Raw genomic sequence first — 144,179 nt, 5'->3', positions numbered from 1 at the left:
CTGGCTTCCAAATGTTTTGGCAAAAGGGAAGCTGCAGCTCAGGGTGTGGGGCATGTCGGGGCCAGGGATCCTGGAGGCAGGGTGCAGTCAGTAGGGCTGGGGGTCCCAGAGGCCAGGCTCAGTCAGTCAGGCCAGGGGTCCTGCAAGACCTTTCTGTTGTCTCAAAATGGCATCAATCATGAGTAACCAAACCTGCAGGGATTGCGACAGTGGACTTCCAGGCAACAGCAGGCAGCTGGCGATCCACTGGCGGTCTGCAGTCAGTCTGCAGGCTACAGGGGGAAGATCTGCAGGTGGACTTTAGGCCATGGGTGATGGGTGGTGAAAGGCAGGCGATGGGCAGGCAAGAGGCAGGCAAATGAGCAAATGGCAGATGATAGGCTGCAGTCAGTGACCAATCTACATTCAAAAGTAGTAGATATGCTGGCAGACTGAGGGTGATTGAGGTGGACAAATGGGGTAAACAGCAGGAGATCGATAAGCAGCAAAGACTGCTTCACAGAGAAACAGATTTCCTCTGCTTGAAACCCGAGTTACCAAGCAACAAGGAATGTAACCTCCCTCTAGTCCACCATCTTGGATCGCCTCCATTCTTCTTGAACAGGTTCTTGATTGCTGCTGAGATTGTCTAAGGTATCAGACACTTGCTCCTTCACTCTTCCAGAGAAAACTCTGCCAGTGATTCTCCAGGGAGTTTGCAGAAGCCTTTGGGCTAGGACTGGGGTAGCACCATTGATCCGTCTTGTTCTAAGGCTTCAGTCTCTTTGACTGCATAGCTACTGTTTCCTCTAAGCTCTCCAGCCTGCAGACGACCTGTGGACTATCCATCTTCTGGTCGTGTAAGCCAATCTAATAAATCCCCTTTTTATAATCATACTTCCTGTTGATTCTGTTCCCCTAGAGAACCCTGACTAGTACAGTAACTACGCAAATAAAACAGAAATTAATATCTCAGTAGATTATTCTGGCACATAGTAATGAAATGAACCATACCATCTCTTGTCTCTAACCTTCCCATGTGCAGCCTCTTCTGTCAGGAATGTATAGCTCCCCTTCTTGTTAGCCAGCTAACTCCTACTCACTCTTACATCTTAGTTTAATCCTTGCTTAGCAAATTTACGCTATGGATTGATTCATTATTTCAAACAATCAACATAGATTAGAAATGTTAAGAACATAAATAAAACTTTCTCATAGATGATGTTCATTAGCATAGTGAGGGCAGATGGCCTCCATGAACCTATGAATAAGGAAAAGTTTCTATCAAGGGCTCCCACTTCTTGCCAGCAACCTCCTCCAAGGAAGGCATCCACCTTTTCAGGAGCTGTGGGCTCTCCATCCTTTCCTTCACCTCTATCCCAGGGTCTTTCCCCAGAAAAGCAACTCTGATCTTCATTTGCAACTAAGTGAAAATGTAAGTGAATGTGCTAAGTCTCCAGGGCTGAAGGAGGTACTCTGGTGGAGTAAGAGACTTTGTTCTCAAATATAGTGGCGTCCAACTGCAGGGAGAAGGATTTTACTTATTTCGGTTCAGTACTGAGTGACTTTGAGCCTGCCCTCACCTCTCTCTATCAGTAAAATAATGCTGAATATATTTTGATTTTCCCAAGGGTTATTTTTAAAAACCAAATGAGATAATATATTTGAAAATGTCCATAAGTGTGAAGTATTATACAAACATAAGTGCTATTATTAGTAAATTTTATGAATTTAACATTCATTGGCATTCAAGACAAATCTGGAGATTTCTTATTCATAACTCCCAGATCTCTCAAAGTTGCTTTATTCTGTTCTGCATTCAGTAGAAGCTGTAATTCCATGTAGATTTAACGACAGGTTCAGACTAGTTTCATAAAGCAAGAAAACATTTTCTTTAAGAATAAAACAATACATGTGTCTTGCAAGGATTTTTTTTTTTTTTTTTTTTGTAATCTTTTTGAATTTTCTTTTCTGTCTCAGTGGGAATCTTCTGAGCCTTCCTTCCTTTGGCACCAGAGAGCATTCTACTTTCCTGTATGACTTAAAATATTTCTTTCCTATCCTACCCATGAATGGAACTTTGATATTTATTAAAGTAAGTCATTTCTTCATTTTGAATAAAAATTGATTAACTTCTTCAGAAAAAAAATATTTCTTATAGTCAAATTACACAGATCTCTGGGGCTTTATACTTTAAAAATACATTTTTCTGTCATATCAAACATATGCAGTTCCAATATTAGCATGCATTTCATATTTCCTGCATATCACTAAGGCACTATATTTTTCCTTTGATCAAATATTATGAATTCGCATGATTAAAAATAATCATTGCCAACCCATACTGAAAGTTTATTTAAACATTTCCAAATACTTCAAGTTTTCCTTTTAGTGGTCCTTGTGAATCTCTTTTTCCCTGAAGTCAGAACGTATTTTTTTAAGTAGAAAGTAAATTATGCTAGAAAATAAATAAATAAGTGAAAAGATCAGTTAATTTATTTTCTGTTTAATTTTTTTTTTCCAGTGCTGGGGATAGAAATTAGGACCTCACACTTGCTAGACAAGTTCTCTACCACTGAGAGATAAACCCTGTCCTTGTTCTCTGTTAAAAAAAATGATATATGCTAAGGAAGAGTGCAGCAGCTTTGTGGCTAGGTCATAGATAAACCCCTCAGATCCAAAATTAAGTGAGTCACTGAGTTTTTATCACAATGATACCCTTAAGCATAATCAATCAATTATTCCCTAAACTAAGGCAACCTATCTCATGGGACTTTTATGTACTCTGCAACTCTGAGTGTCAGAAAAATGAGAGGCATTTCATGAGTCAGCATTTTCAGATCCCAAGAGTGTTAAGCATCATTTTAATTCATTTATTCATCCACTATGCATTCAGCAAATATTTTTGACCACCTTCATGCCAGGTACCTGTTTAAGTGAACGAGTGCCTGAGCCAGGCCTTCAGGTGAATAAGACACAGCATCTCCTGCCTTCATGAAGATCAAGATCAAGTAGGAAGAGAATAAAGATAAAACAAGATACTCATGAAGCAGGGTAATGGGGGAGACAGATTGCAATAGGAAGGGAGGGAAATTAGTTTATATTAGAAGGCCAAGCAGTGTCTCTCTGAGGACATGAAATTTGTATCAAGGTCTTAAGAATAAGAGGGACAACAAAGAATTAAGGGAAGAATGTTGCTGGCCTAGAGACTGACAAGCAAGGACAGCCTTCAGATTTTTAGTGTAGCTGCTGTTGAGTAGGCAGAGAGGAGAGCAGTGAACATGAAGTGAAGTTCAAGGCAGAAGTAGGGCTGCCTCACTAAGCTCATGAAAACCAAATGAAGGGTTTGGGTTTTCCTTCAAGTGGGAGAAGCAGCCATAGGAGGGTATATAGGAGAAAGAGTTGAAAGGGACTGGGTCTGTTTGCCCTTACACAATCACTCTGGCTGCTCTGTGAGTATAAACTCTAAGAGTACAAATTAGAAAGCTAATAGTGAAGTTGTTATAGTAGCCTAAGAGAGAAATGGTGGTAATTTGGACGAGGGTAAGAGTAAAGTAGATAGAGACGAGTAAATGGATTTTTGATACATTTGAATACAAAACCAACAACTATCAATAAAGGTTAGATGGTAAGAGGGAATGAAATGAAGGGAGAAAAAGGGAAGGAATCAAAGATATCACTTAAAATTTTCAACTGAGGCACTGTATTTACTGAAGTAAGAAGGCTAAAGGAAGGATAAATTTTTGATGGAAAATCAAGAGTTCAATGAAGAACATGGACCACAGGACTGGAGAAAGTAATGGCTAAAATCATATAGCAATTGGATTATAGAATAAAATATACCAACCAGTGTGTGGATGAATTGCAATTAAGCTGGCAAGAATGTGGTTATTCCAGAGGTCATTTTTCTTATGCACAGAAGACCAATAAATGGGCACAAGTAATTTAATGGGCTGTAGCTTAGGGAGTGCAGTGATTATGTTTAGGTGGAATGTTGGGGGCTATGCCATGCGGACTATGCCAAGATGGCGCCTGGCAGCCAGCCAGAAGTTGTTTAGATCACATCAGAGGTGAGGAGGTCGGTTGACATAGACACACTCAGGTGCTTTATCATTGGCCGTATTCAAGTGAGTCTACACACACAATGCGTGCACATGTGTTCCCGAGTGCTCCTGCTCCTGCCTGCTCGTTTTGACCTTTGCCATGATTGGACAGTTGGCTCCTCGCCTGATCTTCGCTTAACTGGCGTGACCTTACCCTCCACCTCCTGGAGGGAATATAAGCAGGCAGTAGGCAGAAGGCAGATGGCAGATCGCAGAGCAGAGGACTAAGAACACACCTCTAGGTTGCAGACCACAGATTGCAGTATGCGGGACGCACCACTAAGAAGCACCTCTGATAGCACCTTTAGCATGCACCTCTAGCATGCACCTTCAGTTCACAGGATGCAGGACACACCTCTAAGAAGAAGCAGCAGCAGAACTCTAAGAAGAAATAGATCTCTGAAAGCATAGCAAGCCTCTTTCTCTAAAACTCCCTCTCAAAGCCTCTCTTCATCTAAAATCAAGCAAGTCGCTCTTCCTCTATAAGCTAGAGAATAAGCAAGCAAGCAAGGAAGCAGCTCAGGAATAGAAGTAGTTTACTTCCAGTCCACCTCTGATAAATACCCGCGAGATTGTTGCTGCAGGCGGTAACAAATATCCGCGGGATTGTTGCTGCAGGCGGCGATAGTGGAAAAGAACAATGGAGTCATGACACTTCACAGAATATTATGAAACAATGATACATTAATTTTCATCATATCAGTTGGCAGAAGTCCCTGATCATAGATGATTGACTCCATTGCTCTGGGCACGAGGGTAGCACAATGGGGAAGGATGTGGCTGAGGGATGGTAGCATGCAAGCAGAGGAAAACAGAAGAAGGGGCTGCGAGGAAGATGCACCCTCTAGGACATCTGCACCCAGTGACTCACCTTCTCAAGACACACAGCAGCCTACAGTTACCACCTAGTCTGTCCAAAGTGAAGGTACTGATTCCAGCTCTCATCAGCTAATCAATTCACCTCTGAATATTTCTGTACCTCACATTCAAATCATAATACTCAAAAAGTTTTTAATTTTGGAGCACTTTGGATTCTCAGATTAAAGATGCTCAACCTGTACTGGTGGTGACCATTGGATAAACTTAGAGGCCACTTGCTTGGTTCCGGGGGACTGACATTCCTTGGCTCTGATAGTTACCCCATAGCTGTAGTCCCATATTGCCAGATTTTCCTATTTTATAAGACTTTTTAAAACATTCCAGTTTTTAGAAACACATCAACTGTCCAAATATGCTCTTGTATTCTTAATTTGGAACTTGGACGGACTTTCTCTTTCTGGGTGATATAAATACATGACTATGGGTCATAGAATTTTAGGTCACAAACTCCTTTACAAATTTAATGATACTATGGACACTTGGCTTAAAAAAAAATCTCCAAACAGATGACATTTTGGATAAAATTTTAAAATGTTCATGGACTCACTGGAGGTTATTAATAAGTTATTAAGAATTACATGGATGCAGTTTAAGATTCCCTGGTTGAAAGAAATACAGAACCAAAATTTTATAGTGTCTGTTTTTCTTTAAATGCCAGGAAGCTCAGATCCAGTTCTGTAGCTCAAATATTATGTATAAAATCTTAAAATGTTTGATTTTCAGTTTGACTTTTCTCATTAGTCTTGACCTTGTAAAAATTATTTTTATTACTTCTATTCTCCAAAATTATAAACTGTTTTAAATATAGTTTCCTGGTTTATTGACTCAAATTCTGCTGCTCACCTAAAATTCCTTATACAATAAGTAAATAAGAAATGATAGTGAATCATATCATGAGTAATACTAGTTTATTCATATAATTTTGTACCAATTTTTTTTTTAAATAAGAGTAAACATGAACTAGGACAGTTTGTCTCAGCGTACTCAGATCTTTCCTTTCTGCTCTCATTTTCCCTTTATGGGTATTCCTTTGCCCCTCTTGAGTGTGGCCTTGCTACCTCGGCTGCTCAGAGTTCTCCAGCAGTCTAAGTCTTGAACTATGTTGGGCTGACTCCCGTAGCCTTGGCTGATGTCGCTATCATTCTGCAGAACTTCAGGAGCACTTCCTGATACTGTGTCTCTATTTTGACGCTTCCTCGCATTTCTGATTCTTCATGTTATTTTGTTTCACAACACGATCATGCCACAGGGCTGCATCGTACCTCTTACAAGCTCCACAGAACTTAGCGACAGGTCGAGGATATATAACGGCTTAGTAGTCACAGATTAAGTTTGATGGAACTGCTTCCGATTCAAAGCTTCCTATTTTTTCATTTTTTCTCAAATAGGGCAAATCACTCAACGAAAATGTCATTTTTAAAATAAGCTTTCACCTGCTGATGCAATGAAACCTGGATCCACAAGGGAACCTGAGGATTTGGGCAGATGAAGGATATTCCTGTCTGGAAGCTGTAAGAACTCATGCTGTAATGGATTTGACTGGATTCTAGGGATGATTAAGTGAACACAGTTCACTAGGAGCAGAAGATTAACTAGAGAATATGTTCTTTGCTATAGAGTAATAAGCTGGGAGTTTATGATTTCTGATAATTTATCAATCCATTTTACATTTTTATTAAACCTGTGTTATTGGAGTACAAGTTATTAGACTTTAGATGTAGCCTGTTATTCATTGCAAAACATAGCCTTCAAGTAAATGCTAATATGGCTTTTAAAGGTTAATGTTGCCAGTGTCAGATTTTTTTAGGCAGCAGTTTAAAAGGCTTGACATTTGCTGAGTAGCCCCTGAGAAAGTGTTTCTTATTAAAAGTGCACCTCCTCCCAGAAAGTGCAGTTTCAGGAACTGAACTCGCTGCAGCAAAGAGTGAGTGCTTATGGTATACAAGGCATCCTAGTGTAGGGAGAAAAGGGTGCCTGTATTGAAGACAGTGGAGACCTAGAGATTAGATTTTTTTTAAAAAATTTAAAAACACCTGTCTGTTGTGGTTTAGATGTGGTGTCCCCCAAAAGCTCACATGTGAGACAATGTACGAAGGTTTGGAGGAGAAATGGTTGGGTTATACCCTTAACCTAATCAATGAATTGATTCCTGATGGGATTAACTGAGTGGTAACTGGCAGCAGGTAGGGTGTGGCTGGAGGAGGTGGTTCAGTGGGGGCCTGCCAATGAACGATATATATTTTGTAGCTGGTCAGTGGAAGTCTCTACTTCCTGATCATCCTGTGAGCTGCTTCCCTCTGCCACACTCTTCTGCCATGATGTTCTGCCTCACCTTGAGCCCCGAGGAATGGAGCCTGCCATCCGTGGATTGAGACCTCTGAAACCATGAGCCCCCAAATAAACTTTTCCTACTAAAATTGTTCTGGTCAGATCTTTTAGTCACAGCAGCAAAAAAATTGACTAAAACACCTGTCCTCTGCCCTTTCCCCACTGCCGAATGGGGAAACAGCCCAACATGGACAGGTAACAAGAGAGTGTAAAGGATGATCCCACACCCACTAGAGTGCCCTGGGAGACCCAGAAATGCTTCCTGAAGGAAATTATAAAGTAGCTAAGTTTTTATAGATGAGTTAGACATATGATGTTTACTTTATCTACCATGGTTGTGCTGGGGATTAAACCCAGCCTCATTACACTCTGTCACTGAGCTACAGCCCAGCCCCTGAAGTTTATTTTACATTTCTGATATCTATCAATACCACCTATGTATCATCCATTGTTTCTTATATCTAAAATTTATGTTGTGTTGCTGGGCACAGTAGCACATGTCTGTAATCCCAGCTACCCTGGAAGTGAAGAAGAGCATAAGTGTGAGGTCAGACTTGGAAACATAGCAAGAACCTGTCTCAAAATAAGAAACTTTTTTCAAAAAGGGCTAGGGACGTAGCTCAGTGGGAGAGTAATCTTAATGTTTTAGTCAACTTTTTTGTCACCGTGACCAAAAAACCCAAAAAGGATAATGTTAGAGGAGAAAAAGTTTACTTGGTGCTCACTATTTCCAAGGTCTCAGTCTATAGATGGCCAACTCCATTGCTCTGGACCTAAAGTGAGACAGGACATCATGGTGGAAAGGTGTGGAGAAGGAAAGCAGTTCAGAACATGGCCACCAGGAATCAGAGAGAGCTCTTGCTCACCAGGGATAAAATATAAAAACTAAAATCACCCCCAGAAACCAATCTCCTTCAACCACACCTGACCTGCCTACAGTTATCACTGTAGGATTAATGCACTGATTAAGTTAAGGCTCTCATAACCCAATCATTTCACCTCTGAATGTTCTAGTATTGTTTCATACATCAGTTTTTGGGGGATACCTAATATCTAAACCATAATACCTGGATTCAATACCCAGTACATAAAAGTATATATATGTTATGTTTATTGTCATCTAAGGACCAATATCATCTTAACTGACTCTTTAAATATTCAAACCACTAGAGTTCTAATCAGTTCTTAACTTACACAAACTATTGTGAATTTCTCAAATTATATGCCAAGAGCAGAGACTTGTGGAAATACCTTTAAAGATGAGACGTACCTGTGCATGGGTACTGGACACCCCTCAGACTTTGAGAACATATTCTATTACTAGAAGTTTATTGGGTGCTATAGTTTGAATCTTCATTGTCCCACAAAGGCCCATTTGTTAAATGATTGGTCACCAGCCTGTGGGGTATTAGGAGGTAGTGGAACCTGTAAGACGTGGGGCCTCGTGGAAGGAAGTTAGGCCATTGGGTGTGTGCCCTTCAAGGGGATATTGGGACTCCAACCCTTTCTTGTCTCTTTCTTTGTGTTCTGGCTGCCAACAGGCATCCTTTACCACGTGTTCCTGCCATGATGTACTATGTTGCCACAGGCCCAAAAGCGGCAGAACTAAGCAATCAAAATTAAACTTTCCTCCTTTTAAGTGATTATCTTAGGTATTTTGTCACCATGACAGAAAGATGACTAAAGCATTGGGGTGGGGGGTAAATGGTACATGGGAAAGGTAGAGGAACAGAAAGCCAGGTCCAAGCCTCACAAAGGCTCTGAATGTTTCTCAATCTAGTGATTTTAAAATAGCTTTGAAAAGAGAAAAATGTTTCAAATTCTGGTATTGACCTAAATTAGTACGAATATAAAACTAAACCTAAACTCCTTAGGCTTATAACTCTCATAAACTGAAAATAAATACATAAATAAAAAAATAAAATTTCAAATTAAATATAAAATACAATTTCAATGAAAACACTAGTATATACACTAATTGTTTGCTAATACAAAAATTATGAAAGATACTCAGATTTTACAGTTATGTGTAAATTTTGGAGGAGGGGTGCCAGGGATCAAACCCAGGTGTCTCACCCTCGGAGTCAGATCCCCAGTCCTTTTTATGTTTTATTTTGCGATAGGGTCTTGCTAAGCTGCTTAGGGCTTTGCTAAGTTTCTGAGGCTGGCTTTGAACTTGTGATTCTCCTGCCTCAGCCTCTGAAGCTGCTGGGATTACAGGTGTGCACCACCATGCCTGGCACATTTTTTAACCTCTATAAAAATAATGCAGAGAATGCCAGTTCACTTTAGTATTAGTAATTTTTTTTCATTTATTTATTTTTATAATATCTGGGATTGAACCCAGGGCCTCTCTGAACTACAGCTCCAATTATTTTTTTATTTTTTATTTTGGGATATGAGCTCACTAAGTTGCCCAGGCTGGCTTCAAATTTGCAATCCTCCTGCCTCAGTCTCCCAAGTCACTGGGCTCACAGATGTGCACCTTTATACCCAGCTAATACTAGTAATTTCAAGAATGTGCTTGCCAGGTGAAAATAAAAAGAGCTTATACTTCATTAAAATTTTGCCTGAGGTCATTTTTGGCTGTCATTTTATTAAATCTACTCTAAATACGTACATAGATCCAGTCATTGGGGAGGAAAAGAAAACATCTATACAGTGTATCTCCTATTCACTGACTATAGAAACGGGATATGCACCTTGCATCTCTGTTAGTTTCCTACTCCTGATGCACAAATTGTCACAAATGTGGTGGTGTAAAACAACACATACTTATTCTTTTTCAGTTCTCGGGGTTAAAAGTCCAAAATCAATTTTTTCAAGTTCCATTACTGAGAAACTGGTATAAACTTCAGTTTGCCTTTAACTCAGTACATAAAAATACAATATAGACACAGCATGAAATTGCATGACGGTACTCATCCATGAGGTGGCTTTCCCAGTGATCCATAACATGCTTGTCTCAGTTGATTTTTCAGACTATAACGCTATTAGCAGTCTCCAAGGTCCAGTCTAGCAGCTCTGGAAGAAGCATCAAACAAGTACAACTGTGAATAAAGGACTTCTGGCAGAACTGCCTCTCAGAAGGCAGCTCTGGGCTCTGTAGTCAGTTTCTCCAGGAGAGCAGTGTAATTGAAAGTTTAATTGCATCATTTCTTTGGTAAAAGGAGAAGAGATTCCATGATTCTGAGTCAATGGAATAATTGCAGTCACTAAGTATTACAACTGAAGAATACCCAATACAAAAGGAGAATACCCAAATTCATTAAATCTTATTATCAGTTACAGCTGTGTACAAGGTTAAACATAATGCTGAGTGCTTTGGACAGAGAGCGAGAGATGAGTTGAACTTGAGAACTGTCCAGAAGCTGTCATATCTTTATTGATTTTATTGCAGGCAGGAGGTTTCTTTTCCTTGGAAGAAAGAAAGGGAAAAGCTCGTCAAAGTAGGAATAAATGCAGAATCAGGTAAAAGCAAGACAATCACATAGGAAAGACCAAGTTGCAATGTGTCTAACTTAAGCAAACAAATTAAGTTGGAACAAAGCAAATGAGGAAATGCAACAGAAACTTAAATTTATAAATTTTGTGACCTCTCAAGTGAGTGGGATTCCCATTTAAAGCCACAGCATTTACACCTACAGTTCAGGATTCTTTCCACCACAATTTTATGCCTATCATCTATATTGTCAAGAATTCGAAAACCTTACGAGATGGCATACAATGACCAAAGATGATTTCAATTCCATAGAAATAGTTTGGAAGAAAGAATCAGTACTATGGTTCAACATTTTCATATTTTTTCCCACGTACTTCTCACACTAATGTGTAATTTTTAAATCCCCTTGGGAAATTTTAAATCCTTTAGTAATTTATATATACTGCTAAGTTTCTAAGAACTTACTAAATTTTGATATGCATGAACTAACCCTACTGTGTAATTGAGTTTACTGAGGAATTTAATTCAAAGACTAACAATAATTGAGATTAAGACAACATTGTTGTTTATATTACTCCCCAACCTATAATTGCATTTCAGGTTGTCATAATTTATAATTATTTTTTCCCACATACATGCAAAACTTAACAAAAGTTAAGGTCAAACTTAACTTAATGATTTTTACCAATTTAAACTTAGAGAACCACAATTAAAATAGAAAATATTTTATTTGTTGACAGAGCATAAGACATACTTAAACATAGATAAGCAATTATTTTTTCTACTCTATCTTTTGTTAATATTGAGATGAACAATTGACTTGCTAAAGACAAGGCTTGTATTCCCAAAATCTGTTATTTTGCCTTAAGAAGAGCATAACAAGATTTCTAAGATTTAAATAATAACATGCTTCTCGAAGATTACATCCCCTTCATACAAAAGTCTAGTCCTTCATCTAGGATCTTTGGAATGACAGGTCATTCCTGATTACTCAGAGAACAAGGTAGTCTTATGAGTTTTCATTATTGAATTTCTGGAGTTGTATAAGATCATGTAGGGAAGTAAAATACAAAATACATACCTAAGTAAAAGACATAGTACAAAACTAGCCACCTAAAAAAAATAGTTACCAATGACACATCATTCTCTCCAATAAACTCTAACTTCTAGATTTCCAATAGCTTAAAGCATCAGTAACTGAAAGACAAAATGTAAAAGGCAAAGCAAATCCAAATTAAAGTGAAAATGCGAACATTGCAGGAGATGCAATTGCTTGAAGCCATCACAAGTGCTAACAGAAATCTGTGAAAATCACAAGCAAATGAGAATTAAACCACTCAACAACTGGAAAAAAGAAAAGAGAGGCACACAGGTATGAGCTTCAAAAGAGATTGATTTGAATAGAAAAGGATTAAGACAAACCCTGCTAAAGATGTGGATTGAGAATGCCATTTTGTACTATCAAAAACATTTTTTAAGTAAGTAAAATAGCTGTTTTTTTTTAAATAAACTATTTTTAGGACTGTTTAAGATTTATAGAAAATTCGCAAAGATAATACAATGAGTTCCTATATACCCCATACCTGTTTTTCCTATTTTTTATATCTTACGTTAATGTGGTATATCAATTCCTATTATTTAGCCAATGTTGATACATTATTGTTTAACTAAAGTCCATATAAGATTTCTTTAGCTTCCTACCTAATGCCATTTTTCTGTTCCAGGATCTTTTCCCAGATACCACCAATATATTAAGTCACAATGTCTCCCTTGGTTCCTCTTAGTTGTGATAGTTTGGCAGACTTTCCTTGTTCAAAAACATTTTTTTAAACTGGGGGTCTTGGCTCATGCCTGTAATCCCAGCAACTTGGGAAGTTGAGGCAAGAGGATTGAATATCCAAGGCTATTCTGGGCAACATAACAAGACTCGGTCCCAAAATTAAACTAAAAAGGGCCAGGATGTAGCTCAGCGGTAGAGTAGTCCTGGGTTCAATCCCTAGTACATCAAACAAACAAACAAAAAACATTTCTTTTGCAATGTTACAGATACAAACCAATAAAACTACAACTTATTTTTCATTCTAAAAATTACCTAATTGTAGTTATAACCTAATGATGAAAACTGATCATTTATTTTCAGTTTTTATTTTCTTTTCCAAGCTAAAGAACCATCAAAACTTTTAATCTTCCTCTTCTCCCTTCTCTTTCTTTGTATTAATTATGGAACTTTGGCCCACACATTAAGAGGATCCACCTTAAGTGAACTTTTCTCAGAGCCAAATAGTGTCAGATGATGTAGACTGTCTACACAATCACAGAAAAAGGGATGAGCCAAAGCCATCTTGAAGTTCAATGTTCTGAAAAGAGGAGACGGCAGGCATCTTTACCATCATGTTTTGGGAGTAGTGTCCAAATTCTGTGTCCTGTTACCAATTCTCAGTCTCTGACTTACCACTGGAGGAATGTCATTTAAAAAGACACAAATGTGACCAGTAATATTTCCTCCCTGTACCACCTCCTTCACTTAGAATTCCAAATTCTTTTTCAAGGTATTTCAAGCCTAAATAAAACACCCACTGTGCCTTATGCATGAATGAAATTTAATTTTTTCCTTTAACCTCCTTATTATTTTGTTTCTCTTAACTCCTAAGTAAGAGTAGTTGTTTCAAAAAAAAAAAAAAAAAAACTTATTTAAAAAAAAAAAGTAGATTTTTCCAGAAGTGCTTATCTCTTTTTCCCTGAGAACTCTCTTCTTGAATGTCTTAGAAACCAGGGATCATGTTTTGAACTGCTTTATATATCATCTGGTAGAAAGGTACATTTCATAAACCTTTCAAAATACTTTCTGAACAAAATGAAGTTCATTGTCTACATGAAAATCAAGTTTTAACAAATCAAACAGGTATAACAAGCAAAAATCTCAGGAGGCCCTTATTGTATTACTATTTTGTAGTGTGTTGAAAGAAATGTTTTTCATTCTGGGTTTGACACTTAATCTTTACACTATCCAATGTATTTCCTTTTAATTCTAAGTATCAGAGAATCCCCTTGCCTGAATAAAATGTCAGTCTCTTCATATGGTCTGACCAAGGTCATCTATACAGGTGAGAAACAAGAAATATTGATATACTCCTTCCCAATACATTCTAATGCACCATAGCTAATTAGTACTTGGATATTTTGGTCACTCTTCGTTCTAGTATGGATGTATAACAGAAGTGCATACTGGGTATAAATTTTAGTTTGAATTCCAATATTAGGGGGCTATCTCTAATTGCAAAATTATATTCTTTAGTTACCTTATAACTGAACTCAACAAACTATTTTGAAGAAAATCTGACCAGGGATGTGGCTCCAAATTTAAAATGTGAAATGGTTATTCTTTACAAAACACATGCTTTATAAAGGATTTTGTTATATTTTACTTAAGTAATTAGGTAAAATTAAATAAAGTAATTAAAATATAAAGTAATTAGGTAAAATATGACACTTTGATTATGATTATAAACTTTCATAAAATGTTTCATTATATTCTTAATTTCACAGATGTAGAATAAGAGTAGACTATTGTACAAGGAAGTTGCTATCCCTTCTAAAGCCATGTTGGAAAGCAACCAAAATGGTTTATTATTTTAAAAACAATTCACAATTTAAAGTTATTCTTCCTATATTGCATTTCTGTGAGTTAAAATACAGATTTTCACCAACTTGTTTTTCACTATATTAAAAAATATACCAAACTTTGTAAAATAATGGGGACAATACTTTTGTTCAAAATTACTTTTAGGCATCTTACCAGACCCAATTTCAAATGCTTGCCATTCAAAAGCCAATACTCAGGAGGTAAGAGTTAGTAAAAAGGAAATGAGTTTATTTAAGGAGTTAACATCCTGAGAAGATCTGGGGGGACTAACATTCCCAAAAGAAAGATATCTGAAGGAACTTGCATGCTTGAAAGGGCTTTTATGGAAATCAAAGAGTTTAGCCAGGTAATTTACGGGAAGGCCATGTCCTGAGTTGCTCATCCGGGTTTGGTAAAGAGCTCCGTCACTGAGGGCATTTTTCCATTGGAATATTCTTGAGATATCAACCAACCTTAATCTCTTAGGCCAGTCCTTGTAAATCTTTAGACAAATACATTATTTCCATGCAAATTAAGTCATTCCACTTTTAATTAAAGAACAAGAGTAGAAAGTCCTTGGCCTCACTTGGATGTTATCCGAAGAACATCAAATACTCCAAGCTTGGAAAAATTAAAGATTACTGATTAGGAGGTCTTGGGACCAGTGATTATCTAGTTGCTCTTCCTGCAATAGTTGACTCCACAGTTATTTTCTTAGTCATTTATTTTTTAAAGTATGATTGAATTTTATATTTTGGTATGAGGATTAAACTCCGGTCAATTTACCAGTGAACCACATCCCCAGCAATTTTTTTAATTTTTAATTTTAAGACAGGATCTCACTAAGTTGCTTAGGGTCTCACTACATTGCTGAGGCTGACCTTGAAATTGTGATCTTTCTTACTCAGGCTTCCAAGTTGCTGGGATTACAGGTGTGTGCCACTGGGCCTAGCTGTCTCACTCATTAAATCAGTTTTCTTTAAAATTATAACACTAGGCAAAGGGGGAAGATGAAGAATAACTTTACAAGGGACAATTTGCAAATTAGAAATAATCCAAAGTGGGGTGACATAAGACACAATGGTGTTGCCATTATTGTAGTTGCAGCCATTTTTAATAAATAAACCATTCATACAAAGTAGTGCATAAAGCACAAATCATCATATTCCAAGTACCAATGTACTTGGAAAATGATTGTATTTCCTTTTTTTTGCAAAAACTGGTGCCATTTTTTCACCTTAAGTTTTTCCTTTAAGAAGCGCATTTACTTGAATTCATATTGCTCTGTTACCAAGGTTGGGTTCTTTGCTGCCTTGACAGGATACCGAGGTCTTGATTCATGTGTGCATAGAACTAAGCTATCACAGTATATCATACCACTAATGAACTTTTTTACTGGCTTTCTGTCACATTACAAATTGATTTTAAAATATGTTTGCTGTATAAAGGCAAAGACTGCATTACTTGTGCTTCAACATTGCATAAACCATATTTAGTGATCTGTTTTCTCTTCATACTTGCACAGATCACATTACTTACACTTTGGAATACACAATTGTCTGCCATAATTTACTGCAGAAAAATTTTCCCCTATATTTCTAGAATCTGTAACTCTTTTAACCTTATGAATTTAAAAACAATGAGTCAGTTTACTCTTACATACTATAATAATATATGTATATACTATTCTATTATATACATTTGATCTTAATTTTGATATATAGTGGAATTGCTCTATGCTTACTTAGTTGTAAATTTAAATAGAGTGCAACAGAGAAGTGTATACCAATACTGACTTATTAACTGCAAACACATTTCAGTTTGTGGAGAAGATGACATATTTATCTATTTTATTGTCTTATAAGGTCTATATTAGTATCCTTTCTTTTTGAAAGTTAATGGCAATTGTATTTAGAAAATCAATGGATCAAATACCCATTAAAATGGCATTACCATTTCTGAAAATATGTGAATAAGGCCAAAGTGTTTTTTCTATTCTCTCATTCAACAATCAAAACAGAAGACTTGTGTCCTCCTTCACCATAAATTGTGTGGGAACTTGTCCTTACCAGCAACTAATCAATCAGTTCTGTAGTGGACACCAGCTGGCTGAACTCTAATTCAATTCAGTTCTGACACTGTGTACCTGGTGGTACCATTAGATCCCACAGGTTGAGGACACAGTCCCTCAAGACTGTCCCCAACGTTAGGTGCCAATTGCAAGCTTCCTTCCTTGGGTTTGATCAGTTTGTTAGAGAGGCTCACAGAACTCAAGGCAAGACTTGAGTATTACTATATATGACAATGGGCATCACGAAGTTTACAGATAAAGGGGTGTATTGGGCAAGGTATGTGAGAAAGGGTGCAGAACTTCCGTGCCATCTCTAGGAACTCAGTCCTCCAGGACGTCCAATATCTGAGACCGTCCCTTTCTTTTTTCATGAAGTTTTCATTATGTAAGAATGATTGATTAAATCATTGTCCACTAGTGACCAACCTAACCTTTAGCCCCTGAACCTTCCCCAGAGGTTGGTCAGGACTGCTGTGACTTTTAACCCGGAGTACTTTTTTGGTTCCTCTGGAACCCCAGGCTCAGGTCCTGTGATTATCTAAAGACTTCTAAAAAATCACCTCATTAACATAAACTCAGGTGAGGCTGAAAGGGGCTTGTTATAAATAACAAAAAAACTCTTTTTAAATGAGGAGGTGGGCAGGGATGGGAAAGATGGTGGCATGAAACAGACATTATTATCCTGCATACATATATGACTGCATGCATGGTGCAACTTTACACGTGTACAACCAGAAAAATGAAAAGTTGTGCTCCATTTGTGTACAACAATCGAAATGCCTTCTTCTGCCATGTATAGCTAAATAGAATAAACAATAAAAAAAAAAAAGCAAAAAGCTCTTTTACCTTTGAGGTCGTTCAGCAACTATCTTAGGAGACAAAGCCAAAAGGCTATCATTTTAAGAAATGATACTTATTTTTCTAGTTATTTAGAAAATTATAATAGTTGTCAGATGTGGTGACATAGGTCTGTAATGCCAACTACTCAAGAGGCTGAGGCAGTCAGATCACAAGTTCCAGGTCAACCTGGGCAACTTAGTGAGAACCTGTCTCAAAATAAAAAATAGAAAGGGCTGGAGGTATAGCTCAGTGGTAGAGCACTTGCCTGCCATGTGCAAAGTCTTGGGTTGAATCTCTAGTACTGTACAAAACAAAAACTAAAACTAAAACAAGAAGGAAAGACAACTACAAGGTATACGAGCTATAATGCAAGAAATGGGGCAAAACCCAAAAAGAATATGTCATGATATCAAACCCTATGTTATACCTGGTATACTTGTCAACAATACTTAAAGTACAAGAAATACTCATTTGAGGTAATATTTAATTTTTGAATATGATAAAACATTTAGTAGATCAAGATTGCTTGATCTGTGAGGATGTTAGTGCTGTAATTTTATTTAAAGAAACAGAATATAAATAAGAATAGAAGAGGACGTAGGGCTATGGTTCTCTTTGATTCAAAGTTAAATTTAGCAAGGCACATTGACTCATACCTGTAATCCCAGCAGCTCAAGAGGCTGAGGCAGGAGGATCTCGAGATCAAAGCCAGCCTTAGCAACAGCAAGTTGCTAAGCAACTCAATGAGACCCTGTCTCTAAATAAAATACAAACTAGAGCTGGGGATGTAGCTCAGTGGCTAAGTGCCCTGAGTTCAATCCCCAATATGAAAAAAAAAAATTAAATTTATCCTCCAAATGAGAGGAAAAAATTATTGCTTTAATTTAATAATTTTTAAAAATTATCTTTAGATATGGATTTTTCACAATCTTATGCTGCTGTTGTATAATAAAAAAATTACAAATGTCTGAGGATATTGCTATTAAAGTTACAGCCGTTTTGTTCGTTTGTTTGTTTGTTTTTGGTCTGCAATTCACCAACCAAGATAGAACAAGTTAGATTTTGTGATTCTTACTCAATGCTTCAATTGTTTATTCTGGCATTCTATAATTCAAGGAAGGAAATTTAATTCCTACTTGGAAATGAAATATAGAAGAGAAATTTCAAAGTAAGCCACGTTACATATTGATCAAAATGGGAGTTGCACAAAACCTTGCGAGGTTTTTAAAGGAATGTTTTTATTCCCAAAGGCAATTGCACACTGACAATTGAAGTTAATAATTTTGTTTTAACTTTAACAAATGTCGGGTTGGCTGAGTACTTATTCTAGTCTGAACAAAGGGAAATATACTAATCTCCCACGTGTATGGTTTACAAATTGCCTTTACGTAAGTTATCCTCATTTGATCTTCGCAGTAATGTTATGAAAAGGTAATTATTATTTTCCTTACTTTAGAGTTAATTAAAGGGAAGCACAGGTTGTAAAGTCTATGAGGATCTGAAGATAGGGTTGGTCACTCATTTACCCCTGTGTTTCTAAAACCTAATAGTGACTGGCAGATGGGCAGGTGATAAGCTCTCCAAACTATTTGATACATGCAATTAATTGGAAAAATTAAGCATGAAATGGCTTAACAAAGGTTTAAAAAAAAAAAAAAAAACACAGCAAATGTGAGAGTCAGGGCATTGACATACACTTTCTAGCTTCAAGACTACCACCTTGGTTTTCCTTTTACCTTGGCCCCAGCTCCCATTGATATTCATGCCTTCTTTTATCATTCATCTTAAAAAATATCTTTCCTTTTAGTTTTAAGTACCCTTTACCATTAAAAATAGTTGGGAAACAAAGAGTATTTTTCCTTTTTCTGCTCCTTCTTGGTTTTGATCATTACTGCTATCACAGCGTTCACAATCACCTAAAGCAAAAAGCCAGGAAGATGTGAAAATCTTTGACATGAAGTTACTGACTGTGAAAACAGAACTCGATTGAGAGGATAATATGATCAGAAAAAAAAGAGAAAAATCTCAGGTAATATGCTTTACCCATCAGGACTGTCATTTCTTGCCTCTGGCAGGATAAGCCTGCATTTTATGGGGTGGTTGAAAAGTTTTGAGAATGAGACTAGAGAAGCTGAGACAACTTTGCCTGTCTTGTTCTGGGAGTAAAATAATTTCTGTTGTGGGCAGGATGTTTTGTGATTTTTTAAAAAAATTCATCTTATATGAATATAAGATGCATACATAAAATTAAAAAATTCTTAAAGAATATTTATAAACTAAATAACAGTAATCAACCAATAAAAATATGAGAAGTTCTATGGAGATAAAAAAGATTGGATTCCAGATAAGATCTTCTCCCCTTCCCTTCCCCTCCCTTTTCCTCCCTTCTTCTCTCTTTTTCCCTCCCTCTCTCCCTCCTTCTGTCCCTCCTTCTCTCCTCCCCTCCATCCCTGCCCCTTTTGGCCACACCATGGTGTTTATAAACAATGTATGCACCTACTTTTGCTTGTGCAGAAGGGACCTGTTAGGCATCTAGTTTTGTCACCCTTATACTCAGTTATGTAGCTTTTCCAGGCCTCTTAAATCCATAGATTTCAGGTTTGTTTCCATAGCAATCTTACACTCTGCTAAAAGCATTCCCTAATTAAGACCCCTTCCTACAGTTCTCAGTCACTCAAATCCTGGAACTTTTTCCTGGCCACCTTTTCTTGTTTTAAGTCTAATCTCATGACATCTCGTCTCCTTTGCCTCTTCTCCTTCTCTCTCTTTCTCCTTCCCATGCCCTAAACCTACTTTCTCTTTTCTTGCCTCATGGAAAACAGTGTAGACTTTGTCTTGTTTCTACTTCAGATTTCGCTAACAAGCCTTATAGCCAAGAGTCTTAGCAAGAATTTTCCCAAACCATTGTATAAATTTGGTCTGAAATGCTAAGCAAGTAGATTTTTAAGAGAAAGTTTTTGTACTGGTATGTAAGTTGGAGGTAGAGCATATGCTTATTTGTTTCTTTTGAGACAGGGTCTTGCTTCCAGGCTGACCTGGAACTTGCAATCCTCCTGCCTCAGTGTTCCAAGTAGCTGGGGTTGTAGGCCACCGTGCCAGACTCCTGGGTTTGATCTTAGCAACATACACACACAGAAATTTTCAAATACTCAGATATTTAGGTTGTATTATAATTGCTCCAATTACAACTTTATGTCCAGATAGGCAATGACATGAGGAGAGAAAGGAGACTGAAGGTATGCCACTCCTATCAAGGAGCCAGAAGAACTGAATCATTTTAGAGAACTTCCAGGACAGAAATAATCTGGGAATCTCCAGGGAAAATAAACTTAGGCTAAGTAAACAGGAAAGCGAGCAAGCTGGGTTCAGATATAATGCCCTATCATCAAAGAGCCAAGTTGGTTGTGACCACAGCCTGGCACCTGCCACTTTGTCCTCATTCATTCATTCATGTGAATACCTGTTTTATCTCTGGTGCTTTTCTGGACACCAGGGATGTGGTAATGGATACATAAAAATCCATATTGTCTTGAAACATGGCTTTCTATATAGAAATACAGATAGCAAGTTAGATAATCAAAATAAGTATTTAAAATGTGTTAGCTAGTGATATGTACTGGAAACAAAGGGAATGGGCTAGGAAGTGTTCCTCCAAACCAGCCGCTGGGTGGCTTTGTAGAAAACACAACAAAGCCAAAAAAAGAGCCAGTTTCAGACCTGACTTCTGAGAGAGAATGAAGGCAAAAGGCAACCCTGAAAGAATTCCAAGTAGGATTCAAATTGAGGAAACGGCATTCCCTTCATTTTAATAGAGCAGTGTTGACGTAGCATTCTTTGAAAGTTAGCAGCTACAGACGGTTTTGTACCGGAGGGGTTCTGGAATCCAAAGAAACAAGGAGCTTGTGATCTCAAGGCATGCCAAGCTTCTGAGCCTAGGCAACAAAAATCCTGATGGGGCTCATTGAAAGACTGAGAGGAGGAAAAATACCGGGATGCCCTGGTGGAAGATAGCCTCATGTTTATGAGTAATGTGAAACAGCTCAGGACTTCCACAGGATGATAGTCAGGGGAGACAGGAGACCTGACCCAATAGCTAAATGGCACTGATGTGCTGGTAAATGTCGAACAGTAAATGATGAACTTTCAGTGTGCCGTTCTGACTCACCTGTTGGTTGATATTTGTGTTAAATGAATGAGCAAGACGAAAGTGAAATTTGTTCATCAGTGATATGAGTGATCTCTTTGCTCAGTCAGTTTTGGATCCTATAAACGATATCATCAGTGTTTTGAGTTCGTTCACAATACAACAGCTATAGACATGACATTGTTTTTCCTGTGCTAGGGGTGGAACCCATGGTCTTTCAAATGTACCACTGAGCTATACCCCTAGCCTGGCATAACAGACATTTAGGTCAAATCCGTATTATTGACACTTTTTTTTACACAATTCTGGAGTCAACAATGAACAAGCTCAAATTGGTAGCATTGGCTGACACCCATGGTGTAAGTACTCTCGCCATGACTACCAAGGCTACCAAGGTGTGTCACTGAACAAAGGGTTGGCAAGAGATATTCAAGAGCAACCCTTCAAATATTACAGCATTTCTGCCTTAAAGATTTTAAAAAGTGCAAAAATCATCAAGAACAGAGATAATAAGAAAATGTAAAATATTTTAAAAGTGATAAGTTTTGTGTATTTATTACCTTTGTTTTAAAAATAATGTAATTCTAAGTTGCATAATATGATTTTAAATAATGGCTATTTTAAACAGATGGCAAAAGTTCTAAAAGTGTAATACATGGTTCTAGTGAGTCCATACATGTCAGCTACCACACACCACTGAATGCCGAAGCTGTATAAATGTAGATTATTATTAATAAAGTGACAATGTTAAAACAAACATTTCATTTCCTTATTTTTACTCTATTTACTTCAATTAGACTAGGAATTTCTCTAAGCATCACATTTCCAAATCTTACTTCAGGTGAGCAGATAATTATTCAGCCATTAGTTGATTCCTGCTAGATTCTCTCTCCAAAATTGACTTTTCACAAATTCCTAGGAGCTCCTTACTGCATTGGCTATTTAATAACTATAATCACTGCTACCTAATATGTATTAAGTTGAGCCAAATGAAGTTACTATTGTCTGACCTATCTTGACCTGTGAAATCAGCGATTTCATGTGCTTCAATCTAGTATCTTTGCTCTAGTAAAACTGGTGCCAATGTTTCCCTGTCATTTGTCTTATGTCCATATGAATTTTCCCATCTAAAATAATCTTACCCCTCCCTTCTACTACTTCGAACCTATCTTCCAAGACTTAATTCCTATTTTCACCTCTTCTACACAGCTACCCATGATCACTCCAATCTTCATAAAGCAATTTTAAGCATTTTCTCCCTTAATCTTTCTCGATACTTTTATGTGCACCATACAATTGAATATGTAATTATAGTCTTCTCATATTAGTGTATTGTTTCTTGCATTCATCTTGTCAGGAACTAGGCAGTCAATTCTCTGAGAGAGATTACAACTTGAAACTTCTTTTGTGACTCACAATGCATATTTGTGCTGAAAATTAGTATGCACTCTGGTATTTCAATGAATTTGCCTTAAACAACCTCCTTTGACGTTGGACTGAATTAAAATTAGGTTATATAGGTACTGAAAGCTCAGATTTTAAGATCAACCAAACCTGGATCAGTTTTTTTGCTCTGTTACTTATAAGCTGTTTGTTCTTGGGAAAGTCACTTAACAGTTTGAAGCCCCTTTTCTTCTTCTGTCAAGAGGGATGATGGTAATGGCTATAAATTTGGGTTATTGTTAGGATAATATAATGAATCAGGATCATATACATTATTTTCTATAAATTTAAATCAATGGAATATATTTTCTTAATGATTTGAATAATTCAGAGAAAGGAAAGTTTATCATTATGCATGTCTGGCTTAATGAAGACAAATGTGCTATGGTTATAGTTATTTTTAAGATACTGTATTTTATTTTAATTATTCATTTTTTGAGATAGGATCTCACTATGTTTCCCAGGCTACTCTTGAACTCATAACCTCAGGTGATCCTCTCCCCTCAGTCTCTTGAATACAGGCATGTACCACCAGGCCCAATGTCATTTTATTATTACACTTGAACCTAGTGTTTCTTGGAAAGTAGTAAATGCTGGCATTTATTAAGAACTTACAATGTTGCAAGTACTTTGTTAAATGCATCTGCTAATTTTATCCATACAATAGTGATAAGGTAGTTTTTATTATACCTACTTCACTGATGAAAATATATGTAAAACATCTTTTGAAGTAGGGAGAAAAGTGACTACATAAATGCAGTAATATTAAGGAGGGATTTAATAAACTATCTCTCACAGAGATTGATTTTACAATAGTAACTAGGTTTTAATTCAGCCTTTTAAACTCTAAAATGTATTGTTGAAGGGCTATTATGGGTTCCTCCAAATACTAATAAAGTTAGTCTAATACAAACAAGGAATAATTTCCAAAATATTATATGTGGGTGGAAAAAAATAAAGCTGAAATGCAATTTGTAATTGGTCACGGCTTTTATAGATAGTGACATATAGTCATTCAGTCATTTATACCCATATTTATTGAACACTTATTGTGTACGAGGTATACTTAAATGTATTGGTTACTTCTCAGTTGTCCTTTGAAAGAAATTTCAACTATTGCATGAATTTTGATTAAACTGATTACAAAATTTTGAAACACAATGGAGCCCAAACTAGGGCCAATGCTCATTTCGTAAATGAACGTTTTATGTGCAAACAAACAGCTGCTGGGATCCAACAGAATTTAAAACAAGCTGTTTGTAAATTTTACTGACAGCTGTTTTTGGTGATTTTTGTCAACAGAATTTTCCTGCTTTGCATCACAGCATTCTTTTATTACAGTGTCCCCTCGAAGAATAACTTGCTTGCTTTAATCACGTTTACAGAGATTTATGACTTGATGCTTATTCGGTGGTGGAGCTTCTCAACACAAAATGTCACTGAGCCTGTTATAAATTGCTTCTGGCATTCCTACTCTATCTTTTATTTGGCTGGGAGTATTTCCACCTGAAAGTGATAAATTCCTGCTATAACCACTTTATGTGCTTCAGTAATTACACTGTACAGAAAAAGGGGGTTTCTACTGAGGTGTCTCCTTAAAAATAAGCAAGCAATAAAAGGCAGTGGAATGGGCTGAACTCTGAAGTCTATTGAACAAAAAACAATGACCAGTGAAATATCTGTGTCAGACCAAATTTGATAAATGATCAGGAGGTACAGAAGATACCAAAATCTTTACAACAACTGGTATGGGGGCATATTAATGTAACTATGTCCTTAGACTAGTTGCTTTTGATCCTGTGACAGAAATTTGGCAGGTGCTCACAAAAATGGAGTTAACATCCTTCCCCATACCATCTCAAAATGTCTAGTAGTTACTTCTAGAGGCTTGGGTAATTTTTCACTGAATACCAAGGTCTATGTGACATTGAGACTGAATCTGTACGTGGGAGCAGGCATTTCAGAACAGTTCAGTATGGTACATTGCAGCCAATCACTTGATCAATACATATAAGCACAACTGAAGGGATCAAGGGAAGATTCACATTAATCGTGATACCTGTAAATGGTGGGTATAGATTGGTTTTAGATCTGTTGGTGTGTTTGCATTATAAAAACTGTCTGTAGTACACAGGAAAAAATAGCTGTTTTTAATTGCTGAGTTTTTTTTTTCTTCTCTTGAAGGAAAAATAAAATGATGTCAATAAAAAATCTCCAACTTAATTAAATAAAAATGGTAAAGATTTTCATTATCGAGTCCTAATGTCATGCCAAGGATGGTGTTAGGAATATAGTAGCTGATGTATTTCAGATGATACTAAAATGGATTATAATCATTAAATAGGATTTGAACTTCCTTTCAGGCTTATTACATCATTTTACAAAGGAATTTCTACCGCAAGTATCTGTCCTAATAGTTACAGAATGAAAGTCTCCTTCTTGCGTAGAATATGTACTCTTTCATAAGAGAATTTTAAAGCAAATATATCTGGCTTAACAATGATAAAACCAGCCCTAAAAATGGGAAAATATATCGAGTGCTTATTGTGAGTTAAGTTTCAATGTGTGCATTGAAATTCATTGAGTCCATTGTAACCAAGTCCTTGTGCTTGCTAACTGCACACCCAACCACTGAGTTATATATTAACCTTAAATTACAAAACATGAAATAAGTTCTAAGGTAGGTTAAACAATAGGACGATGAACACAGCTTAGTAAATGGTAGGGCCTGGCTAATAACCCAGTTTTACTTATCTTCACTCTGTGCACTTAATCACTATGCTACATTGGATTTCAGGAAAAAAAATTGCACAGAGCCTATCACTTTAACTTCTGCTAACAGCATTTTCACACATGAAGGTTAACTCAGTTAAACTTGCAGAGCAGACTCCATAGTCCTAGACTCTGGGGTGGTTTATTTCATCCTAGTAATTACCATGTTTGATTACTCCATATCAATTACTTTTGAATTGTATTCTCTTCCCTGCCCCCCAAACTCTAGATTTTTTAAAAGTCCTTGCAAACAAAATTTGTATCTGACAAAGAAAATGAATTCAAAAGCGTCAAAGTGCTTGATCCCATTGTATGATACCCTAATGAAAAGCCAGAGACGAATTAGTATAAAGACTGGAATTTGTAAAATGCCTTCACACTCCTTGGGAGGAGAGTCTGGGTATTATGAATATCCCATTTTTCTTGTTAGATAGGCTTATCCAAGTGAATACAAGAAAGATTTATTCCTTTCCTTCACAATACAACAGAAGAAAAAACATTAGTGATGAGATAGTTTTCAACAAACCATAATATTGAGCCTGAAGATTAGGAAAGAGATTCAGGCTGGAGATGTTACTTTGTAGCATAGTAGCACTACAGAGGATAATTGAAGCACTATGTGGAAGAGGGAGGAAGCATGGAGAGAATCCTCCAGGACCAGTGTTACTCTGGGGGAGGCTGAATAATTCTGAATCTAACACACTTGGGGCTACTGTTCAGTAGGAAGAAATAGACCAGGAGAGAGATGGAGCAATAAACCTAAACTTTTATGTACACGGGAAGTCCTTGCAGAGAAACTCTGAAAAGGAAATAAGGAAACCATTAAGCCTTTTTTAAAGTGAGAAGATATTGTTAATGCTGTAAACCGATGCTGTGCTAACTATTTATGCATTAGATTTCCTTGCAGAATGTCTTTCCTCTGGGAGAAGAGTTTCAGGATTTAATTAATTAATTAATTAACTTGTTGTTGCCAATACATTGAACCTAGGGCATTTATGCATGTGTGGTATCTCTGAGCTACATCTCCAACCCAGGAATTCCAGGATTTTATACAGTGCTGGTATACCTAGAAGGGTTGCTGTTATGGTTTGATATTAGGCGTCTCCCACAAGCTCATGTATGAGACAATGCAAGAAAGTTCAGAACTAAAATAATTGGATTATGAGAGCCTTAACCTAATAGGTGCATTAATCCACTGATAGGGATTAACTGGGTGGTAACTGTAGGCAGGTAGGGTGTGGTTGGAGCTGTTAGGTTGGGGGGGGGGGCATGCCCTTGGGGTATATATTTTGTCCTTGTTGAGCAAAACTCTCTGCTTCTTGTTGCCAAATTCCCAGCTGCTTTCCTCTGCCATAGTCCTCCATCAGGACGTTCTTCCTCATCCTAGGCCATGAGGAATGGAGTTGACTATGGACTGAGACCACTGAAACTGCGAGCTTCCAAATAAACCTTCCTCCTCTAAAATTGTTCTTGTTGGGTCTTTTGGTCACAGCAACGAAAAAGCTAACTAAAACAGTTGACCTTCTTTTACATATAAACACACATGGACATGGGAGAAGGAATTGGTTCTTGAAATTCAGGATGTAGGACTGAAGGGATGAATTGGTTCAAAAGCACAACCAACCTGCCCTGAAAGCAAAGCACTAGCAACTTGAGTCATAGCAGAACAAGGCTGGAAGGAAGAAAAAGGGATGGGAAGTTGCAGTGGAAGAGTAACCTTGCTAGTTCTCTTTATGGATTTACTGTGGCTGTCAAGAATGTCAAGAGCCTCAGGGAGAGGTAAGGGGGTGATGTAGAGGGAAGGAAAACAGGAAATTAGTGGGAGAAAGAACTCAATGCACCTGTATCACGTGTATCATAATTGATTTATAGTATTCTACAACTGTCAGGCTCCGAAAGTATTTTACCAAAATGTGAATTTTTCATTTACTCTGTACGATTGTGCCCTAAGTTAAAAAAAAAAAAAAGTTTGAAAAAAATATAAAATCATCTAATAAAAATATTCCATGGTATTCTTTAGTAAGCGAAACAGTAACAGTACTGATTATACATATATACACAAAATCATCTTCATATTAGATATCATTTATTGAATATAATATAGGTCATTTACATTTAATCTCATTCAGTAATTTCAAAAATCTATATGATAAGCATTATTTCCCCCCTTTTGCAGGTAAAGAAAGTAAATGCTCAGAGAGCTAAAGATTTGACTTAAATAGTATACTTATGTGAGATCAGAAGGGACTGTCTGACTCAAGATCTTCAGTTTACTCCATTAACAATATAAGTTTTCTAGAACTTGATCTTCCCAACTCTCAGAATCAGTGGCTTAACAGGGTCAGAAGTTGGGTCAAAAACCAATTTCTTGGGTGCCTTTGAGTTTTAAAAAGGTTTTTGACTAGCTTATATACATTCAAAGGACTAGCAAAAACACTTGTAAGACCTAAGTTAGGGGCTAGGAATATAGCTCAGCGGTGAAACACATCCATAATGTGGGTGGATGTGGGGTTTGAGCCCTAGTACTGGAAAAAAAAAGTTCATTACACTTCTAACCAACAGTATTATTTTGATTAAGCCACTTAAGCTTGTTGAACCTTCATAATTAGTGGAGTCATTGAAAATCAAAAAGATCTGGGTAAAAATTCTGCCTCAAATAAATGCTACACCTGCATCCTCTTTTAAAGGATCCTTCCTCCCTCCTCCCTCACTCCTCTCCACCCGCTTTCCCTTTTCCCTCCCTCCACCTCCCCTACTTCCTTCCTTTTTGATTGAACATAGGGCCCTTTACCATTACACTACATTCCTGGTCCTTTTTATTTTCTATTTTGAGACAGGGTCTTGCTAAGTTGCTGAGGGTTTCACTAAATTGCTGACGATATGCTCAAACTTTGGTCCTCCTGCCTCAGCCTGGCTGAGATTACAAGCATGAACCACCATGCCTGGCAAGTATGCTATCTTGGCTGGGGTTATTATAACAAAATACCATAGTTTCGATGTCTTCCACAAAAGAAGTCTATTTCTTACAATTCTGGAGGCTGGATGTACAGCTATAAATTTGGGGTAAACACAAATATTTAATCCCAAACAGATACTAATACTCATTTCACAGTGTTCCTCAGAGGCAGATAACATGGTGGTGGCGTTGTTGTTGTTGTTGGTGGAATACAGCAGGCCTGCCTTAAATGTAGTCCAGTGATTCCGATCCTCAGGACATACTCGGAGTTACACACTACATGTCACAGGCTGGTGCTAACGGGATCGGGTCAGACAGAGTCAGTCTTTTGGGGGTTTGGAGTAGAGGGGAAAACACTTATATATGTATATATATGTGATGGCAAAACCAGACCTGGTTGTGAAATGAAGTTACAAACATGTTATGGTGGGAGACCAATGTCTGGAGAAGGGGTCAGTTTCACTCCTCTCTGCCTTCCTCCAGGAAGCCTAATTAACCATGGGTTAATTGGTTATCAATAACTGCCCTAAAAGTCTGACTACTCCCTCCTGAAATATAACAGATGTCTGTGAAAAGAGCTGTTTCTTCTTACCTGTTCTGTAAGCATGCTTTATGTTAAGAGAACCTGCACAGGACTTCAGTTGCAAAGATTAGGAATTCTTTTTTTAAGAGAAAAAAGCCCCAATGATAGGATGGGTCTAAGATGACTTCAAATAACCTATAAATACTGTGAGAAACTGTGGATCAGGGCTCAGAATTTAGTTTTTGTTTTCCTCTGGGCCAATGGCATAAAATAAAATTTGGAATTCTCTTCCTCTTCGGAAGGGCTGCTTTTTGCTTCCCAACCAGTCTGTTTCCTGCAACATGTGTACAAATGGTAATGACAGGAAGCACCAGAGAGAATCTAGTTGAGGGACCAGGAAAACTTTTGAAGGCGTGTGTTGGAGCTAAGATGTGTAAAATGAGTCTTGGTCAACAAGGGGAAGAGGACAATTACAGATTCCAATCTTTGTGCAAAAGCCCAGAGGCAGCAAGGTGCAGGGACTCTCTCTTACCTGAAGGAAAGTCCTGTAGGGGCAGGACACTATTAGGTGGGGAATGTTTTGACAAGCAGTATAGGCCACGTGAATCAAAGGGCAGGGAAATATCCTTAAGAGTTTTAATTAGGTGTCAAGATGAATTTTGCATTTGGAAATATTTTAAATGACTGCCCTTGTAGCCTAAGGATTGGCGGTAACTAGGGTGGACAACAGATGTCAATTGAAGCTTATACATTAGCCCACATGAGGACGAGGCAGCTGGGGCTGCTGAAGAGACAGAGAAGTGGGCAGATTAAATTGAAGGTAGAGGAAAAATACATGGACTTGGTGACCAAGTTCCTTAGGGTGGAGAATGAACAGGTGGTACTCCATTGGTGTTATCTGTTAATTAAGATCCTTATGGAAAAGGTAGACACACTCTTTAATAAACAAAAGTTTTTTGACATTTTATTCGTCACATTGTAAGCCCGAACGTTTAAACATGCATTTGAAGAGATATTTTCAATTAAATGAGACAGAAACCTTTATGTTTACTTGGCTCTTATATTCCAAATTGGGGTAGGGAGAGGGAGAAAAGAAAAAGTTACATTCTTAGGGAAAAAAGAGTGGTATCAGCCTTGTCGCGGGAAAAACTTTTCCAAGTTCAACAGTGGGCAAAAATGTTTTTTTTTTTTTTTTCCTTCCTGGTGCTGGGAATCAGGAGTGCTTCAAGTCCACGCTAGATAAGCTCTACCACTCTACCACTAAGCTACACCTCCCGTCCTAAAGGGCACGCTTCAAAGCTAATGCGCAACCAAGTTTCTCCACTGGTGATTTCAGTCAGCTCCAGGAGGGCAAGGACTTGCAGGGATCACGGATCCCTCCTTGCCAGCGGCCCGCCTCCTTTCCCGCCAACTCCAGGCGCGCCTCTGCGGCCCCGCCCACCCAGCCCCGGCGTGCCCTCGCGGCCCCGCCCCTTGGCCCCGCGCGCCCGGAATTTCAGCGCGTTTCGGCCGCTCCGCCCCCCGGCGTCCCGCCAGCCACTACGCGGGAACCGATCGGCCCGGACGGTTCCCTGGCCAGCAGCGTGGGGTTCCACGCTGCCCGAGTCCACCCGGCATCTCGCCCCCCGAGAAGCCTTTCCCGTGACGGCTAGGCGATGCCGGGCAGCCGGCAGCCCAGGGTCCGCTCCGGGAACGCGCCTCGCCCGGCGCTCGCCATGGAGCCGGCGGGTGACGGGGCCTGGGCCCACAGCCGTGCTGCGCTCGACCGCCTGGAGAAGCTGCTGCGCTGCTCGCGCTGGTAAAGACGGAGCCTGGCTCGAGGGGGTTGCCGAGGGGGCAGGGTCGCCCCTAGTGGGTCTTCTCACACCTCGCGATCCCCCTACGGTCCCCTTGCGGCTTTCGGGCCGGCGTGCAGTTAGCACTTCCCCAGCGATCTGGCGTTGGTTGTCCCCTCCGAGGCCCCCAGCCCTGTCCTTTTGGGTCGGTTTTCCAGCCTCTTGTTCCAAACCGAACTAAAACGGTACTTGTGGAACTTTAGCGGGCCGCCGAACTGCCTGGAGGTGTGGCCAGAATTGCCGGGCCCTGGCTCCGCCTCCGGGTTTGAATCTGTAGGCCGGGGCGGGGCCAGGCTGCGCGCCTTGGCAGGCGCCTGAGGGTTGTGAGCTGGTGAGCCGGGAAGCCCAGGGCTGGGGCCGCAACAGAGCACCTTTAAGTGTGAAGGATAGTTAGTCTTTGCCCGGCCGGCCTATTTTGACATTTTCAACGTAACAACTTTGAGGAGTGGAGTGGAGTGTTTGAGACGCTTGTTGGGGGCTTTTTGGCATTGACAGTGTGATGGGCACCACTATTTAATTTTCATTTCCTTAGTTTGGTTATAAGCCTGGGATTCCAGCGCAGTGTCGCTGATCCACATCTCTAGCCCGCTCAGAGTTTGTGTTCATCCCAAAGGCATTATTTAAATGACTGGTGTGTCCTGCTGCTGCTTTTCCTGTAGCTCTTTCTAGTATCGAACCCAGGAAGTTTTGTAAGTTCCAAGAAGGGCTTTTTCATTTCTTCTAAAAGCATTTATTAAGCAACCGTTGTATGCACTGTTTATTATTTCTGCATCAAGATCATCCTGGCAGGCTTTCTGCTTGTAACTGTCACAACAGTATTTCCTTTTGGACTTCATTTTGATTTTTTCCCATTTGTTTTCCAACTTGTAGAATCACTGCTATGTTACATACACAGATAATTTTTATTTAAATATACAAAGGACTTAACTGTCACAAATTTCGTACTTATGATTTTGTTTTACAAAAACTTTATATCTGACAAGATGACATTATTATACTCCTGAGAATAGTGGTATTTTTCCTAAAATTAGTATGTGAAGACCTTCTGAGTTGTATGTCTTTTTTTTCTCTATGTGGATTATTCATCTGAGGATAAAAAAAAATTTAAATTGGCATTTCTAGTTGCAATAACAGAAGCAGTTGTAGTTCACACCTTAATAGTCAGTACAAGTTAGATATTTAGATGACTCATTTTTGTATAGAAACAGCATTTCACTTAGACTGTAGACTGCTTGAATTCAGGTTCCAGCTTTGACACTATGAATGGACCAGGTAATTCATTCTGTATGTGTAAGTAATGGTGAACTCATTCTCCCATGAGAACTTATTCATAATTATAATAAGTTTATTGACCACCTGCAAGGTGCCAGATACTTCTCTGGGGACTTGGTAATGAACAAAGCAGACAAACATTTCAACTCTTACTCTGTGTTGGGACCAGGGGAGAAACTAATCGAAATTATACATATAAATTGTTGAGTGGTAATTATCACAGAGTAAATGATTACTAATAAGTGCCTTAAAAATACAAAAAGATATCTCTGCTTCTGAATGATGGAAGAGACTAAAGAGGTCCTCTCCATGAGTCACCTCTAGATTTTTCTAAAATCTAACAGAACCATTTCACTTTTTACCACCTCTTAAATGTTTTTCCACTTTCTGATTGAAGTAAGCAAGAGCCAAAGGGACTGATGGTAGCCATCAGTATCTGGGCCCAGTTTTTTTTTTTTTTTTTTTTTTTTTAACCGCTTAGAGGTTTATTTAGGAAGGGAGAATGAGTAAATCTCATGAGAGATGCCTTTGGGGTAAAGCAAGGAATACATACTTCAGGGAGCATATGGTCCCTCTTCAGAGGGAGAGACAGCCCCAGATTTTTAATATATCTCATCCACTTGTGACAGAGTGATAATTCCAGTTATTATTATTTTAGTTAATATACAAACCACCAATGGATGAACTATAACTTCTTTAGAGTGTATATTTTCACATAGGGCTCTACAGTTTTTTTTCTGTAAAATATCAGTGCATATTTTTGACTTCGAAGCCCTTGTTTCTAGTTTTTTTTTAATATTTTAAAATTATATATGGATACCATGCCTTTATTCATTTTTTTTTTTTTTTTTTTTTTTAAATGTGGTGCTAGGATGGAACCCAGTGCCTCACACGTGCTAGGCAAGCTCTCTATCACTGAGCTTCAACTCCAGCCCCTTGTTTTTGTTTTTTTACATCCCTTAAAAATGTGAAATCCATTCTTTGGTAGGGAGTTGTATGAAAACAGGCTGCTGGCTTGATTTGGCCCACAGGTAATTGTTTGCTATCTCAGTATTAATAGGAAAAATGTCTTAAGTTTAAAAATTCTTTTGATCTAAAAGTTACTTCACATGGCATTTAGTATTTAGAAATGATTTTGCTTTCCCCTCTTGCAAGTTTGTTACTACTTGTAGTGAGCAAAGGATGGCCTGTTGTACATTACCTTAGGGGAAAAACATATTCTTCTTATCTCTGCCTTTGCCCTGGTAGCTGTGGGACATTGCTGGAAAGTAGCGACACAGGGTGGCCTGCTTCTTTCTTGCTTTCGTTTGCCACCATTCAAAGCGGTGTCATGTTATTTGAAATTGTGTCAGTATGTCCTTTTACAGAGTTTCAAAGTTCCATCCAGTGGGCTAGTGATTACCCCGATTACCCTCACATTCAGCTTGCAGCTGTCATCTATCTGGTGTTCCCAGCTGTCACCTGTCTTGTGTAGCACATTGGATCTATTTTGCAGCAAGCATTACTTGTTGGCGAGGGTGAATTGGCTACATTTCAGGGCATCCTTTCTTGACCTTTAACATGAGTGTTGCTTCAAGGTGAAACTGATGAAAATGTTCAAGAGGCCAGATGTGACATTTGTGTTAGGGCCAAGTCTCACAACCAGATAGAAGCTATTTAAAGATTTGGAAAAATGAGGCAGCAAGACCTTATCATTTGAGAGGCTGGCAGAGAGCATAGTAATAATGTATTCCTAAAGGAAGCAGGAAATGGAAATAGGATCTGCCCTATAAAAGCCCAGGTGTTATATGGTGGAGTTTTGTGAATTAAGTACTTGTCACATTTTGGGCATAGAGTGGTTTGGACTTATGATGATTGTATTTTGGGCCTTTTTTTTGCAGTACTGGGATTGAACCTAGGGTTTCACATGCTCTAGGCAAGCACTCTTAATGCTGAATTTCATCCCCAACCCTATATTGGCCTTTTAAAATCTTTTTTAGTAAAAAAGCTAAAATGTGATGTTACAACTTTTTAGAATAGGTGGATTTTTTTTCCTCCTGAATCACTCTTGTCATTTAAAAGGCAATCAAAATTAATTTCATATTTTTTTTATTTTGAGGAAACCCAGCTTAGTGGTTAAACATGTATTCTGGAACTCCCAGGCCTCAAATCCTTCAGTGATTTTGGGCTTGTTATTTGATCTTTGTATGCTTCCTTTTTTTTTAATCTGCAAAATGTGCTAGTAATTGTTTTTACCTTGCCAGGTTGTGATGGGAATTAAATGAATTAATATTCATAAATAAAGGATAGATTTCCTGACTCCAGCATTCGGCTTCTATCTTTCTTTAGGAGTTTTGAATGTTCAGAGGCATTCTTAACGGGCCAGTGATCCTTTAATAGGATGATTGCTCCCTTTGGTTTGCTCTGGTGCTGGTTATTCATTAGAACGACAAGAAATCACTGAAGCAGTACGGTAGTTAGTGTTGATGCATATTGTACCCTTAAAGAGTGTATACTTAATTTTAAGGGGTAAAATGTATACACAGTTCAGGGTATATTGTGATGACGGCCAAGAGGATACGGAGAAGTGTACTTGTTGGGGTTGTAGTGCAAGAATGCTTCATGGACTTTTGAATTAGGCTTTGGGGTATAGATAGATTTTTATAAGTGGAGCCATTGCTAATTATGGGGTGTTATTAAAAAATGATGGTGTGCTGAAAAGAATTGTAGGATAAACGGAGCTAAGACAGGGTCAGATTGATAAGAGATCATCCCATTGGTTCACATATTTAATTTCCTACAGAGAGCAATTCACATAGCTTTCCTGGAACTCTTATTGTTCTTCTCTATAATATGAAGAACAGGGACTAACTACTCTTTAAAACTAACACACGTAGCGATTTTCATAATTATTAGTGTTGATTGGATGTAAAATATTGGTAAAACTTTTTATCAAAGTTAAATTTACACAAAGAAAAGAGTACATGCGGTGTTCAGTTTGTATCATATCCTCCAAATTTGAATTTATAAGTGGGATTTTATTTATGTGGTATTTTGATTGCTGTCTGTCTCCTTCAGTTCTACTAAATGTTTCATAAAGACAGGTTTACATTTTTTTTTGCCACAGTGCCAGGCATGTAGTTTTTTGGTGTTTCTTAAATTATGAAAAAATTAGATCAGCTAGGATCACAGTTACAAAGTGGTAGTACCAGAATGACCTAGTTAATTCACCTGAATCGTCAGGAATCCTCTTGAGGTTTCTGGGGTTAATTACTCATACTGAGCAGAGACTAAGGCCTCAGGGCAGTTGTAGATATAGGTCTTTCTTTTGGGAGTTAGAGCTAAACCCACCTTATACAAAGTTCCATTATGGGTGATCACCTAGTTGGTGTTATATTATATAGGACTGTGACTGCTGTAGAAACATACTAGACATGTGGGGCACCCTTTTTAAAAATTTACTTTTTTTTTTTTTTTAAACAAATTATTTTGAGATAGATCTCAGTGTGTTCCTCAGACTAGTCTCAAACTCCTGAGCTCAAGTGATCCTCCTGCCTCAGCCTCCAGAGTGCTAGGATTACAGGTGCCACTGCATGCGACTGCACTCAGCTGGAGACCCTTTATACTGTCCCCCATAGCATAGAAAATGATTTTACAAGTGAAGTTATTGTTTAGCAAGTCTGGGCTCAGGAGAGATTTTAGGATGGCAGAAAGTTTGATGCATATAAATGCTGAATGAAGGCCATTTATGGGGGTGACAAGAGAAGAGAGGAATGCCTAGGTGTGAACCATGAACACTTAATATTTGAATATCAGGTAGAAGAGATGGGGCTTTAAAAGGATGGAAGATGAGCAGTTACTTAGACATTGCTTTACTGTGATGGAAAGATAATAAAAGACACAGGCATACATTGTATTCTCTGTGACTAAATAAGAGATTCTCCTATAGTAATTAGATTTTTTAATAATTTCTCATTAAAATCAGACTTAAGTTGCCCATTTTACTTTTGGTATATTTGACTCATTCATTCAACATTTATTGACATTAAACAATTTGATAAGATTTTGAGTTTTCCCATGTGATTTTCTTGAATTTGCATAAAAAATAGCTATAATGAACAAGATGCTTCTGTGTCGTTATCCATTACCATACTTACTAAGGACTGTGTATTTATTCACCTAAAGCAAAGCATAACAAATTGATTGACTTGGAGAGACTCCACATATTCATATAAAACACATTGGTCCAAGACTTAAAAATTCTTTGAGGATTCTCTAAAGTATAAGAACACTGAGGTAGTTGTCCTACCTAATATTAAGTAGCAGTTGGTATCTCATAGGAACTTAGGGAGCCATTCTGTTAAGAAATAATTCTGCTTCAGTCTTAGTCTTGTAATTTACTTTTTTTTTCTTTATAAGGTAAATTTTATATGAATAGGATCTTTTTAAAAATTATTCTCACAACTTAGTTCTTCCCTAAGTTATAATTCACTGACTGCATTGATCTATCCAAATCAACTACATATAAAGTTACAGAAGTATGACTACAGATGGGAAGAAAGTAGTTTAGTTGAATTTTGAAGGTACAGAAATCATGTTACCATGCAAATGTCTTACTCATCTGGATTTTTTTTCTTTCCTCTATTTATTCAAACAAAATAGAGTAAGGATAAAATGGAATTGTTAATACAAATACAATTTTGTATTCCATTTGGTTTATTCATTAAGGATTTATTGAAATTTACTCTCACATAGCACCATGTTTGGCAGTTAATGGTGGGTTAGGGAGCTCAGAAAAATGAAATTCAAGGTCACTTGTCTGAAAGACTGTAGTCTATTTGGAGACCAGGAAAATTGAGCATCAGTCAGTTAAAATAACAACAGCAACTTAGTTTTCAACATTGAATTCCAGAGTCCCAACTGGATGCCATTGCTCTTAGTTTTTGGAACTTTAGAATGTTTTATTTCTCTCTTAAGTCATATATTAATTTGGTTTTTATAACCATTCAGCTAGATTGCAATTTCCTTGGGAAAGTGTGACACAGTCAGCTTTGTATTCTTTATGTGTCTTGTGTCTGATGCAACATTGTGCATAAATGATGGCATGGAGACAAAAATCCAAGAATTCTTGTGCTATGTGTTTAGTTTCATTTTAATTATATGAGTTATGTGTTGGACTTGGATAGTTGCTGGGAAGGAGGTGTATTGTAGGCATAGAAGATAGTCTGAGCCAAGTCCTGGGGCTGGAGTTGGACATAAGATATTTGAGATTTGGCCCCACCAGAGCAGAACTTTTGTTGAGGAGCAGTGAGAGAAAAGATTGCCATGGCTAGAGTGTTAGCAGATTATAAAGAAATTTTAAATTTTACATTAGTTTTTTCCCCGTACTGGAGATTGAACCTGGGATGTTATGCCACTGAATTATACCTGCAGCCCCTCTTTGTTTTGTGACAGGGTCTCAGTTGCAGGGCCTCCCAAGTAGCTGGGATAGCAGGTGTGTACCACCATGCCTGGCTTAATGTTAAAATTTAAAAAATTGAATAATATACAAATTCCTAACAGAATTAGTTGAGTTACATTTGTGTTAGGGTTGCAGGTCAGTGGTAGAGTGCTCACCTAGCATGCACAAGGTCCTGGGTTTAGTTCCCACCACTGTAAAAAAATGAAGTTGGTTACATTTAAAATTTTGGTCATTATCTCCTGGTCGTAAGAAAAGTTATTTTATTTCATGGCATATTCTTAGCTAAACCATAGCCATTCTCAGAAAACCTGACTTTGGTGCAGATTGGTGCCACTTCTGTTCATTGTCTGCCCTCTATGATATTCTGTTCAACACCTGTGGGTGTTTGCACTACCCTGTGTGTGTGCTGGGGACTGGGCAGAGACAGGGTCCCCAGGACATACACATGCACATGCTTCTCATTCGTATTTCCCATATCTTTCCTCATCTATTAACAACCTCAAAAACATGTCGTCTAGCTCACTAATTAGAATAATTACTTCTACTGATCAATTATTCATAGATATTAAGTCACTACTAATTACGTGATAGCATCTTATTGCTAGGGCAAAGAGTAAGAACTATAGATAAAGGGTTCAGACTCATTTGAAGAAGACAATTTAAAGTTTAGAAGCAGAATCAAGACTCTGAATGAACTATTGACAGAAAGCTGGGCGGGAGGCTGTGGCCTGCATCTTGACGGGGTGGGGGTGTGCTGACATCCAGAGGTAGGAGAAGCAGCTGCTAAGGGAAAGCTACAATGGGAAGGCAATAGAGTTTGCTGGTGTAGAGCACTTACTTCAGAGCTTTTGTTCAAGACAGGGAGGAGCTGGGCCAGAAGACAGAATGGGAGGCAGAATCAAAAGGAAGTCTTTTTTAGGTCAGAGGAGAGATTACCTGTGCACATTTAGGTATAAATGAAAGAAGGAACATGACTAATGATGAGAATAAGTCCTTTAGGAGACAGGGAAGATTTGGAAGCTAGAGACAAAGTGTTCCATCTGAAGAAGGTAGAGTGAGTAAAGACCTTTTCCTCTGAGACCTGGGGAGGGGGAAGATTACTGGTGAAGAGGTAGAAATGTGTCTAGGTGGTGACAAGCTCACACCATTGAGTCTAGTAAGGTTAAGCAGGTTTCAAAGCATGGTGATTGTTTTGAATAGGCGTCTATCTGTTCATTGGTGTGTTTACTCAAGATCATCTAATAATATCACTTGGTGAGATATAAAGCTGAAGAAGATGCCAGTTTTTTAGGGATGTTTGGATAGCTTTCTTTTTATCATGATTATTCATAACTTGAGCAGGCAAGGAAGAAATGGATTCTGACTTATCTAGCATTAAAGTTCGGTATTCATCAGTCTCTTAAGAGCTCAGCAGAATTAGGGTACTAGTGAAGATAGTTCTGACTAGTTAAATTTGTGAACTGTATTGGGTAGGGAATACAGGGAGCTATAAGGTTGAACAGAATCTTCTCAGTGTGGAGAGCAATCTGGTTTAACCAGGGTGATGAAATAAAAGAGAAAGAGGAAGGGTATTATGATTGGAGGAGGTGCTATAATATCACACTTAGATACTACTAGAGGCAGAGCTTACAATGAAGTAGAATTCAGCACTTGATTGAAAAAAGGGGTTAGGTTTGGTAGGTCAAATAATGAACAAAAAATTTAGGAGTAGCATGAACATTGTAAAAGAGATCATCTTGATTGCCAGAATCATAAAAGTCTTATTTGCATCTCTATGTTCTATGTAGTGTGGTAGAAAAATCAGTTATTGTGAGTTTTTAAAAAGTAATGGGTTTTATAATGTCAGTGAGCACCCTTTTCAGTAGCTGGAGAATAATATTGTGGCTGTGTACTCGGTTCTTTGTGCTCTTTCTGAAAGCTCAATTTCACTTTAATGTTCATATCTATTAAAATGTGCAGTGTGTTACATTTGATCTTTCAAGAAATGTGCAGGATTGTTTTTATTGATATGTGGCATGTGTGCAGAGGCAACTGAATAATGATGATGTAGATACTTGGAGATCCTGGGGTTAGCATGATAAATCTAGTACACACAGTGTTCATCCATCCATGGCCTTGCCTCTGCGGGTGCTGTTGCTGCATTACCTGCGCTGACTGTAGTAACTGGATGTTTGTTTATTAGGCATTACTGGCACCTTCTTAGGACTATCAAAGGTAGCAGGTATTTTGATGAACAACATTGGGAATATTTTGTTTCTGTCTCCCTTTTCTAAATGAAGCGAATCTCTTTCAGTCTGGACACCCAGCTTGATGATTTCTATTTGTAGTTGCTGAAAGAACGAAGCAGTCAACTTGCTGTGAACTGAGAGTGTCTGTTTTTTGGATAAGACATCTGTGAGAAATAGATGGCTGCTTAATTGTGAGAAATACATGTTTGCTTATGGGAATCTGTGGATTCTTAAGGTCAAGGTGACCATATTTCCTAGTTTTCCCTGTACAGTCCTCGTTTGCATCTGTTGTTCCAGCATCCAAACCAGTTATCAATCACCCATCCCTTTAATTGTTAGAAAAATTTCCCCTTGAATGATACATTATGGTTATGTCATTGTAATTATTGAGTCACATGCTGTGATTTATGGTCTTCATCGTAATTGTTTTCATTGTTTGGTGAAGATGGCCCTTAGTAGGTGAAAGAAGATGCCAGTGGTTAGTTTCATCACCAAGAGGTTTAGAGGTTTAGTGATTCTTGAACAAGGTCATTCCTTTCTCTGACTTTCCAAATACATTATAAAAAGTGTTATCACTTGTACTGGGTTTTAATAGTGTCAATTTGAATTCAATCATTTTATGAGAATATTTAACTAGGGGAGTAAAAACTTTTCAGATGAATTTATTTTTAGTATTCTCTTTCTTCAATTTGAAAGAGAAATGTGGTAGTGTTGACCTTGGTTTTATGAAATGTTGTGCATGAAATGTTGATCTCACAGTGACCTAAGTCTTGACTATTTTCCTTTTTTTTTCAAACAGCACTAATATTCTGAGGGAACCTGTGTGTTTAGGAGGGTGTGAGCACATCTTCTGTAGGTAAGTAATTAGGGCCATCATTGATATATATAGTGTAACTATATTTTTTTATAAGTAAGAATTGTGTAATTGTATTGATGATAGTACCTCATGTTTGTGTAACTTTTAAGTAACTTACTGTACATAATCTCATATTGATGCTTATAACTGACTTAATTTACAAATAAGAAAACGAAACTCAAAGAGTATAACTTGTCCAAAGTCACAAAACTTAGTCATCAGCTTTGCTAAGTTTGGGGGAAGAATTAATGTTTTATATAATTCAAATGTCGTTTTTTAAATCTTCCGTTTCTGGATCTGGACTTACAAAATTAGGAAAATCTAGTTCTTAAGAGTTTTTCTGTCAGTTCCCTGGGACTGCCGTAACATAGAAGAAAGAACTGGGTGGTTTAGAACAATAGAAATTTATTATCCTCATAGTTCTGGAGGCTGAAAGTACAAGATCAAGATGTCGACAGGGTTTATTCCTTCTAAGGGCTTTAAAGAATTTTTCAGTCCTCTCCGGTTCTTGTGGGTTGCTCACAATCTTAGCTATTCCTTGGGTTGTAGATGTATCTCTTCTGTTTTTGCCTTCCTGTTCACATTGCATTCTCCCTTATTGGCATAGCATATTTCTCTCCCTGGTCACATTTACCCTTTTTATAAGAATACCAGTTCTGTTGGCTTATGACTCACCCTAATAGATCCATCTTTTTTTCTTTTTTTTTAGGAGAAAACCACTTTTAGTTGAAAAATAAAGCAATACATCTCAAATAAGACTGTTTAAACAAACAACATAAACTGTAATATGTTGAGAGAAAAGGCTTTCCTAAGTGGTATTGTGAAATTTAGGTATCAGTATTAATACAGTATCCCTCCTTTATCCTGACAAATATTTAAAATAAGAACTTTTCCCCATCAACCTAATTTCCATGAATTAAATGTGTACAGGTTTATCCCTATTTTCAACCCACTGACAAAAGGAGGGGAGATTTTAAACAATTATTTCCACACTGAGTTCCCAGAGAAAAGCAAATACCAAAGTAAATATTTTCCTTATGAAAAATCTTATATGTAAAACACACAAGACTATTAATATTTAACTCATTCCCAAAACTTCAAAACACAATTTATCAAGATGACCTCTACAACAATTTTCCTTTAAAGAAGTTTGCAAATTTCAGAATGGTTTAGGTTGACATATCAGACATATTAAACTTTGAAAGAAACTACTACTAAAGTTATTGCTTTAAACTGGAAAAAAAAAAAAAAACAGCTATGGTCGAAGTACCTTTCTAAAAAGAACTCATACAGTTGTTCTTAAAATTATACTCATGTTAATTGCAGAGAAAATGTTAAAGCATACAATAAACATCACTCTTAGAATAACAGAACAAAGGCATTAAGATGTATGGCTTTTTGTGTGATTGTTATTACTATCTATAAATAAAGTCATTGCTGTTTGACTGAGAAAGGTTTTTACAAAACTTCACTTCCAAAATTAACATTTTTATTAAATCAAGTTTAAAAAAATGTTCACTGTAGAAAAGTCAACAAGGGTTTTAAGAAAACCAAAATATACCTTTTTATACAATATATGTATATATTAGCAGCAAACTACTGAGATTTTGATCTTTTAGTAATTTTAAAGAAAGCATAAACATTGTATATTAGTATGGAATGTCAGTGAATTAACTTTATCCTTTTTTTTCTGTGATTTGGCTCTTCTATAAAATACTTCATGATTCCCATTACAGAATATTAAGAACAAACTTAGTTTTGACTACAAAGTAGTGAAACTGTGACTGGTAAAATCTGTTTTCACTACATCATAGCCACGCATTGTTTTTGAGAATAACAAATGAGCACCATAACAACAGGTAATTGTGTGTAAACTCAATTTTTAAGGTGTAATAGCAACCAACTTATACCACTTAGCATTTGACTGTTTTTAAAAAATTTGGTGATTTACAAAATTTTAATCAAATCAGATAATTCAGTCCTATATTGCTTGTTCATTTTTAAATCCTTAATAAAAATTATGTATTACCTCACAAACTGCTTGCAAAGATATATATGTATATGTATGTTATGTATATATACACAAAAGTGTATGTACATATATATCTTTAGCTTCGAATTTCTTTAAATTTCTCATTTAAGTATATCTGTAGAATATAATATCACCAACTGAAAGTTTCTACTAAGTTTCATCTTAGCTAATGAGAAACACTGGCTATTGAAAATTCTGTGGCAAAACCACTGTTATTCAGCTTAGTACTTCAGCTTACAAATTAGTCAAACAAACAAGATTGAGGCCTCTCTCCCTCTCTCCTCGCCCGCTGGGTGCTGAAGTTGGGCGGATGGCAGCAAACCGGCTCTGCTAGAGGACCGGGCAGCCCAGCCTTGCGCCCTCGGACCTTCGGTGCGCTGCCCACACCTCCAGGCGATCGGGTGCTGAGTATTTGCTGTGTCCTCACGTGGAAAGCACCCTGGCCTCTTCTACAAAGGCACTGGAATCACCCAAATACCTGCCAGAGGCCACCTAGAAAGACCATCATATTGGGGATTATATTTCAACATGTGAATCTGGGGAGGACATAAGAATTCAGTCTTTAACAGGTTGTTGCCATTTTAGATGTCCATTTCAATTAGAAATTATAAGATTTGGAGAGCACGCTCCGAGTCCCGGAGCCCCTGCAGTGCAGTGTATTCCTGCAAAGAACCAGCGGAGAGGCTCGATCTGCAGTCAGCCTCAGGGATAAGGGCAGGGCAGCCGGAGACCTCTTCAGGCGGCTCTGCCCACTCCGGCTGCGGGCTCTCTTCACGGGGCGATCCAAGATGGCGGCCTAGAGGGAGACTGCACCCCCGGTCGCTCCAGAACCCAGGAGTTAAGAAGGGGAGGCATTGAGAGACTCGGACTGAAGTGGAGCCACGGGTGAGTCTGCCCACTGGGTAAAGCTCGGCCCGGGTGGCAGGCCCAGATAGAGGTGGCTTATCGGAGCCGGGCAGGGCAGCTAGAGTCATCCACAGGCAGTCCTGCGCACTCCGGCGGTGGGCCCCGCCCACACAGCCAGCTTCTCCAGGTTCTCGGAACGGAACTGGCCCGCTAGTGAGAGCCTGTCTGAACAGAGCACGCTCCGAGTCCGGAGCCCCTGCAGTGCAGTGTACTCCTGCAAAGAACCAGCGGAGAGCCTCGATCTGCAATCAGCCTCAGGGATAAGGACAGGGCAGCCGGAGACCTCTTCAGGCGGCTCTGCCCACTCCGGCTGCGGGCTCTCTTCACGGGGCGATCCAAGATGGCGGCCTAGAGGGAGACTGCACCCCCGGTCGCTCCAGAACCCAGGAGTTAAGAAGGGGAGGCATTGAGAGACTCGGACTGAAGTGGAGCCACGGGTGAGTCTGCCCACTGGGTAAAGCTCAGCCCGGGTGGCAGGCCCAGATAGAGGTGGCTTAGCAGAGCCGGGCAGGGCAGCTTGAGTCTTCCCAAGGTAGTCTTCCACACTCCGGCAGTGGGCTCTTCCCACACGGCCAGCTGCACGGTGCAGGCCCACAGTGAGAGCATTTCCGCACAGAGCCAGTTCCAAAACGTGGAACCAGTAGGGGGCTAGGGGCAGTATTCTTCGAATGAGCTGCTTTATCAGATTCCTCCAAGACATCAGGCTACTGAAGGCTGGGAGGTGATACACTGGAAATCTACTGGGACACTATAAGCCAATAGTGGAAAACTGCAATATCTCAGGGTCCCACTGACAACTGACCATTATGAGAAAACAAGGGAAGAAAATGTCCCAAACAAACCTAGATACTACATCAATAAAACCCAATGACAGCAGAGCAGAAGAAATGTCAGAAAGGGAGTTCAGAATGTACGTAATTAAAACGATCAGGGAAGCTAATGAGGAGATGAAAGAGCAAATGCAGGCATTGAAGGAGGAGATGAAAGAGCAAATGCAGGCATTAAATGATCGCACCAATCAACAGTTAAAAGACCAAATACGGGAAGCAAGAGATCATTTCAATAAAGAGTTAGAGATACTGAAAAAAAAACCAAACTGAAATCCTTGAAATGAAGGAAACAATAAACCAAGTTAAAAACTCCATAGAAAGCATAACCAATAGGATAGAACACCTGGAAGACAGAACCTCAGACATTGAAGACAAAATATTTAACCTTGAAAACAAAGTTGAACAAACAGAGAAGATGGTAAGAAATCATGAACAGAATCTCCAAGAACTATGGGATATCATGAAAAGGCCAAATTTGAGAATTATTGGGATTGAGGAAGGCTTAGAGAAACAAACCAAAGGAATGAACAATCTATTCAATGAAATAATAACAGAAAATTTCCCAAATCTGAAGAACGAAATGGAAAACCAAGTACAAGAGGCTTATAGAACTCCAAACATACAAAATTACAACAGACCCACACCAAGGCACATTATTATGAAAATACCTAACATACAAAATAAAGACAGAATTTTAAAGGCCGCGAGAGAAAAGAATCAAATTACATTCAGAGGGAAACCAATAAGAATATCAGCAGATTTTTCAATCCAGACCCTAAAAGCTAGAAGGGCCTGGAACAACATATACCAAGCCCTGAAAGAAAATGGATGCCAACCAAGAATCTTATACCCAGCAAAACTTACCTTCAAATTTGACGATGAAATAAGATCCTTCCATGATAAACAAAAGCTAAAGGAATTTACAAAAAGAAAGCCAGCATTACAGAACATTCTCAGCAAAATATTCCATGAGGAAGAGATGAAAAACAACGATGCAAATCAGCAACAGGAGGCGCTAGCCTAAAGGAATAGCCAAATAAAGGAGAAACCAAATCATGTCAAAAACAAATATGAGTCAATTGACTGGGAATACAAATCATATCACAATAATAACCCTGAATGTTAATGGCCTGAATTCATCAATCAAAAGACACAGACTGGCAGATTGGATTAAAAAGAAAAATCCAACAATATGCTGCCTGCAAGAGACACATCTCATAGAAAGAGACACCCATAGACTAAAGGTGAAAGGATGGGGAAAAACATACCATGCACACGGACACAGCAAAAAAGCTGGAGTATCCATCCTCATCTCAGATAATGTGGACTTCAAACCAAAACTAGTCAGAAGGGATAAAGAAGGACATTACATGCTGCTTAAGGGAAGCATAAATCAGCAAGACATAACAATCATAAATATCTATGCCCCGAACATTGGCTCATCCACGTACGTCAAACAAATCCTTCTCAATTCCAGAAATCAAATAGACCACAACACAATAATACTAGGCGATTTTAACACACCTCTCTCACCACTGGATAGATCGTCCAAACAAAAATTGAATAAAGAAACTATAGATCTCAACAACACAATGAGCAATTTAGACTTAACGGACATATATAGAATATACCATCCAACAAAGAATGAATACACTTTCTTCTCAGCAGCACATGGATCCTTCTCTAAAATAGACCATATTTTATGCCACAAAGCTACTGTTAGTAAATACAAGAAGATAGAGATACTACCTTGTACTCTATCAGATCATAATGGATTGAAATTAGAAATAAATGACAGAATAAAAAACAGAAACTTCTCCAATACCTGGAGACTAAATAATACACTATTATATGATGAATGGATAACAGAAGACATCAGGAGGGAAATAAAAAAATTCTTAGAAGTAAACGAGAACAAAGACACATCATATCAAAATCTCTGGGACACTATGAAAGCAGTACTTAGAGGAAGATTTATTTCATGGGGTGCATTCAAAAAAAGAAGTAGAAATCAACAAATAAACGAGTTAACACTACAGCTCAAAGCACTAGAAAAAGAAGAGCAGACCAATACCAAAAGTAGTAGAAGACAGGAAATAGTTAAAATCAGAGCCGAAATCAACGAAATCGAAACAAAAGAAACAATCGGAAAAATTAATAAAATAAATAGTTGGTTCTTTGAAAAAATAAATAAAATTGATAAACCCTTAGCCACACTAACAAAGAGAAAGAGGGAGAAAACTCAAATTACTAAAATTCGGAATGAACAAGGAAACATCACAACAGACACGAGTGAAATACAAAACATAATTAGAAGCTATTTCGAAAATCTATACTCCAACAAAACAGAAAACCTTGAAGACATCAACAAATTTCTAGAGACATATGAACTACCTAAACTGAACGAGGAGGACATACACAACTTAAATAAACCAATTTCAAGCAATGAAATAGAAGAGGTCATCAAAAGCCTACCAACAAAGAAAAGTCCAGGACCAGATGGGTTCTCAGCCGAGTTCTATAAAACCTTTAAAGAAGAGCTCATTCCAATACTCCTCAAACTATTCCATGAAATAGAAGAGGAGGGAACCCTCCCAAACTCGTTCTATGAAGCCAATATCACCCTGATACCTAAACCAGACAGAGACACATCAAGGAAAGAAAATTTCAGACCAATATCCTTAATGAACATCGATGCAAAAATTCTCAACAAAATTTTAGCAAATCGCATACAAATATATATTAAAAAGATAGTGCACCACGATCAAGTGGGTTTTATCCCAGGGATGCAAGGTTGGTTCAACATTCGGAAATCAATAAATGTCATTCACCATATCAACAGACTTAAAGTTAAGAATCACATGATTATTTCAATAGATGCAGAAAAAGCATTTGATAAAATACAGCATCCCTTCATGCTCAAAACACTAGAAAAAATTGGGGTAATGGGAACATTCCTAAACATTATAAAGGCCATCTACGCTAAGCCCATGGCTAATATCATTCTAAATGGTGAAAAACTGAAAGCGTTCCCCCTAAAAACTGGAACAAGGCAGGGATGCCCTCTTTCACCGCTTCTATTCAACATCGTCCTTGAGACTCTAGCCAGAGCAATCAGACAAACCAAAGAAATTAAAGGGATACGAATAGGAAAAGAAGAACTCAAACTATCCCTGTTCGCTGATGACATGATTATATATTTAGAGGAACCGGGAAATTCCACCAGAAAACTTTTAGAACTCATAAGTGAATTCAGTAAAGTAGCAGGTTACAAGATCAATGCTCATAAATCCAATGCATTTTTATACATAAGTGATGAATCTTCAGAAAGAGAAATTAGGAAAACTACTCCATTCACAATAGCATCGAAAAAAATAAAATACTTGGGAATCAATCTCACAAAAGAGGTGAAAGACCTCTACAATGAGAACTACAGAACACTAAAGAAAGAAATTCAAGAAAACCTTAGAAGATGGAAAGATCTCCCATGTTCCTGGATAGGCAGAATTAATATCGTCAAAATGGCTATACTACCTAAAGTTCTATACAGATTCAATGCAATTCCAATTAAAATCCCAATGATGTACCTCGCAGAAATAGAGCAAGCAATTATGAAATTCATCTGGAAGAATAAAAACCTAGAATAGCTAAAGCAATCCTCAGTAGCAAGAGCGAAGCAGGGGGTATTGCAATACCAGATCTTCAACTCTACTACAAAGCAATAGTAACAAAAACGGCATGGTATTGGTACCAAAATAGACAGGTAGATCAATGGTACAGAATAGAGGACATGGACACAAACCCAAATAAATACAATTTTCTCATACTAGACAAAGGTTCCAACAATATGCAATGGAGAAAAGATAGCCTCTTCAACAAATGGTGCTGGGAAAACTGGAAAACTATATGCAATAGAATGAAACTAAACCCCTATCTCTCACCCTACACAAAACTCAACTCAAAATGGATCAAGGACCTCGGAATCAGACCAGAGACCCTGCATCTTATAGAAGAAAAAGTAGGTCCAAATCTTCAACTTGTTGGCTCAGGATCAGATTTCCTTAACAGGACTCCCATAGCACAAGAAATAAAAGCAAGAATAAACAACTGGGATAGATTCAAACTAAAAAGCTTTCTCTCAGCAAAGGAAACTATCAGAAATGTGAAGAGAGAGCCTACAGAGTGGGAGAATATCTTTGCCAACCATACCTCAGATAGAGCGCTAATTTCCAGAATCTATAAAGAACTCAAAAAACTCTACACGAAGAATACAAATAATCCAATCAACAAATGGGCTAAGGAAATGAACAGACACTTCACAGAAGAAGATGTACAAGTAATCACCAGATATATGAAAAAATGTTCAACATCCCTAGTAATAAGGGAAATGCAAATCAAAACCACCCTAAGATTTCATCTCACCCCAATTAGAATGGCGATTATCAAGAATACAAGCAACAATAGGTGTTGGCGAGGATGTGGTGAAAAAGGAACACTCATACATTGCTGGTGGGGTTGCAAATTAGTGCAACCACTCTGGAAAGCAGTGTGGAGATTCCTCAGAAAGCTTGGAATGGAAACACCATTTGACCCAGCTATCCCACTCCTTGGCCTATACCCAAAGGACTTAAAATCAGCATACTACAGAGATACAGCCACATCAATGTTCATTGCTGCTCAATTCACCATAGCCAGATTGTGGAACCAACCTAGATGCCCTTCAGTTGATGAATGGATAAAGAAACTGTGGCATATTTATACAATGGAATATTACTCCGCAATGAAGAATGATAAAATTATGGCATTTGTAGGCAAATGGTCGAAATTGGAGAATATCATGCTAAGTGAGATAAGCCAATCTCAAAAAACTAAAGGACAAATGATCTCGCTGATAAGCGGATGAGGACATATAATGGGGGGTGGGAGGGGCTAGCATTAGGTTTAGGGTTAGGTTTAGAGTTAGGCTAAGGAGAGCAGTAAGAATGAAGGAAAGAAGGACTGTGTAGAGGGAAAAGAGGGGTGGGAGGGGTGGGAGGGGTGGGGGGGAGGGGAAAAAATATAATAAACATCATTACCCTATGTAAACGTAAAAAATAAATAAATAAATAAAAAAAAAAAAAAAAAAAAAAAAAAAAAACAAGATTGAATTACCAACTGCCCAAAAGAAATAAATTTTTCTCTTGTCATTTTCTTCTAATAGCAAAATGGAAATTTTTACAGTGAACTTTTACTTTTTAAAGAGTTAAAATTATTAAAAGAAATCTCATTAGTCTTCAAAAATACTAAATATTATATAATTACAATTTTCTTATAGTTGAATACTTCAACTGTAATCTGTGTTTAAAAAAATTTCCTTTGGATTCTTCCATTTAGCACTTCAAGTTTTCATTCTGCAACTCTGACGACTGGCTTAGATTTGTTAAGTTTGTATCAATCACGTCTTTCAGAATTTGCTACTGTGTGATACCTGTGTATAATAAATAGGAGAAACTGCACCAAATTTCAAAAGCAACATAATAATAATGAAAAATTCAAAAATATGTAATATAAAAAAAGATAAAAGTAAAACAGGGATTCCCTTTTCACTACTACCTTAGTGAAATACAATCCTTTTTATCCTTTTAAAATAATGTCATAAATGTTATTTTTTAACTTGTCAAGAGGATAAAGTTTTTGGGTGGCCCAAGCTTTATTTTTCAATTAAAAAATTTAAAACAATAGACTGAATTACTTTTATTAATATACACATCAAGTTGCTGAAACGGTGACTTCATGTAGTTTTCCCCTTAAAGATGGCACTTGCAGATACAAAGATGCAGAGATGTCTACAGGCTTCAGATGTTTACTTGAAAAGATTCTTCAATGGCAGTTTGATATTGGGTTTCTTCAGCTAGTTGAAGATTCACAAATTCTCCATAATCAAACTGATGTCTTTGATTTAGATGACTAACAAAATTTCTAGTAATCTGGCTGGATCTCCCCAAGGAAGAGACACACAAATAGGACATGTCACAGGAACTATCTGAAATAGATGGTTACTGTTACAGTGATCAAGTAAACGCTGTCTGGTAAAATCTGACTCTTGACACAAGGGACACTTAAAGGTGGGATGCCCAGAACTTGTACTCTCTTGGTAAGTTTCTGTGTTATCAGATATGGACGTTTCACTCCCATTACTATTCCCTACTGAATCTTGAGATATCTGAAAGTTTGGAATGATAGAAGAAACACCATATTCATCCTGATACTTCTTACAAGATTTATAATGATGTCTCATGTGATAGAATTTAATCTGTTTTGCACAGCATCTACAGCTACCAGAAAACTTCCTCATGAAATTTTCAAGATCTAAGGCTCGTTCTGGACATGCTCTTTCTCTTCTAGTCACATTTCCATGACATAGGGGGACATGTATTCCACTTTCTCTCATTGCAGTCAGGAAACATTTTCTACAGAAAACGTGCTGACAGGCCGCAGTCCGCACGGGCGTTTTGAGCACCTCCTGACAACCAGGCAGTAGAAATCATCTTCGGTGTAGGACGTGGCCGCGGACAGCTCCTCGGCCATGATGGGGGCAGAAGAACTAGGCGATGGCGGCGGCAGCCCGGGCCCGACTCCGTGCGGGGTGCGGGGAGATCGCGTCAGGAAGAAGCTCGCGCCAGGAAGGGGGCAGGGCGGGTAATAGTTTCATCTACTGTGATCCTCCACAAAGACCCTATTTCTAAACTAAGTCATATTCACAGTGCTAGGGGGTTAACTTCAGCATCTTTTAGGGGGACACAATTCAACTCAACCCATATTGTGGAATTATATCCATGTTAAAATGTGAAAGGCCTTGATTATAGGTTATAAGTTTATATTTTTATCTTTCTGTTTCTTTGTCAGGAGAAATCAGTTGCTAAATGTCTTAATATCTCTAAAACAGATTAAGACAGCCTCCTTTGAATGAATCTTTTCATTACTTCTAGTTATGTGAGTGACTGGCATGAACAAATGATATTCTGAAGTTTGAGCATGTATAAAAGTAATTTAATTTGTGAATTCAGTGGTTGGAGGATGTCTGGGAGACAGTGTGCTTGGGGTGCCATTTTTTCCCCCCCTAGAAACATGGATTTATTACTTGGGGGTACATAGAGTAGGAGGAGGGGGTAGGAGATGGTACTGTTACCTTCCTGATATCTCCATTTAGATAATGAAAAGGCATTTCAAACTTGTTATGTTCAGAGCACATCTATTGATCATCCTTCCCATCATCCCATTCCTGCCTGCGTAGTCTTCATTGAATGATACCACTGACTATGCTTAAAGCAAAATACCACAACCCATACCTGATTACTCGTTCATCCTTATCCCACATGATTAACTTCTATCAGTTGGACCTTAAGATGTGCTCTAAATTGTGAATTTTCCACTTTTTTTCTGTATTTGCCACTGAAAACCCTTTGTTTTCTCTCTCCCCAGACTGTTGTGATAGTTTCATACCTGGATTTCTCTTTTTTGCATCATTACCTCTTCCCCATTTTCTACTTTTTTTTTTTTAAGTACTATGAATCTAACTCAGGGCTCTTTTTCTAGTGAGATACCTCGATAACCCTATTTATTTATTTATTTATTTGAATGTTATCTTAATTTTATTCTTGCAGCATCCAAATGAGACATTGTAGTTGTCAGGTATTTTGTGATTAAAAAAATACATTGCAAAGTACAAGCTTCTGAAATAAAGGAATGTGACTTATGAAAATGTTTTAAGCATCTCTGATTTGCTGATAATTTATTTTTAAAATTTTTTAGCTTTTTCTAATTAGTTATATATGACAGTAGAATGCATTTATGCACTTTGATAATATCATATATAAATGGGGTATAATATTTATTTTTGAGACAGGGTCCCACTAAATTGCTGAGGCTACCTCGAACTTGGGATCCTTCTGTCTCAACCTTCCCAAGTCACTGGGATTAAGGTGTGCTGTGCCCAGCCTTTTTGTACATTCTTGTCAGTGTTCTTTTAAATGTGTAAATTATTGCCCACCTTAAAATCCTACAGTGGCTTCCTGTTGCAATTAGAATAAAGTCTAAATGCTGTATGCAGGTTCACAAGAGGCTGTATGGGACCTGTAATCCTCTCTGCCTTGTGGACCTCATTTCCTTCTGACACATTATTCCAGCCTCTTTCTCCTTTTAGCTCATTGAACACTCTAAACTCACTCCTGCCCAAGGGCTTTTATACTTGTTATTTCTTCCACATGGAATATACTTTGAGTCTGACTTTTGAGTCACCTGTTTCAGCTGAGATGTCACTGCCTTCTGAAATATGTCCTGGGATTCCCTTAAGAATTCATATCCACTCCCTGTTCCCACTCTGTAGCCAGCACATTTTGTTTCAGTTAATGCATGATGGGTTTGCTCACTGTTTACAATAGGCACCAACAAAGCTGCTGAAACGTAATGGAGTTGTATGCAAGATGTATGTGAGGAGGATAGAGCCATACCTTTAATCAGATTCTAAAAGACTCTGTGACTTAAAATGGCCCATAAAAGATTAAGAGAGAAATGAACATGTTGAAAGAGAAAATGATCCTGTGTATATAACATGAGCAGAGGAAAGAATCCATTCAGTGCAGTTGTGATTTGTTTTGATTAGTTCATGCCAAGAATTAGGGCAGAATTTAAATTCCTTGTAGATTTTAAGTTTCATAAAACTGATGGTGAACAGTGAGGTCTTAGATGATTTTGATGTAATTCAACTGAAACAGAGGTAGGGCAGGGTGAATAGGTCCAGATTTTAATATTAGGTGTTGTGATAATTTCAAGATGTGGTTGACTCTATATGCACAGGTTCTCTTTCCTGTGTTCAACCAAACACAGATCAAAAATTTTAAAATGAAATTTCATTCATTTAAACATGTACAGAATTTTTAAAAAATTTTCCCAAAATAATACAGTATAATAACATTTTATAATATTTATATTTACATTGTATTAGATATTATAAATAATCTTGAGATGATTTAAAATATATGGGAAAGCTGGATGGGTGGCATGCAGAGGATTGCAAATTCCAGGCCAGTATCAGCACTCAGCAACTTAGTAGAAGGAATGACTATGGGAGAATGTGTATAGGTTATATGCAAATGCTATGCCATTTTGAGCATTCAGAGATTGGTGTCCACAGGGTATAGGGGACTAAGAAGTTCTGTCACCAATCCCCTGTGAATTTTGAAGGGATGGTTATATGCTCATGCCAATCCCTGATAAAGTAGTTCATGTGCTCTCTTTAAGATATTAATTTGGGGGCTGGGGTTGTGTCTCAGTGGTAGAGCATTTGCCTGGCATGTATGATGCCCTGGGTTTGATCCTCAGCACCGCATATAAATAAATAGATAAATAAAATGAAGGTCCATCAACAGCTAAAAAACTATTTAAAAAAAAGATACGATTAATTTAAGGCATGTCGCAGGAGTACTCAAACTTGTTGGTCTCAGATCATTTTATACTTTTCAGAATTGAGAACCATAAAGAGCTTTTGTTTGTGAATTGATCATATAAAACAGACTTTTTAAACAAAATAATTCATTTAAAAATAATAATAAGCCTGTTATGTACCAACATAAATAACACTTTTAAAAAATAGATATTTTATAATCCAAAGGAAAAATAGATGGTACTATTATACAATTTTTTAAAAATCTCTAATGTCTTGCTGAATAAATGACAGCTGGATTCTCATATCTGATTTAGTTTTCGTTCTGTTGTGTGATATTTTGACTGAAGTGTGGGGAAAATCTCACCTTATGCATATTTGTAGTTGGTAAAGGGTATATTTTAATAGCTCTTTTAGGTAATAGTGGATTCTTTGGTATTATATCAAAACTTGACACGTTCTAGTTTCTTTAGGCTTGTCACAGTGTCACATGATAATCTGAAACTATATCCAGTATGTTTCTGTACTCTGTTGCATTAAATTCCATTGGTTAATCTGGTACTTTGAATTGATCTTTTGGTCTTTTGGATATATTAGCTCACTGAATTATGTAGATCTGCTGAGAAATGGTATATTTTTCCAGAATTCTGGACTGATGTTTATATAATAATTTGAGAAAGTTATAAAACAAACAATACAAGTTAAACATTCCTAATCTAGAAGTCTGATACCCAGAATGATCTGAAATGGGGAACTTTTTGAGTTCTGACATGAGTCTCAAAACATGAGTTTTGGATTTTCATATTAGGCATATTCAGTCGATAAAGTCTATACAGATATTCTAAAATCCCCAAGATGAGAGATCTGCAAAATAGCCTGTTTTAAGTAGTATTGCAGTGTTGGGTAAGTGACTTAACTAACTGGATCTCATTTTCTTCATCTGAAAATGAAGAAGTGATTCTTAAGGAATGGATTTCAGATTGTGTTTTACTGGTATTCCTCAGATAAGTTGTGCACAAAAATTTAATTAAATTGCCTGAGTAATTGTGTGTGTGTGTGTGTGTGTGTGTGTGTGTGTTGGGATTCCAAGTCAGAGTTCTTTTCTTCTTTTTTTTATATTTTGTTTTGTTTTGTTCTGTTCTGATTCGAGTTGGGGTTTTACTATGTAGCTCAAGCTGGTCCTGGGCTCAAATGATACCCCTGCCTTAACCTCCCGAGTATCTAGGACTTCAAGTCCGCCTGGATCAACTAGTAGTGTAAGCAAACAAACTCACTGAAGTTTCTTTGGTGAAGAAATTAGATCTCAAAGGTCTCTTCCAGCTCCAGTATGGTTGTTATAGATGCATTTTTAAACTTTTTGCTTTTTGTATTTGGAGACATTTTGTGTTAAAAATCATGCTAAGAACCAAGTATAAAATAATTGGAACTACCACAGGTTTTGTCTAAGGATAGTTCATATTGTAGAAATCCTTTCTGCCTATAAATGAATGAATCATATGGCAGTATAGTGCTTGGGGAAGATGTGACTTTTACAGTTTTTATGCTTGCAAGTTAACTAATACCTATCTGATGAGACTAAGGGAGGAGTAGATTTATACGATTCTTATTCTAGACTTTAAAAATGGGCCTCAGGGGACATTGTGAAGCACTACTATCCTAAAATTTTTTACAGGAGTCTATATGTTCATAAAATTTCCAGATGGTTTGTAATTCCAAAAGTTAGAAAAACAATTTTATCCTAATGTTGAGACTATAACACATAGACAATTGAAGTAATTGAGTACAGATTAACTATCTGAAAACAAAGATCTTTTCTCACAAATTACTTTAAAGCCTTTATACACTGGTTCAAAACCAAAACCAAAGATACTTTTCTGGTCTCTTTGCAGCAGTTTTAGGCATTTCCATGAAGTAGAGTGTTCAGGTTTAGGATAGAAGAGGTTGAGATACATGACTGTCTTGAATTAGATACTGTATCTGCTTATTTACATCTTTCCCTGTACCTTACCCTTTAGAAGCTGCAGATTTGTTTGCAGGGAAAAAGTATGCAGACTAATGTCAGGCAAAGTAAAGTCTCTCATAGCAAATTATTTCAGCAGCTTTAGATTTAGATTTTATGTGTTTGTGTTTGAAACTCTCTAAAACACTAGTTGGATCATTACATATTAGGACAACCTCTGTTCTATTTACTTCTGCTCAAAATCTGTTTATTGTTTATTTTTGGAGTTCAGATTCTGATGTTTCTTTGTTTTTTTAAATTGAAGTGATTGTGTAAGTGACTGCATTGGAACTGGATGTCCAGTGTGTTATACCCCAGCTTGGATACTAGATGTCAAGATAAACAGACAGTTGGACAGCATGATCCAGCTCTGTAGTAAGCTCCGGAACTTGCTACATGACAATAAGCTTTCAGGTGAGAAATCTCTCTCTCTCTTAGTTAAGTAAAGCATCTTACCAGGAATTATGAATGACATTTCAGATTGTAAGATCTATAGTGGTGGGTTTTTGGAAATCACTTTGCGAAATGACAGGAAACATAAGAGATGATAAGTCTAAATCCTTTAATGAGAAACCAAGGTCCAGAGAGGTATAAGTGATCTTGCCTTTAGTCACTTATGTGGTTGGTGTCAAAAGCAGGAAAAATAGTCCATTCCATTTGATTGTCAGTCCAGCAACTTTTTCACTACTTTATTATTGGCTGCTTTTTAGAGTTATAATTTCTGTGGAAGATATATAGAAATAGTGATTTTGGCCTTAATGCTTAACTCACTTAAATACACTTTTGCAAGATAGAGTACAGCTTTCTTCCATGGATCACTTTTCTAGACTGAATTAATTAGATGAGCGCATTTTGAAAGAGCAAAAATCTAATATTCATTTTCTTTTCTATTTAAATGGGGGTTAATGTTTTTCAAATTGTTCTTAGACTCTGTATTAACCATATATCTTCCCATTGGGTTTTCTACTGAGAACTAATTAGCTGTGAAAAGAAAGTAAAGTGTTTTGAATCTTTATAATTGGATATTGGACTTGTCTTTTTATTGACCACATCACATCATTTTAGCATGTGTTTATAGGAGAATCTTTTCTTGTTTGGCAGGATGCCATTAATGATTAATAATGTTCATATAAATTGTTACATATCTGTTTTTAAATTTTTTGTCCTTTGAATTCTTACACAATGTGTTATGGTCACTTAAGATGAAATTGATTGGAGAAAATGAAGAAATGAGTTAAATACGTAATGTTCATACTTATAAGAAGAATTTAAATCATAGTCTACGTTTGATAAGTTTTTGTCTCAGTATCTGGATCATTGTATTAGACTCCATTTTTTAATGATGAAATTGCTATGGTGATAAAGTTCTACTTATTTTCATGTGTAGTTGTACACATTTTTTTCTAAGTGCTTTTTTAAAAAAATAATATTGTGGTTTTTACCCTCTTTTAAGAATATAGTGAGGAAAAGTTTTGTCATTAGTTTTCTGGGCTCTTTTCCTCCTTATTCAAAGATACTCTTGATGGTGTTTATTTTCTAGTTGAAAAGATTGATGTGTGATTTCCGACCCCCCAACCCCTGCCTGTAGACACCATGGATTGATACAGGGTTTCTTAGGCAAGGGTCCATGCATCTTAGGCAGTATTTGGAGTTGGTTGGGAAGAATCAGTGAGCCCCTTGATTTAATTGTATAGTATGAACAATGTTCATGTCAGAGTGAAAGTGGCTTTCATAGATTCTTAAGAGTGTGTCATATGTTAAGATGATTAGCTGTGTGTTCAAATTTGGGGTGCTACCTTGAGACTCTTAGGACAATTTGATGTAACTCTTTTCTAGTTAACTGTGTAGTAATATATCCATTTATTAAAGATACTGAAACAGTGTGACAGACTGGGTGGCTTAAATAAGAGAAACTGGTCTTTTCACAGTTCTGGAGAATAGGAGTAGAAGATCAAGGTATATGCAGGATGGTTCCCTTTGAAGTCTGTGTGGGAGAATCTGTTCTGGGACTGACTCTTTGACTTGAAAATGACTGTCTTCCTGTTCCTATGATGTTCTCCTTATATAAGTGTTTATCAGATTTCCCTTTTGCCAGGTGAGGTGGCACTTTCCAGTAATCCCAGTGATTCAGAAGACTGAGGCAGGAGAATAACAATTTGAGGCCAACCTGGGACTTAATGAGATCCTGTTTCAAAATAAGAAATAAAAAGGACTGGAGATGTAGTTCTTTGGTAGAGCACCCCTGGGTTCAATCTCTAGAACAAAAGGAAAGAACTTTCCTTTTTTTTTATAAAAACCCCAGTCATATGGCATTAGGAGCCCTCATTTCTTAACTAATTACATCTACAATGAAACTGTTTCCAAGGAAGATTATATTCTGAGGTACTAGATAGAGTATAGGGCCTCAGCAAAGAATTTAGGGGACAAGAGAAGGGACAACAGTTTAACCCATAACAAGTAACAGTGACATTTTTAATAGTGATAAAATGAGACAAGGGCCAGTAACCTTTTTAGGTTAACTTCCCTCAATTATGGCATCCTGGGATCCTGGTACCTTAGGGTACAAAAAAGAAGCTCCACTTTTCTAGAAATTTTATTGTACTGAGTGATGCTTGAGTCATTAGTATAGTTTTCATATTTTGTAGACTGTGCGATATGAAATGCCCTAATATTTCATCATTAAAGAAGGTTTAGGAAAATCGAGTTTAGAACAAGGTTCTAGGTGGTATCTGAGGCCTAAAATACTGTCTCATCTAAGTAAAGGTGAAATTAGAAGAATTATGGTAATTCATGTTCTGAAGGCATTTTATTTGTATTTGTTTTCCTTATTATGATGAATAAAATGCAAGGCCCTAAGTTCCATCCCCAGCACCAAAAGGAAGGCTAATAATCAGTTCCTTCAGTCCTCAACAGACCTTAACAGTGCCATCTACAACATTTAAGTTATTTCAAGATGAATCGGAATTTCACTTTTTTAGATGAAACTTAATCAGTTTTTTAATTTTCTTTATTCTGTAGGTGAGGAAATTGAGCACCTGTTTTTTTCCATTTAGTGCAGTTTTTTTGTTAGAAGCGTTGGTATTACTTTCTTGAACTGAGTTGGATGAAATTTGGCTATGCTATGACTGATTCATATCCTAGAGACTAAAGTTAAGTTAAATAATATTAAAACAAATTCTCAGATTTTAGTTCACATGATTCCTTTTATATAATGTAATAATGTAACACTCTCCTTTGCTACCTTGATAGAAAATGACAGTAAATCCTGAGTCTAATTACACTGATATGTATCTACCCAGGTATGTTAATTCCATGCACAAAGCTTTTTTTTTTTTTTTTTTTTTTTTTTTTACTTTAATGTAAACTGTATCATTATAAGCTTTTCCCCTTAAAGGCTTCCCAGAACAAATGGGCCTTTAAGAGTATTTGGGACTTTTTTCTGGAGCATTTTCCATTGTTTCTTTATAATTTATCTAGTTGCTACATTTAGTGCAGTCCTTTGTGTTAGTTTATCTAGTAAGTACTTTTAAAACTGAAATGGTAATAAGGTGAACCATATAGTAGATAGAAGGAGGCAATAACTGCAAACAAATGATGTCAGTCCTCTTTATAATGAGGAGATTTGAAAATGATCTCATTAAGATAAGGGGGTTAGTTTAAGTGACTCTTAAGGTCCAACTCCAAAATTGTATAATTCTGTTAAATCATGTGCTGAAGATGATGAATTAAGTGGAATGGTCAAACATTTCTCACTTTTTCTCTTTTTAAAAACCATGTAGTTCACAATTTATCATCCAAATGAACCTTGTTACTTGCATTTACTATAAAATATGTAATTACTATAATTAAGGCGGGTAATTAGGAAGAACTTGTCAAATCATGGACTTAGTATATGGTATGCTGAAGATAAAGAAACCTGATTTATAATAATACTTGCTGAAATGAGCTTCTAAATACTTCAACAGATTTTTCTTGGTTCAGTGTACATTAAAGAGAAGAGGTTGTCATTCAGATTTTTCTGATGGCCATAGGGATAATTTTACCTTATTCTTTATAACATAATCTGCTTTCTATTAATAGAGTAAAATTTAAAAGTTTTTATTTTCTCTTGCACCTCATCATATTAAATCAGACCTTGCAGGTGCTGGTTGAGTTCTGTGGAACACGTTGGTGTTGGTGACATTAAAAAAATGCTTTGATTAAGCTTTCTTGGGTTTACAATTTTCCTTTCTGTTTCATGGTTGAGAGAGAGATGCTGGTCTTTCTGAAGTGATTATATAGTGTTTGATATGTGCTGTGACTTTTTATGATAGATGAAGACTAGTGTCTGAATAGCTGTGTTGCCCTTGTGTTTTTTGTAAAGAGAACTAAATACTTCTTAACTTAAAAAAATAATCATTCTTCAGTGAAGGCATTAATGTTACACAGATGATAAAGCAAAGTACTTTCCTTTGATTTTTTTTTTTTTTTAAATAAGGGACTAGTTAGTCAAACAGATTTCTCAACTTTTGTTATGAAACCTATAATAGAGAATAATTTGAAAGGCACACAATGTACATCATTACAATCCTTTGATGTAGATTAATGATAGCGAAATCACATTTTCTAATTGCTTCCATTTTTTATAGTTTTATTAAATTTTAAGAAAAATCTTGGCCAGGCAGCTCCATAGTAACATGTGCATTTCTTTTCCTGGATATTTTGTGGTGTGCTCTGAAATATTTAAATTCACAGAACAGAATTCTTTGAAATGTCATCATTAAGAAATTTACCATGTAGAGAAAGGACCAGTATTTTTCTTTATGAAATGAATATGATAATTTATCATGCTTAGAATCATTCACCCATAAAAACTGTTATAGCTGTTAATAGTATGATTTATATTCCAGTGGTAGTATTGTTGCTTTTTAGAGTTTCATCTTAGATATGCTGTGTAAAAATTCACTAATTTACAGTCACATTGGCAGTTGTGGTCCTTGCTTAGTTATACCAAGTTAGGTAATTAAAATCTTTTAAGCAAAGTTATTATTACAAGATGATCAGTAAAATAATTGTGTTTGTATAAAAATGGCAGAAATAGGTACCCATGTCATTTGTTTCTTTATGTTAGGAAATATGTTTCATGATAATGAAATTTGTTTTCTTTTTAGAGTTTTTAGTCAATTGTGTTAGTATACTTGTAATCCTTAATTTCTTTTAAATACACATTTCTGTATTTTATAAGATGATAAACTTTGAGGATGTTGGGATTTGACTCTCTTTTTTTTTTTTTTTTTTTTTTTTTGCGGTGCTGGGGATTGAACCCAGGGCCTTGTGCTTGCAAGGCGGGCACTCTACCAACTGAGCCATATCCCCAGCCCTGACTCTCATTTTTATTGAAAAATGTCATCATCTGTGTTTAAAAAACAAAATTTAAAAAGACCAGGTTTTTACAGATGACCTGAGGGTTAACCTTTAAATCTTTGTAATCCTGAGTCTTTCTTTAAAAGTAGTCCTGGTAATATTTCATTTTGACCTTTCCTCTAGATTCAAGATTATATCAGAAGTGTCTTGGTTTTCAAATCAACTTAGTGGTACAAAGAAAAGACCTTTTTGAATTTAGATGTAGTCTCTTTGTGAATGGTTGCCTCATTCTGATTGTTTCTAGTTCCAAGATCCTGTCTCAGTAACACTTTGTGGACCAGGTGATGTTCAGTTATGATATTAAAAACACTTGTGTTGGCACTATGGTACATGCCTGTAATTGCAACCACTGAGGAATATCACAAGATCAAGGTCAGCCTGTGCAACTTAAGACCCTGTCTCAAAATAAAAAATATATATATAGGACTAGAGGTGTAGCTTAGTGGTAGAGTGCCACTGGGTTCAATTCTTAGGACCACAAAATAAATAAAAAAATGATAGCAGGGGTAGGAGGGTCTATCTTTATTCATATACATAATTCTGCATCTAGTTGAGTTATTGGTTTTCTGTCTTCAGTGTAATGCTTCCATTTTACGAGGAGGAAGTGGTGGCTGTTTTAGAGTATATAGTTTTTTGTTTCATTTTTTTTGTTAGATCTGCATAGGTTTGAAATTTCTACGAAGTTAAAGTGTAATTATTTCTCAAAATCTAGTATTTTCCATTTCTTCTTACCTTTTGCTTGTTAATTCTATCTATAAAGATGGAACTTTTGTATTCAAGGACTACAAGGTTAAAAACAGACAAAAGAAGTGACTTTGAACTTTGGATGATTGTGAATAATCTTCTGGTATATTAATTTTTTTTTCTTGGTACTGGGGATTGAATCCAGAGGCACTTTACACTGAGCCACATCTCCTGTCCTTTTTATTTTTTTTTTATTTTGAGACAGGTTCTTAATAAGTTGTGTAGGGCCTTGCTAAGTTGCTGAGGCTGATCTTGAACTTGCGATCCTCCTTCCTTAGACTCCTAATTTGCTGGGATTATAGGCACGTACCACTGTGCCCAGCTGGTGTATTAATAATTTTAAGTTGATAAACCATAAAACATAGGGTTCTATGAATAAAGAGTGATTAGAAGAAAGTAAAACTACTTGATAATATACTTTTGTAATATTTTAAGACATGAATGTTGTAGTCTGTTGTATTTTTTTTTTTTTTTTTTTTTTTTGCCACTGTGACCAAAAGACCTAACAAGAATAATTCTAGAGTTTTAGAGGAGGAAAAGTTTATTTGGTGCTCATGGTTTCAGAGGTCTCAGTCCATAGATGGCCAACTGCATTGCTCTGGGCCTGAGGTGAGGCAGAACACCATGGAAGGGTGTGGAGAGGAAAGCAGCTCAGGACATGACAATCAGGAAGCAGAGAGAGAGAACTCTGTTTACTGGGGACAGAATATAAAAGGCACACCTGCAGTGACCCACCTCTTCCAGCCACACCTTATCTGCCTACAGTTACCACCTAGTTAATAGTATGAGCCAATACTAATGCACTGATTAACTTTAGGCTCTTGTGAGCCAATCTTTTTACCTCTGAACTTTTTTTAAATTTTAAATTTTTTATTTTTACTTTTGTTACTGGGGATTGAACCCAAAGGTGCTTAACTGCTGAGCCAAGTTCCCAGCCCTTTTTTTTTTTTTTTTTTAAATTTTTTTTTGAGACAGGGTCTCCCTTAGTTGCTTAGGGCCTTGCTAACTTGCTAATACTGGCCTTGAATTTGCAATCCTCCTACCTCAGCCTCCTAAGTCAACAGGGATTACAGGTATATGCCACCATGACTGGCTGAACTATTGAATTTACCTCTGAGCTTTGGAGTGGGGAACCTCTTATCTAAACCATAAAAGTTAGAACATTGAAAAGAAAGTTACTCTTAAAAACAATTTAAAAATTAAAAGCATTTTGTGTCTCTAGAGTAACAAGTTCGTAAAAATAAGCCCATTTGAAAATTTTACTTAGCACATTGCACAATCCTTAGGATGCACTAGTATGACTGTTGGCTTCTTCATAAAGAACCTTATGTTTAGAATTCCGTTCTATTAAAAACATTTTTTTTCTCTTTGATTCAATAATATGAGTGTTTTTTTTTTTTTAACAGAATTCTTGGTTTGAATGAGAAATGACACCTGAGGAGGAAAACATCAGATAGTTTCCTTTTTTTTAAACTTCTTAACTAGACACTTAAAATATATCTTAAAGGAATGCGAAATACATACTTTACCACTGAGCTGCAACTGCAGCCTTAAAATTAATTCTAATGTCTCTTATGTAAATACATTTAAATTTTGAAGAGAATATCAAAGAATATATTCATCAGGATTTACTGGGCATTGTCCTTGTATTCACTACTGTGCTGCCTGACCTGGGTTAGTTTTATCTATGTGAGTATGGGTGGGGGTCAAGGAAGAGGGACTTTTTAAGGGGAATTTATTTGTTTTTTGGTGGTGTTGGTTATGGAACACCTTCTGCATGCTAGGGGAACATTCTACCACCAGACGTAAGAGTTTTTTGTTGTTGTTGTTGTTAAAGAAAATGAATGGTATCAAAGGCAAAAACAAAGTAAGACAAAAGGGAGTTGGCTCTCAGAATCGGAAAAGTAGATGGTTTGTACAGTTTGTTGGGTAGGAAAAACTTTTACTATAGTCTTTTAGGCACAAATTCATTCAATAAATTTGTCACATTTTTTGATACTGTCCCTCATACTCTATAAACTTATTAACTTTAAACTCCTATAAATTTTACTTAGATTTCTGTTTCTTTTCTTTTTCTATTAGACCCATAAAATGCATAAAGGAAAGAATTTCCTCTCTTTCCTGACATATCCCCAGTGCCTCGAATAGTCTCTGGCAAATAGTAGATGTTCAATTAATATTTAATGACTGACTGAATGATTGAATGAGATTTTTCAGTCCAGATGAGGCATTGTGAATTTCCCTCAGTCTTATTGCGAAGAAAAGATATATTTTATATTGTAAAAGCAGCTGAAGAAGTTCTGTTACTAATTTGCTCGGCTATTTTGTTAAAAAATATTTTAAAAACTTTGTAGAGTGATTTTAGTTTACAGCAAAACTAAGGGGAAGGTACAGAGTTCTCATATCCCTTTTGCCCCCATTCATACATAGTCTACCTTATTATCAACATCCATTAGAGTAGTGAATTTGTTGTAATTCGTGAACTTGGTTGATACATTATTCTCATCCAGTCTATAGTTTACATTAAGGTTTACTCCTATTTTTCCAAAGTTATTTTACTTGTTAAAATTGTACATATTTTGGTGGTACTGTGTGATAACTCAGTACATGCATACAATGTGTACTTATCCAATCAGGATAATTAGTATTTCCATTTTCTTTCTTTTTTTGGGGGGGTGGTACTGGGGATTGATCTCAGGGGCATTCAACCACTGAGCTACATCCCCAGCCCTATTTTGTATTTTATTTAGAGACAGGGTCTCACCAAGTTGCTCTAGCACCTCACTTTTTGCTAAGACTGACTTTGAACTCACGATCCTCCTGCCTCAGCCTCCTGAGCCTCCTGAGCACCTGACCAGTATTTCCATTTCCTTAAACTTTTATCATTTATTTTTGGAATTTTTCAAACCCTTCTAGTTCTTCATGAAATATACCATAAATTTCTTCTAACTGTTGTCACCCTACTGTGCTGTAGAATATTAAACCTTATTCCTCCTATCTAATAATAATTTGATACCCTTAACCGACCTCCTTCTACCTTCACACCTCTATCCTTACTAACTTTCTAGTGACAACTTCTGCTTTCTGCTTCTCAACTTTTTTAGCTTATTTGTGCGAATGAGAACACTTTTTTTTTTAAATACCTGTCTTATGTCACTTAACATAGTATTTTTTAGTTCCATTCATGTTTCTACCAAATAACTAGGTCTCTCTCTCTCTCTCTTTTTTATGGTTGAAAAATATTTCACTGTGTATGTATACTGTATTTTCTTTATCCATTTGTCTGTGGGTAGATGCTTCTTGGGTGATTCTGTATCTTAACTCTTGTGAACAGTGTGTTAGAAACATGAGAGTGAGACGTTTCTTTGATGTACTGATTTTATTTTCTTGGGTATATACCCAGAGGTGGGATGACTAGTTCATGTGATAGTCTGGTTTTAGCTTTTGTATTGAGTCTTAAAAAGAAAAGAAAGAAATAGTGTTGAATTTTATCAATTTTTTTTTCTATATCTGTAGAGAATTTCCCTTGATCTTCCTTTAGTTTGTTATTTGCAATTTTTAAAAAATTAAGCACTAATTATTATCTTCTGTTTATTAAATCCTACATCTGTCCTTTCCTCCTTTACTTTTTCTTTTTTTCCTCATCCTTCCCCCCCGTCTTATTTTCTTCAGTTATTAATTTGAAATAGGTCTTGCTAAGTTGCTGAGGCTGACCTTGAACCTGCAATCCTCCTGCCCTAGTCTCCTAAGTCTCTGGGATTACAGGTGTGTACCTCCACATCTGGTTGTATGCTTCTCTATTTTGTGAGTGTTATTTCCCTCCATATCTCTTACTGCCTTCTGCCATACTGTGTGTTTCACTTATTTTTCTGTCTTTTCTAAGTGGAACATATGGCCATGTTTTGTTCTCTGTTCTACCTCCAGTTTCTAGAATAGTGTATGGCACAAAGAAGGATTCAGTAAGTGTGTGTCAGATGAGTGTCTGCCTGCTCTCAGAGAGTCCATAGTCTAGGAGTGAGAAAGAGGTACACAAAAGTTTACACACCTTAGAAGAACTATAAACAAAATTCTTTGGGTGCTCAAGATGGGAAAGATTAGTCCCTATAACAGATCTTTTTCCTTTTTCTATCAGATTTGAAAGAAGAGACATCTAGAACAAGTTTATTTAATGATTTGGAAAACAAGAAGAAATCAATAAAAATGTGGTTTAGTCCTCGAAGCAAGAAAGTCAGATATGTTGTGAGTAAAGTTTCAGTGCAAACCCAGCCTCAAAAAATAAAAGATGAAGCCCCTCAGCAAACCTCAATGTATGAATTTGTTTCTTCAAGTCCTCCTGTAGTTGTTCCTAAGAGGGCTAAAAAGGCTTCTGCGACATCTGCAAAGAAGCAAAAAAAGAAAACTTTAGCTGAAATAAACCAACAATGGAATTTAGAGTCAGAAAAAGAAGCTGGTGAACTTGACTCCAAAGAGGAATTTAAGGAAAAACTGGTATCCTTCTGTAGCCAACCATCGGTTATCACTAGCCCACAGATAAATGGTGAAATAGACTTACTAGCAAGTGGCTCTGGAACTGAATCTGAATGCTTTGGAAGCTTAACAGAGGTCTCTTTACCATTGGCTGAGCATATCGAGTCTCCAGACCCTGAGAGGAAGAGTGAGATGACTCCTGAGGAGAAGGTCCGTGACAGTGATCTTATAACTAAGGCAGCTTTACTGTCAGGTCCCCCTGTCAAACGTGGATGTTGCAGCAGACCTTCTGGCTCTCTTTCTAAGAGATGTAAAAGCAGCATTCCAAGCATCAGTGGAGATTTTGTTAAGCAAACAGTGCTCTCAGAAAATATCCCATTGCTTGACTGTTCCTCACCACCTTCTAGCAAACTTGAAGCTGATGACACGATGAAGAGGAGAAACAGTAATATATCAGATGACTCTATTAGCCTTTCACCATGTACACCACCGTCTACACTCAACTGTTCAAGTTATAGACGAATGATGTTGAGCCCTTCTGCAGTGAAGCTGTCGCCCAGTAGCCTTATGGTTGGGAAAAGAAACCATAGAGGAGAAACTTTGCTTCATATTGCTTCTATCAAGGTAGGATGGTTACTCTGAAATGTAATCTTGGAGTGAAATTGTGTTAGGCATTTTTCTGTTTTTATAACAACCTGCTATAATCAACTTACAAAGATAGGTTTATTTGGTCTTTCAGTTTTGGAGGTTTCAGTCTGTGGCTTCATGTCATGTTGGGAATGTGTGGTGGATCAGAGCTTTTTACCTCATGGCTGGGAAGTAAAAGAGAGGAAAAGGGAGATGCTGGGATCTCACTGTCCCTCCGAGGTCACACCCACAATGACCTGAAGATCTCCTACTAGACCCCACCTCCTAAAGTTTCCATCACCTTCCAATACCATCATGCTGGGGACCAAGGTTCCAACACATAGACTTTTGGGGGACATTGAAGACTCAAACTACAGCAAAGACCAACAATAGGACAATTTCTTTGGGGTTTGTGCAAAATACCGTAAGATTACTAGGATATTTAACCCACTGCAGATATGATACTTATTCAGAACTAGAGAAGTAAAGTTCACAGGGACTGTCTCTCCACCTCAATTACAGCAGTGATCTTTGCATCTGGTAAGTATGATCTTATAGGAGAAAACTAGTATTTGAGTATTGTAGCTTCTACTTTGCCAAGTGCTTTTGCTGTTGTCTAGTTTTTGTTCAGTTTTCATCATCTTGTTTAACCATTCCTCCCAGGCTTTATGAATATGAACAATAGCTAAGTTATTGGTAGTTAGATAGTTTTACCTAGCAAAAGAACTGGAGGCTGTGTGGGAGGGGACAAGCTTCTGTCTCTGCTTGATGTTCTTTGTGGATGCTGCCAAAATCTAGAAGGTTGAAACATGTGGTCTGTATGTTTGTCAAGTCACCCTAGGCATTTGACTATCAGAAATGGCTCTACTGCTGGGCATGGTGATGCATTCTTAATCCCAGTGACTTGGGAGGCTGAGGCAGGAGGATCCAGGCCAGCCCGGCTCTTGTCTCAATAAATAAAATGGACTTGAGATGTGACCCAGTGGTAAAGCATCCTAGGTTCAATCCCTAGTACCAGAAAGTAAAAAATTAAAAAAAATTTAAAAGAAACTTCTGAAGTTTGCCGCAAAGGATCTACCTGTGCCCCATAGTCAGCCATTTCTTTTACTATCCCATTCATCAAGTTAATTCTCTCATTATTGCCTCAGTACCTGGGAGGCAGTGCTGTTCTTTGGAACCTTGTCTGCTTTCTAAGCATGAGGTACACTTGTGTTGACTAAGTACTGCCCATGAAAGGGGGTAGTAAGCTCCATAGTCTATAGATGGCTCTGATTTCTTGCAAGTGATAGGAAAAGTATGTGGAGCTTAGTTCTAAATTAGGGCAACTCAAGGTTTTTGAAGTTTACTCTGGTTATGTTTTATTTTGATTTTTGCAAGGCATGACTTATAAAATCAGGATTTTTTGGGTTATCTTTGTTATATGTATGCATATTATGTATGAACATAAGCTTTTATAATCTTAATGTTATAGTGTTGTCAGTGCTTCATAGACATAAGTGATTAGTGTAATAGTGTTTTTTGCTCATTTTTCTTACCAATAGGTAAGAATGTAGGCTGCTTTAGGGGTTTATGTTTCGTGTTTTGGAAATTTTCAGACCACCAGGCAAGCATCCACTTATGTTTGTAGAGAATTTTTCTTCTGATTATAAGAATAATTTTTCTTTTTTAATGAGGTTATTTTGAGCCTAGGGTCTAGTCTGGGGTTTGTTAAACTGCCTTCCCCTTTTATTCTTCTTCCTCTTCTCCCCCCACTCCCCATCCCCCCGTGATACTGGGCACTGAACGTAGGGGTGTTCTACAACTGAGCTACATTGTCAGCCATTTTTAATTTTTTATTTCATTTTATTTTTTTGAATATTCTTTTTTAGTTGTAGGTGGACACAATACCTTTATTTTATTTATTTATTTTTTATGTGATGTGATGCTATCACATATGCTAGGCAAGAGCTCTACCACTGAGCCATGACTCCAACCCAGCCATTTTTTATTTTGAGACAGATTCTCACTAAGTTGCCCAGGCTGTCCTCGAATTTGCAAACTTCCTGAATAACTGGGATTATAGGTATATTCCACTGTACTCGTTTTAATAAACCTTTCTTAAGGAGGTAGAGTAAATATTTTCAGCTTTACAAGCCATGTGATCTATGTCATGACTGATCAGCTCTTCTAACCTAGAGCTAATGCAGCCATGGACAATATATAGACCAATAAAACATTATGTGAAAAGTCAGGTGACTGGGCCACAAGCCATAGTTTGTGTTCTTTTGGTCCAGGCATGGAAAAAAAGCTACCATAGAATATTAAGATGGAGAAAAATTAGTGGCATAATCCTTTCTTGGTTGATATGTTCATGATTGCTTCATGTGAGTTTTGTCAGCTTACTTAGAATCTTGCCAGAATTAGATTTACCCATTTTGTTCTTTTGAACTTAAATTATCAAATACTGTTTTTCTCATAAGTTAGCAGGTTCTAATGTAGTACATTTGGAAAAGTTTATTCTTTTGTATTGTTTTCAAATCACGAATTAACAATAGTTTTTTTTTTAAATAGTTTTTTTTTTTACTGTGAATGGAATGTGTACCCCCACCTAAGTTTGATCTTCAGTCAGACAAATGCTTGGGAAAAACAAAGCAAAATAATGAATTTGTCAGTATATTTATCTTTTTAGAAATAATTTTCAACTTCTTATCCTGATTTTCTCATTTGTAGCCAAGAGTGAACAATCTGGGTGTAGTAGAAAACCAAATATTGTAATTCCACTACCTCAGTTATGTTTTATACCCACCTACTTCAAAAAGGATTTGAAGGGGCTTTAAAGTTAAAGCCACCATAAAATGGAACAAGGAGCAGGGAAAGAGGAAAGTGTTGCCGCTGCATAATGAATTTAGATTTGGTGACCTTTAAGGCAGCTAAAGCAAATAAAGGAAAGTATCGGTCTTGTGCTGTCAAAAGATAAGCTTTTTCTTGGTTGTTGTTTTTCCCTAAAGCATATTGGTAGACTTGCAGTTTTCATAGTTCCACGTAGTTTTCTTGGGTTCAGGAGGTGTGGTTGCCCTGTGCATGCTTGCTTGGTATGTGTCTGAGAGGGCACAGATTGTAGCAGTAGTTGTACCGTTCTCTTGGGCTGGTTAGGTTCCCCTGCTGCAGTTCGGGCTTTCCAGAATGATCTCTGAGTGTCAGAATCTTATTAACATTAACATTGTTCAATATCTTGTCCCAAACCTACCTCTAGGCATCATCTTTGGCCATACCCTTTGTCTTTTCTCGTTCTGATCACTTGTGTTAGTTTTCCTTGTAACAAATCACCGCAAATGTTCGTGACAGAAAACAGTGCAAATTAACTTTCTTACAGTTCTTTTGGGTCAGAAATCTGGGATCAGTCTCATCAGATTAAAATGAGTCTGTCACCTGTGTTACTGGAGGCTGTAGTGAAAGATCTGTCCCTTACTTATTTGGGTGCTTGGCAGGAACCACAGAGTTCCTGTGGTACAGCAGAGATTCTGGTTTCTGGTCTTCAGCGGAGGGCTATTCCCAGGTTCCAGGCATTGTAATTTCCTTAGTTGGTGGTACTCTTCCTCTGTCTTCAAATTCAGCAATAGCAGGCTGAGTCCTTCTCACTTGTTCTCTTTCTGATGTAGCCAGGAAAGGTTCTGTGCTTTCTTACAAACTGATTAGATTGGGGCTATCTTGACAGTGCACACTAATCCCCCTTCTCAAGGTCCACACCTTTAGTCACATTGCAGTGTTCCTTTTCTATGTAAGCTAACATATTCACAGGCACTGGGAATTGGGATGTGGTCATTTTGGGGAACCACACAACAGCTCCCTAATTTCTTGTACCACTTTCCTGTTATACTTTCATGACAGCCAGCATAATTAGACATGAGTTAAAACTTGACTTTTCTCTGCCCACCCCCCATAATTCTATAATCCTTTTCTTATTTAAGTATCATTATAACCCATGTTCCTATTTGAATTTCTGCCTCTTATACCTTAAATTGCTGTTGAGAACATGTTATGAGAAATTAATACTCATATTGTTCATTATCCTGATATAGTAAAAGATAAAATACTAAGGATATAGAGAAAACTTTCTCATTTTTTATTATGTGGTGACATAGTAGTGCTTGAGAATTTGTGAATACTGGAGAAAACATTGTCCTCATGCCAGGTTCTGTGGCACAGATTCTTAACATGACCGTGGTTACTTGTAAATCACGCCACAGCACTGAACTTATGTGAGATAGAATGACTCGAAGCTGGCATTCCATGATGTGTTTGTGACTCAGACATAATAGGTTATAGTTTGAAAGCAACATAAACGCAAGATGTGCTTAGACTATAACAAAGATAGTGGAGATCTGCTGGGTAAAGTCAAGCAAATCCCTAGGGAGGTGTCTCCTTCTGGGTTCAACTTTGTAACTCATTATACTAATAAGTCACATCATTATTATATGTCCTTCATACCAGCTTCATGGAAAAGTAAAGGACATGAAGGCAAAGTGGTATCTGTGATATGTTCACAATTTTAATTTTTGGAACACCTTAGAGTTAGTATTCGCCTCTTCTAGTGAGTCTCTCATCATTCATGTGTAAGTCTGCTTTTGTAATACTAGTGATTTATTGTAATTGAGTAGGTCAGAATCATTTAAATGAAATTATTAAGTAAATTCCAAGAAACTAGAGAAGTGTTCAACATATTTTAGAGTGCCATCCTACATGGCTAATTTTATTTTTAAAAGAACATGTAATTGCAGCTGTTTGCACACACCATGAACATAAAATGAAGTCGGAAAAAAAAAAAAAGAGAGAACGTGTAATTGCTGAAAGGAGAAGTTTTAGCTACCTGGTCAATTTCTTTGTGTGGAAAAGTTTAACCATGCTGATAAGTAATTTTTATTTTTTATTTTTACAGACTGCATTTTGATTCATTGTACATAAACGGTGTATAACTTTGTTTCTATGGTTGTGCACTATGTAGATTCCTACCATTCGTGTGATCATACATGTACGTAGGGTAATGATGTCTGTCTCATTCCACCATCCTGTATACCCCTGCCCTCTCCTCCCTCTCATTTCCTTCTATGTAGTCTAAGTTCCTTCATTCTTTTCTCACCCCCCCCCTTCCCCATTATGTATCATCATCCACTTGTCAGGGAAAATATTTGGCCTTTGTTTTTTTTGGGATTGGCTTATTTCACTTAGTCATGTCTTTGTTTAGCATAAGTGAAATTTTAAAATGAAAACAAAATGCATGTAGAAGAAGTAGACTTGAATTGCTACTCTAGATTCTGAAGGCTGGCATACCAGGCATGTAACAGGGGTTTATGGGTACTATCTTTAAAAATCTGTGGGATGCTTATTTTCCAAGGGTTAGAGGTATCTAAATACTCACCCACTAAGTCATGGTCAGTTCTGGGAAAGCTAGGAATGGAGAAACTGTCCCAGATTGCTTTGTCTCCTTCACCACGTAAAATATTCTGATCTACTCATTATCTATCCCCTATACTGGCTTCTATTGGTCTTTTTCATATTATTTGCCTACTTAAAACTCTTCAATGGATGACCATTATTTATAATATAAAGTGCTTTTTATTGACTAGTATATATATCCTTTCATTATTTGCCTCTTCAGGAAATGTTCTTTTATCCACTTACTTCCTCAGCTGCATTATGTATTACAAACATAATAAACTGTAATAAATACCTTGAACATGACTTTTGCTTATGTTGTTTCCTTAGTTTGAATGTTTGGATACCTTACCACCTTACTCTTTTTTTTTTTTTTTTTTTTAATTTTGATTCATTATACACAAATGAGGTACAACTGTTGTTTCTCTGGTTGTATACGAAGTAAAGTTGCACCATTTGCGTAATCATACATGTACATAGGGTAATGATGTTTGTCTCTTTGTATTATTTTCTGGGTAAGTAATTTTTATTGTACTTAATTGTAATGTTCTCTACTGCTTTTATGAAGATCTTTATTAGTGATGTTATAGAAGAATTAACCTTGCTTTTATGAGGATCTTTATTAGTGATATTATAGAAGAATTAACCTTTATAAAAAAATAATTTTGTTTGTATTTTTGGAAAGTTAATTTATTGTTACTAAAATATGTACATGTCTGCAATATGTGAGAATATGTGAAGAATTTTTCCTTTCATTGAAATGTTAGCATTATAAAAATTCAGTGGACATATACTCCCTTATTTTTAGCCTTTACAGTATTACTTGAAAATGCCAAATCTATTTAAAATTTCTTATAAGCCTTTGTAAATACTTTGCTTAGATGATTTTTTTTTTCCTTTTGGCTGTGGTTTTAGGAAACCTCAATTATTATTCTAAGTTATGTGGAATAAGAGCAAGTGCTTCTTACTCAATATTCTTCTAGAGAAGAAAGTAATTTAAAGAAATGTGAAGCAGAAGTTAATTTATTTCTTGGAAACTTCATATCAGTTCAAGCTTATCCAGTTACTTTGGACCCTATCTAATTATCATAATTTTATTTATGTGCATGACTTTAAATTTACATAAAGTAGAAAGATGAAAATATGACAAACTTTTAAGTACTAGGGAGGAGAAAGCAGATTGGGTATAAGAAGCAAGCAGTTTGCTAATCAGTTATATGTTTCAGGGGGTGAAATGTTAATAGAAGACACCTTTGATAATATGAGGAGGTGACATGAAAGAAAATAGTAACTGGCAACTTAAAAGAGATTCCTGTATTCTCCAGACTCACTCTGTTTCTATTTTATTTGATTTTCCATATGACTTAACACTTATGTTTATATTTTCTGGACGTCTTTAGGTTAGTGTTTTTTTTTTTTTTTTTGTCAATACTATTTGGAATCAAAGCAAGGAACTTTTGAGGAGAGTTTCTGTGTGTGTGTGTGTGTGTGTGTGTGTGTGTGTGTGTATTTGTGGATACTTTCATGTTGAAGGTAAGCAATGTGTATGGTTCTGGCTGTTCATCTCCCCAGTGTTCAGGGCATTGCTTAAAATAATTCAAATTTATTTCTTGGTAGATGTTCCTGAATTCATTGGAACTGACTTAGATGTAGAGCAAAAGTTGCTAAATACATGTCACACTGGAAATACAGAATTTGCAATCTAAGGGATTTTGGGAAAATGTTTTTTATTATACCTGGGACAGTCAATTTGGAACATATATAATGCTTACTTTTAGACCCATTAAACCTTTAAGGTTATTTTGTTTTAATTAAGGAGAATAAAAATATGATGCATGTGGATTTATTTTAAAACTATAAGATACCTTCTAAAGGTTCTCTACTTGAGAAGTAGCCCAAAATATGGAAATAGAAATAAATTTTTAAAAAAGCAAATGTTAATTATACTTAGGGGATTTAGTGACTTCTACATTATCATCCCAATAGAGGAAAACTTTCATTTCAAGAGTATTGGCTAAACTATAGTTAGATAAGAGTAAGAAGTTATGGTATGCTGTGGCATAATAGGGTGACTATAGAAGATGATAATGTGCTATATATTTCAAAAAGGTAGGAAAAAATTTTTGAATGTTTTCACGTTAAAGAAATGATAGGAGATAGATATGTTTACCTGAATTTAAACATTATGTAACGTATACATAGACCAAAACATCATTCCCCATAAATAAGTATAATTTTTATGTTCTATGTCTCAGTTAAAAAATATTAATTAGGCTGGGCATGGTGGTACACATGTGCCTATAATCCCATTGACTCGGGAGGATCACAGGTCCAGGCCTTAAGCAGCTTAGTGAGACCCTGTCTCAAATTAGAAGATAAAGGGGGCTTGGGCTGAGGATGTGGTTCAGTGGTTGAACGCCCCTGGGTTCAATCCTGGTACAAAACACACACACACACACACACACACACACACACACACACACAAATTTAAAAAGTATTGGGTGTGGGAGATTTCATCTCCCTTAATGAAATGTTTCACAAAACTAATTCACAACATTGTATATGTTATTTTCATCATATGTAACTTTTATTTATTCAGCTTTCTTCAGAATAAACTCTTATCAGTGATTTTTTATGGATTTAGGCACTGTACCTCTCCTCTCTTAATCCTAAAAGAACTGATTTAATTATATTTGCAGTGACCTGTAATAGTGTAATTTCAAGAGAATTTATCTTCATCCCACTGCATAAATGCCATTTTTCTTCCTAAAGCCTGACATTGTTTTAAAAAGAGGCAATATCTTTTATTTTATAGTTAGATGTTTCTGGTAGTACTAGCCAAGGCTTTGTACATTCTGCACTGAACTACATCCTCAGCTCCCAACTAGAGATTTTTAAAAAAAGGCTTAAGAGTTGACCAATACTTTATTGGGGAAAAAAAAAAAAGGAAGTTGAAAGATAGATGTCAGATATCTTTGCATATTATATTAAGGGTTGTGATCTCAGTTTGGGGAAAAGGAACAGTAAGAGTTTGGCCTAGTTTAGCTGAGTGCGTGAGGGCTAGGATTAGGGTTCAATTTTCAGTAATCCCACACCTCCCAAAAAAAAGAGTGACAGAAGATGGTCCCTGAGATTAATTCTTCAGACTTGTTTACCAGGGTTCACTTTCATTGAAGGTTGACAGTACAGAGACATAATTTCCAAGCTGTCATTTATTCTTTCGAAAGACAGCTTCTGAGTTCCATTCACCTATATTAGAATTTAGTTAAATCACGACACATAAGACAGAAAGTTCAAAATTGGATAGAAATTTAATTTTAATATCATTTAACAATGAAAAGTGTCTTAATAACTCGAAGGTGGAATTAGTATCATCTGCCTTCAGTTCTCCTTGTCTTGTGCCTTATTTTAATTCTTCTCAGTCTTGTTCATCTTTAAAAGTAGGTTTTGATTACAAAAGTGTTTTTATTTATTCCTTTCTTCCTTTTCCCTTCACTATAACAGTGAGCTGATGTTATAAAATAATTGCATATATTTCCAGAGTGTTGAAATAGAGAAGAGAAAGATTAAAAACCTTTTGTCTGGTAGGAAAGATTTTATAAGGAATATCATAGATTTGTCATAAGTTATCTTCTGTAATTCAGTTAATTGATAATGGGATGATTTTAGTCTTGAACTAGGGGATAAAGATTGGATGTTTATTTCATGTGTTGTTTTGAATGTGTTCTCCCAATCCCTTTTCTGCCATTTTAAACAGCTACTGCTTCTGCCATGAAAATACTTTTAAGCAAATAAGGTGAATATAAACTAAATTAATGTGTTAGAATAAATAGAATAAGTGCCAATAAAGTAATGGATTTTGGCAGTTTAGCATTGGTTTCACTCAGTTTTCTTGGCCGCAGATAGTGTTTATTTTAAATAATACTCAAATCATTTTCATGTATGCTCAAAAAGGACTTTTGCACAAGTGATGAAATGACAGCTTTAAAAACTTGATTATGATCAAAAGATCTTTGGCCAGGGTTATTTATTTAGTATCTTGAGATGAATATTGAATATGGGTTGCTAATAAAGATTTTGTACTGCATACTCAAGGACAGACAGTATGATGCAATATCTTGTGACTATTCATACATGCATAGCTTAATATTTCTTAGCTCTTGAGCAGTAGATATTAGAGAAAAGATTTAAGCTTAACTTTTTCTTGAAGAAGACAGAATCTTTAAAAAAAAAAAAAAAAAAAAACTAAGTGTCTTCCTTATGTTCTTCATACCTCCCTCTGCCCCTAGCAATACTGGGAAATTGAATCCAAGGCCTCCTGAATGCTTGGCAGTCACTGCACCTCTGAGCTGCATCCCCATTTCTTGATATTTTTTTAATGTGTTTTTATTTTTCATTGTTCTACTAGGGTGACGTTCCTTCTGTTGAATACCTCTTGCAAAATGGAAGTGACCCGAATGTTAAAGACCATGCTGGATGGACACCATTGGTAGTTTTTGTTTTGTTTGTGGTGCTGGGTATCTACTTGTTTTTTATTCTCCTTCTCTCTGTTTATAGTTCTTAAAGTTTATAGTTATATGTTGTCCATATATCATCCTCTGCCACCTATACCCTCTTGTTTTAGAATGAAGAATTTATGTTTTCACCAAGTATAAGAGTAATTATTTTCCATCTAACTTTTCAAATTGTGACAGGCAAGAAATTGGCTGCCTTTTGACTATGTTTAGATTTAGGAATCCAGTTACACAACATTGCTGAATTTAACTAATGTATAGAGTTAATGAACATCAGGTTTCATTCTACCGCGTGGCATGTCAATGGAACCTAATTTTGAGGAACAAAGAGAAATGAGAAGGACTGAGTGTGGAATGTGGTCACAGGGGAGTGCCTCTTACTTAGGATCTATCTTAACCTCACTTATACCCTGTCCAGTTGCAAATAGAGGCAGCAGAGAAAGCTTTGTTTATGTTAATTAAGTATCTTACGTCTTTGCTTATTATTAACATAAATGCAATGTGAAGAATACTTTGGAAAAAATGATAAAAATACTTAGAAACAAATGCTACATGGGTTAATTACATTAAGACAAAAGCATGATGTTTGAACGTAGGTATAAAGTGTCAGCAAATGAGTGCTTGCCTTTATCCTGTAAATAAGAAGTTAAGCAGAGAAATTAGGAGGCTCTTATTTGGCTAGGTGCAAAAAAGGTTGAAAGGTTTATGACTTTTCCTTGGCAAATTCTTAAGCGGGAGGGTTTAGTGTGGATCATAATCACTTTATTGTTTAGATTCCAAACGCTGGTTAAACTTTTTAAACAAAAGTTAATTTTTTTTTTTTTTTAAATACCACTAAGGCAACTTGTAGTAAAGGTCAGTGAGTATTTTCAAGGATCTGATGCCTAGTTTGAGTTCCTTTCTCCTAGATATAGACTTAGACATGTTGAATGTGATGTTGCCTATTCTGAATTGACATGTGCTAAAGAAAACACAGTATACTAGAGATTTATAAGAATACAATATAGTGACATTATTGGCAGCTCATTAGACATAAGGAAAGATTTGCATGTAATACATATTTGAATATTCCATTATTACCAGTTCTGTTATTTATTTAGTAAGCTGTTTCAAATGCCTATTGTGTCTTAGTTCTGTTATCACTAACACCAGCCATCCAACAACCTAGCTTCAGCAGAGAACTTGTCTTGTAATTAACTCTTAGGCCGTTCACTCTGCTGGGTGCTCCTGTCCATGTGCTGGCCCACCATTTAGTGTTGACCTGATATGGTACATTTTCTTCAGCCTTAGAGAATTTCAGCCTTTATACATGGTCTGGTTGTTAAATACCAGGTCTTTTTTCCATAGTGTTTTAAAAGTATTGTGGAACAATTTAGGAGGACTGGTTGGTTAAAGCTGCATTTTCTTTAAAACAACAAAGAAGAGTGCTTTACCTAGGGCTCTTCTTTTCACCTAAATAGCACAGATTTAAATTACCATATATCTTACCACAAAGATGATTCATTCATAGTGTCTTCATCAACCCTTTCGTCTTTATGAGTGTTTAGGTAAGGATAAATTTACTGACTGAGGTTCCCATTTATTTCTCTATAAAGTGTGGCATTATTATATTATCCTTTACTTTTCCTCATCGCACCCCTCCACCCCCACTTTTCTTTTTTAACTGAATTAGCATGAAGCCTGTAATCATGGGCACCTGAAGGTAGTGGAATTGCTGCTCCAGCATAAGGCATTGGTGAACACCACTGGCTACCAGAATGACTCGCCACTTCATGATGCTGCTAGGAATGGGCACATGGATATAGTCAGGTTGTTACTGTCCTATGGAGCTTCCCGGAATGCAGTGTAAGTAGTCCTCTTGAATATTGCTTTTAATTGTCTTGTATTCCCAAATCAGGGTACATGATGAAGCAAAGACTGTTCTACCCAAGTTGATGTTTTCCTTGCTTTTCCATAACTAGAGTTAAATGTGACCATTACATTCCATATTTTAAATCAGCATTTTTTTTTTTTAATGATGCTTACATATTGGAGATTTGCCCTATTTTTTCAGAAACAGTTGTCAAATCCATTTTGGAAACTTTATTTTATGGACAAATTCCCTTAGTGTTTGTATTCTGTAGATTGATTCATGCTTATTTATAAAAAGTTATAGACTTAATTATATTTATGCTATCAAGATTCTTTAGAATTAGTTTAAGTACTACATTTCTTTGTGCCTTTTCTGCATATTTACTATAACAACAGTTAAAATATATAAGATTTCAGATATTAGGCAAGTGCAGTTGAGTTATTTCCTAGATTTTTCACATTATTCAAATGAGGCTCTGAGTAAATTGTTTTGCAGTGTCAGGGCACAGAGGCACATTAGTGAATGCTGGCGGCTGCATTTTAAAATTGCTATTGTCAGGAGTATCACAAGCAAATGCCGTATGTAGATTTTATATCTTTAATCTGTAACTTGGCTCATGTCTCCCTATATATTATTTTACTCTTTTCAGTTAATTAGGTAGTTGAAATGAAAATACCACAATTGCCTCTCTGTGCCCCAGTTGCTTATATAGGTTTTGAAAGAGCACACAAAAGTCAGGCTTACCCTATTTACAGAGGAAAATAACAATTGGAAAATGCAGAGCTTCAAGGTTGTAATTTTTTATAGGTAACAATTTAACATAATTGAAAAACAAAATAATAATGTAAGAATGTACCGTACCTTGGTGCTTTTAGTTTCAGTAAGTGTGTCTAATTGCCTTTATTTCTCTTCACAAGTCATAAGATATTTGGGGGTTGGGGCATACATATATATATATTTTATTTTTCTCTCTCTGTGTGTGTGTGTGTGTGTGTGTGTGTGTGTGTGTACGTGAATCTAACAGAGATATCTGTGTTTATATAAGGACCTAACAGATGTGACCCTCCCATGGGTGTAGCAAGCCATTTGATAAAGCAAATGGTTTCTTGGGTCAGGTGAAACTGAATAGTTTCCATCCTGGGGTTCTTAAATCAGCCATGACTACTTTAATGAATGGAGCACTGGTCAGGGTGTTAGGGAATCCAACTTTTATTTGTGACTCCATTATTGACTTTATAGCCTTAGGCAGGTTAATTTCTGTGCCTTGGTGTCCTCACCTATAAAACATGGGTGATGCCTGCTGCTTTTCTATTTCTTCAAAGCATAGTGAGAATTAATGAGCCAAAACACAGAGCCTGTCTTTGTGGATTGTACACCATGATTCTTCACTGCAGTGTGAGAACTTATTAATATACAAGAAATGAGTATGAGACAGTGAGTGGGCCTGCCTTATAGGTGTCTTCTCAGAGACAACAAGCGCCTGTTTTAAATATGCTGAAGTGAAGTGGCAGACTTAGGTATACGTGTAGCCAAGCAGTGCCCAGTAGACCTTTCTGTGGTGATGGAAATGTTTATGTCAATGCTGGACAGTCAGTGGCCAATAACTACTGAAAATGGAACTTGAAAATTAGCTATTGCTACCAAGAAACTGTATTTTAAAATGTCTTTAATTTTTAATTAATTTAAATACATGTGCAAAGTGACTCAACTGTTGGGCAGGTAGTTGATACAGATAGGGCACTTGGGAAGTAGGGTTTATTCGACAAAAGAGGATGGGATTGATATTGGATAAAAGATAGCGGTCAGATGAAGATGTAAATGTAATCCTTGGGCACAATAGTGTGGTCTCTGTTATATTTTCTTTTGTAGACTATTGATTATCATACTGAAATACTCTCCCTGTGGTTTTTTGCTTTTTGTTTGATAGTAGTTCTTGTTCACCTAATTGGTTTTACCAGTGTCCTGCTGGCCTCCTCCTTTTCAGATTGCTTTTCTTTAATTCATTACCCATTCTTCAGCCTGAGTACTTTCAAAAAATACAAGTTCAGCCAGATCAGGTATTTACTTAAAACTCTTCACTGCCTCCTTCTTGATGTTTTTAAAATAAACTTTAAACTCCAAAATATGGTTTATAAAACCCTAGGTGGTCTGGCACTACTTACTCTCTAGCATTGTCTGTCTTACCATTGTTCCTCCCATCCTGCTTTCATATAAGCATTTAAATTGTTTTTTTTTTTAGTTGTTGATTGACCTTAATTTATCTATATGTGGTGTTGAGACTCGAACCCAGTGCCTCACACGTTAGGCAAGTGTTCTACCGCTGAGCCACAACCCCAGCCCTTTAAGTATTTTTTGTTGTAGCCTTTCTGAATCTTTATGTACTTAAATTGTGCCAGACTATTGTAAAAGCTTTTATATATGTTTTCTGCTTCTGCTCTGGAATTTTCATTTTTGTAGTCAGTTTCTCATTCTTTGAGTTTCATCTTAGATACCACTTCCTTTCAGTTGCTTTTCTTGATTCCTTGTTTTTGTTTATAGTGGTTCCCTGGTCACAGAGTTTAGGTGCTGGTATATTTACTTTATATTATCTTCTTTTTAGGTTGTATGCTTTATAGATCAGGGATCACGTCTGCCTTCCCAGGCTCTGCCAAGTGCCAAATGTAGTCTGTACCCACATTTATGTGTGGAGAGAGTCATTAAGATGTGGTATATTTTTTCTTCTCTTTTGATAAAAAGTCAGATGAGATGAGAATAAAAATTGCCTCCTTTTGCTACCATCTTCACTATAAGCATGACAAGTATGTCTAAAATCAAGTTCCTATAAACAATACCTTTTTTTTTAAATGGTAAAGGAACTAGTTACTGTTGTTTGAATAAATGTCATGTGCTCCCTGGGCAGAATTCTTTGTCTCTTGTCCTGTTGGCATCCATGGTATGTTACCTTTTCAGGATTGAGGATTGTGACTACCCAAGGTAATTCTTATAGTATCAGCACTTTTAAGGCCATTTTATCCCCCTTTCCATTTGCCAGTGTTATAAAGACTGTCGTCCTGAGTGTAGAGGAAACTCGTTCTTGTCCTTTTCTCCATTTTCTAAGGAATCCATGGGAAAGGGACACTGGGACTTGGAGATGGTGGGAGTCACCACTCTGCTTGTTTTGCCTAAAGCTCTTGCTTCCTTTCAGCCATCACTGTCTCAGACTCTGGATTCTTAATTGGCAAGCGTGTTTTTCTTTCTTTCTTTTTATTTTCTTTAAGGAAATTTGCATCAAACAAACAAACGTGCATGTGTTTCCCTGGCCTGATTATAGATAACCTCTGAGGTCATTATACAGACTGGTTCCATGCTGCTTTTCCAAACTTCCTGCTTCTGAGCTTGGCCTGGGGACCAACCTCTGCATAACAGAGCCCATTTCATTGCCTTTCTTTTCAACAAAATACACTTTTTGCTGGGCACAGCAATGCATGTGTGTAATCCCAGTGACTCAGGAGGCTGATGCAGGAGGATTTCAAGTTCAAAACCAACCTCAGTAATTTGGCGAGACCTTAAGTAGCTTAGTGAGATACTGTCTCAAAGAAAATAAAAAGGGCTGGGTAAAGCATCCCTAGGTTCAATCTCTAGTACAAAAGAAAAAGAAAAAAAATTAAAAAGATCATTCCTTGGTGATCCTCTGGGTATGTGGAATGCTGCCCATTTTAAATAGGACCTTTTTTCCTTTGGTCCTGCTACACTTAGTGTAGCTATACTAAGTGGGAAAATAGTCATCCTAGTTAATTCTTCCATTTTCTCCCCTTCTGTCTGCTCCTTCTCTTTTCTTCTGAGTATCGTTTTTTTCTTATTTCTTTTCCCTCTGATGTTTAAAATACCTCCTCATGGCTCAGAATGGAGCTGATATTCTTCTGGATTTGATATTGGTCTGAAACACATAGATTGAAATCTGAAGTAGTTTTTACTGAACTTGGTGCTTGGTTGAAAAATGAGACAGGGAAGGTTCTTAGGCAAAGCACTAGAGGAATAGAGAGAAGCTCTGACTCAGGGAAAGGGTTTAGAGACATCACAAGCCGATTAGTGCTTTCTTGGAACCTAACATTGTTTCCCCAGGAGGGGCCAGACTGTTTCTCTGAGAGTCAGATGAAATTCACAATTCACCCCAGCACCATCTAATCTTCAATCCAGTGTCTTATCTCTGGGTTTCTAGCTATGGCCAATGTCAGCTATTTTATTTTTTATTATAAAGTGCCTGTTTGATCTTGGTTCCACACATGATTTTTCTTTATTAAAATCTTTTTTATTTTTACAGACTGCATTTTGATTCATTGTACACAAATGGGGTACAGCTTTTCATTTCTATGGTTGTACACGATGTAGATTCACACCATTCATGTAATCATACATATACATAGGGTAATACTGTTTCTTTTTCCATTGTCAGTTGAAGGACATCTTGCTTGGTTCCACAATCTTGATATTATGAATTGAGCTGCTATGAACATTGATGTTGCTGCATCACTGTAGTATGCTGACTTTAAGTCCTTTGGGTATAAACTAAAGAGTGGGATAGTTGGGTCAAATGGTGGGTCCATTGGAAGTTTTCTGAGGAATCTCCATACTGCTTTCCAGAGTGATTGCACCAATTTGGAACTCCACCAGCAATGTACGAGTGTGCCTTTCTCCCCACATCCACTCCAACACTTACACTATTGCTTGTGTTCTTGATAATAGCCATTCTAATTGGAGTTAGATGAAATCTTAGGGTGGTTTTAATTTGCATTTCTCTAATTACCAGGAATGATGAGCACTTTTTCATTTATTTGTTGATCACCTGTGTATCTTCTTCTGTGAAGTGTCTGCCCATTTCCTTAGCCCATTTGTTGATTTAGTTCTTTGTATTTTTGGTGTAAAGTTTTTTAAGTTCTTTGTAAACTTTGGAGATTAGTGCTGTCTGAAGTGTGTGTGGAAAAGATTTTCTCCCACTCTGTAGGTTCTCTTTTCACATTATGGATTGTTTCCTGTTCTGAGAAAAATCTTTTTAGTTTGAATCTATCCCATTTATTGATTCTTGCTTTTATTTCTTGTGCTATGAGGGTCTTGTTAAGGAAATCTGGTCCTAAGCCAACATGATGTAGATTAAGGCCTACTTTTTCTTCTGTTTGATGAAGGGTCTCAGGTCTAACTCCTGGATCTTTGATCCATTTTGAGTTGAGTTTTGTACAGGGTGAGAGATAGGGGTTTAATTTCATTTTACTGCATATGGAATTCCAGTTTTCCCAGCACCATTTGTTGAAGAGGCTATCTTTTCTCCATTGTAAGTTTTTGGCACCTTTGTCTAGTATGAGATAACTATACTTATGTGGGTATATCTCTGTGTCTTCTATCCTGTACCATTGGTCTGTCTATTTTGGTGCCGATACCATGCTGTTTTTGTTACTATTGCTTTATAGTAGAGTTTAAGGTCTGGTATTGTGATACCTCCTGCTTCACTTTTTCTGCTTAGGATCGTTTTGAGTATTCGAGGTCTCTTATTCTTCCAGATGAAGATCATGATTGCTTTCTCTATTTCAATGAGGAATGTCATTGGGATTTTAGTTGGAATTGCAATCTGTATAGTTCCTTGGTGTGTGTGTGTGTTTGTGTGTGTATATATATATATATATGTGTATATATATATATATATATATATATATATATATTTTTTTTTTTTTTTTTTTGCGGTGCTGGGGATCGAACCCAGGGTCTTGTACTTGCAAGACAAGCACTCTACCGATTGAGCTATCTCCACAGCCCAGTAGTGCCTTGGTAGAATGGCCATTTTGACAATATTAATTCTGCCTATCCAAGAACATGGGAGATCTTCCCATCTTCTAAGGTCTTCTTCAATTTCTTTCTTTAATGTTCTATAGTTTTCCGTGTAGAGATCTTTCAACCTCTTTTGTTAGATTGATTCCCAAGTATTTTATTTATTTATTTTTTTGAGGCTATTGTGAACGGAGTTGTTTTCCTCATTTCCCTTTCAAATGTTTCATCACTTATGTATAAAAATGCTTTAGATTTATGCATGTTGATTTTATATCCTGCTATTTTGCTGAATTCATTTATGAGGTCTAGAAGTTTTCTGGTGGAGGTTTTTGGATCTTCTAAATACAGAATCATGTCATCAACAAATAGTGACAGCTTGAGTTCCTCTTTTCCTATTCCCTTTAATATCCTATTTCCTTTAATTTCTTTGGTCTGTCTAATTGCTCTGGCTAGTATTTCAAGGATGATGTTGAATAGAAGTGGTGAAAGAGGGCATCCCTGCCTTGTTCTAGTTTTGAAAGGAAATGCTTTCAGTTTTTCTCCATTAAGGATGATGTTGGTTGTGGGCTTAGCATAAATAGCCTTTACAATGTTGAGGTATGTTCCTGTTTTTTTCTAGTGTTTTGAGCATGAACACTTTCTCTGCATCAATTAAAATAACCATATAATTCTTAACCTTAAGTTTTCTTTTCTTTTCTCTACTTCTTATATCTTTTTTTTTTTTTTTACTCTTGAACTCTTCTCAGTAACCAGAAGGGGCAACAGCTATTTATTGAGGTTATTCTGGTTATTTGGTTCTTTTCATGCCCTAGTTAATTGGATGCTTTATGAATAAATATAACTTATTCCTGATATATAGAAAAACTGTTGATTTTAGTCCCTTTCTTTTCTATCCAGCCAACACCTTGCTATCCTGTGTGAAGGATATCATCATGATTTATTAATTTTCATTTCTTACTGCAATTGTCAAAGTATGTGGGGAGAATTATGGTAAAATAATGGTGATAGCTTATTTGCTTTGTCCTTTTTGTAAATCCTAAGTTTACAATCAGTTTTGACATTGATATTATAAATATTATATTCTTTGTTGTTCTGTGGAAGTTTCCTTCTATTTGTTTTACTGTTATTTTAACAAGACTATTTTAAGTTATTAAATGGCTTTCATATTATATGAAATGATCCTGTATTTTCTGCATGTTGATTTCACAAAAACATGAGACCCGTCTTGTGTTTAATGTTGAACCATTCTTGAATTCTGAAGATAAACTTGGTGTAGTGTATTGTTATTATTATTATCATCATTACTATTCTAGTTCTTTCTTTTTTCTTTTTTGAGACAGGGTCTCATTATGATGCCCAGGCTGGCTTTAAACTCTTAGGCTCAACCCTTCTACCTAGCTTCATGAGTAGCTGGGATTATAGGCATATGCCATGGCACACAACTTCTTCAAACAAATATTTATGTCAGTTTGCTAGGATTTTTGCATAATTATAAGTTACAATGATTTGTGATTTTTTAATGTTTTGCCTTCAGATTTTGATATCAAAATTATACTCGTAACTTTTTAAAAGTAATCAAAATGCTTTCAGTCCTTTTTTCTTCTGAATCATGAATAGAGTATCTTGCAGAAATCAGCTTGTACCCTGATGTGGCACAACATTATCTATTTTGATAACTTACATATTATATAATTTTTAAAGATCTTCAATTTTGTTACTAGTGATATCACTCTGAAATACTAATTAACTAATAGAAGAATCAGGCACTAAAGAGAAGATGGACTTTTTTTTATCCCACTAAGTTTATGCTTACATAGTCCCTGTGGGACTATAAAAACAAACTGCCTGTTTTGCAGTTTTATCTCAGGCTGTGATTTTTCAGGAGGATGCCCAAGAAGACTACTGAACTGATGCTTAGCATTGAACACACCAATGAGATGGGGGTCTGTGAGGAAATATTGTCCCTGTTTTTTTTCCCACATATTTATTGTTGATACCGCAAACCCATAAAACTTGAAGTCTTCTTTATGTATTTTTTAATCAGATGTTATGGTAGTTTTTTGTGTACTGAATGCTAAAAAAAATTATCTGTTTTCACATATTTCAGGACCCTGCAGCTAAAGTATTTGTTGATTTTCATTAAACTGTATGTATAAGGAAGTGATAGTTTATAGAGTTCCTGCTGAAAGCATGTTGACAAACAGTCCGGATCCTCATACCAAGTGCAAATTCTTATTCAGTATCCATTACATTTTCTTCCTTTACATTCTAATACATTCTGAGAAATGACCTCGTTAGGTGATTTCATTGTTATGTGAGCATCCTGTCCTACATAAACTACGATGGCTGTGACATCATTAGGCAGTATAATCTCATAGGACCAGTGATATATATGTGGTCTGGTGTTGACCAAAATGGCATTATATAGTGCATATCTGTATTTTCATTGAACTTTACAACTTTTCTGCTGCTGTAAGAATTTTAGTTTGAATTATTCCAGTTAGGGGTGAAGAAAACTATAGAAGGAGTAGAGAAGTAAAATTTTTGTAATATAGTTCTGGGGGAGAGGAGGGCAGGGGAGACAAAGTCCAGCCTCAGAGTTATTTTAGATGTCTTTAGGAGAGAGAAAAGCTCGTAGAAGAGATCTGAGGGAGCCAGAGTAGCAAATTTTAATGTTCTATTATTAGACTGTAATGAATGATACCAAGACCACAAGACCTTAAATATTAGACACAGTGCTTAAGAACTATCTTTTCAGTAGTGATTTATAAAATGTAAAGATAGCCTTTTTGTAGCCCAGAAAGTAGGGAGAGTCAACAGCTCAGTAATATATTTAGGTAATTGAATGTTTATGGAAGACCAGATATAGAAAAAGAAAGAATGGAATATTATCCCTGCAAATCCAACTGAATTAAAAAACTTCTTGAGTGTGGGAAGAAGGAAATCTTGAAATCTTATAAGGCACTATAGCTAAGAATTAACCACATATAGCACAAATTTAAAATATCACTGATACTCTTTGTCATCTTCATTATTTAATTTATAGGTTCATCAGTGATGTCTTCCTAACCCTATTTTTTCCCATAGAGGCTATGCTGTGACTATGAATTTTCCTATTGCAATGTTTTGGGGCTCCGAGCCATTATGGAGGGAATGACAATGCAATAGAAAGTTATGTCTCTATTTCAGATTTTATCTTTTGTTTTGAATTAATTTAAATATTTTCATATCTTACTGTGAAGTCACGTTTTACTAGCTTATAATGTGTTTTGAGCTTTATGTAAACTTTTTAAAGATGGTGTTTTACATTTAAATAGTGTTAATTCATTTAAACGTGAATTTACTTGTTTTTCGCTTAAGTAATTTACCTTTCTGAACTAAGAATTCATTGCCCAAGAGGAAAGATTAGTTCTATTTTTATCTGAGATATTTCTATTTTTATCTGAGATATAGAGAAAGAAGTTTATATCTTTTATAGTATTTGTTATCTGGGAATTTTTGTATTGATAGCTGTTCAAATCCTCATTGTCTGTCCATCTTCCCCACTTCTTTCTGTACATCTCAAATGCTTTTTATTTTATTCTTTTTTTAAAAAATAACAGCTATGTAGGATTTAGGAGTTGGTGTTTGGTCTGCTATTAACAGACTTCCCCTGGCAGGACATTGCATTCTTAACTAGAAAATATTATATGGATCATTGGACCTATTAATTGTCTCCCTGCCCTAGTTAATTCTTTAAAAAGTGAATCACCTACAACAAGGATAATTATTGTTTTACAGCTTTAAAAAAATGTTAACTTTTTTCAGTGATTGTACATTTTTTTCTGCTCACAGCAAGCAAAATGACTTGAAAATCTAAATATATTGCAATTTTGTAATTATTCATAAAGGATTTCATTCATGGACTGTTGGCCTCCTGTCGTGGGTGACAGGTTTAGCATTAGTAAAAATGCCTTTTTTGTATTTGCTTTTGCTGATTGGATGATCTGAATGTTTGAGTATAAATTCAAATTTGTATTTCTTCCTTTTTACTAGTGGGGTTTCTCACTCAGTGCACGGTTGCAGGCAGTGCTACAGGAAAAGGACATTAAAGGATTTTACTGCATTGTGAACTTTACCCTTGGGGTGAAGTTGAAACATTAAACACCTCAGCTTAACCCTTTCATAATACTTCCTTTTCATTGGTCTAGATGATCAGAAAAATTCTGTTAGGAAAAGGATTTTCAGTTACCTTCTTACACTCTTAGATTGTACCAAACAAAATGGAAATTTATTTTCACTGTAATATTCAGAAAACATGCTTCTCTACTTTTCCCTTACCAGACATTCAAATTATCATTATAAACCTGCATGATGTATGTCATACAATTGGGGGAAATGATATATTCCAGATATAACTATGTTCCCTTACTTTCCTTTTTTATCTGTCTTCTAAAAATGCAATCTGTCATTGTTAAGGCAGTTCCTGACACGTACGTCTGTCAGGCAGTGTTTTAAGTGTTTTTGATGTATTAACTCATTTCATCCTTGTAATTTTAGAAGATAGTCTATATTGTTATCTCCATTTTACAGATGAGGAAGCAGAGGCACAAGAGGTCAAGTGAATTGTCTAAAGTTACACAACTTTTGATGTGCATAGCTAGAACTTAAGGTTCCTATCTCTTTTCCTATCTTCTGTGTTTCTGATTTGCTGTGCTACCTCACTTAAGACCTTCACACACACTTTTCTCTCTATTCTTATTCTACCTTCTCTTCATTCCCTTTCTAGGCCTGGGAACCTTCACCACACTTCAGAGTCCTTCCTGTTTGCTTCTCTCTACTTTGCCCTTGAATCTGTATAGAGATAGGATTGCCTTTTATCTCATTGGTTTTTTAGAACTTAGAAGAGTTCTTGGTACATTAAAAAAAAAAAAAAAAAGTTGTTAAATACATGAGTATTTTCCAAGCTGATTACAAAGACCATGTGTAAGGAAGTGGAATAGCTAAGAATCCTACGGTTGTAACAAATTATTTATTTCCTTTTTTTAATACCTAATTTTAGATGTTGATGGACCTTTATTTTATTCATTTATTTATATGCAGTACTGAGGATCAAACCCAGTGTCTCACTCATACCAAGCAAGTGCTCTACCACTGAGCCCCAGCCCCAAATTATTTATCTTTGAGAGACTGAGACGGGGCAGTATGGAATATTACTGGAAAGAACAAGAGTATGTTACCTTAGTCAAGTCATTGGAACCTGTTCTTCTCTATTTTCTTATCTATAAAACAATGGGCTCATACTGAAATATAATGTCTCTTCAGTGTAACACTGTAACTTGTGAATCAGTGCATGCTGAAAAGTCTGCATCAAATTGCTCTGTGAATCAAAATGGTTTGTTGACTGTGATTGTTATAGATTAGAGTATATATTCATATTAAAATTAATTTTTAAAGTGTCATGTTTACTGCTTTATTAAATTTTTTTGTCATGCAGCATAGTTTTTCTTCTAATGGATCTAAATGCCTATCTTGTGAATTTATCTAATTTTGTATTTATTTATACAAACTGTAGAGCCTATTATAGCTACAGTAAATGATGTATATTTGCATGTGAAAGCATCTTACCCTTATTGATTAATGATTAGGAAATCAACTTTTTAAACTATGAATACGAATACAGAAAAACAGTTGTAAAAACATTCAAATGTGAGTTAAAATATATTCAATTAAAAATTCTCCCTATAATGATTTGGTGTCAGATTGAAATTTCACATCTTTTCCATTGAACTCAGCAGCTTTTGATACTAAATCCTTATGCCTAATGTGAATTCTGAGTCATTTATTTTCATTAAAATTGTGTATCATTAAGGATGTTGAAAAAATTGTTCTACCAGTACATCTATTATGTTAAGAATCAAGTCACACATTTTATTTACTTAGACCCATCTGCATTTATTTTACTAGTAACATATTTGGTCTGAGGCCTGTGGATTATACAGACAATGAAAATATGAAATCATTATTGCTGCTACCAGAGAAGAATGTATCATCCTCAACTAGCCATTGCTCGGTCGTAAGTATGGATTTAGCTTTGGGACATTTATATCTTTTATTGAAATTGGTTATGAAAGGAACATAATAGAAAAATTTCCAGTTAGCAAATTGCTTTCATTCACCAAACAATTATTAAGCACTTCCTTAGTGTTAGCTACAGTGCATTCAGAGATAATCAGAGTAAGACTATCAAGAAATATTTATTGAACCTTCTCCATACTTTAGGCAGCATTCATAAAACAATGAATATGACTGATAGAACCCTTACTTCAAAGAACTTACCTGCTAGTGAGAGGTAGAAAAGAGACAGACTGAATAGATAAGGTCAGAGAACTTAACCTGCTAGTGAGAGATAGAAAAGAGATAGTGAATGTGTAAATACTGTAATAATTATGGTGGTGCTCTTTGTTGCCATGGGGAAGGGATCAGCGTATGCCAATTTTATATCAAATGGAGTAGGTTGTTGGATATATGATTCTGGAACTAAGGAGAGAGAGGTACAAGTGACAAAGATACAAGAGATAAAGTAGAAAGAACACCTCTTTCTTAGGAACTCACAACTAAGTGGGGAATACAGATGTAAAAGCTTTACTACACATTGTAATAAATTTATAATACAAGCACTAAAACTGTACAGTAGAATCAGAGAAGGTAAAAGCAAACTTTGAAGGCTCAGGAAGAACTTCACAGAGAAGGTGATGAGGTGTCTTAAGTCTTTTAAGTTAAGTTTTAGCAGGCTGTTAGAATGCTGTTGGATGCAAATGATAGAAAAGGTTCATCCAATTGTTTAAAGATGGTTTATTATCTTAAAGATAATCCCATTGTAGGATAGCTCTGCCTTGTTTAACACAGCAGTTAAGGACTGCATCAAGTACCCAAATTCTTTATATTTACTTTGCCATCCTCTATTTGTAAGCTGTGTCTTTTTAGTGGTAATAGGATCATTGCCACAATTTCAGATGTGATAGTGGCCAACTGTAAAAGAGGTACTAAAACCTTTCCCAGGGACCTTGTTGCTAATTTCCCAGTGTCTTTATTTGTCAGAATTGGTACTAAATTGGTTTTGACAATACCCTGGGCTTGGAAATGAGGTTAGATCTTGAAGGGTCCATACACGAACAGAATTGGGCTTCTGGTAGTATGGAAGAAGTGAGGAATGGGTTCTGTCTGGACAACCAACGTCGTTTATTTTTCTTGGTCTTAACATAGTGAGGAAAACAGTGTAACTTCTCCAAGAAAAGGAGACATAAAGAAATTCAAGGCACTATAGAGTTTAGTGTGAGAGAAACTAAGGTCTTTTAAAGTGGAATTTGGGGTAAAGAACTCTGTTGGGATCAGCCTGTGAAAGGCCTTGACTTTCCTGATGGCGACTTTGGACTTACTGGGGAACTTTCTGTGTGTTTAACTGGAATGGGGTGGTCTGGAGGACCCATCTATGAGAGGGAAGGGACCGAGGCTGACCGACTGTTGTGGTAGAATTCAGGTGTGAAATGGTGAGGCCTGGAATTGTAGGTGGCGGTAATGATGTGGGGATGGAGAGAAGAAGAGGGGTTTGAGAGAGACACAGATGGTGGACTTACTCTATCTTGGTAACTGTTCAGATGGGGGAAGGGGTAAACTGAAGGACACACCATTCCCAGGAGACTTCTTGTCTAGGAAGGGCAGTGGAGTACTGATTGATGCCTTGTTGAAGTTACAGAGGTGGCCAAGGTAGTTAAAATTTGATGTGGTCATAGGTTTCATCATGGGCTAGTTACCTTTATACCTTGAAAGCTCTTTATCTTCTGCTTTTGACTGCAGCCTTATAAATGGACTCCAAATTATAGTTTTGGAAATGCACTAGAAGAGAACCTAGCAGTCAGTAGTTTGATTTCTTCCTTTTACAAATGAGAAAACTGAGACCTAAAGAGATTGTGCTTTGCCCAGGGTTATTAACCAGACATTAAAAAAATATTTCTTAATGGACCAGTTAGAACTCACATTTCTTAAGTCTTAGGTCAGTTCTCATTCAATTCCACCATACTTAATAAAATTGGTACTTATTTTATTCATTTGTACTTGAACTCTCCTGGCAGAACACAGCATATCTTAAGTTGTCATTTGTCAGTATTCCTTCTATGTAAAAGCTGGATAAAGACCATATTCAGTGTGTCAAAAAAACACATATCTTTATGGTGTTCTTGAAGTCCGAGGACTGCAATGCCTTAAGAAAATAAGGATTTTTATTATTAAATGTGAGAAACCTATCACATGGATATGGCCTTTATCCCTATTTACTGTCTTAGTGGTTGATAACAGGGCTAAGGAAGAGCCGTGCCTGATGACAAGTGTAAGTTGAAATCTGATGACAAGTGTAAGTTGAAATCGTAACTTCTTTATGTACCACCCTTAAGATGTGAGCTCTGAGGTCTGCTGCCCCCAGCCATTGTCTCCTCACCTTCCTCACCTTTTTAAGCCACTTGGGCTGCCTTGCAAAGTCTTGAGTCCACCAGGTGTGTTTTCTTTCAGGTCCTTAACACTACATGTTTTCTTTGTCAGGAGCAGATGTGGGGAGCCAGATGTTCACGTGGCCTATTTTCTCATGCCCTTCCAGTCTGACTCTGTGCCTCTGTCTGTGAAGTAGCACCTCCCAACTCTGCTCACCCATCCCCCTCTGTATTTTCATACCATTGATCATCTGGTATCAGATGTTTTTACTTTATTGTCCCCACCCCCCAACTAGAATATAAACCCTGAGGGCAGGGACTGACTGTCTTATTTACTGTAGTAGCTCTGACATTGAAAACAGTTTCTGACAAATATTAAGGGCTTAATAAGTATTTATTAACTGTGAAGGAGTACTGGAGTGCCTTGTAAGATGCATGCCTGCCGCTGAAACGAGCACAGTGGTGGCTGGGTCTGGAATCCTTTAAATCAGTGATCTAGTTGATTCCGAGAAGCCGCTTCAGGGAATAGCATATGAATGGAAGGGGTGATAAGTATATGTGGCTTTAATTCTTCCACTTCTCATTCAGTATTTTTGTTTTAACTTAAAGTTTATGACTATTTGAACGCATTGCTTTGATTTCGAGAAGCAATCTCTGATCTTAAAGACCTACAAAACCACTGGCCATGTTCTTTGGGGACTTCTCTGCCCATGATCCCTTTTGAGCATCAGCCTTATCCTTTTTATTTTTTCCAGAGTTTTAATCCCACTTTTATAAACTCATTAAGAATAATAATTAAGAAAAGTACCACACTGAATTATTTAAGTAAGAGTTGGTTTAATGCCACTGAACAAAAACATCTGTCTCTATAAAATAATCAGGGTATTGAGCCCTTGGGTTATTTCTTGAACCTCTTTTGAGCCTCATGGTCTGAGACCTTTTCTTATTCAAATAGAATCCCCAGCCCCCATGCTAAGTCCCACCCTAAGTCAAACATGTAGCTTTGGCAGCTGATTGCTTTAGATTTTATAACATCCCTTCACTATGAGAAATTAGCGCTGGTTTCCATTTTTTATGGAAATTTTAAAAACTATGATAGAAAAATGCTTGACCCACTTTGGTAGTTTCCTTAGTACAAATAGTATCACATGCTATATTTAGATATATCTTTCCACTTTTGTGTTTTGTGCAGCGAACTAATTTAGCTGAAGTGGAGTTACATAAGTTGAAAAGTAATGTGTTCTATTTAGAGCTAGTTTTGTGGCACTTATTTGTGTAATTCTCAAGATTTTTTGATATAACTTTTTAAATATAGTAATTTAACAATTATAGAGTATACAGAACACTTTCATGTTATAGTGTTTACAGTGTTTAGTCATGTTTATATCATTTTATAATTTAGTGATTAGGAAAGATACATACAGAAATATGATTATAAAGTGGTGTGGGATATGTACCATGCCCAGTAAAACCTTTGCTATTGGAACTTTCAGTGAATAAGTATGATCATTGAACTTCTAAGTACTGAAGTCTGTTATTTAAAAAAAAAAAAAAAAAAAAAAAGTTTTATGGAAATCTTGAAAAAAAATGACATATGCTTGCTTATTCTACATAGTAGAATCTCAATATATTGAGTGAATGAATTATTGAAATCAAGCCTTTTTATAGATGTAGCCAGCAATTTAGATGTAATATGAATTAGCACTATGCTGCTGCATGAAGTGAATACTGACTTTCTCCCAGCTCTGTGGGCTTGGACCTTCGCTGTTTCCCTCATGCTCTTCAGAGCTTTGGAAAGCCCAGATGCCCAGTATACATACACAGAGGGCCCATGTTACATGTTTGAAAAGGACAGTATTGCATTTGGCATTTTATCCTTTAATACAGCAGTACTGATTTATCTTTTCTTTATGACTGGATTATTACTTCTGTTTCATCAGGTATCTTGGAAATTCATTCTAATTTCATTTATTAAATTTCTATTAGCTGTTCTTTAGCCAATGTCATTGTTTCTTTAAATCTTCCATTTCTAATCTTCAATGATATACATTGGCGCCTTTTCTTTATTTTTGTCTCCTAAGCTCTAAGTAAAAGTATAAATCTTTGTTAGTCAGAATACTACTTCCTCTCTCATGAATGACATGAACTTCTCACTGTTGTGGATCCAATCTCCTAACTTGAATTCTCTTTTCTATTTTCATTTTTCCTTAGCTTTGATAAACATTTGTCTTTGAGGCCATTGTTGTTCTAGAAGCTTCAGTGTTTTTTAACTTTATAGATAATCTCAGTTTCAACTAAATTGAACAAGTTGAGTTTAACACTACTGAATAACTGGAGGAGGGAAAGGGAATTGGTATTTTAATTGATACTTTGAGTTTACTAATGACAGACTAAAGTTTTAAACCCTGTGGAGATCCAGGTTGGTATCAAGGAAGAAGGATGTCCTGGGTAAAGAGAGCTAGCCCAATTTATGTTTTCTTGGGAGGAAAATAAGAGAAAAGTAGTTACTCAAATGTGTTGAACACCAGGGTTGAGAGTATAGGTTTGTTAGATGTTATTGAGAATTATTAAATAGAGTAAGCTAAGTAATGAAATTTAGTCTTCTAGGTTACAGCCTGTTGAATTTCTCTCGTCTTTAAATTTTACTGCTATGGCATTTCTTTTTTTGCTAACAGGTGAACACTGGGCAGCGCAGAGATGGACCGCTTGTGCTTATAGGCAGTGGGCTTTCTTCAGAACAACAGAAAATGCTCAGTGAACTTGCGGCAGTTCTTAAGGCTAAAAAATGTGCTGAGTTTGACAGTACAGGTGAGGATTTTGACTTTATTTTTGGCAGAAAAAATTTTTTAAAATAGGTAATCATTTTTGAAAATTACCTTGGTTAATTTAGATATGCTTTAACCATTGAGATATGTACTTTGTGTCTTGTAAAAATCGAAAATATTTTTATAGTAATAAACTGCATAGGCTTAATGTAGTTACAGAGTGTGAAGTTGAAAACCTTATACATATTTTAGGACAGTATGTCCCAAGAACAAATTTTTGAGTTTGCTAGTGATATTATAGTACTATGCAGTACAATAATTCCTTAGTTATAATTTGAAAATAACGGAAAAATTTGCATTTGCTAATGTGACTTCAAGTTTACTATTGGTTTATGATCTTATTTTTCATGTTGATGATCTGGTTAGAAAATGATACAAAAAGTTCTTTACTGAAATACAAAAATTGTGACCTTTGAAGAAAATTCAGGTGTAAGTTAATAAAATATACTAACTCCTATTTTTTTTTTTTATTTTAAAAACAGGATAGTTAATTATTTTGGTTTATATCTCTGTTTTTCTTACTACTATTTTTGTGTTTTAGTAACTCATGTCATTGTTCCTGGTGACGAAGTTCAGAGTACTCTGAAGTGTATGCTTGGAATTCTCAATGGTTGTTGGGTCCTAAAGTTTGAATGTAAGTATTGGATTTGGGAGAATTGCAACATGCATGAACTAGTGTAGTTTATTTTTCACAGTGCATTATTAATGTGCCTAATGATTTAAGGAATATTTGCTAATTTTTTTACTCTTGTTAGTCTCTGTATTTTGGGTTAAAGCTTCTTGTATTAATGGTATTATTTATATATTTTTAGTAAAATGTCCACAAATATATTCTGATTTTTCAAATCTTTTTTTCTGTAATGCCAACTATTTATTTTAGTAAAGAGTAAATGGAGTACATTATAGACTTTCAAGCTTACACAATCCATTTTACTCTTAAATGATGTATTTAACTTAACATACTCATGTTTTAAATATACTGCATAACATGTCTATGAAATGAAAGTAGTTTATTGCTTTCCCTTTAAGATTTCTAAAATATCACCTTCCTGACTCCTTTTTGTTCTCTTAGTTAATTCATCATTTTAGGCAGCTGTTGGGAAATTTAGACTGCATTGTACTACCTGATCTGGGGTGACTACACCAGGTGTTACCTCAACCTCTACTGAAAATATGGCCCTATTCCCTTCTTGTTGGCAGTCAAACACCACAACTTCTAAGCTGCCTTCCACGAACTCCCTGCTGTCATGTACGTGCTTTTTTTAACCTTGCATTCATGTAGGACTTAAAAAATGAAACCTCATAGTTGGTTATTTTCTACTCCTCAGTAGCTAAGTATCTACCTTTGATATAATAGCTAAAGTAGGACAGTGGATTAACCTGTATTTGTTAACTGTTTAGAAAAGATTAGTAGTTATAAAAGAGTAACATGGGAAGTCTTACGATTTTGCAGTTGAGGGTCTTATTCATAGTGTTGTTTATGATACAAGCCTACATGTGTGATAAAATTTCATAGATATGTGTGCACACACACTAGTGCATATGTAGTTGCCGTGAACTATGTTGATGTAGGGTTGTTGGTAGTGCTAGAGGTGTGTATGTGGGTAACATTGGACACTGGAGGAAGGTAGCTTGGAACTTCTTTATGTTTCTTTACAATTTCCCGTGACTCTTTAAAATAAAATATTAAAGAATAATGGATATATTTAATGAAACCTTTTTTTAAAATATTTTTCTGTTGTCAATGCATCTTTTATTTTATTTATTTATATGTGGTGCTGAGTATCGAACCCAGGGCCTCACACATACAAGGCAAGAACTATACGACTGAGTCACAACTCCAACCCCAAAATCTTTTTAAGAAGTAAATGATGGACTAAAATTCTTTAAAAGCTTTGTGCTTTGAAGATTTCATGGAACAGTGCTTGATTTAACCAAGATTTAAAAAAAACTTCAAGAAAAACATATTTATTTATTTATCCATATTACCTGGGATTGAACCCAGGGGCACTTTACCACTGAGCTGTATCCTCAGTTCTCTTTATATTTTATGTCAAGACAGGGACTTGCTAAGTTGCTGAGGCTGGCCTTGAATTTGTAATCCTCCTGCCTCAGCCTCCCAAGTTGCTGAGATTACAGGCATGTGCCACCAAAGATCTTAGTTGTATTAATAAATCTGTAATTTGAAGTTCATTGGTTTATGGAACAATTTCCTTTCAGCAATTATGTTTATTTATTTATGTTTTTTTCAAATGCAGCTTCTACTTTCTTGTGATGCTGTTTCCCACTGATGTGGTTGAAACCACCTACGTTATCTTTTGACTAGCAGTACCATTCCATCTGTCTTCATTAGCCCCTGATATTAGTTCCTCCATGTCATCACCAGTTTGAGAAATAAGTGATTGACTGATTGACCATTTGCATAGTGGAGAAAAGCTTCTCTTTATGTCTCTTTACATTTTAAACTTTCTTTTCCCTTCCAAATCTGTGGTCTTACTGAGCCTGAGTGTTTTAAAAAACTCACTTAACATGGCACTGTGACTATGGATTCTATTGTACCACTCCTATGCTAGAAACTTTACCCATACTTACAAGAGGAAATAGTTTCATAATGATTAAGTCTCTGTGATAAAGAGGCCATACGAAATTTTGTGAGTTAAGATGTTTACCATTTAACTTTGAGTCTAGATTTTGCGAATATGCTGAACTGGTATTTGTTAACTTATATAGGCTACATGATTAATTTCTATAAAATCTACCTTCTTTTGGAAATAGGAGTTTTGTCACTTCAGTGACTTGACCATGTCATTTTTATAAAACTGCTGATGAACTCAGCTGATATAATAGTGCTGTTTAGTGATCCTCACAGTACTGATTATTAACATCCTCTAATATCCATGGTTCTTTGAGGATAGAGAATGCCTAGAGTCTCTTACTGACGTTCATGTCCTTATATTTTCTAATACAAAGTTCCAAAGTGAAGTAAGCTGAAGGTTCAAGATAATTACTTTAAATAGTCATTAGGTTTATGAAAAGAAGGCAAAAACTCTCAAGTACCTTTCTTTCCTTATATATGTTCCTCAGTTTCTATATTGTTCTTAATGTCAAGCATCTCATTTGATCTGAAAAAGCATTTCAGAGCTATTCAAACTATCTGAAAATCATTTAGATTAAAGAAAAAGTAAGTGAACCAAAACTTTCAAAATTAATTGTAAAGATTTATGACTTACTAAAACTAGGTCTTGAGTTTGAGTGTAGGCACAAGCTTGTTGGTAGAGAAACCTTTACTAGATTCACTACTAATAAACTTTAGTATTAACTTGATAGTATTTTCCCATAAACCAAATAAATTCAAGAGGAATTTTAATCTCAGTTTTTTTCTTTAGATACTTGACTAATTTTAAAAATTAAACAAATTAACAAAGAATTATTCAAACGTTTTTGATCCAGTGGTTCCACATTTAACTATTAGATGTTTTCTGTTTAAAAGTGTTTTGTCTTAATGTGTTAATAGCTCTTATTTTCAATATATAAATATTTTATATATATTATATTTAAAATATATGTATATTTCTCTATGTGTTATATATATAGATATATATAAAATCTTAGAAATCTTAGAATGCCATAGTCAATAGACTTGGAAGATTCTGAGACTAGAACGTTGTTATACTGTTGTATCAGCCATTCTGTCTCATCATATTGATTTAACAGGTCTTTTACAGAATAATATTTATATTTTATTTTACAGAAACTATAGATAGGGAAAGATCCTTCTTTAAAATCAGATTCCTGGGATGCTGAGGGTGTAGTTCAGGATAAAGCACCTGCTTAGCATGCATGAGGTTGTGGGTTCAGTCCCTAGCACCACCAAAAGAGGAAAAAAGAAGAAATCAGATCTTTGGATAAGATTCTGTTTCTTTTCTAGTTTGGGTGCTAATTCCTCATAGGCTTCTAATAACCACCCTTGTAGGAAGGTGAATTTTGGTAATTAAACAGATGATATGAATGAAAGAATAGAAGTTATATAAATAAAATCTTTTGTAAATCTCTTATATGAATGAGATGAAACTCGCATCCCCAAAATGCAAACTACCCTTCTCAAGTATTTTTTACCCACCTGTTTCTTTAGTACACTGCTTTCAAAATTTCTTCTAGCTTAATCTGTTTTAAAAAATTTAATTCTGCATCTTCATTTCTCACCTCATTGTGAAAGGCAAGCAGATGGCTGTCATCTTTAATGTTCTCCCTCTTCCCCTTTCCTCATCTAAGTTTAAATAAAATTGCAGCTGTGGAAGTCTTAAAATTCATAGCATCTAAAAGAGTTGCTAGGGGAACATGTGTCTGACCTGGGGAAGGGCCAGATAGTGTGTTTTTTGTTTTCTTTGTTTTCTTAAAAAGCAATGGACCCTAAGAGACAATCATTACATCATTAGATTATAACTAACCTCATAATCAGTTTAACAAAATTCATTCTTTTCTGTTTTAAGTTTACTTCTTTAAATGAATATTAAAGGTGCTTTGGAATTTTAAAAAAATATATTTTTTATTCAATAATGTTTGCTAATTATTATAAAAAAGATACAACAAGATGTTTCTATAAATTAAGATTGATGAAGCAACTCCATACTTCCAAAGTTTTTCTAAGAATAAAGGAAAAATCTTTAACAGTCTTATTTTTCAAAATTTACCTTAAGTAAAACAGATTAAAAAAAAAATGCTAGCATTGTTATTTCTAATAGTAAGAAGTAGGAAAATAACCTCAATATGAGAGAATTAAGATTCCTGAATGCTTAAAGGTGTTCTCTGAAAAAAAAAATTCTGTTTTACATAAGTTAGACAAAATTATTATAAAAACAGGATTGTTTAAATTAAAAAACATAAAACCAATTATGTCTTTTTTACAGCAAAAATATATAAATGCATATGAGTAGAAGAAAATAGTAGTAGGTTGGTAGGTTACTGAAGAGGTCTGTCTGTTTTTAAGAGGTTTGAAAACTGTGTGCGCCTATTAGTTTGAATTCAAATTCTGTAGGAATAAATTCAGAATTTCAAGTTCTAATATATATTAGAAAACACATTTTCTTTTTAATCTTTTCTGGTGATTAATTGAATAGGTAAGGGCTTTGGTCTTTAAAAAGGAAAATAGAACCTGCATCTGTGGATATCTACCACTTAATATACCAGATCTTTTATACTTGTTAATGCAGGCCTGGAAATACATTGTCATATGATTATACTAACCTAAGAATAGAAATTCATGCATAAATATTTTAATATATCACCCAAAGAGAATTCTGAGCATGAGTTTTCTGTTGGAGTTTTTGAACAATAGACTGATGAGGTTGGTCTTTAATGACATCTCTAAACAGACAATTTTGATATTATTTAGAACACAAGGTGTTAGAACTAATACTCAAGTTCTGCTTAAGAAAATTTTATTATATAGTAATATATTTAGTGATAGAATTTATTTCTTAGTACGCATTAAGTAAAATAAATTTAGCATATTAGGAGAAAATGTATTTTATATACTAAATATACTTATAAGTAGAATAGTAACTTAAGAAGCAGCCAAAAATAAGTAATTGTTAAATAGAATTTATATGGAATCACAAAATCCACTGCTCTATGACTGTAATTTCTGTGATATTTCAGACTAGATGTTTATGATGATAGGAGTGGAACTTTAGCTCTTATTTTACATTTTCAGTCTTCATTTTATTGTCTTTTCACTCTTCGTGACAGGATTTCATATACTGTGTTTATTTCTCTATTTTTTCACTTGCTACCCAATTCGTCAGAAATTTAAGTGATGGTATAAGTTGTTCTTTCTCCATTGTCTTTGTTGTAAACAGTTTCTTCCTGGCATTTTCCTTTTTTCTAAAGTTTAGTGTTTTCATAGTCTACTTGGCTAAAAACTTAATATAAAAACATTTGCAAAATGAAATTATTTTGCTTTTACAACCCGGGTTTTGATTTTGATTAGAATCCAAAGAGAAATTCCTGTTTATTTTACTTACATACTGTTATTTTGAATGATATAAATTTCTACTTTGGGTATAATGACATATTTTATTAGGACTTTTGGTTTTGCCATGAAGCGATGTTTAATTTTTTTTATTTTTTATGTTTTTTAATTTATTTTTATTGTAAACAAATGGGATGCATGTTGTTTCTGTTTGTACAAGGAGTAACAGCGTACCATTTGCGTAATCATACATTTACATAGGGTAATGATGTTTGATTCATTCCGTTATTTTTTCCTCCCCCCCCTTCCACCCATCTTTTCCCTCTATACAGTCCCTCCTTCCTTCATTCTTGCTCCCCTCCCACCCCCCATTATGTGTCATCATCCGCTTATCAGTGAGATCATTCGCCTTTTGGATTTTTGAGATTGGCTTATCTCACTTAGCATGATATTCTCCAATTTCATCCATTTGCCTGCAAATGCCATAATTTTATTATTCTTTAGAGCTGAGTAATATTCCATTGTGTGTGTGTGTGTGTGTGTGTGTGTGTGTGTGTATCACAGTTTCTTTATCCATTCATCAATTGAAGGGCATCTAGGTTGGTTCCACAGTCTGGCTATTGTGAATTGAGCAGCTATGAACATTGATGTGGCTGTATCTCTGTAGTATGCTGATTTTAAGACCTTTGGGTATAGGCCAAGGAGTGGGATAGCTGGGTCAAATGGTGGGTCCATTCCAAGTTTTCTAAGGAATCTCCACACTGCTTTCCGGAGTGGCTGCACTAATTTGCAGCCCCACCAGCAATGTATGAGTGTACCTTTTTCCCCACATTCTCTCCAACACCTATTGTTGCTTGTATTCTTAATAATCGCCATTCTAATTGGGGTGAGATGGAGTCTCAGTGTAGTTTTGATTTGCATTTCTCTTATTACTAAAGATGGTGAACATTTTTTCATATTTTTTTTGATTGCTTGTAGATCTTCTTCTGTGAAGTGTCTGTTCATATCCTTAGCCCATTTGTTGATTGGGTTATTTGTATTCTTGGTGTAGAGTTTTTTGAGTTCTTTATATATTCTGGAAATTAGTGCTCTATCTGAAGTGTGAGTGGCAAAGATATTCTCCCACTCTGTAGGCTCTCTCTTGGCATTGCTGATAGTTTCCTTTGCTGAGAAAAAGCTATTTAGTTTGAATCTATCCCAGTTATTGATTCTTGCTTTTATTTCTTGTGCTATGGGACTCCTGTTAAGGAAATCTGATTCTAAGCCAACGAGTTGAAGATTTGGACCTACTTTTTCTTCTATAAGATGCATGGTCTCTGGTCTGATTTCAAGGTCCTTGATCCATTGTGAGTTGATTTTTGTGCAGGGTGAGAGATAGTTTCATTCTGTTGCATATGGATTTCCACTTTTCCCAGCACCATTTGTTGAACAGGCTGTCTTTTCTCCATTGCATATTTTTGGCACCCTTGTCTAGTATAAGAAAATTGTATTTATTTGGGTTTGTGTCCGTGTCTTCTATTCTGTACCATTGATCTACCTGTCTATTTTGGTGCCAATACCATGCTGTTTTTGTTACTATTGCTTTGTAGTATAGTTGAAGTTCTGGTATTGCGATACCCCCTGTTTCTTCCTGCTAAGGATTACTTTAACTATTCTGGGTTTCTTATTCTTCCAGATGAATTTCATGATTGCTTGCTCTATTTCTGTAAGGTACATCATTGGGATTTTAATTGGAATTGCATTGAATCTGTATAGCACTTTTGGTAGTATGACCATTTTGACAATATTACTTCTGCCTATCCAAGAACATGGGAGATCTTTTCATCTTCTAACGTCTTCCTCAATTTCGTTCTTCAATGTTTTGTAGTTTTCATTGTAGAGATCTTTTACCTCTTTGGTTAGATTGATTCCCAAGTGTTTTATTTTTTTTGAGGCTATTGCAAATGGAGTTTTTTTCCTCATTTCCCTTTCAGCTGTTTCGTCGCTTCAGTATAAAAATGCTTTAGATTTATGCGTGTTGATTTGATAGCCTGCTATTTTGCTGAATTCATTGATGAGGTCTAGAAGTTTTCTGGAGGAGGTTTTTGGATCCTCTAAATATAGAATCATGTCATCAGCAAATAGTGACAGCTTAAGTTCCTTTTTTCCTATTCATATCCCTTTAATTTCTTTAGTCTGCCTAATTGCTCTGGCTAGAGTTTTGAGGACAATGTTGAATAGAAGTGGTGAAAGAGTACATCCCTGTCTTGTTCCTGTTTTTAAAGGGAATGCTTTCAGTTTTTCTCCATTAAGAATGATATTGGCCATGGGCTTAGCATAAATAACCTTTACAGTGTTCAGTTATGTTCCTACTGTCCCTATTTTTTCTAGTGTTTTGAGCATGAAGGGGTGTTGTATTTTGTTGAACGCTTTTTCTGCCTCAATTGAAATAACCATGTGATTCTTATCCTTAAGTCTATTGACATGATGGATTACGTTTATTGATTTATGGATGTTAAACCATCCTTGCATTCCAGGGTTGAACCCCACTTGATCGTGGTGCACAATTTTCTTAATATGTTTTTGGATATGGTTTGCCAATATTTTGTTAAGGATCTTTGCATCTATATTCATCAAGGATATTGGTCTAAAATTTTCTTTCTTTGATGTGTCTTTTCCTGGTTTGGGTATGAGGGTGATATTAGCTTCATAGAATGAGTTCGGTAGGGTACCCGCCTTTTCTATTTCCTGGAATACTTTGAGAAGTATTGGAATGAGTTCTTCTTTGAAGGTCTTGTAGATCTTGGCTGAGAATCCATCTGGTCCTGGGCTTTTTTTGGATGGTAGATTTTTAATGGCTTCTTCTATTTCATTGCTTGTTATTGATCTGTTTAAATTGTGTATGTCTTCCTGGTTGAGTTTGGGAGGAGCATATGTCTCTAGAAATTTGTCAATGTCTTTGGTAGTTTCTATTTTGCTGGAATACAGATTTTCAAACTAGTTTCTCATTATGTTCTGTATCTCAGTGGTGTCTGTCATGATATTTCCTTTTTCATCACGAATTTTAGTAATTTGAGTCTTCTCTCTCCTTCTCTTTGTTAGTGTGGCTAAGGGTTTGTCTATTTTGTTTACTTTCTCAAAGAAGCAACTTTTTGTTTTGTCAATTTTTTGAATTGTTTCTTTTGTTTCACTTTCATTGATTTCAGCTCTGATTTTAATTATTTCCTGTCTTCTACTACTTTTGCTGTTATTCTGTTCTTCTTTTTCTAGGGCTTTGAGCTGTACTGTTAGGTCATTTAGTTGTTGATTTTTCATTCTTTTCTGGAATGCGCTCCATGCAATGAATTTTCCTCTTAGTAGCGCTTTCATAGTGTCCCAGAGATTTTGATATGTTGTATTGTCATTCTCATTGACCTCTAAGAATTTTTTTTCTCCTCCCTGATGTTTTTTGTTATCTATGTTTCATTCAGTAGCATATTATTTAGTCTCCAGGTGTTGGAGTAGTTTCTGTTTTTTATTTTGTCATTCATTTCTACTCTCAGTCCATTATGATCTGATAGAACAGAAGGCAGTATCTCTATTTTTTTGCATTTCCTAAGGGCTGCTTTGTGGCATAACATGTGGTCTATTTTCGAGAAGGTTCCATGTGCTGCTGAGAAGAAAGTGAATCCACTCGTTGATGGATGGGATATTCTATATATGTCTATTATGTCTAGGTTATTGATTGTGTTATTGAGTTCTATGGTTTCTTTGGTTGGTTTTTGTTTGGAAGATCTATCTAGTGGTGACAGTGGTACATTAAAGTCACCCAGAATTATTGTGTTGTGGTCTATGTGATTCCTGAAATTGAGAAGGATTTGTTTGATGTACAGGGATGCACCATTGTTTGGGGCATAAATATTTAGGATCGTTATATCTCCTGATTTCTGGTTCCCTTTTTTTTTTTTTTAATTGTAAACAAATGGGATACATGTTGTTTCTCTGTTTGTACATGGCGTAAAGGCATACCATTTAAACAGTATGAAATGTCCTCCTTTATCCCTTCTGACTAACTTTGACTTGAAGTCCACTTTATCTGATGTAAGGATGGAAACCCCCACTTTTTTTACTGAATCCATGTGCGTGGTAGGTTTTTTCCCATCCTTTCACCTTTAGTCTGTGGATGTCTTTTTCTATGAGATGAGTCTCTTGTAGGCAGCATATTGTTGGGTCTTTTTTTTTAATCCATTCTACCAGTCTATGTCTTTTGATTGATGAGTTTAGGCCATTAACGTTCAGGGTTATTATTGAGATATGATTTGTATTCCCAGTCATTTGGCTTATTTTTGGCTTTTAAGTTGGTTTGGTTTCTCCTTTGAGTGGTTTTTCTCTAAGGTAGTTCCTCTCTTTGCTGACCTCCATTGTTGTTTTTCATTTCCTCCTCATGGAATATTTTGTTGAGAACATTCTGTAGCACAGGCTTTCTATTTGTAAATTCTTTTAACTTTTGTTTATCATGGAAGGATTTTATTTCATCTTCAAATCTGATGGTTAGTTTTGATGGGTATAGGATTCTTGGTTGGCAACCATGTTCTTTCAGAGCTTGAAATATGTTGTTCTAGGCCCTTTTAGCTTTTAGAGTCTGGTTTGAGGAGTCGGCTGCTATCCGTATTGGTCTCCCCCTATATGTAATCTGATGCTTTTCTCTCGCAGCCTTCAGAATCCTATCTTTATTTTGAATGTTAGGCATTTTCATTGTAATATGCCTTGGTGTGGATCTGTTGTGATTTTGTGCATTTGGTGTTCTGTAAGCCTCTTGTATTTGATTTTCCATTTCATTCTTCAGGTTTGGGAAATTTTCTGATATTATTTTATTGTATAGGTTGTTCATTCCTTTGGTTTGTATCTCTTTGCCTTCCTCAATCCCAATAATTCTTACATTTGGTCTTTTCATGATGTCCCATAGTTCTTGGAGATTCTGTTCATGATTTCTTACCATCTTCTCTGTTTGGGCAACTTTATTTTCAAGATTAAATATTTTGTCTTTATTGTCTGAGGTTCAGTCTTCCAAGTGGTCTAGTCTTTTGGTGATGCTTTCCATTGAGTTTTTTATTTGGTTTATTGTTTCCTTCATTTTAAGGATTTCCGTTTGTTTTTTTTTGAGAATCTCTATCTCTTTGTTAAATGATCTTTTGCTTCCTGCAGTTGCTCTTTCAGCTTATTGGTATTATCATTTATTGCCTGCATTTTCTCTCTTATCTCATCCTTTGCTTCGCATATTAATCATGGATAATCTGAAGTCCTTTTCTGACATTTCTTCTAACATACTGTCATTGGATTCTATTAATATGGAATCTAGATTTGTTTGGATCATTTTCTTCCCTTGTTTTTTCATGTTGTTCATGTATCTTCCCCTCTAGCAGTGCAGATCTGGGGTATTACAGATTTCCCCCTGTAGGCTTATAGTGGCCCTATAGGTTTCCAAAATCCTTTCTTTAAGGGGAGATCAATATTAGCAGTGCCCAATTCAGACACTATGCAATCCTAGACCAAATAGCCCCTATGAGGACATTAACAAAATTGTCATAATAAACAGAATGAGTTTAAATATTATCTTCAGTAAAACAAACACATTTTCAATAAGGTCTGCAGTTTCAAATGGAGGCAAAGAGGATGCAGAAGGATGTAGAATGTGGCTGTTAATGGGATAAGCAAAGAATATGCAGAAGTTCTAGATAATAGAAAGGGTGAGAGTGTAATCAAAAGAAATTGGATGTTAGCATGCAAAAAAGGGAGAAAGAGACTCTGAGGGAACAGGTAAACATAAGGAAAAGAGCAAGAAAAGTAAAGAAATAAAAACTTACAAAGTTTTTCAATAAGGAGAAAAAAGAAAATCTACAGTATAACAGTCATATAGTAATGACACCTCCGAGAGTTCAGTAGCCTGATGCATGAGAGGTACCTGACAATGAGCTTCAAGCCCCCAGCAGGCGTCTCAGGATGGGTTTTGCTCCACCTAAAGATTGGAACTATGGCTTCCAGGATTATCCAAGATGGCTGCTCTGACTGTGAAATGTGTTGGGAAATGGGGAGCTGCAGCTCAGGGTGTGGCAGTGGTCAGCAGGAGGTCCTGGAGGGGGGATGCAGTTGGTCAGGCAGGGGTCCTGGAGGTTGGGTTTGTTTGGTTGTGGGATCCTGGAGGCCGGTTGCAATCAGTCGGTCTGGGGTCCCGGTGAGAGGGCGCAGTCAGTTGGTCTGGGGGTCCTGACGGCAGGGAGCAGTCAGTCGATGTGAGGGCCCAGAGGCAGGGAGTGATTGGTCGGGCTGAGGTATCCTGGAGACGGGGCTCAGTCAGTCCAGCCAGGGTTCCTACGGGGCCTGGCTGTTGTCTCAAAATGGCGGCAGCCACGTGTAATCAAACCTGCAGGTACTGTAACAGTGAACTTCCAGGTAACAGCAGGCAGCTGGTGCTCCACTGGCAGTGGGCGATCAGTTTACTGGCAGTTGTCGGACGATCAGGAGGTGAACCTCTGTGTTGGGTGTTGGATAGGTGTAAGGCAGGTGATGGACAGGTGAGAGGCAGGCAAATGGCGGATGATAGGTGCCTGACAGTGAGCAATCTGCACTCAAAAAACGCGTGGACATGCTGGCAGACTGCAGGTGATCACAGCAGACAAATGGGGTAAAGCAGACAAATGGGGATCGATAAGCAGCAAAAACTACCTTACCAAGAAACAGATATCCTCTTCTTGAAACCGGAGTTATGGAGCGACAAGGAACGCAGCCTCCCTCTAGTCTGCCATCTTGGATCTCCCCATGTTTTTGTTTTTTTAAAGAACATTTGTTAACTGAGAGTGATACTTAATTCTGATTATTGATGCTATTTCAGTTACCAATAAGAGGTAGTTCCAATTCATTAAAATATGGATTTATATACTGTTCTATTTTTTGAAGAGAATGACTGAATTCTGTGACCTTCCATGCAGGGTTAATCCATTCCTTTGCACATTTGAAGCTGATCTCCATTTTGAAGCTTTATTCCATTTTCATTTTATTCTCTGATCATATTGTATAGGTGTGGATTCAGGAGCCCTTTTTTCCTAGTCCTTCTCCTATGTGTGATCCTTTTTTTTTTTTGCTCCCTTCTAAAACTGGAAGTGACCAGGCTTAATATAAATTCAAGAACATCATCAGTGATTCTTGCTGCTAAAATGAAAATATGCTTTTATGAGGTAGGAGGCAGGAGTGGTTACTAGTGGTTTAGAATAAAGGAATACCTTTCTGTATAGTACAAGTTTCTTTTTTAAAAAAATTGTTACAACCCTGAAATTTCTAAGCTGCATTAATATGCAAAGATTGCAGCATTGGTAAAGGTGGAAAGAACTGCCTTAATGAGTTTAAGTTAATGACTTTGAGTCAAGTACTATTTTGGGAATTGGCCTGTTTACCTATATATACATATAAAAGTAATAAGATCTCAGGGTAGAAGGAAAGTTTACATGAAATGATGGATATGATCAGGAATAAATCTGGGCTAGAAAAATCTCTTGATTTTAATAGATAGATTGTTTCTACTATTATTTTTGCTTCAGTCAAAATCTTTGAACATGTGAAAAGAAAGATGAAATAAAGCATACATTTTATAAGGATAATGACTTTTTTTGACACATTTTAAATTATGTATCACTTTGGCATATGAAGAAATCTGCGTTTACATAAATAACATAACTTACTCATGTAGTCATTTCATTTTGGAAATCACTAGTTGAGACAGCTCACAAAAATGTGACCTTGTGTTTGTTCCCTTTTTTTCCTTCAAAAGGGAGAATAAGAGTCCATCTTTCTGCTGAAATATTTTGGTGGCAGATGATGGAATAATTGTGGACTTCATTACAACATTTATTACAAATATTAAATATTTTGGTTTAGTTTTCATAAGGGTCTTCAATTGGTAGAAAATGACTTATTTTAAAATTTTGATGTATATATATAGAGAGAGATTAAAGATTATGGTATTTATTATACTTTAGATGAGTTAATAGGAATTTGTGAAAGTTCTGATATTTTGTTTTAAATGGAAAATAGGTTAAGAATTTTTGTTACAGATTTGTTAGCTTTTATTGAGTTAATAAAACCTTAAAATAGCCATTAGTTAGGCCTGCTAAATATGTGGTGTTTGGTAGATCTTCCATTTCATTTGATATTAATGTGTTATCATTTAAACTGTTGACAGTTAATTTTAAAGCATCTCGTTTTCTTCTTTTACTTTCTTGTAAATTATCAGTTGGTTTACTTGAAAGGAGGTTCACTGGAAGTTGATATAGATTTGTCACTATGGTAATGTCTACTGAGGAGTATGTCCTCATTCTGAAACCTGTAGGGTGTAAGTTAGAGTGGCAGCTTTGACATCAGTCAAGTTAAATGAGCTCATTGATCCACAAAGGCAAAGCCAAGTGCATTATCCCTCTCACTTTACAGTCCCTTCCCCCTCCAAAGTAGTCAGCAGTTTTTGCCATTTTTGGCATACATTTTGGCTAATCTCTGAAAAATAATTTTTATTTCTAATAAGTGCTTATGTTGTTGTTTCATTTAGAAAGCTGCTTAAATCTCTTATGATTTATGGAACCTATGTGGTCCCCGTAAGCATGCAAGTTGCAACCCTTGGAGTAGATGTCACTCTCACCTTTTGAAAAATTTTTAAGTTTTTCTTTGCAATGACAGCAACACTACCAAAATACTTTGTCACCATTCAAAAATGTTGTTTTAGACCTGGGAAATGATTCCTTAGTTTTCGGGGGGAATGAAGGAGCTATCTTTTTCTCTTTTAACTTTAGTTGCTCTTAGGTGGCATAAGGAGTTGTCAGATTGTTACTTGGAGTAAGACAGTATTAGCAGAGTTTGTTTGGTTTAATAAATATAACTAGATTACTGAATTTTTCTGATCCTACAGAAATTTTTCAGCTGCCACAGAACTGATATTTGTATGAATGGAGACATACTCACGCTATAAAAGCAGCAGTGCTTTCCCATGAAAATGCCACTTGGCCTTCTTGATGCATGCCACTTTATTTCTCTTGCTTCTATACTTAACCAAACTCTTGTGTCTGTTCAGGTTATGGTCTCTTGACTGACTGGTGGCAGCACCTTGTTAGGATCAATTGATACCATTTTAATGTGTTAATTGTGATAGTTTAAATAACCAGTCAGATAAACCAATAAAATGGATAAGCAACTAACACAGGCACAGACCACTTCCTTATTTCTGTAATTAAACATTAGCCACTCCTAATATAGTAGGTATTAGAGCAGTGTTTAGCATTTGGTCCTTGGTTCTGTGTGCTAGTGTATTAATTCACCTAAAGATATTGTTGCAGGTACTCTGCAAATATCCTTAGGAAGGACATTTAGGAAGGGGACTGCATGCTAAAGTGATTTAAAAAAAAAAAGAAATGAAAATAATAATCACATGTACAATAATGAGTTTAAGTTAATTATTTTACTACATTGGTAATATCTTTTGGGTTGGTATTTAGTATGAAAAACAGTATACAATGTAATGCCATTAAGCATACTGACAGTTTCTAGGATGGTATTTTGACCTTGCTAAAATTTTTATTTTGAGTTTCATTTTCAATATATGGTAGAGTTAGTTCTTTTTGAGGGGTGGTACTGGGCATTGAACTTAGGGACACTTGACCACTGAGCCTCATCCCTAGCCCTATTTTGTATTTTAGAGACAGAGTCTCACTGAGTTGATTAGCACCTCGCTTTTGCTGAGGCTGGCTTTGAACTAGGAATCTCCTGCCTCAACCTCCTAAGCTGCTGGGATTAATTCTTTAATATTAGATTCATTAAATTGTTTTTAACTCAGGAGTGATTATTAAAAGTTTTGATATATTAAAATCTTATGTGCAAAAAACAATTCTATAGAATATTTATAAGTTGGGAATACTAGATTCGAAAATTCAGTTTAGCAAATTCAGATGATATTATTATTTAAAAACAGTGGTGGAAAGAGATTTGAGCCCCAAGACATAGGCAAATCCAACAAATTAGGAATCCCATGATAGGGAATTATGAATGTCCTAAGCAAATTGGAATATACATTAACCACTCCAAGTTAAGGAAAACCAGTCTCTGGACAGAGCTCTGTTTTCTGAGACATGGAGTATTCAGTTATTAAAATCTTCTGATTTTATATATAAGCAACATTTTGGAATGGTCAATTAAAGCAGCTTTAAAGCTTTGGACATATTCACAATCATACCTTTTAGAAGGTTTATTTTGTGTACCAGAAAGTTATATTTTAATGTAGAATGCATAGGCATTAGAAAACTGAGAGGGCTTGGGTCTGATCCCATTCTACCACTTACTGACTGAATGGTTTAAGCCAGTTAACTTCTTTGTGCTTCAGTTCTCTCCCCTCATTGTTCATGAATTCTTTATAAATATTTGAATTTGTATACTTTCTAAAATTTTGTAATCCTAAAATCAATGCATTGCTTTTGTAGACATAGGCAGAATAACTTAGACTTTGAGTTGCCAAATGAGCCTGTTCCTCACTGAAGTCAAATAAGGTGATACTCTGCCTCCTTTCTTCACCTCTTACCTTAAACAATTAAGTGTCCCTTTCATGCTTTTTTCAGTGCCATGGTTTTTGGAGTTCTGTTCATTTTTTATCATAATTTCACTGTTTCAAATAGCCCCTAAGTATAAGAGGGCTCTACATTTCAGAGAAAACTCTTCGGAAAAACTTTGCCAGGGCCTAAATTATAGTGTTCTTGACTCTGAGTTTAATGCTTATGAATCAACACAATGAATAACGAAGGTGTCTTTAAACACAAACACATTGTCCTAAATAATACCAGCTACTGGAGATACTAAACCTCTGTAGTTTTGCAAGTTTGAGGTAAGCCTTAGCAAATTAGTGATGCCCTCTCTCAAAAAATAAAAAGGACCCAGGATATAACTCTGGTAAAATGTCCCAGGGTTCAATCCCCAATACTAAAACAACAAAGGCAAACCCACATAAAAAAGGATTAAGTTTTGGTCAGTTGATGAAAATGTTGGAACCAAAGACTCACAGGAGCCTAACCCTGTGTTTCATCTGAAGAGCCATAATTCAGTATCCACAGCATCTTTATAGAACCATGACTACTGCAGATAATGAACGTCTACTGTAGCAATCTTTCTGGGCTTGAGGTAATGGCCTACATACTTACAACTCAGGTAGTAGCAGTTATCGTAATAATTTTTATCAGGGTCTTTCCTTAGAACAAATAATTGTGTCTTTGGTCATTTAAATGAGAAGTCATTTTTTTTTTTTTTTGAGAAGTCATTTTAAAAGAAGGTAAAATGGAATAAATTGGGCTTTAAAGATTTTTGTTTTTCTTTTTTTTCCTCTAATTTAATCAGAAGGTTTTAGTATGTGATTTAAGCGTGTTTTCTACACTTTAAAAAATATATATATTCCTTTTAAATTACTTGGGTGAACTTATGAGTATTGTGTTTTGTGAACAATTAATGTTTGTGTACTAGACAGTATTTACATATTCATAGTATAATGATGCATTCTGCTTCTAGCATAAGTGTTAAAGAACAGGTTCAAAGTTTATATAAAGTGCTGCTGCCATGTTGGTTCTCCACTAATGAGAATTTATGGGAAGACAGTTTTGTCTTAGAGGATTCACAAGTGTAAGAAGAATAAACTTAATAAATAAGCACATAAATTCTGTTCACATTTTACTATTTGTGCCCAGGAAAATAACAATAAAAAAACTTGACTTTCCTTATATTCTTAATGATATTCTGCTTTTTCTTTTGATGTTGATTTTTGTATGTGTATTTAATACCATAAATATAAAGACCTACATTTAAACCACTAATACTTCTAGAATATTTTATTGACAGTTTTTAAATATTGAAGGTAAGTTGGTCCCACATTGTTTTTAGTAACAATTTTACATTCAGGTGTTTTTCCTTTCCTTTGCTGTCATAGGTACCTTGACTTGAGCTTGTCTCAGTGGCAACCTTAACAACTTTAGCACAAATTTTAATGAAAAACTAAATTTGATAATGGATTAATTACTTACCAATAAACAAAAATAGAGCAATAAAATTTCATTTATTTAAGCACTTATTTAAAATAAAGCCTTCTGATTTTAATGAAAGTGATCAATTAGATTATGGAATTAAAGAATGACAGGAAACAGCAGGAATATAAAAAATGAAACATTTCCCTTCTCAGGCAGAGTATAACTCCTTTTGTACATAATAGGCACTTAATAAGATAAGAGGAAGAGCACTACAGTAGAAGGCTATTGTGTTGGGAAGTAGTTAGCTTCAATTTGGTCATGTTATTAGTGATCTTAGCAAATCACTTTGTGTTTCTGCACTTGACTTTTGAAATCAATAAAACAAGAAAGTTGGGTTAGATCTTTAGAATTTTTTCTAGCTCTTAAATTCCATAATTGTAAACATTTTCCAAGTGTTCTAGGCATACTTTGGAATAAATATACCTAATAAATAGGGTTAAAACATCCCCTTTTTCCTCAAAAGTTACCAGTTTTTTCAATTTCTGTCTCACTGCAAGTTCTTACGATTGATTCATGTAGACATTGATGAAGTTTCATTATTTTGTGAGTTTGGGATAATAGAGAAGAAAGTTTAAAAACGGTCATCTCATAAAGTCTCGGTCGATCTAAAGTGAGCTGTTACTGACTCTTGGAAAGTATTGAGTTTGTCTTATCCAGTGTCAGATTTTGCTCTTAAGGTAACTATTATAGGACATGAGACCTTTTATCATATTTGAATGACTATTTATATCAAATGCAATCTGGGACAATTCTGATGCTTGCAGCGATTAATTGTTCACCCCTCAGTTCAGAAAGGAGCCCTTTTACAGATTTATGCCATTTATAAGCCAAGAGGTAGTTCTTCTGCATTGGAGTTACTCTACTTTCAAATTGAGTAGGAATTACCTGGAAAGAATTTTATTACTGACATTTTTCAGGTTTTCTAATACGATGTTAAGTCAATATGTTTCCAGCAAATATGCTAATTCCCAATTGAAAGTAGATATTTATGTAGCTGTAAGTTCTGTCTGGTTAAGTTTTAAGCTACTAGATATCAAGGGATGGAGGATGTAAGATGTTGATATGTAAAACTACTTTAAAATAGCTAAGAATTTGAACTGTAACTCCGAAGTCTTATAGGTGCTTTGTATTTTTTATTATGTTTCTAAAAAACATCATGAAATTTCCTCAGTGATTAAAATTGAGGTTATTGAGAAAATAATCTCAAAGACAAATAGCAAATGATGTGAAGGTTTTGTTTTTATCACAAAGGTAATTTATAATACAATCCAGTTTTTAGAATACTTCTTGCATTTTTATCCACAGAAGCTCTGTGAAATAGGTGATACTGTTAGTTTCATTTTTTTCTCTTTTCATAGGCAAGGAAGCTAACGTTGAAGAGTTTAAATAATTATCCCAAAGCAAGTGATTGGGATAACTAAGTCATTTGACTTCAGATCTCAAATTAAGTTTTTTTTTCCTATGCTGTCAAAACCAGGAGTATGGTAAATATATACACATGGTATCACTTCCCTCCCTTGATGGTGCCTTTCCATACACTAAGATGTGACCTTTAGATTAAACTGATTGAGTACTCCCATTTGATGATCATAGGCACCTGAAGACTCCTGTCATCTCTAGAACTTAGCTGGACAGTTGGTGCTGGCTGTTAGCCAGTGATCCTGCTTAGGACTTCTCCTCCCAGGAGCCATTTAGAGGAATGACTTCAGATAGCACCACACTAGACTGTCATGGTTGCTTTTGCTTTATAAAATTTAGTCAGAAAAACTAACACCACATGGAGCCTGTAAATGTTTTTGCACAACCCGTAAAACATTCTTGGAAGTGGCCAGTAAAAAAGGGTTTTACCATTCAAAAGAAAAAAAAAAAAGATAACTGTGTCATTGTTTACATCTGTAACTTTTTCTTCCCTGTTTTCATTACAATATTCTGGCAAAAATGTAGGCACGGTAGCTTCCAGTGTTAGAATAAATAACCATTTGGATTGAATTCAAAAAAATAAAAAATAAATAAACTGAAGCTGAACACACGCAAGTCATCAGAAGAATGTTCTTTTTCTTATGGAGCTCAACCAAATCTTCTCTAAACTAGTGACTTCAACATCAAATCCCAAGCAACACACACTGCTTATTTTTTAATTATAATAGGTAATATTGAGCTCCTATTGTACGACTAGCTAAGCAGGTGCTGTGGACTAAAGCACTTTTCTTTTGCAGTCTAACAGCCAAAATGAGCAGTCAAATGATAAATGCTCAGTTCAGATTATTGTGTGCTGGATACAGTGATGCCCACCCCTCTTTTGTGGTACTAAGGATCAAACCCAGGGCCTTCCTTGTGCCTGCTAGATAAGCACTAGCCCACTGAGCTACATCCCAGCTTTTTCTTTATTTTGAGACAGGGTCTTGCTAAGCTGCCCAGGTTGGCCTCAAACTTGCAGTCCTCTCTCCTCAGCCTTCTGAATAGCTGTATGATGGACTTTTTAAAAATTCATGCTTATTTTGAGAATTTCTATTATTAAAGCTGTTGATGTCTTTTCTTGTTTTTGAAATAGTATATTGGTTTAGATTTTTCAAAAAGTTTAAAATTAGCATCTAGTGTTAACTCATTGCTTAATCCTGAAGGAAGGATTTCTTGTATTTTCTTCATATGGAATATCAGTTTTACTTTATTTTCTTTTTGCCTAAGTAAGATTTCTATTTCAGAGCAATACTAAGAACAACCATGAAAAGGAAAAAACACTTAGGTAAATTGCTTAATTTCAATGAGAGAAAAACAGTGTTCACTCGATATGTATTTCACTTTGTCCTTGTGTTTTGTCAGGGGTGAAAGCCTCTCTACAAAAGAAAGTATGTGAAAGGGAAGAAAAGTATGAAATTCCTGAAGGCCCACAGAGAAGCAGGCTCAACAGAGAACAGCTGGTATTTTTCTTTCCATACTACTTTCATTGTTCTTATTATGACTTCATATTATTATCACCATCAGGAAAAACTTCTTCTGCCCTTTCAGCAAGTACAGGTGACTGATTAAAATTTTAATTGTGCTTATTTCAAGCACTTGATTCTGAAAGATGATCACGATGTGCAGTAAAATCCAGAAGGTAATAATTTCATACTGTTAATGGATTTTTGGCATATTGAACATTCCCATAAACCTTTCAGATTCTGAGGTAAATCTCAGATACAGGAAGTAGCTTGAAAGAAGACTTACAGCTGCTGCTCGGATTTAGTTACCATATGTCTTTATTGCCACATATTGCAGTTTTAATGGATAATATTCCATTATTGTATTGATATATATATATAAATATATTAGAAATGACAAAGAAAATATTTCAAAGGAGGGAATTGTGAAGCTTTATTTTTCTGTAAAGCACACAGAAGTATGTCTTATAGCTAATTGGGTTTCTTGCCATCATTTCATCATCTCCTGTACCCCAGTAATTTATCTCTGGAACCCTTAGGTCATACTGTCGCCATGGCTGCCCTAGGGACCTGAAGTTGGTCTTGTGCAGGGACCTGATATGGGTGGGCAGAATTGGATTGTCTTTATAGTTTAGCCCAGTGTCCCTGAAGCATATCTCAGATATTCTAGGCATTCTTTGGGCTTAAAGTCCCACCTAGTATGCATAAGCATCCTGATAAAAGAAGTTTGATGAGCATATAAAAAAAAAAATACAGAGCACACCTAAAATTTTGGGGGAGTGAAAAGGAATTGAGATGATAGTGACTGAATGTTACAGAAAAAAAAGTATATATAGGAAACCCTTATTTGCGTAAGTATTTCCAATTAGTTCAGTTGAAATACAGCTTGTACCAGCACCTCATTAAATAGCATCTTAGCTGCTTACTATTATTTTTATCCTTCATTCCAGAGCGTGTTTTTAAATATTTCAATCAGCTTTTAACAAATTTTTCTTTGTTATTTCAGTTGCCAAAGTTGTTTGATGGATGCTACTTCTATTTTGGGGGAACCTTCAAACATCATCCAAAGGACAACCTTATTAAGCTTGTTACTGCAGCAGGGGGCCAGATCCTCAGTAGAAAACCTAAGCCAGACAGTGACGTGACACAGACCATCAATACAGTTGCTTATCATGCCAAACCCGATTCTGATCAGCGCTTCTGCACACAGTATATCATCTATGAGGATTTGTCTAATTATCGCCCAGAAAGGGTTCGTCAGGGCAAAGTCTGGATGGCTCCTTCAAGCTGGTTTATAGACTGTGTGATGTCCTTTGAGTTACTTCCTCTTGACAGCTGAATATTATACCAGATGAACACTTCAAATTGAAGCTGCACAGTTGTGTGAACCCAGCACTGTTTTTGATCATTCACATTTTTACAGATAGGTAGAGTCATTCACTTTTTTTTTTTTTTTTTTTTGAATTAAAAAAAAAATTTATGCCAGATTAGGAATTCACTCTGTGTTTATCATTTAGATGCTAGGACCACTTTTAAAGAATTTTTCTTTCAGGGCCTAGAGCTGTAACTCAGTAGCTCAGTAGTAGAGCATTTGCCTAGCATGCACAAGACCCTGGATTTGACCCCCTAACATTGAAAAATAAATTTTTTTTGTTTTCTTTTTGAAACTGGCCTGTTTATTAATGTGCTTCTACTCTAATTATCAGCTATCAAAGATCAGTGAGAGGCTATGATAACTGTTGGTTAAATCTGTAAATGATATCATTATACTCTCAGCCTTTTAGTACTCTTTGATGCAAAAAGTCCACACCTGCCACCAGCAAAAATACTTTTCATCCTTTATTAAGCAGAATATTGTGAAATGATTTTTTTTTTTTTTTTTTTTTGCATTTAAAAGGTAGTTCCTGATCTAAATGTGCCATCACAGGTGTTAAATCCTCCTATCTGCAATTGTCTTCATTTTATATTGTATATATTTAGTTTCTTAAAAATTTGGGGGCTTTTATTCCTTCATTTTTATCCTTTTTTTGATCTTGTATATTCATCAGGAAATCATGATTTGAACCATAACAGCATTGTCTTTTGTTAGTGAAAATCAATGTTACATTTACTGTACGTATTATCATCGTGTACATTTGCTTATTGTTAACTATCAGTTTATAACTGTTTATTTGCTTTCTCTGTGTGCATCTATATGTGTATAGAGTATATTCTCTAACATATTTTAGTGTCAACATTCCTTAAAAGGTGCCACCAGGGCTGGGAATATGGCTCAGTTGATAGAGTGCTTGCTTCACAAGCACAAGGCCCTGGCTTCAGTTCCCAGCACGGCAAAAAATTAAAAAATAAAAAAATAAAAGGTGCCACCAGTCTACAAAATTGTCAGTCAGATGTCGTTACCTTAGATTAGAAGCAGTCTTTTTTCTAATAGACCTTGCTAGGATTGCTAAAATAATTTCTCGTGTTTTGTTGTTATTTTTATTTTTGTTTTGTCGGTCTGAGAATTGAACCCAGGGCCTTGAGCATGCTAGGCAAGTGCTCTACCATTGAGATACATCCCCAAACCAGTCTAAATAAAAATTTTAGGTTGGTGTGTAGATAGAAATTACTTGATTTAGAGTGGATTTTTTTCCCCAGGTAATACAAAAGGGTGTCGCAGTAAATGTGGAGGTAGGAGTGAGAAGGAGTTGTTGCTGATACCAAAACAGGTCTACATAGTGGACAGGACCCCACTTGAGAATGACTGATCTGGGGAGTTTACCCTGTGTTGTCTGAATGTTCTCGTTGTGTATCAGGAGGACTAGAATAGATAATTTTAAAACATTTTTTAAGAAGCAGAATCCTTGCCTGGTAGGGGGCACGCACCTGTAATCCCAGCAACTCAGGGTACTGAGACGGTAGGATCTCAAGCCAGCCCAGCCTGTGCAATTTAGTGAGACCCTGTCTCAAAAGAAGAAGAAACAAGATTCTTTAATAAATCTTACTTAGAAGTTGAATGTACTTAAAATATTATAGGCTTGGAGAAGGAGATGCTATGAGACCTGCCAGTTTGGTCCCTCACAAGCCACAGAGAACAGTTTGATAACCAGTGGAATATAATATTCCTAATTTTGAAATACTGAAAGTCTGTGAGACTAATCAGCATTTTTCGATCCACTTATTTGAAACTTTGAGATTCTGCTGATCATTTGAAGGTATGTTTTACATCAGTCCCTGTTTCAACATATTACTTTTTTTCATGTTAACACGTGTTAAGTGAACAAAATAATATTTTTCTGACTCTGACCTTGCAGGTGAAGTAGCTCTGAAGCTCTCTCTATAGCCATTAACGTGTTTGTTCCACACTTCATTCTGATGGAGAATGAGGAACACTAATGCACCAAGTGAATCTGAGGGGTTTGATAATGTCTGGCCTAAATAATTATGACTCTGGGATTTGGTTGTCATTTTTTATTTATAACTTATTTTAAGTCACTTTCTGTTGCTTATGGTCATAGATCACATTCCCAGACAGCTTTGTCTGTTCCTTGTGTCTGAATTCCTGTTTGCGAAAACACCTTGGGGGTTTCCTGCTCACATTCCTCATTCATTGTCTTGGTTTATTCCCTTTCCTCTGTTTTCTTTCTCCTCCACTAGTAAGTAGTATTTTTTGGTTTCTTTCAGTATTTTTCTTGACAGCAGTTGGTTTATGTTAAGCCATAAGGTTATGTTATGTTGAAACTTAGGGTTATACTTTTTGTGTGGGCATACTTGTAATTATTTTAATTTTTCAATCATAGATTCAAGCTTCCTTTTTATTTACCAAAAATCATTAAAGTTATTTGTGTTTCCATGTCTCTGTATCTTCTGTAAAGTGATATATTCTGTAGTATTAAAGATTGAGACTCAGCGTGACTTGTGAGGAAATCTTTCAGCTTTTAGAACATTAATACTTTTTACTAATTTTACTTTTTAAGTAAGGTATATTAGATACTTCATTATATTAAATAAATTATTCTGAATAGAGTGTAACTGATGGTTTAGAATCTTCAAGAGCATTAGTCACACAGCCATTTCTTCTGGTTCCCTTGGAGTCAGTTGACCTCTTTCTACCTTGTCCCTGAGGCTTTGTTGCACATGCATTCTGCCTTCTCAGTTGCTTTTCCTCTTTACCCACTGCATTGTAATTATTTATCTGTCTCTACAAGTATATTATATCTAATTGGTAATTTTTTTCTTCTGACTTGCTAGAAAATGGAAACCAGATAGGAAGCATATTAGAACTATGACAAAAATAAGAGTAAATGAGCAAGATATGAGGGTTCACTGATGGACTGGAATAGATACTTGAATTTTAATAGACATATCTTACCATTTATTTTGTCTGTCTCAATTTCTTCTGAGCCTACTTTGTGGATTAAGTAGTTATGTGACCTCTGTGTAGATGGAAATTATGTTTTGGTAGGCCTGTTATTTCCTGTGGGAATAGGACTCAGGAGTAGGCGGGTGGGTCAGTGTAGAAAAAGAGATAATTTGTGTTTTCAAGGGTCATGGAGCTCATTGTAGTCACAAATGTGTAGCCTGTTTCCTAACCAGAAGACACTAAACTGACAGGAAATAATGCTTATTTAATAACTAAAAGCCACTATTTTTTTGAAGTTAGGTTGAACTACAAATTATAAACAAAGTATGAGCTTAGATGTCAACCTCTTTCAAACACGTGTGCATGAAACTACCTAATACGTGAAGATTGAGTGATTGTTCAGTTGAGAGATCTGAGTCTGCCTAGTCATCTAAGTATCATGTTTGGTTAATTAAGCTGCATGCCCTCTTGTGAATTAGGAATTGGTCATTATTTACTTCCTAAGGCACAAGGTGCATTTTTTGTACTGAGAATTTCTAAGTAACGATGCAGAAGAAGTGACTTAGTTTAAATGGTTAACTACTAACACCCAACTTCAGAGGCGTGTTCCTGCACAGGCTTTCAAATCTGTCGGACCTGTGTTTACCAGCTCTCTACTTTATCTAACCTAGGTCTTCAGTTAGAAAGCAGAGGATATACTCTCCTCCATGCTGAGCACATCGAAGGCACTTGCAGGATCACCTTAAGAAATGTCTCCAGAAGCGGCTCATGAAAAGGGTTGGGTAGCCCCACTCATGTCAGTCCTGCCTAGTCCTGACTCGTCTCCCACCCAGTTGGACTATTGGCTGCCTCAAGCTTCACTGATACTATCTTAACAGCCAGAGCCTGCCATGTCTGGTTGACTTCTGCCTCTGACATCTTTTCATGCATCTGCACTGTCGTAGCTCTTTCCCGTCTGTAGCCTCCCCTGCCCATTCAACTCAAATTCTGTTTAGCTTTTGTGCCCTGAACATATTTACTGCGGACACCAAGACAGCTTAGGCCTCCATGCTTTAGGAAGCTCTGGGTTAACTTCTGTCAGCATGGTCACAGACCCTTTCTGCCACCTCAGTTGGAGCCCCTATGATGATGGATGCCCTTGGGATAGCTTCACTTTACACCTCCTTCTAAAAAAAAAAAGGTTGATTTTTTTTATTTCTACCTTTGGTTTATAATTTGTGAGACTTGAATATTTTCGCTTGATACTACAAGTTTGTCAAAAACCACTCCCCATTTGCCTACTGCCTAAAATAATGTGGCTAAACCCACATCCAGGGATCATAAACTGATAGTTTTGTGTGGCCTTCATAGCATTAAAAAACACTGAACACCATCAAAAGGGCGCAGGTACTCCAAGCATCGCTGTCCTGACCACTCTACTCTCCCCTTCCATTTATTCATTAAACATTGAATTGACCCACAACTCAAATAGCAATTAACATTCTTGTCTTTTTTTTTTTTTTTTTTAAGTGTTTATACAGTCAGCTCTCAGTATTTTGGGGGATTTATTTTAAGACCCCCCCCCCATGGAAACAAAAATTTATAGATGCCCAGGTATCTTACAGAAAAAGGTATAGTTGGGTAGAGGATCACTTGAGCTTATGAGTTTGAGACCAATCTGGGCAAAGCCCTGTTTCCACAAACAAGAACCAGGTGTGGTGACTTGTACCTGTAATCCCAGTGACTTTAGAGGCTGAGGCAAGAGGATTGCAAGTTTGAGACCAATCTCAGCAATTTAGTGAGGTCCTGTCTCAAAAGGGCTGGCAATATAACTTAAGTGGTAAAGCACCACTGGGTTCAATCTCTGGTACTCGCGGGGGGGCGGGGGAGGTGGCATAGCATTTGCATTTAACCTGTGCACTTTCCCATCTCTAGATTACAATACCCAGTACAGTCTAAAGGCTGTTGTCACACCATATTGGTTAGGCATAATGATGATAAAAAGTCTACATGTTCAATACAGGTGGAATTTTTTTATTCTGGATATTTTGAGTCCAGATTGAATCTGTGGATATAACATCAGCAAATCCAGAGGATTTACTATGGCTTTTATAACTAAGGGATTAAATTTTTATGTACTTTTATTTTCTATATTTTATCATGTAATTAAACACATAATTTTCAAACAATTGAATAGTATCTTATCAAAAGGATGTATATTTAACCAAGTCCCTGGTATTGAATATTTGGATTATTTCCTTTATAGATAACTCTGTATAAAACATCTTTATAATAAGTTTTAAATGTTAAGCAAAGTCAGCATCTGTCATTTGTGCAGAATGCAGTGTACATGCTACACATTTTAAGACCTCTAGTTATGCTTAAAATACGAAAATTAGAAAATGAGCCTTATTTGATTGCCATGACCTTCGTGAGTTGATGAGACTACCTGTAAGGTTCAGAATGCTCCAGCCCTTATGAATTAGAAACTAATCAGAAAGACGAAAAGAAATCAGCCTCTGGTAGTGACCTGCGAACCAATCTGCCTATGAGGAGGTCTTGTGTTAAGATGAGAAAGCTGGGCCCACTGAACCCCAGTGACTTGCCCAAGGTTGTGCTGCTCACTAATGCCTGGGCCTGTGTCAGACGCAGGTGTTCTTTCCGCTTTGTCACAATACCTCCAAGGTCACATTGGGTCTTTAAAAGCCTTTGCTATTGTGTCTGTGATCCAGCTTCCATGTGCATGAACTTAGGCCTGGGACAGTAAGAGGGAGAGATGGTATTCCAGGTTTGCTGTAAACTCAACTCTACTTCAATAAACATTACCAATGGCTGTACTTTGATTATGAGAAAAAACTTATAACTTTTAAAAAAACTTTCACAGCCACAACCAATTGACAATTGTTTTGTCAGCTAGAGTTTATTTACCCTCACTAAGCTAAACCATGTTTGAAAATTCAAATAATTTTTAGGTTTTTGTGTGTTTCTTTCCTTTGCAGCTCACAGGAAGTATGGGATACACTCCATTCAATCACTGTGGCTCAGCAGCAAGTCTTATATGGGAGGCCGTGCTCCCTAGTTGTGGGTAGAAGGGACAGTGAACTATTTTAGTAAGCTTTTCTGTTTCTGTAACTAAAGGACCTGACAAGAACAATTAGAGGAGGAAAAGTTTTAATTTGAGGCTCACAGTTTCAGAGGTCTCAGTCCATATATGGCTAACTCCATTCTTTGGGGCCTAAGGTGAGGCAGAACATTATGGTGGAAAAGTGTGGTGGAGGAAAGTGGCTCAGGATATCACACCAGGAAGCAAAGACTAAGCTAACAAAATATATACCCCAAAGGCATGTCCCCAGTGACCTACCTCTTCCAGCCACACCCTACCTGCCTACAGTTACCACTTGGCTAATCACATCAGGCTTAATGTATTGATTAGGTTAAGGTGCCTGTAACTCAAATCATTTTACCTCTAAACTTTCTGGCATTGTCTTACACATGAGCTTTTGGGGGAATACCACATATTTAAAATGTAATACACACACCCCCTCAAAGGCTGAAAGAAAGAATGAAGAGAAGTGTTAAGGTTTGAAAAGCTCTCTAGGTGATCTTAATGCCTATTCTTAACCACATTGCAAGACAATTTCATTTATTGTTGGAATTACCTGTGACATGGTCATACCATTTAGAAATTATATTTCTAATTCTAGCATCTGTTGCAATGCATGTGTGTGTGTGCGTGTTTGACTAAATGTAACCACATATTATGTATGCAATGCATCTAATTCCCCAAGACATTCCTAAAGTGAAGGTATATGGAATTTGCTGTACAATGTGATGATGTAATGTCATTACTGTTCTCATTTTAATAATCATTTCCCTTTTTGTATGAGTGCTAAAGTTTTGACACCTGTGGTAAATTCAAATTATTTTTCTGACTGTGGAAGTAATGATTAGCACATTTGATGTTTAATTTATATTAAAAGAGTTCATAAATTCTGAAAAGTAAATGAAGTCTGTGGAGATAATTCTTTTTTTCTGTTGACCTTTTCAGATAGGTAACAGAAAGCATGAAGAGCAGGCAGTTGACTTTTTCAGTAAGTATCCTCTTATTTAAAGTGCCATGCAGAGATTCTGTGCCATTATACATATGCATTTTATCCTTTAAAAAAAAAATCTGGTTTTACATTTTTAAAAGAAAATTCAACAAGAGTCTGATACTGATTCACTGAGTAAATTTGTACATTGATTCATTGGATATTTATCAAGAAACTCCTATTGGATATCAGACTTGATATCCAACAGTCCTCAATGGACCAACTACACTCCAATAGGTGCTCTTTGGGGCAAAGCACATCCCAGTTAACCAGCCAGGAGGAATGTCTTGTAGAGACCTGTACACTAGTGGTTGTTGCTATGTCAGTACACACGTAGCAGTCTTCTTTGCTGTACCTGATGCACTTGCTAAAAGAACCAACAGGTGATTGTTCTGGATGTCAAGCAGGTATTTTTGGAAAAGTACCTATGACTTACTTTAAAAATAGGTAAATTAATATTCACCATGATATGTACTAAAGATTTTTTTATTTCTCTTGAGTGATACTTCTAGTCTTTTGCAGAAAAGAATGATATTTTATCAATATTTTATTAGAGATTTTTCCTCCAATTAGAAATTCAAGTCAGAGATGGGAAATGTAACTTGCAGAAACCATGAATTTAAAATGAGGTTTTTTTGCTATTCATGTTTAATTTGCTAAGTTAGCAAATTTAATTTGATGATAATTTAAACAGTAGTTAAATCTATCCAGGTTTATTTCATCTACTTTTAAAAAATGCCTCTTTAAAATTCATACCAGTTTTCTATGAATTCAGATATAGTAGTTAGAAGGGAGGGTTTTTTTAATATCACAATAGTTTTAAAATGAATTGTTGGCATTTAAAATTATTGTATAATAAAATGATTTGTGTACATGTTTAAAAAGTCCAATAATGCTAACAGATTTAGACTAAAAAATGTGTCCCCTGTACCTCTCTCAACCTAAACCCAGAAACAACCACTTTGCACTATTTTAAATAGTCTATTTTGGTATTTACCTTCTCCATAGTAAGTATGTCTATACCATATTTTCTTGATTCATTCATTTTAGATGTCTGTTGATTTCTTATTGTGATAGATGGTTTTGGCACTTGAAAATTCCTTCTCTCTCTTCCCATGTTACCAATAGGTAATTCAAATCTCTTTTCAGAGTTTTCACCATTATTACTATGGGTATGTATGGAAATATTTATTGTTCTTTTAGTTTGTGATCATTGCATTTGTTTCTTATAAACCTGTTTTTCTTGAATTTTTAAAATCTGTTTAAATTTTTTAATATATATCTAAATCTTTATTTTTTGACATCTCTATAAAAGTCTCGGTACTTTTACCAAGACAAACCTTTTCAAATACTAGATCACTTTCAGTTTTTTCCTGGACATCCATTCTGAAGCCCTCTGCCTTCTCTCCCGCGTGGACTGGCTGACAGTGAGATCAACTGTCTAGCTTTCCTCCCAGACCCTGGGACTCAATTCTTTCTCTTCTCTTTGGATCTCCTGTTTTCTGCTTTACATCTGTATTTTGTTGGAGTTTGTCCTCTAGTAGCTTCATGAGAAAGAATACAATCAGTAAACAATGTGAAAAAGATTTTCATTCTGCCATCCCATCTGTTTGGCTTTGCAATTCTGAGGGGTAATTACTTTCCCTCACAGTAGGGTTCTGTGGGGTGAATCACCTCTTCCTTCTTATCTGTATCTCCTCCACCCAATGCTGGCACTTGGGTTTGACCTTAGTGCCATCTAAGTCATTTATTTTTATCCCCCAGATGTCAAGGGTACATCAGGTTGTTTATTATATTATTTTAGTATAATTTTCAGGCAGAGAAAGAGGCAGTGGAGGAAGCAATGCCTTTAGTGTTCATCCTCCTCCTTCTGAAAATCAGAATTTTTTTTCCATTTCTAGGTGTTTAATGGTGTTTTAGTGGTTATTTCATAGACTTCTTTAAAATGGCCCTTTGAAAATAACATTTGACTAAATAAGACAATTTGGGTATGTGGGACTTGGGACAACTTGCTAACAAATCTTAGCAAACTTTTGGGCCTTTGAGTGATGGCTGTAAATGACTGAACTATCCCCTGCCTAGAAAAGGTCAGTGATTCTGTCAGCAGTATACAAAATAGCAGTACGTTTATAGTAATCTTTTTAGCAGCAATCCTTTTTCTGGTCAGGCACTTGCCTTGAGGTAATGTTACTGGGTGGAGATTTATAAATTTGGTAATTATAACTCAAAAGTTAAGGCAGTATTCACAGGAGATATGATCAAATGCAAATGTAAGTCATTTAGGTGTTTAAGAGATGAAGGGGTTTTAAGAGGCGTAAAAGGAGAAAATTATCAGTTAATGATGACACAAAAAGATAAGTCGATCTATGAATGACCAGTTGGACATTTGGGGAGGTGGATTATCAAGTAGAAAGCCAAACAATTCACTAGAGAGGGAAAAAGAAGGAACAAACAAATTGAAGTGTGTGTAACTGCTAGTCTATAATTTCTAAAGAATTGACAAAGAAGCTATTTCTCTTTACCAAAAGATAAACTTGGGGTTTCATAGTTTTCATCTGTAAGAAAATAGAGCCATTGAAATTTCATTATATGTGCACATTTTGGGAGTTAGGGGCAATAAACCAGTTAGCCTGTTTTGGGTATTAAATAATCTGTAGAAATATCACATTTCAGTGATTATTTTTTGGGAATACTATAAATATTATAGGATGATTTTTGAAGGAAAGGAATCCATAGACCTTAAAGGATGAATTTAAGGGTTGAAAATGTCCTTGATGGGATCATTCTGACTAAAATTGTCAGGCTGTGCTTTGTGTTAGGAGAAAGTGAATTAAAAATTTTGATCCTGAGCCATTTCCTTCTTTTGTTTTGAAACTTTTCCAAAATTTTATTTCTTTATAAATCATTGCCATTTGTAGGTGAGTATCAAGATCACTAAAAATAGCATACTGCTTCAGTTCTCATTTTGTTTAAAATGTTATCTCACAGCTAAGCTTAAAGGCTACGGAACTGGGGCACCAAGTTTTATCTCCCTTGATTATTAGATTTTCTTTTATTCTCCATCTTGCACTTGGGTGTTTTCTTCTTGCTAACTCAGTCACTAGGTATTTTAAATGGGGTCTTCCTTAATAGAAAGGGTTCTGCCTCCATGCGGGCCTTGCATATTGAATAGGAGGCTGACTGCATTGTCCTGGGCTTACCATTATTTTCTGCTTCTGCTAGGCTTCCATTCATCCTGATACCACCATTCCCTTGCCTTCCTCTTTTCTTAACCCTTGTTGACTGTTCAACTCTGAGCTTATGTGCTCTCAATTATACTCCAGCTTTTTCATCCAAGAGGAAAAACATGTTCTACAAGATTCTTGGAATTATCTACAGAAATTGACCTACTTCAGTGAATGGAACACTACTACTTATTTTTTTCACTTGCCTTTTAGGTTCCTTTCTTTTTCTCCCTCACTCCTCCCCAGAATTTGACTTCAATGTTCACTCAGTGCTACTCTCTAAAGTTTTACCAAAATTTTTATTTCTAAGTTAGAATCAGCGGTCCATGGCTCTGTGATCAAGTTGGTGTAAGCTTCTTAAAGCAAGGACTGTGTAATAATCATAGCAGTGGATGCTTTCTTGTCAGGTGCCTGCTGTGATCAGATACAGTTATGATTTGGATCCGGAACGTCCCCTAAAAGCTCATGTATGGAATACTTGGTCTCTAAGGCAGCAGTGTTCAGAGTTTCAAATTTGGGGTTGTGTTTGAATCATGAGGGCTTTGACTTAACCAAAGGATTAATCCATTGAAGAGAGTTCATAATCTGATGGCATTCCTGGGAGGTGGTAGAAACTGTAGGTAGTGGGGCATTGTTGGAGGAAAGTGGTCACTGGGGACATGCCCTGGAAAGATACTTCTTGTCTTTGACCTCTTCACCCCACCCTCTCTCCTTCCTGACTTCCATGAAGTGAGCATCTTTCCTCCACTACACCCTTCTGCCTTGATGTTTGCTTCACTTCCGGCCCAGAGCAATGGAACTGGCCAACTATGGATTGAATCCTCTGAAACCATGAACCAGAATAAACCCTTCCTCCTTGAGTGCACAGAATCAGTCCCTGAGCTCACTGGAGCAAGGTCTCAAGAGACTGAAAGGCAGTATAACAGAGGCAGTAGTCATACCATAGTAGTTAGTGATAGGCCAAGTTTAAGTTAGAAAAATTAACTTGAATAATTGTGGCAAGTAACTTCATGTCTAGTGCTTGGTTTTCTCATTTGTGCAAGGGAAAAATGATGTCTTAAAGAGCCCTGAAGATTAAATGGAAACCTATAAAGTGGTTGACATAAAGAGGGCAATAAATACATGGTATCTGTTTCAGGAGTAGATCAGTCACATGGATCTGAAAGACAGCGGCCTAAACCAGACAGGGAATTATTTTTTGTATGTAACCTGAAGTCCCAAGGCAGGTAGTCCAAGGCTGGTCCGGTGGCTCCCCTTCTCTACTTGGCATCATTGGTACAAGTTGTCCCACTAAAACTCTGTCATTCCTGTATTTTAGACTAAAATTTTTAAAAAAAGGAGGAGAGGGCTAAAGAGCCCGCCAGCTCTGAAGCCATATCGCAAAACTGCTTCCTATGTCTACTGGCCAGAAAGTCACATAGTCACTCTGTCTGCAAAGTGTTGACTCTAACAGCAACAACAAAAAATGGAGCTGTTAGCAAGGAAGAAATGTGCTGGAGGGTGTGTGTGTGCATGTCTGGGTGTGTATACACATGGTGATTATATGTGTGTATTATATTGCAGAAGCAGCAGCAGAAAGAGCAAACACAAACTGGGGGAGAATGGGTTACCACCAGCCCCAGCAGCAGCAGCTAGTAGAAGCCAGAGGGAATAAGTTGGAGAGAGAAGGAGAAGATGCTTTGGCTGCACACATCGAACTATGATTAAGATAGGAAAAAATGAGCACAGTCCTTTTTAAAGAATGGCATACAAATATTTAAGAAGAAAAAAAGTTTACATTCAGATCTTAAGAAATTACCTTAGTTGGTTAGAAAGAGTGATAACCAAGCCTCTGTGCTGGGCTTGAACTTCACAGGGATTCACCTTCTCCTTTATCATTGGACAACTTCGTAAGTGAGTATAGTCCAGCCATTAATGTGTAATTTTTTTCTCTCAATCTATTCCCATTACCATGGGAAAAGCTAAGCAAAACTACAGAACGCTCACTGATAGAAAATGACCAACAGCCTTGTCTTTGCTGTGAAAGACAAGAGATAGAATAAGATGATAGACCACATGTAGTTGGCTTAGAGTGTAGGGGTCATAAGGAACCCATCTGTCATCAACTCACCACATACTGGATCCTTTTCTGGAGTGACCCTTTCTTTGAAGGTATCCTATACCCTAAGATGATCTAGTAAATCAGTTGTTATTTGCCCCACGAATGTTGATTTCACTACCCTAGTTGATCTACACTGGAAAATTGACTTTCGATACCCAGGCTACATTGGTTAGTCTCACTCTGAGCACATGATCAGATTACATTTATATTGCATTTAGGTGTCATTGTGTCTATGAAGTTAGCCTTATTTGAGGACAAATGCAGATGAAGTTATTCTAAGCACATTTCTAAGGTTGAGATGAAAGGAAAATGGCAACTCTACAGAGCAAGGCAATTTTAATGATACTGAGTTCCCTCAATCCAGTTGGTAATATTCAGTAGCTAAGGTTACACATAATAGGTGAGATTTTTAAAACCCAAATAATGGATTCAATAAAAGAAATTTCAAGCATTCTAATGGAAGATAGATGAAATAGAAAATATAACCCATGAAGGATACTGTCAAAGTTCACTGCTTACAGTAAATATCTAATAATGCTGGGAAATGGACTGAATGAAAAAGGTAACCGTGACTCTTACCATCTTCTTTAAAACATGAAGGTAATATGATTTCAATATGCCTGATCTTAAGAAAGTATAGTGGCCTGAATACTTTTTTTTCTTTTTCTTTTTTTTTTTTGGTGCTGTGAATTGAACCCAGGCCTTCCTGCCATCCTGCATACTGAGCACATACTACCATCGAGAGAGAGAGAAAGAGAAAGAGAGTGTATATACACATTTTTCTCTGGTCTGATATAATTTTACCATTTTATATGATAGGCCATTCCAGAGAAGTATCTTGCCTTTTAAGTTAGAAGTACTAGTAACCAAAAAATTTTATTCCATCTGGTGAAAAAGAGACATGAGACAATTTGGAGAAATATTCAAATGCTGGGCTGTCTTTGGATTTTACCAGAAGCCCAGAACTGAACCTCACAGGGTGCAGGTTTGAGTTGTCATTGCCCTTGGAGGAAGACGGGAGTACTTGTGTCCTGCAGTTAAGAGTGGGCTCATTTGACCGTGGCAGTGATTGAATCTGCCGGCTTCAGCTGCTGGGTTTTTGCCATTATAAAGATAAGGGCTGATGCAATCATCCTTAGGCCCCTGATATTTATGTAGATGTACTCTCCATGCCTTGAAGAATTCTGCTTTACCTAATTTTAAATCACTGGTAGGCATGATTGAACCAACACAATGTTTCTCAATTTGTTGGAGCTTTGCTACATATTTCTGCCACATAAAAGTCAAGGATTTTATTAAATTAAATCTCTTTCTCCTGATAATGAGATCTGTGGCTGCCACTCTTATATCAGAGCACATTTTTACATCCATGACTTGAGATGTCAAGTATTTCTGTCTCTATCTGAATAAATCCCAACATTGCTGAAACAGGGTTCAAATTTAACGTTTTACCCAGTATTTATGTTTATTTTATGTATTAAGAGCATAACACTGAACACATTTTTGTTTTTCAACAAGGAAAAGTTTCTTTTGCCTTGTGCATCATTGCTGATGATGGTGAAATCAGAGTTTAGTCAGCAATACTTTTGATTCATGAGGCAGAATAGCAGGCATTTTGCTCTTCTGTAGCAATATTGGTTCTGCAGGGGAGGTGGTAGTAAAATATTTATTTTTCTGAGTAAACTAAGCAGACATGAATCAGAAGACACATGGGAAAGAAATATATGATCTTCTGAGATGCTGTTTTTGCAAAGGCTCTTTTTGACAACAACCACACTTTATATCCCTGTCCTTTACAATATTCTGTAATTTCTAATACAACATAAAATAAATTTACACTTTCCTTTTAAAGACAGCAGTTGTGGACTCTGCTATCAATCCCTCAAGTCAAAGTATATTGTGTGTTCTGAAGCAGAGAGGTAGAACTGCAAGCAGAGTAGACCAGGTGTGGAAAATTCTAAATGAAATCCCCACTGGACTATTTACTGTTGACTTGGCCAGGACTTTCAGCATCTCATTTTCTTGACTTGTATTTCACAAATAACCATCTCTAGCTATCCCATGAGGTTGCTTTGAATATCAAGTAAGATAATGCATGTATGAATTGCTAGGTCCTCCATAGGTACCTGGAATTATGGTTTAGGAGACTTTTGACACTATAATACCGTTTGTAAATTCAGGGCTTATTCCACCTTAAAAAAAAAAAAAAGAAAGAAAGAAATAGCTGATAGCTGTACACAATCAAGGCAGACAAAGTAATCAGCTGTCCTGAGAAGCTGGAGTCGTTTTTGACATCATATAGATCTGAGGTCTGAAATCTTAAGAGGTAGATAGCATCTCCAGAAGCTCCCAAAGTCAAGTATAGATTTGCAATAATTGTAATATTATTGTTATAATATTTACAACCTACCTAAATTTGAAATGCTTCAAAGATACCAGACAATTGAAGGTAAATAACATCAATATCTTTAGGAAATGTCTTACACCGTATTACAATCGTAGAATGTTTTGTTGTACACTAACACATAGTTAGTATGTATTTCAGATAATAGTTCCAAGTGTTTATTATCCTTATACATGATTTCATAGTAGTAAGTAATTTCCTGAGAGAGATTGTTTACATTCTTAAATAAAAAAGATATTCTTAGATGAAATTTCTTTTTATTTCTAAGCCTCATAATGTTTTAAGTCTCAAAGAAGATAGAGAATATTTTCTTGAGCTATTTTCATAGTTACATCCCCTCAATGGTATAGGTGAACCATAAATTGCAATCAAGATTAATCTTTACATTAGACTTTTAGTCATGCATAGATTCCCTATCACCTTTACAAATTAGAAAGGGAGACTATAAATGGCACAGACTATTAAATTCACAAAGTAATCACATGAGAGGAATCTAAATAATGTCTATAGTCTGAAGGTTTGTTCTTTATAATATAGTAAAGATATATAAAATTCAAATTTGGCTCTGAACTTATGCACTTGCAAAATGCTACATAACAGTACAGGAAATACGTTTCAAAAAGTAGTCAGAAATCAAAGGTCAATTCAATATGACTAACAAAATGAGAGATTGCCAAAAGTGATTTTCTTTTTCTTCCTTTTTTTTTTTTTTTTATTACTGGAGGAAAACATTCTATCTGTAAATGTCATTCTCCTTAAAATGCTCAAGATAATTTCCAAAAGAATAAGTCTTTTATTGAAATTCTTACTGCTTATCAAAAAGTCTTCATTCTTTATACCTCACTTACTTTTGACATTATAAATGTATATCTCTTGAAAAGCATCATTTCCTCAATAAATATTTACATAATGACTAGGTCCACTGCTAGACAAGGCAGTATGAATTTGAAGATGAGATGGGATAGTCTTGATTCAGGAGGAAAAACTTGCATTTCCTGATGAATTAACAAGTTTAAGAATTATTATTTTAAAAAGTCAACAAATACTTTAAGTCAAAGCCAGAAAAAAACATAGTATTTTATCACCGATTTCACATGGTGGGGTGTGTGTGTCAGTTATATATTATTGTTTAACCAAAGTAGTGACTTAAAAACATATCGTATTTCACCAATCTGGCTTCATGGGCTCAGCTAGATGGTTGCACTCCATATATGTAGACATATGTAGATTTCACTGAGCCAGCTCATCCCATGTAGCTCACTCATGTGACCAGCAACTGTAATGGCTGAATGAACCCCTGGTACATTGGTTCTTCTTCACATGTCCTCTCAATGTGGCTTAGACTTGTAGGAATATGGCAGCTGGTTTCCAAAAGGAGGTATTTTGAGCAGTGAAGGAAGACACCGTTCATTTCTTGAGGACACAGAAGTTACACAGCATTGCTTATGCTGTGTTCTGTTGATTGAAGTATGTCACAGGGTCAGACAAGTTCCTGGGAGAGGAAACAGCCAGGATCAATGGAAGGAGGGGCCAAAGAATTGACAGTAATTGTTGACCTGCTACAGGGTTAAATACAAGTTGTCATGGCATCCTATAGATTGATTCACATCCTATCATTTAAATGTTTGGACTAATTATCATACATCATGGCATAAAGATTCAAAGCACAGTTCATTATATACATAGAACATTATGACTTTTCCATCTTTCACACAGCTTTGGAATAATGCTTTATATCTATCTATTATGTTTTACATATGTGTGAAAAAAGACGGTAGAATAATTAACATAAGCACACAGAAGTAGAAGAAAAACTGGAAGATTTACTTTTAACTCATGGGAGCTCATAACAAATTTCTAAGTTCAGTCTATAAATACATATTGTTTATGCTCACCATTTAGTTAGACTTGGTGGACTGACAGAAATGTTGATATTGTTGCACACACTCCTCATGGCAGAGATTCCTAGTTGTCTCTTATTATTTGTTTTCTCCTTCCTTAGTGTAGATTTATAAATTTTTAGCTTTAAGACCGCACTTCCCAGTGTGTCCGTGGAGTTAGTTATGTGACAGAGTGACAACACTCAGTCACAGGAAGTGTTGATGAGCCTTTCCTGTCTTCTCTCATGTCACTGTTTAAAGTGTAGGGGACTGCTGGACAAGGAAGGATCCTGTCCAGATGTCACCCAGTGGGAAGCTGAAAAGCATCTTGTTACCCGATGGCATGGTTGTGCACCTTTGCCAGCCCAGAACTGCCAACACTGAGATTTATCTTATGTGATAGAGGTAAGTTTCTGTCTTGTATAAACGACTTTTACTTTGAACGTTTTTGTATAAGGAACCAGGCCTAATCCAAATTGATTCACCTGTTAAGCAAGATCCCTATCCTGAACTTAAACTAAATAAAATTCAGTCAATGTTGATGGTTATCTCCTCTATCGGTGATATGTTAAACTTGATTCTCAGGTTTTTTTCTTATTGTTTGTTTTCTTTTTCTGTTTTTTGTTTTTTCGGTCCTTTTAGCCTGGCACTGACTGATTTAGTGTCCTTAAGGGAAACAAACAAACAGAAAACCCCAAACAACACCATTGTGTGCACATGTGCTCATTTGTAAGGAAGGAAAATATAGGAGTCTTCTTTCAAACTAATTTCAGATTAGTTTTTGGTTCTTGCTTGCCAAGTCATGATTGGCCAAACACTACGCCAAAGAAAGTCGGTTCTTATGTTCTTGCTTGATTATCAGAGCACTACTAAGGGTTCGAAGCAGGGAATGAGTAAATCTTAATTCAAATCAAGTAGAAAGTTAGTGTATGTGTTGCTGGAGATTGAACCCCGGGTGGTGCACATGCTAGACAAGCTCTCTACTGCTGAGCTACATCTCCAGCAAGAATTTTTATTGTCATATCAGTATAATTAGTAATAACCTCTATGATTGATATAAAGAAAGTTATGCAACATTTTATAAATATAGTAATATTTAAATACTGCTCTGAACTTTGTTTGAATTGTGATATATGCTCATGTTACCCATACTTTTTAATAGAAGATTTACTAAGATATAATTCATATAACCATAAAATTCATTCTTTTAAAGTATACTATTCACTGAGCTTTAGTATATTTACAGAACTATGCATCTATCACCACCATTCAATTTCAAAGCATTTTCACCTCTCTAGAACCCATCTTCTCAACCATTAGCAATCATTGCGCATTTGGGCCTACTCCCTCCTCTGCCAAACACCAGTCTCTGTTTATAAATTTGCCTGTTTTGATTATTTCATATAAGACTGTACATGTCATATAACACATGGCCTTTTCTGACTGACTTCTTTCTTTTTTTTGTGGGGGTGTACTGGGAATTGAATTCAGGGGCACTCAATTACTGAGCCACATCCCCAGCCCTATTTTATATTTTATTTAGAGACAGGGTCTTACTGAGTTGCTTAGCGCCTTGATTTTTCTGAGGCTGGCTTTGAACTTGAGATATTCCTGCCTCAGCCTCTCAAGCCACTGTGCCCAATTGGCTTCTTTCACTTAGCATAAAGCTTTGAAGTTTCATCCACATTGTAATGTTTATCAGCATTTTGTTCCTTTTTATGGTTGAGTAGTTGTACTGTATGGATATACTATATGTTCCCATTCATTACATGATAAATAGTTGAGTTGTTTTCCACTTTTTGGCTATTATAAATCATAGTGCTACAAACATTTGTGTGAATGTTTTTGTGTAGACATAGGTTTTTATTTCTCTTGTGTATATAACTAATAGTAGAATGACTGGGTCATATGTTAATGCTATGTTTAATAATTGTAGTAATGCTCAGAGTGTTTCTGGAAGTGGTTATGCTTGAAGGTTCTGATTTATCTATACCCTTCATAACACTTGTTATCAGATCTTGATTCCATACATTCTACATAGGTATGAAGCGGTATCTCATTATGGATTGTATTTGTGTTTCTCTGATAACTGCTAACATCTAACATCTTTTCCTAGGCATATTAGTCATTTATTTACCTTCATTACAGAAATGTCTATCCATTGCCTATCCCGTTTTTCATTGGGTTGTTTATCTTTTTAGGTCTGTGACCCATTTTGAGTTGATTTTTGTGTATGGTTTGAGGTCTGGATCCTGCTTACTTCTTTTGCTTGTATTTATCCAGTTGCCTCAGAACTCTTTGTTGAAAACATTGTTCTTTTCCCATTGGCTGGGTCCTGGTATCTCTTTTCACAATCACTTGACCATACAGGTGAAGATTTATCCCTGGACTTTTAATTGTATTTCTTAATTCTAGCATTTTGCCAGCACCATACTGTATCAATTACTATAGGTTTATAGTAAGATTTGAAATTCTAAGTTGTGAATATGCCAACTTTGTACTGCCTTTTCAAGATTGTTTCAGCTATTGACATCTCACATTTCCATATGAGTTTGCTCATTTCTGCAAAAAGAAAAACAAAAGGAAGGAAGGAATAAAGAAAAAGAAAAAAACTGGAAAAGAATATGACATGTAGAATTTTGGTAGTGACTGCCATGTCTCTGTCATCAATTTGGTGGGTACTATCATCTTAACAATATGAGATCTTTCAATTCATGAATTTTGTCTCATTCATTAATATTATTTCATGTACTTTTTTCTACACATATATTGGAAAGGCTCATTGGTTGAAGCCTTCATTAGTGTCATAGCCCTTTTTTAAATTTATTATTGTAAACAAATGGGATACATGTTGCTTCTCTATTTGTACATGGAGTCAAGGCATACCATTTGTGTAATCATAAATTTATATATGGCAATGTTGTTTGATTCATTCTATTATTTTTTTCCCTTCCCCCCGACCCCTCCCACCCTTCTTTTCCCTCTATACAGTCCTTCCTTCCTCCATTCTTACCACCCTCCTTATCCCTAACCCTAAACCTAACCCTAACCCTAACGCTAACCCCTCCCACCCCCCATTATATGTCCTCATCCGCTTATCAGCGAGATCATTCGTCCTTTAGTTTTTTGAGATTGGCTTATCTCACTTACCATGATATTCTCCAATTTCATCCATTTGCCTGCAAATGCCATAGTTCTATCATTCTTCATGGTGGAGTAATATTCCATTGTATATATATGCCACAGTTTCTTTATCCACTCATCAACTGAAGGGCATCAATGAACATTGATGTGGCTGTATCTCTTTAATCATTTACTATCATTTGAATAGGGGCCAATAAAAAGGGAAGACAAGCAAATGCACAACTGAATTTCATCTTGTACATCTGTCTTATGGCTGTTTTGCAATGACAAAATGATTCCAATGTGAATGTACAAGAATATAACTACAAATTCCACTGCTACATATAGTCACAAGGCATCAATAGTCTTTTTTTTAAAAAAATGATTATCCCAAGTGGACCTCTCTCAAGTCTTCCATTCCTCCCAAGAATCAGTTGTGAATTCTACTCCAATTTCTTTCGATTAGCTTGGTAATGAGATTTCCCAACATTGTTTCTACTTTCTAAGATGCTTGCTAACTGATAAGAAGCATATTTTTACCAAGAAGCATCTAGTATCTTCTTTCACTGTTTTATCTGCCAAAGTTTCCTAACTTCTGACAGTTACATTTTTCCCTCTTTTTAAAAATTTTATCCTAATTGTTTATACATGACAGTAGAATGCACTTTGACACATCATACATAAATGGAGAATAACTTCTCATTCTGGTTGTGTGTAATGTAGAGTAACACTGGTTGTGTAGTCATATATGCACATAGGGGATTCATTCTACTATCCTTCCTATTCCCATACCCTCTTCCCTCTTTAGATCTTTTGAGTGTGGCTCTGTATGAAGTGTGGAATTAAATGTCCATCTCTGTGCCATTTAACCTGGAAATCCTTTCCAAGTTGTTATGTACTGAATTGTGTGCCCCGATATTTCATGTATAGAAGTCCCACCCCTTAGTACTTCAGAATGTGACTGTTTGGAGAAAGCAGCTTTAAAGAGATAATAAAGTTAAAATGAGGTCATTAGTGTGAGTCTGAATCCAGTATGACTGATATCCTTACAAGAAAGGAGAATAGAACACAGGCTCACAGAGGGAAGACCATGGGGAAGTCATAGAAGGTGGAGAAAACCTCAGAAAAACCCTACCCCTTAACACCTTGATATCTGACGTCCAGCCTCCGAAGTGTGAGAAAATAAATGTCTGTTGTTTAAGGTCACCTATTTGGTACTACTTTGTTATCACCATTACCACAGTTTTAGCAAACTAATATACAAGTCCTTGTTTTATAAACAAGAGGGCATTAAGGTGCAACTGATAATAAGTGATAATGACTTACACTAATAAATGACCATAATAGTCTTAGGACTTCTGACTTAAGAAGCTGTTTCTTGCTACATGACACCTGTCTTGCTACTAACTGGTTCTTGGAGCAAGCATTATTCCAGGGTTACCAATACTGTGGACCACAATCCATTGTTTATTCCCTGTATCTTTCAGTCTTATATTCTGTCAAATTATTCTTATGTTGAGTTGAAATTGTAGCCCAGTAGCTAATACTGGTTAATGCCAACTTTTCCTTAGTTCACAGAATAAAGATATTTATGTTCTGTTTAGTGACTCTTCATTAACTACTATGTCCCCTTTCTTCTATTCTCTTTTCCAGATTAAATACTTTTGGTTCCTTCAGCAGTTTCTTTTTATTTCTTGGCAAAATATATATAACATAAAATGTACCTTCTTTGCCTTTTTTAAGTACATGGTTCAGGGTGTTAGAGTACTTTCACATTGTTGTTCAGCCAATCTCCAGTGCTCTTTCATCCTGCAGAACTGAAACCCTACACCCATTAAATAACTCCCCATCCTCCCAACCCACCCCCTGGCAACTGCTGATCTACTTCCTGTCTGTGATTTGACCTAAGTACCTCATATAAGTTGGATCATGCAGAATTTGTCTTCTTGGGATTGGCTTATTTCACTTGGCATAATGTTCTCAGTGATTTCTTTTGTGACAGGATTTTTGGCTTTCTCCCCAATCCCAGGCATTCTTTTCTGAATCCTGTTTGTTCATACCCAACACAAGATGGTAAGGCCCAGGACAGCACATAATAATACAAAGAGCAGTCTGAGAGGTAGAGAATTCACTCTGGATAGAACATTTCTAATAAAGGATGTGAGATTTTCTTGATCATCCCCTGCCACTGTTGACTTATACTGAGCTTCACTCTAAACTGAAATACCCAAATCCTTGAAAGCAGTTCTTCCCCACTATCCCTGCTTCCCTTCTCCCACCTCTTGCCTTACGTATCACCTAGCTCAAGGAACACTAGAAATTACATACTAAGGTCATAATGAGATTGGAAAAATATGTATGGGACCTGCATGAAGAATGAATTTTCTTATGCAGTTTCTTCTTCAATAACATTTTGTATTTTTATTAAACTCTGATCCACAGAGAGAATCAATGCAGTGACCTTGGGAGACACAAAACCATAAAAATTGTTAATATACACGGACCCTACTATCCAAATTGGTATTCTATAATGACTCTGAATTACTATACTGAGCAGATTTTTTTTCACAGTAAGGAACAAACACAAAATTGCACATTTTTTCTCTTGCAAACACATACTAGTTCATATTTAATAGGCTAGCAGTTCTCAAAAATCATGTCAAGCCATGTTTATGTGTGGATGATAAAATAGTTGTAAACCCAAGAACAGTTCAGTTGTTTTTAATGAGAGCACTTAATTTTTGTTAAAAATTAAGTTGGACCCAAGGATATCGCTCTCATTTGTTTTCTGGTATGAGACAAAAAATTTTGAATTGTAAGTATTAGCTACCTCAGTGGAAATTGTACATAATTCAAAACTTTCTCCTTGGAGTGCAATTGTTATTAATGTATAGATAGTATTTGAGGGACTATGAATCATTTAAATTCATGTAAGTTGAAATTTTAATTAATTTAATTATTTTTCCTTTTAATTTTACCAAATGGGTAAATTTATGAGGAAGAAATTAAATATAAAAATCATAAACAGGAAAATTAATATTCTACATTACATCCATGAGACTATTTTTAAATATGCTTTAGTTCCCAGCTATTTCTTTGTTTCAACAAAATTTATGTAACCATGGGAATGTGAACATTATCCATCTCATATATTAAAACAAACTACACACACACACATATATACAGAGAGAGAGAGAGAATGAGAGAAAGAAACTCACTAGTATAGGCAGTTAGGATAATATCTATCTGGTAACATAAATATAATATGTTATAAAAAAACCTTGTAAATATTCAAGATTATATTTTTGAGACACCTAAAACAAGTGACCATCTCATGTTAGTCAAATTCCCTAAAAATATAATTCACTGATCCCTGCTAGGGAAGCATTTTGGCAAAGTAGTCATTAAAATAGATTGCCTTTTCCCCTGTGAAATGGACAGACCATAGAGTCTTAAGTTTATGTTTGAAGTTGGAAAATGGTGTCATAGTTTGCTAATAGTTTCTCCTTGAGTACATAAAGCTTCTCAAAACTATATTGCACTTTCAGACAGCACCTTCAGAAAGTACATATTAAAAAAATACATAAAACACAATTTATATATCTATTTATCAATAAACAGGGTCAAAGAGAATTACTCTATACTCTTTATTGAGAATCATGTAAAAAATACATGGTACTCAAATTCTCTAATAGACCATTTCTTGTTAGCTTCTCTTGGCCATAATTCTCACAGCTTGACTCACAGTTTTTCCCCAACTACAGATCATATTTCAGTGAAGTCATATTTTGTTAAATCTTTTTATCCTATTTAAGTAGCATAACAATCTCAAGTTTCTATTTTTATATGAGTATAGCTTGTATTGCTTTTTGTCTTTGTTCTATTACTTAGAACATACACTTGTGTACCCCATTATTTTATCACACTGCATTATCATTTGACGTATCCCCAACCATGACCTCTTTAGCCGCTATAATCTTAGCCATTTCAGAGTTTGAGTTCACGGACTTTCACTTGCTACTCAATGACTAGAATTTAACTTGCCCATTCACTACATGTCTCTGGATTTTGCTAGCAGGTAGCACCATTTCAGTGTGACACTCATCTCAGGTTCTCTAGGCAGTTAATGGAATTTTTCTTAAAAAAAAAAAAAAAAATCTCTTCACTAACCGCTCCTCTAGATTGCAGGGCTAGTTGAACAGGCTCTCTTGGAGATGCACCCATGGTCTGATGCAGGTGTGACCACCCCTTTCCTGTGCTATGGTTGGTGCCCTCCTCCCCGTGCTGGACCTGCTGTCATCGTTGGTGACTCAAACCTGGGCAGTCCATGCTTTTTAGTACCTCCTTGACACTTCTCCTCTACTTATCTGTTCTTAGTTTTCTTGTTAGTCCTCCCACTAATCTGGCTTTAAGAAAAAGTCAGTGATTTCCTTCCTTACTGTTGAAGCAAACAAGCACCTGTCACCATTGCAGTGTGACCAGGTCTCATCTGGAGCATCACCATGGATGGCAGGTCAAGCCATCTTTCGGCCATGCCCTTTTCCACCTGTTGGTTCTCGTGCTTGCCCTGGCATGCACACACTGTGGTTTCAGGAATTCCAGACTTTGCCAGGCAAGTTCCAGTGTTTGAAACAAAGTTTCAAACACTGTACAAGAGCCTAGAAAACTCCCCTATAAGTTAACCCAGCAGATTTCCCTTCATGTTTGGATGGAAGTGCATTCTTGGGCCAATTGTGCAACTGTCTTGCATGGAGTTGCATCGCTGACTTATACTACACAGGTTCATCCCCAAGAGTTGGGGGGAGCCTTAGCTTCCTCTAAAACACATGGATGCAGTCTCCTTTGCAGAATCAAGGTTCTGTTATCAAGAATAAGCCAGGGATGGCTTTGGAAATAGGGTAGACCACAGTCACATCTGCTACAGAATTGAAGGGCTTTGATCGTCCACATGAGAACTGGGTCCAGGTCACTGAGCTATCCAAATGGGCTTTGGTTGAACCAAAACTATCACAGTGTCCTTTTGATTTTTATAGCACTTGTTGATGAAACTCTCACTGACACTTAGTACATCTGACCTTTTGGCGTCAATTGTCCTCTCATGTCTATGCTCTGATTCCCCAGCATGGATGATGGTGGAAATGGGAGAAAGGGCTGTCTGGGGAAGTGTATAACCATGCTTCCAATCTCAGTTTCACTTCCGCATACAGAGCAGAGATGGGCCCTGAGCACTGGATAAAGTTATTGGTTAGTCTTGCCTTCTGTTAAGCCAGAGTGTGCAAAACACCAGCTGTGGCTGTGTTGGGTGCACAAACATGCCATTTCAATATTGCAACATTTTTAACACTGAATAATCATTAATATTAAAATATTAATAACTATTAAAAAATTCTGATTTCTCACTTCTTTTGAAAACTCTGTTGCTATGACACCATGCTATCCACATCCTTCAGAGCAGTGATTGGCTTGGGTTGCCCAGTGCTGTCCTTTTTAGAATGAAATCTGTGCTCTTCTGTCCTTAGTGCTGCCAGGACTGAGTTCTTACCCTAAAAGCATTTCACTCATTTAAGGTACCCATTGTGTCTCTGTAATATTTACATATGAGACCAGTCTGTGTATTGCTGCATGTTAATTTTTAAAAACAATCTCCCACTGGTTGCTTCCAGTGTCTATGAATAATGCTTTATGCCTCCTTAGCAGCATTTTGCTTAATCGCATACATGGAGATTCCCTCTGTCTACTTCTATACCTTTCATCTCGCCATAACCAGTGATGGCATCACCACCTGCTTCCATAAGGTTGATCAGAAGACTTCTTTGGTCTGGAACACTTCTGTGGGAGACTGAGTGACACATCTGTTCCCCCTCAACCACCACAAATATGTCTGTGTTCTACTCTCTGAAACCTGTGAATATCTTTATAGCAAAAGAAGATTTTGCAGATAGGATTTAGTTAAGGATTGTAAATTGGGGAGATTATTCTGTATTATCCAAGTGGACCTGATTTAATCACAAAGGTCTTTTTATGAAGAAGAGGTTAGATTAGGAGAAGCTGAGGGGTTTATGAGTTA

General features: G+C 36.2%; 2 protein-coding genes across 4 annotated transcripts; one reads left to right on the top strand and one right to left on the bottom strand.

Moving 5' to 3' along the window:
- Positions 1-30,659: 30,659 nt before the first annotated feature.
- Bard1 (BRCA1 associated RING domain 1) lies at positions 30,660-120,794 on the top strand. 3 transcript variants are annotated; one of them, XM_047547488.1, is made up of 11 exons: positions 30,660-30,900; positions 40,677-40,733; positions 56,187-56,335; positions 66,201-67,159; positions 76,983-77,063; positions 78,761-78,933; positions 90,683-90,791; positions 95,874-96,006; positions 96,565-96,657; positions 116,868-116,965; positions 117,975-120,794. In XM_047547488.1, exons 1-11 carry the CDS (start codon positions 30,758-30,760, stop codon positions 118,305-118,307), a joined length of 2,328 nt encoding a protein of 775 aa, XP_047403444.1. In that variant the 5' UTR covers positions 30,660-30,757; the 3' UTR covers positions 118,308-120,794. The 3 variants fall into 3 exon arrangements, with proteins under 3 accessions (XP_047403444.1, XP_047403445.1, XP_047403446.1); XM_047547489.1 differs by lacking the exons at positions 116,868-116,965; positions 117,975-120,794 and adding an exon at positions 97,096-97,223; XM_047547490.1 differs by lacking the exon at positions 56,187-56,335 and having other exon boundaries at positions 30,840-30,900.
- LOC124981245 (E3 ubiquitin-protein ligase RNF138-like) lies at positions 50,106-51,068 on the bottom strand. The gene is given in 3 exon segments (XM_047547491.1): positions 50,106-50,472; positions 50,475-51,014; positions 51,017-51,068. Coding segments are annotated over 3 exon segments (729 nt in total). The 3' UTR covers positions 50,106-50,335.
- Positions 120,795-144,179: the final 23,385 nt, after the last annotated feature.

Source organism: Sciurus carolinensis, chromosome 3, assembly GCF_902686445.1.
Source record: "Sciurus carolinensis chromosome 3, mSciCar1.2, whole genome shotgun sequence".
Taxonomy (NCBI): Eukaryota; Metazoa; Chordata; class Mammalia; order Rodentia; family Sciuridae; genus Sciurus; species Sciurus carolinensis.
This window is presented reverse-complemented; position numbering and strand designations above follow the sequence as displayed.

What these genes read in the sequence shown, in the direction of transcription:
- Bard1 (XM_047547488.1), top strand. Translation starts at nt 30,758, where the DNA reads ATGCCGGGCAGCCGGCAGCCCAGGGTCCGCTCCGGGAACGCGCCTCGC. An exon ending in GGAGCTTCCCGGAATGCAGT is followed by an intron (nt 78,934 to 90,682) that starts GTAAGTAGTCCT and finishes TTATTTTACTAG; the next exon opens with TAACATATTTGGTCTGAGGC. An exon ending in CAACTAGCCATTGCTCGGTC is followed by an intron (nt 90,792 to 95,873) that starts GTAAGTATGGAT and finishes TTTTGCTAACAG; the next exon opens with GTGAACACTGGGCAGCGCAG.